The following is a 144,179-nucleotide window of genomic DNA, read 5'->3' as shown; positions in this document are numbered from 1 at the left end:
CAAGACATTTAGCAGTATGTGCAGCTGTAGCACGCCCTGTTGGATAAGCTTCTATCCATCTTGAGAACTTGTCTAATACTACCAAAACATCAGTTTTTCCCTTACAAGGAGGCAATGATATATAATCAACTTGCAGATGACGAAATGGTCCTGGTGGAGCTGGGGTATGTGCTGCTGCTGTAGCTGTTGCTGGCACATCATTATTTTTCTGACATGTAACACATCTTTTGACTGTTTCGGTGGCTACATTTCTGAATTTTGGATTCCACCATTGATTTGAGAACCTGTGATTCATCGTTGCTGGACCACTGTGACCCAAATTGTGTATTTGTTGAGCCAAATATGGCAGTAGTGATTCGGGAACGACATACTTCCCCTCTTTGGTCCAGCAGCCAGATGAATCCACTGTGGCTCCTTTGTCTAACCATATCCATGCTTCATATAGAGGAACGTCTTTGTACAGATCAAATATTGAGTCAGGAGGCAGAATTGTCTTCTGTGCTATACTACCTGAACACACTTGTACAGTTGTATAGGAACAAGCCTGATAACATCAGCAAGAGCATTACCTTTAGCTTCCATAGTATTAGTTGTGAGATGTGCTTTCACTTCGATCACCGCTAATTTTTTTGGAAGTTTCATGGCAAACATTAGATCTTTCACTAATCCAGCATGCTTAATGGGGGATCTAGCAGAAGTTAGGAACTGTCTACTTTGCCAAATGACACTGAAATCATGAGCTATCCCAAAAGAATACCTGGAATCAGTGTAGATATTTGCAACCGATCCTGAAGCTAGCGTGCATGCTCTAGTTAAGGCTACTAGTTCTGCAGCTTGAGCTGAAAAATGATCTGGAAGCCGACCTGAAGCTACCACTTCAGTGATGGAAGTAACTGCATAGCCTGCTCGTCTGTTACCATTAATGACTTGAGCTGAACCATCAACAAACAACTCTGCATTCTCTATAGGAGTTTCTTTTATTTCACTCGTAGCTGCATACGTGAGTGTAACACAATCGTGAGTCATTTCTCCTTCATCCTCTAACACAACTTCAGTCATTGCAGACATCATACATGAGGATGGGTTCGTGACTGGCGCACGCTGTAAAACAATGTTCGGGGCTGTGAGAGTTGTTAACCAGTTTCCCCAACGAGAGGAGGTGACAGAAGTGACTTTTGCTTGATTCATTAGTGCGGACACTGCATGAGGGCATCTTACATTTACCGTCTGTCCTAACACCATTCCTGATGAAGCCTGAAGAGCTAGATGAACTGCCTGCACTGCTCTAAGACATGGGCCCATCCCTTGAGCGACTATGTCAAGTTTACCAGAATAGTAATGAATGGGGCGTAAACTGCCCCCATGATCTTGCATTAGACATGCAGTCATAAAGCCTAAGTGTTCATGGACATAAAGCACAAAGGGCCTATCAGATTGTGCAATTCCTAATGCTGGTGCTTGACATAGTGCTCTCTTCAAATCATTGAAAGCTTTGAGATGAATTTCTTCCATACAAACAGTATCGGAATCTTTAACCTGGCCTTTCAACAAGTCATAGAGAGGCTGAGCAATCGAGGCATAGTCTTCAATCACCTATTACACCAGTTAAACAAAGTTTAGTTTTCTTGTATGGGATGTTTAAACCTTCAGCCAATTTTGTAGGAATTACTGTAATTTCTGCACCTGTATCAAGCAAAAAGTCAATCTCTTTCTCTTGTATGCTACCTTTCACAAAAATTCTTTTGTCATTGTGATGGATAACAGGGGAAAGGTAGCTACTCACAGCCCCAACAATTAGTTTTTTTCCTGTTCTTGTTGTGCTTTTAGAAGAGCCTGAGCAAGCTGTCCTAAAGTTTCAGTGTACCTTGGCGGAACTACTTCAGGGTTGTAGGCGGGCTGAGAAGGAGCAGAGTTATGCCTAGTATTTCTTTTACTATCTTGCAACTTCTTCCTACACTCTTTCTCCCAGTGACCTGATTTTTCACAGTAGTAGCATTTGCCTTCTTTTTTAGGCCATCTATTGTCTTGATTCGTTGTGCTAAACGTAGCTGCTACTACTCTCACTTTTGCCTTAACATCAGCATCTCTTTCCCAAGTAGCTAAGCTGTCTAGGTTACTTCTGATGGTTTTGTTAGACCAAGTTAGATCTAGGAATGGCAAGGCTTTTCTGTACTCGACTAAAAGGCCATCTGACCAGATGCGGACTAAGGGTCCCTTGTCTTCTAGCACACTTTCAGAATCATCAACTATTCCACTATAAGTCACAGCTGACTGACAAAACCTTTCAGTGTATTCACTCACAGTTTCTTCTTTCCTTTGCGTACAGTTAGTGATTCTGGACCAGTCTATTTTGGGTCCCATGATATTCTTTATAATTTTCAAAACACCTTCTCTCAAATCACCTTTACTGACATGTTGTAGTTCAGAAGTAACAGCAGACTCAAAACTGTTGAATTCAGTTTCAGTTAGAATTTGTGACATCAGCTGTGTGACTTCTGTTAACGACATGTCATAGAGGCGCATTTTGCTTATCAATGCACTTCTAAATTCAGAAAAATTTGTGCGTGCTGAGGGTAAGCTCTGGGATAGTCTCTCTATATCTTTAGGTCTTAGCGCCTTGGCAACAATTAGTACTTGGACAACAGAAGAGTTTGGAGGATCACTTTCAATTTCCTCAATTCCCTGAGATCTTCTCCTAGCACCACATACCTTCACTGAATCTATGGGCACATCAGTTACTGATTGGATAGCTATCTCAAACAGTAAACCATGGTTCAGAGAATGTCGCTCATGTGTCTGCTTCAGAACCGGATTCAGATCATGATGCATTACCAAGAGGCCTACAAGAATGAGGTGCAATCCAATGTATGCCAAAGCAATGATGTGATGCTGGAACATCTTCTTCCTTTTAGAGCAGAGAATGAGCTATTACATCAGAAGGCAAAAGCAGAGAATGAAGTATTTCACCAGAAGGCAAGAGCAGAAAATGAGTTATTACGTCAACAAGTGAACACTCTCCAAACAATCATTGAATTGTTGTTAAAAAATCAGAACACTCTCATCAACGAATATCGGAAGGATAGAGCAATCCAATCTGACCAGCAATGCATCTAATGATTGGATAGACACAGATTTTGATCTAGATCAATTTTTTAATTCTCCTCAGATAGGTGAAGGGGGAAGTGTCCCCCAATACCAAGCATTTGATCCGGCAGTACCCAACATGGGCCTTATGCAGGGTGAAATAGATTCTCTTGTGAGAGATGGTGGCGTCGTACATGAGTACACAGTGATCCCCAGAGCCCGACCAGCCTACACAACATTTTTACATGACTTATTGTCTGAAATTGTGTAATTTTCCAGATTATTAGCAGGTGATGGGGGAGTAATTAATATTACTTTGCGTGGGTCCAGCTTGACATCTGATGTTGATGCTCTTTTGTCACCTCAAAATAATTACAATGGATATCTCTTTATTATTCAGCTTGAAAAGATAATGCAAAGTAACTGATGTAACTGTCAATGAGGCTTTGGATTTGAGTGTCGATAGCAATGTGTAAAAATGGTGGTGGTCGTCAAAAGGTATGTGACCTTTTGCATAACCGAGTAATCAGTAGAAACAGGATGAATTTGTTCTTCCCCACAAACATTACAAATAATCTATGCTTTACAATTTGTCTGGCTTTCTAAACCCCCAGAAACCACATACAGAGTTAGAGGCTGTAGCAGCATCTATACTGAAGTCTGGTGGTTTCACAGCTCAGCATAAAATAAGTTTTAATGACATTGCATGTTTTGAGCACATGCTGAATATCAAAATTGTAACTTCCAGGGAAGTTGGAGACGTACCCGGACTGTCACACACACCCCGAAAAGACAAAACACTGTGGTGATAGTTTGCGCTACTGTAAATCTGATTATTGTTTTGAAATGCACAAACAACCAGCCCCTGGTGAGGGATATGCACAGTGCACTGTAACCAAATATTGCCCGAGATGTAATAGACATTTTCACGTCAGTGGGGCCAACCCAAAACCACATTGATCTGCAGCTGAACACTGTGTCTGTCACAAGTGAGGCTCCCGCACTTCCTTCCCCGCACCACCGGAGGGAGCCTTCACCGGAATACTGATACCATCATTCGGACTACATTTCCCATAGACCCTCATTCCTGGGACTGATTGCACACACACCTGCACCACATCACACTCACACTATTTAAGCAGCACGCACACACACACACACTGCGAAGTCTTGATTTGCCCCGGTGATCATTTCTAAGCGTTTTCTGTGGATTGTTATACTGTTGCCGATTGGACTGTTTATCTCTTGTGATTCTCTGCTGCCTGCCTTGATCCTTGCCTGTTTACTGGACTGTGTTTGTTTGCCGCCTGCCCTGATCTCTGCCTGCTTCCTGATACCGTTTGTCTGCCGCCTGCCTCGACCATTGCCTGTCCCCGTTTACGTCTCTGCCTCTGCCCTTACCTGTGTATACACTATTCTTAATAAAAGCTGCAAATGGATCCCCATGCTGTCGACCCATCATTACAGTGTCCAATGTGGTGAGAGTTTGGTTACTGATGGGGAGCATCAGTGTTTTATTCAGCCGATCAAAGCGGAGAAGACAAATGACAATTAAATTTTTTATGACTTTGAGACACGACATGAAAACAATACACACATTGCAAATTTTTGAGGAATTTGTGGCTGAGGCAGATTGTGTAGAGCGTCTCATTAAAAAGTTCAGACAGCTTTTTTATAGTAATTTCACATAAATTGTGCATACTGCATCCAGATTTGATCATTTCATACTTTTGGAATATTTCACTAGAATGGGGATCACTCCTAAAATTATAATGCAAGGCTGTCGGCAAATTTTAATGTTTGACAATGCATTTAAACAGAGGTTTATCGATAGTTATGCATTCATTCCTATGCGTTTGGCCAAAACACCTGCTGCTTTCAATATGACTAACAGCGAGAAGGGATATTTCCCGCATCAGTTTAACCACACAGAAAATGATAACTACATCGGCCCCTGCCCCAAAAAACATTTTTATGGTTATTCGACAATGTCGACAGGAGATGTTGAAGTTTGATGATTGGTACAGTGGCCTCTCTGGCGCAGTTTTTGATTTTAAAAAGCAGCTAGAAATGTACTGTAAGAACGATGTTTATTTGCTACGAGAAGCGTGTATGAAATATCATAACGAATTCATCCTGTGCACAGACCTTGACCCGTTTAATTACACCACGCTCACGGGGTGTGCGATGGCCATATATAAGACGCATTTCATGCCAAAAGATACAATAGGGCTGACGCATGACAATGCATACACCAATCAAAACAAAACATATTCAAATGTTTCAATTGAATGGCTTGAATATTTGCAAAAATCACACTCCATTTACATTCAGCATGCTCTAAACCATGGTGAGGTATCGTTTGGTAAATATTATGTTGATGGATTTTATGATGATGGCACCGTGAAAAAAGCATTTGAATTTCTCGGCTGTTTTTTTCATGGATGTGAACGATGTTATAACCCGAACAATTTAAATCTTTTATCAAAAGTGCCTTATGCTGTCCTCAGAAGACAGGTTGATGACAAGTTTGAAATTTTGGAGCGTGCATATAATCTTCAACTCCAGTACATTTGTAAATGTGATTGGACACTTGCCAAACAGACTGATGCTGATGTGATGGATTTCATGTCCACTTACACACACCCTGAGAGATTGAAACCACGCAATGCACTTTTTGGTGGGCGCACTAATGCTTACAAACTGTACCACAAAGTCACTGAGGGGGAATGGGTAAATTACCTAGACTTCATCAGTCTTTATCCTTTGTCCAGCTCGAAAATGTTACCCCGTAGGTCATCCACAAATAATTTATAAGGATTTTGAAAATCTTGAAAAATATTATGGGTTGGTCAGGGCAAAAGTACAGCCACCACGAAAGCTGCTTTACCCAGTTCTTTCCTTGTAGAATGGGGGGTAAATTGTTATTTCCTCTTTGCAGATCTTGCGCTGAACAACAGAATCAGACCATCCCGTGTAGACACTCGGATAATGAAAGAGCTTTAACAGGCACATGGGTCGGCATAGAGCTTTTAAAAGCTGTTGAAAAAGGCTATGTTGTAGTAAAACTGTATGAGGTTTGGCATTTTCCGCAAAGTTCAGAAACGCTGTTTTGTGATTGTTAAAACATTTTTGCAGCTCAAACAGGAAAGCTCTGGATTCCCAAAAGATGTCGTGACAGAGGCGGACAAAGAATCTCATGTCAGAGAATACTTTGAGAAAGAAGGGATGAGGCTGAATCAGGACAAGATTGAGATTAATCCTGCATGTCAGTCTATCAATAAACTCCTTTTGAATTCGTTCTGGGGCCGCTTCTGTTTACGCCAGAATTTGCCTCATTCGGAATTGATTTCAGAACCTGAACAGTTTGCCCAGCACATTTTTGGTCAGGGATATGATATTAAGTATTTCACATTTTTATCTGACTCCGTTGCTCTAGGTCAGTGGGCTTATGCTGATGGGAAAGCTGGTCAGACCCGTGATGTAAATGTCTTTATCTGTGCTTTTACAACTGCGCATGCCTGGTTAGAATTATATGATGTTATGGATAAACTGGGTGACAGCTTATTGTACAGTGATACAGACAGTCTTGTTTTCACATCAAAAGATGGAGATTGGGAGCCGCCACTAGCAATTCGTCTAAATTTTCATCAATCCTGCTTCCTCTTCTTGTGTGAGCGCGATTTGAACTCGAATAACATGCTGTAGTCCAGAAACTTTCTTTAGATAAAGTTTAATAGCAAAATTAACTGGAAAAAATATGGTTAAAGTGGTTAAATATCAGCATGTGAGGGGGCAGGGCGATGATCGACATATACTGGCATACACTGACAACATGGTTTCCTCCCAATAAAGCAAATTTATTAATATTGGATGATTCTAAGAAAGATGCGTGCAGCATCTAAGCGTTTAAGCATTTATTTACAAACTATGTTCATCACAAAAAGAATTTGTCAAGGAAAATCCAGTAGAACCATCAATTTGAACACAAGTTATTTGTTGTTGTTTAAAAGCCCCAGAGACAATACTCAAATTAATGTGTTAGCACAGAGGATGTATCCCAGAAACAGCAAAATTTTTATGGAATGTTATCAAGATGCTACCGGCATTCCTTTTGGGTACCTTTTGATCGAGTTTAAAGCTGCAACTGTGGTGATTATGAAAGAGAAAAAAATAAAAAGAGTAAAAAAATTATTACATTTAATATATCTCTTGAACATTTTATAGTGAATATTATTTTATATCTTGTCTATGATGATTGATTTTGACTGCCTTATAGATCACTTGGTCGATCGATTATTTGATTGCTTTTCCCTTGGGAAGTGTTCACCTGCGTGGGGAAGGGGCGCGCTGCTCAAACAATACACAGACTCTGATGGTGAAGCAACAGCAGCTCCATGTCCTGTCTTTTATTAATTCTAATATCTCCCCTCATCAGGCGCTGAGGGTACTACATAACCCCAGACCAGTTTCATCTCAGAACAAGTCTACTCTCAAAACATCCTGTTAAGAACAAAACATACACTTAAGATTGCTGATGAATGGAGACCAGACGGGTGGAACGAGTTTCTGGAAGATTTTGTTGGTTTAAATTTACCATACTCGGTGGTACCAAACCACCACATCAGACGTGCAATTAACTCTTTCAAAACCAAAATGACACCATCTGTAACTGTTTCATCTAAGCAGAGTAAAAAACAGAAAGTGCATCCGAGTACATCATCAATGCTTTCAAATTATTCTGAAGACCATGTATTCAAATCACCCAATCTTGAACATGGTCAGTGGTTAAGTTTTTAATATCTGAGTTCTGTACATTTGTATAATTGTTTTATTATTATTAAATTGTATTGTTGAATTAATGTGTATAATAAAAAGAGACAATGCAAGAAATTAAAATTGTTTTTAGTTGTTTTTATTGAAAATTAAGCATGAGACAAATATTTCACCTGTTTGCACACACTGAACACATTTGAAAACATATTCATTACTTCGGAATTGTTTTAATTTTTTCACAAAAGCTGGCATCATTTTGTCATTTTTAATACAATCATAACTATACAATTTCAACACATAATCATAATCAAACCATTTTGCCATGTGGTAGAAGAAGAACACACAATGCCATCCACATGTGTCTGATGAAAAATCTTGGACTTGCACCGTTGAATGTTGTACCTCCTTAGAATTGATGCTTAAAATGTTTTTAATAAACGGCGGAAAACAATGATGATCCGGTTTGTTACCAAAGCTGTCGAAAAAACAACCAACACCATCCTCCTTTATGTAGATGGCTAGCCAGTGTTGACCTGGAAGCCCCGATGTATGCGTGTTTAAAATAACCATTGATGGTAATTTCCTTAGAGGGGCTTTTGGTATATAATCACACGGTAGTACACTGAGAAAATGGACATTGCCAGGAAACCTTATCCATGATAGACGTAAGCTGTACAGTGTTCATTTTTATGTATTAATAGTAATCAACCAGGACCTGTCGACGATTTGAAACTTCAATTAGGCTGTAAAAGACAGAATAAATGAATAACGTAACAGTTCGGTGTAGTGGTTGTCTAAAACGGGCTTCTAGTCTAATATATCCACTCTTGATAAGTGATACATGCTGACTGCACTCCTCGTCTGGTGTGAAGTTGAATGCATAGAGTGTACAGCCATGCAGAAAGTCCTCCCTATCAATAGACAGAGGCTGATTTTTAAGATGCCTTCCAGAAGCCAATGCTAACTGGTAAAACTCCCACACTGCAGAGCCATTTTCATATTCAGATTGCAAAGGTTTTGCGGGGTACTGTTTACCATCCGCATAAATGGCTAGAAATTCAAGGTCGTAGTTTTTAATCGCAAATGTGTTTTTATTATATGAGCCTGTAAATGCATCATTAACAACCATCACTAGAACCACAGATTTTGGCAGTGTCCCTAAGAACAAGTTTTCTTGATTGCAGACGCACAAACCTGCAGGTATTGAGAAGGTCTTCATACACACGTGGTCAACAGGATATTTGGCTGTGGTTGCGAGATATTTGGCTGTGGTTGCAAGCAGGCCTTGTGCACAACCCAGCCTCACAGCTGGCGACACAGACACTTTTTTCACAAATAGTGATGCAGACAGGATGTTTAGTTTATAAGCTGTAGCATTGCTCCTCATTAAACTGAACTCATCTTTACCTCTGGTCATCCGAATTTTAAGGTCCAAACCATTTATTAATAGTTTTGATTGAAAGAAAATATCGCTGTGAACAGGTGCTATCAGTTCAACCACATTATTACACTGCAAAAAATGCTGTTCTTACTTAGAATTTTTGTCGTTTCCAGTCCAAATATCTAAAAATTTTTAGATCAAGAAGCATTTTCTTGACAAGTAAAAATTATTTTCTTGCTTTCAGGAAAAATAGGTCAAAATTAAGTGAGTTTTTCCTTAAAACAAGCAAAATAATCTGCCAATGGGGTAAGCAAAATAATCTTAATCCAAACTGAAAACAAGATTATATAGCTTATTTTTGGTTTGAAATAAGATTATTTTGCTTACCCCATTGGCAGATTATTTTGCTTGTTTTAAGGAAAAACTCACTTAATTTTGACTTATTTTTCCTGAAAACAAGAAAATAGTTTTTACTTGTCAAGAAAATGCTTCTTGATTTAAGAACTTTAAGATATTTTGACTAGAAACAAGACAAAAACTCTAAATAAGAACAGCATTTTTTGCAGTGTAGCATTGGTAAAGGCTGCTCTCTTTGTCAGGCGGCGATTTTCCCCAGCGGGGTCTGCGACATCCATTTGCCCTGCTGTGTCTTTGTAAAAGAGCCCTGCAGAGAAATTCATTTCAAGGGCGTCTTTGCCATAATTTGTAAGACATTCTATTATGCAACGATAAGGATATGTGCAAGAACTCTGTGATATAAGACGATCCCCAAGCGATACATCCACTTGTGAAAATATTGTTGCTCCTGGATAGTTGATAAGACTGACCGGATCCCCATCTGCGATATCAGTGCCATCAGCATTGGTAATCTTGAGCCACAAAAACAGAAGTGTGTTGTTTAGATCAATGTAATCCTCACCAGTCCCCACGATAAAAAACTCCAGAGGTGCTGAGTCCAATATCGCTGATAATGGTGGCACTTCTATATAAGTATTTCTTTCAAGAGCTGTTTGAGTTGGTGGTACTGTAAACAAGTCCAGTTCGGTTTTTAAACATTCTTCTGACATGTTATGTATTAACGTCATGTTCTAAAATATTGTATCAACAGATCTCTTTGTTCTTTTTGATGCAGTACCGTTCGCTGTCTCCTTGCGCTTGCGTTTTACAACTGACGTTTTCTTCTGAGGACGTTTTATTTTCTCTGTACCCCTGGTGGCCTAGAAGCTCTTTTGCAAGCCATCACCATTAGTCCGGATCCGTCTGGAGTACCATTGTTGTTAAAAGATTGTGATAATGTATTGCTAACAACATCACTTAATATATTTTTCCCTGCTGATTTAAGATGCGGTTTGGCTATGCTAAATCCATGCTTTAGCAGTGGTATTGTCATTCTAAATAACCCACGATAAAGTCCACCCCACCCCAATCCATACATAACTCCACCCCCTACATAGCCGGGAAGGCCGCTGCCAGCCTAAATTCTGGTAATACGCAACGTAACGCATGGGGTCTGCATTATGATTGCTGTAATAAACCATTTTTTCTAACAGTTTATTAACATTCTGGAGTCGGCAGTATCGCCGGAGATACCACCTCGGTTTTTTTCTTACCAGTGTGAAAGACACTAAAAATACTCTATCAATTTTGGACATATCAGTTTTATACCATTATAAACTTTTAAACCATTATACCATATAAGAGTTATATACCATTCTAATCTGTGAAATGTCGTCTTTTATTTGTGTACACTCAGAGTAAAAACAAAATTTTGTGCTTTTTGCAAAATAAAGAAAACTAACATGATGCGTGAGCCGCAGTCTCTCTCTGAATGAAGACCAATCTGATAGTTCTCAGAAAATGAACTGTAACGTAGTGAATACTAATGACACAAAAATGAGACATATGTCTAAAGAAACATTGAAATGTCAGGTTTTAAATACAAATATTCTCTGTTTATGTAATCTGTATGAAAAGAGAGACATGTCAGATGTTGGCAGCTCAGCTCATTGTCTGCTAATGTGGCCACTCCCACGGAGCGTGCGCTATTCAGACGCAAATTCTTAGGCGATTCATTCAACAGAGTGAACGCCTGCGTCAGCTCGGAAAAACGCATCAAGTTTAGTCAGTTTTATGTACTTCTCATAGTTTTGAGATGTGGTGAGGAATAATTCTAAAAGGATTTACCTCAGAGGAAGAGCTGGTTTCACTTTAATTTCGAGGATCAGCTATCAAGCTGATGATTGTGAAAGGTAAGTTGTTTTTGATTCTTAAGTTCTTTATTCTAATCGCGATATAGTGTCTATGAATATTAAACAATACAACAAATTTAAAAAAACCTGTTTTAATATGAATCCTGCAAGTTTTGTGTGTCTCAGTGTGAATTAATGGGGCAGATCAACGTGCAGTTTCGTTTACTACACACAACTTACATTAATAAATTGCCATGGCTATTCCCAAACTATATTGCTATAATGAGATGAGTGAAATCAAATGAAATACATAATAAATACTGAAATAAAATGTGTTAGCAATGTATGAAACTGCACATAAACATTTAGGTAATATGAATGTTAAGACGCTTTGCATCACAGAAATACATTTTTTTTTTAAAGCATATTAAAATTGTCATGATCCTTGTCTGTGTTCTCTGTATCTCCTCTGTTGTCTGTGCACCTCATGTTCCCCTGCTGCTCTCCTTGTTTGTTACCATGGACACTCATTGGACCACACCCCCTTGTTAACTCGTTATCTTGTTAAGCTTGTTTGTGCCTGTGTATAAGTAGTCCCTGTGTTTCACCCATTTCCTGCAAAGTACTGTCTACTGCAGCGATTCCCAAACTTTTTTTTCCTGCGCACCCCCTTCTATGTCCCAACCGGGTTGGCACACCCCCAATCCCCACTTCAAAAAAAAAAACACAACAAAGCTTTGTTTTATCGCCATATAAAGACTCATGTTTAATCATGCGCAAATAACCAGAACACGCATGACAATAACAACATCAACAAAGTTTCAATATAATGCAACAAAGCTACGCACAAGCTTCCACTTTTAAGAGGACGAGTGACAGACACAGGCTCAGTAACAGAAAGCACGGTTATTTTCAGCCTCGTAAAAGAAACATTGCAGCAATAGGCTAGGCCTATTAAATGACTGTGGAGCTAGCATCATCATCATCATAACACGACGGTTATGGAAATTAGAACGACAGTACATTGAATTAAATTGCAACGAAGTTACAAACGATCCACAACATTAAAGAGAATAAACTCCGAAATAGATAAAATAAATAAAAACGAGGATCAATCTGAAACTTTTCAAGTGTGACAATAAAATTAGCCTACACACGATCCACAACATAATTAAGTAACAAATAGCATAGGCTCAAACATAAAATAAATTAAAAGAGGATCCATCTGAAACTTTTCAAGTGTAGCGCAAAAGTCGCTCAGCCTGCAGCGAGAGAGAGAGAGAGAGAGAGGGAGGGGGTGGGAGATGGGGAGGAGGATGTGTTAGTATTCCCAGTAGGCCTATATGTGTAGCAATAATATCAAATACTTACCCATATTAATGCGACGGGTGGGCTTGCATCTTGGCACAAAGCTCTCCGAAGTTTGGCGCAATGGTAGACAGTTTAAGCCTCAATTCCTTCTCAACAGCATCCAGTCTTTGCCGATTTATAGTTTTAACTGCTGCCATAGCAGAGAAACCAGCCTTGCAGATATAAGTTGTGGCGAAGGGCATCAAAACTCTCAAGGCTTGCTTTGCCAAGACTGTGTATGATGTCAGTGATTCGGTCCAAAAATCCACAAGTGGCTGTCGTTTGAACTGTAACTGCAGTGCTCCATCAGATGACAGCTCGATCAGCTGCTCCTGCTCATGAAATGACAGCTGTGGGACGGGCAGGGAAACTTCAAATGGATTGCGAATCCAAGCGCGAGATGTGTCCATAGGTGGGAAGTGTTTCCGTAGATGCTCGGCGAGTTGGTTGAGGTGTTCAATTATGAGACTTTTTACATGCTCACCCAGGTCCACGTCATTTTCCCCCAAGAACTCGTGAAGCGTAGGGAAACACAGGTGTGTGTTCCCACTCACACAACTCGCCCAGAACTGTAGCTTCTTTATCATGGCCTCAATCCTGTCTTGTGTATTGAACACAGTTACACTGACTCCCTGCAGACTTAGATTGAGTTCATTCAGAGCTGAGAAGATGTCCGCTAGATAGGCGAGCCTTTTCATAAAATCTTTGTCATGCATACTGGAGGCCAAATAAAACGGATTCTCCTCAAAAAACTGCTGCAATTCGTGCCGGAGTTCAAAGAGCCTTGTCAGCACTTTGCCGCGGGACAGCCAACGCACCTCTGTGTGCAGCAGCAGTGATTTGTGTTCGCTGCCCATCTCATTACATAACAGTGTGAATATTCGTGAATTTAGTGGACGAGCTCTAATGAAGTTCACCAGTTTGACTGCGTCGTTCAGCACTGCAAGTAGATCAGCTGGCATGTTTTTGGCTGCGAGGGCCTCTCTGTGAATAGTGCAGTGTAACCAGCTGATGGATGGGCAGACTCTCCTAATATGAGCTATAAGCCCTGTGTGTTTACCCGTCATTGATTTTGCCCCGTCTGTGCAAATTCCCACACAGCGCTCCCAGTCGATCCCATTGGTCCTCATAAAAACATCAATTAAATTGAAGATTTCCTGTCCTGTTGTTCGGGTAGCAAGGGGCCGACAGAACAAAAAATCTTATTGTACCGTTCCTTCAAAAAGGTAACGGACATACAGAAGAAGATTGGCCAGATTTGCAACATCTGTAGACTCGTCTACTTGCAGACAGTAAAACTCACTTTTCTTCACACGGCTGACTAGTGTAGCCAGGATGTCTTCAGACATGGCATCAATGTGGCGCGACACAGTGTTGTTGGACACAGGAATCATGTCCAACTTTTTTGCCTCTTTCTCTCCAATCATACACTCCACCATCTCTTTGGCCGCTGGAAAACACACGTCTTCCGCAATTGTGTGTGGCAGCCCCTTTCTCCCTACTCTGTAACTGAGCAGATATGAAGCCCGTAATGCGTCTTCTGTAGACCCAACGCATGAATGAAACTGCATTTTTTTTTGGCTTTTCTGCAACTCCTCCAACTTTGCTTTAAAAAATGTAAGGGGCTTTTGACTTAAATTGCCATGTTTCGTGTGCAGGTGACGATGGAGATAAGACGGCTTCAGACAGCTGTTTGCTAGAACTTCACTGCACAACACGCACTGAAGCTTTGGGCAATCTGTATCGCCGATCCAATGAAGCCCAGACCCAGATAATTGTCATCATATTTCCTTCTTTTTTTCCCCATCTGGTGTTCACCCTCATCACCTCTTTTTTGCCATCTCCTTCCCTCCTCTTCGGTTTCTTCCGGCGCATCTTCTGACTCCCGCTCATTTTCTTTCTCTATTCTCTCCGTCTCTGTTGCCTCCAAATCCTCACTCTCTCTTGGTCCCTCTCCTCCTTCGTGACTAACAACTTTATCATAAGACGTCCCACTTGACAGTTGCCCTGATTTCAGCCAGTTAAGCATATTTATAATATATATATGGAATGAATGAAACAAGTTGGCACGCATATAGCCTAGCCTGCAGTGCATAAAAGAAGAGCAGTGCGTAGAAGAAGACAGTAGCTGTCTTCTTCTACGTTTCTATCAAAAACTAATAAATTATAGCAATTTATCAAATAAAAGCGATTACAAAGGAAATGTTTACTGTTCATGTTTTTTTATTGTATGGAAAAATCCCACTTAAAAAAACAGACCGCCATTACATTTTTCCTCTCGCGCACCCCCTGGTGGCAGCTCGCGTACCACACTTTGGGAATCCCTGGTCTACTGTTACAGCTGCAATTCTGAGCAGTTCCTTGTTCCATGGTCCTTGGTTTTTCTGATTCCCTGCCTGTTTCTTGGATTTCCCTGCCTGCCTGTGTGTTTCTGCTTCGTTGTTTGTTTGGACTGCTTTCCAGTGGATTTATGACCCTTTGCCTGTTTTTTGACCTCGAGTGTGGACTACTCTTTCAATAAATCCTGCATTTAGATCCTCAGCCTTTGTGTCCCTGTGCAGTACGTAACAGAATACTTCGCCAACATGTATCTAGCAGGAGACCTGGTGAGCATTCTCTGTCATATTAACCAAAATGGCCGCCCCATAGAGGACTATGTAGAGGACTTTATAGCTTACTGCTACCTTGCTCCCTTGGATGAGGTCATTCTAATAGAATGTTTTTGGAGTTGACTGGATGATGACATTGCCCAACTGATGGAGGTCCCAGCTGGACCCTGGCACAGTATTTGGAGTTTGCCCTGCTGCTGTGTAGTTCTCCCTTCACTGTGGGTGAGGTGGAGGAGGACCCGTTGCCTAAACATTTTTTGGCGAGGGGCAGCAGTCACCAAGCTCCAGTGGCCACGGGGCTTTGCCCATCTGTCACCAGCATGCCCTGTTTGGCTGATTGCTAGCCCTGTGTTTTCTACACCTCAGCCAGTTCACAAGATGGCTGCCACGCCTGAGCCCTCAGCCAAGATGGCTGCCACGCCTGAGCCCTCAGCCAAGAAGCAGAGAGAAGCAGTCAAGCAACAGGAGGATCTACAGACTCTAAGTGTTTTGGTGTTTCTAGTTTGATTTTAGTGCTGTGTCATTGCTAGGAACTTTGTTTACTGTGTTAACGTGGCAAGTTGCGTTTGTTCTTGTTTCGATCCGAGTCAGTAAGACGTGGTCTGCTGAACTAACTAACGTTGTATCAAGTTGGTAAAACTGTGTAGTATACCGTGGCAGCGGACGCGGCAGCCCTCTTGTGAAGCCCTCATCGTGTGAAGCCCGAAGAGTGTAAAGACCAGCGACTCTACCTGTGCGACTCCACCGAGCAAGGACACCGACAAGGCACTTGAGTATTGCTCTTTTCTTTTTCCTTCTTTCCTTCCTCTTTATACAGTGTGTTCTTGTCTGTCTATCTTGTGACTTGTTTTAGATATGTGCTTCCAAATTCCCACTATTACTAACACCTGTAAATCGCGTGCTACATGTTGGAGGCAGTGCAACCATAACAACCTGCATATTTTACCCATGTCATCTAGTACATTACTTTCTATTTCTATTGGGCTCTGGAATTGTTAATCTGCTGTAAACAAAGCAGACTTCATTACATCTATTGCTACTCATTCAGGTCTTCATCTCATGGCTCTGACTGAGACATGGATCAAATCGGAGGACACTGCCACACCAGCAGCCCTCTCCTCTAATTTCACTTTCTCTCACACCCCACGCCAGATTGGGAGGGGTGGTGGTACTGGTCTGCTTATGTCCAATGAATGGAAGTTCAATCCTTTACCATCTCTCTGTGACAATAGCTCATTTGAATCACATGCAATTACCATCACCTACCTTGCAAAAATCCATGTTGTAGTTGTTTATCGTCCCCCAGGTCAGCTAGGTAACTTCTTGGAGGAATTAGATGTGTTACTCTCATCCTTCCCTGAGGATGGTACTCCTCTGCTAGTACTTGGTGATTTCAACATCCATCTAGACAAACCTCAGGCTGCTGACTTCCACACTCTGCTTGCCTCATTTGATCTCAAGCGAGTAGCTACCTCAGCTACCCACAAATCAGGTAACCAATTGGACCTTGTCTACACACGCTGTTGTTCCACTGACCACACACTGGTTACTCCACTACACACCCCAGACCATTTTCTCATCATTTTTAATCTCAACCTTAACCCATAACTTAACACACAATCCAGCACATGTTACTTTTTTTCTACGGAAAACACTAAAAAAACCCTCCTTCTCCATGCTCTCTGAGGCAGATGTTTCCAAACTCATCCTTTCCAATCACCTTACTACCTGTCCGCTAGACCCTATCCCCACTCATCTTCTTCAGGTCATCTCCTCCTCAATTGTACCTGCACTCACTAACATTATCAATTCTTCCCTTCACACTGGAACATTTCCCACAGCTTTTAAGCAGGCTAGGATTACCCCACTGCTTAAAAAACCCACTCTGAATCCAGCACTTTTAGAAAACTACAGACCAGTATCCCTTCTTCCTTTCATTGCAAAGACACTTGAGAGAGTTGTGTTCAACCAACTGTCTACTTATCTGACACAGAACAACCTCCTTGACAACCACCAGTCTGGCTTCAAGAGTGGCCACTCAACTGAGATTGCCCTGCTCTCAGTCACTGAAGACCTGAGACTGGCACGAGCAACTTCAAAATCATCAGTACACATCCTGCTGGATCTGTCTGCTGCTTTTGACACAGTTAACCACTAGATCCTCCTGTCAGGAACCGCACTCCAGCGGTTCAAGTCTTACCTCTCAGGTAGGTTCTTCAGGATATCTTGATCCCAGATAGCAAATGGATGTGGGCCACTTCAGGCAATGATGCGGCACTGCAGGCCTTCTTATGGCCCGGACAGAATGTATGTGAGCCTGAAGTGGCCCATGTGATAAATAATGAATATGGCCCAAATATCACAAACCAAATGTGGGCCATCTTTGGCAAAAATGTGGCACAATCAACAATGGCTAATCTGGGTGTAAACCAAATATGGCCCACATATGCTGCAGCAAATGTGGCCCAGTTATCTTAAAACACAACTGGGCCAGTTTTGGCAAAGATGTGGGAAAGTAATCACTGGCGATTCTGAATGTGAACCTAAAGTGGCCCAGACATGGCATAACAAATATGGCCCAAATACATTAATCCAACTTTGGACCACATTTGGCAAATGTACGGCACAGTCAGCACTGGCTAACCAGGGTGTGAGCCTAAACTGGCCCACATATAATGCAGCAAATGCGGCCCAGTTATCTTAAAACATATCTGGGCCAGTTTTGGCAAAGATGACGGAGTGTAATCACTGGCAATTCTGAATGTGAACCTAAAGTGGCCCAGACATGGCATAACAAATATGGCTTGAATACATTACTCCAACTTTGGACCACATTTGGCATATGTATGGCACAGTCAGCACTGGCCAACCAGAGTGTAAGCTCAAAATGGAACAGTAAGCAAGTTAATAGTTAATAACAATTAGGGCCACTTTTGGTAAATATACGGTACAGTTGACACAGAAAATATGCTCTAAATATCATGAAAAAACAAGGCCACTTCTGGCTTTGGAAGGAGCTCCTTTAAAAACTGGTTAATTTAGATGTATAGTGTTTTATGATGCGTCTCTAAGCACCTTTACCTTATTTTTATTATTCTCAGGTTAGGTAAGCAAGTCAAATCTGATCTCAATTATAAGCATTTTAAAATACGTACAATCAGACAGAAAACATCTCCGTGGTCTGTTCAGGCTCAATGACTTAAATTAATGCCACATGAGGCCGCATTTAGTTATAAAGTTATAAGTTAATTTATTTATTAGATTAGTATTTCTAGCATTACATATATTCTACAAACATTCTATACAAGTAATTAAATAAAGTATAATTATTAAAAAGTTCTTCAGTCAAGGCAATATCAGCGATGTAGGCATCATCAGCGTTGGTTCTAGTGTTGGAGAAGCAGCCTCAGGTGTGACGCAGCCCCTCTTGTTCTCTTCTCGTTCCAGCCTTTTATAGACTATCTGACCTCTTGATGTCATCTTCTTTGGAATTCCCCTCATCTGTCTATATATAGAGGTCTTGTCTCTTTGTTCTCGGACTCTTCTCCTCCGCTGCGTCCTGCGCTTCTGATCAAGACATCCTTCAACGGTAATGATTACCTTTCTTACTAATACATGTTATGTCTGTACTGTTCTACTAACATGCTTTATTAAAATCTTGAAACAACAGTTGTTCTTAATAAAGCTTTACAACAACTGTGTTTTGTCTCTTTTCTTTATAAACTACATTATTATTAAAGTACTTTTACAATAACAGTTGTCTTGTCTTCTTTAATAAGTAATTAATATACAGTGGGTACGGAAAGTATTCAGACCCCCTTAAATTTTTCACTCTTTGTTATATTGCAGCCATTTGCTAAAGTCATTTAAGTTCATTTTTTTACTCAATAATGTACACACAGCACCCCATATTGACAGAAAAACACAGAATTGTTGACATTTTTGCAGATTTATTAAAAAAGAAAAACTGAAATATCACATAGTCCTAAGTATTCAGACCCTTTGCTCAGTATTTAGTAGAAGCACCCTTTTGATCTAATACAGCCATGAGTCTTTTTGGGAAAGATGCAACAAGTTTTTCACACCTGGATTTGGGGATGAGCTGCCATTCCTCCTTGCAGATCCTCTCCAGTTCTGTCAGGTTGGATGGTAAACGTTGGTGGACAGCCATTTTTAGGTCTCTCCAGAGATGCTCAATTGGGTTTAAGTCAGGGCTCTGGCTGGGCCATTCAAGAACAGTCACGGAGTTGTTGTGAAGCCACTCCTTCGTTATTTTAGCTGTGTGCTTAGGGTCATTGTCTTGTTGGAAGGTAAACCTTCGGTCGGCCCAGTCTGAGGTCCTGAGCACTCTGGAGAAGGTTTTCGTCCAGGATATCCCAGTACTTGGCCGCATTCATCTTTCCCTCGATTGCAACCAGTCGTCCTGTCCCTGCAGCGGAAAAACACCCCCACAGCATGATGCTGCCACCACCATGCTTCACTGTTGGGACTGTATTGGACAGGTGATGAGCAGTGCCTGGTTTTCTCCACACATACCGCTTAGAATTAAGGCCAAAAAGTTATATCTTGGTCTCATCAGACCAGAGAATCTTATTTCTCACCATCTTGGAGTCCTTCAGGTGTTTTTTAGCAAACTCCATGCGGGCTTTCATGTGTCTTGCACTGAGGAGAGGCTTCCGTCGGGCCACTCTGCCATAAAGCCCCGACTGGTGGAGGGCTGCAGTGATGGTTGACTTTCTACAACTTTCTCCCATCTCCCGACTGCATCTCTGGAGCTCAGCCACAGTGATCTTTGGGTTCTTCTTTACCTCTCTTACCAAGGCTCTTCTCCCCCGATAGCTCAGTTTGGCCGGACGGCCAGCTCTAGGAAGGGTTCTGGTCGTCCCAAACGTCTTCCATTTAAGGATTATGGAGGCCACTGTGCTCTTAGGAACCTTAAGTGCAGCAGAAATTTTTTTGTAAGCTTGGCCAGATCTGTGCCTTGCCACAACTCTGTCTCTGAGATCTTCAGGCAGTTCCTTTGACCTCATGATTCTCATTTGCTCTGACATGCACTGTGAGCTGTAAGGTCTTATATAGACAGGTGTGTGGCTTTCCTAATCAAGTCCAATCAGTATAATCAAACACAGCTGGACTCAAATGAAGGTGTAGATCCATCTCAAGGATGATCAGAAGAAATGGACAGCACCTGAGTTAAATATATGAGTGTCACAGCAAAGGGTCTGAATACTTAGAACCATGTGATATTTCAGTTTTTCTTTTTTAATAAATCTGCAAAAATGTCAACAATTCTGTGTTTTTCTGTCAATATGGGGTGCTGTGTGTACATTAATGAGGAAAAAAAAAAGAACTTAAATGATTTTAGCAAATGGCTGCAATATAACAAAGAGTGAAAAATTTAAAGGGGGTCTGAATACTTTCCGTACCCACTGTAAATTATCAACATGAACCTGCCATGTGAGCATGTTATCGATGTAGATGCGAGGAACTTACAGGAACACACCTGTTTAATGTGAGTGTCGTGAATAACAACAGGACTGTGAGCATCGACTGCTCTGGGGTCAAACACTGTCTCTTCTGTTTTTCTAATATTTAAAATCAATTTATTGGCATCACACCACTGTTCAAAGTTCTTTATCTCAGAATGTTAGCAAGATGGATCACTGTCTTTATGCAGTAGACTCGGCCCGGATAATGGAAAACTCCTCTATTTCAACCGCCGAGTCGGGAATATCCTTGTGGAGCCAAGTTTCTGTAAACACCTTTAGACTTGATCCCTGATACTCAAAGCAGCCTCTGATGTTAATCTGCAGCTCCTCCATTTTGTTCCGAAGTGACCTGGCGACGCATAGTATCATAGCGGGTAAAGGTGTCCGGTTCTTCCTCCATCATAGTCGCTGTCTTACCCCCCCTCACCTGCCTCTCCTCCACTGCCTTCTGCACCTCTCCGGCTGAAGTTTGATAGCTTCAGGCAGGTCTACGGTAAACGGAAATCCTGCATAGCGGAGTGACAGGATCATATCTCTGGTGTAGGAGATAGATTGGGAATCCGTGGCCTTCATACCAGGTGTTAGCAAGCACATGATGAGAGTTAACCTTAGAAACAAAAAGAGACAGTGTCCCGCACACATGTTGCCATAAATTCCCATGTTGATCTTAATATCAAGAAGATAAGACTAATAAAGCTAATTGTAACCCAGGTTACCAACACTCTATTGAGCTGGGAGTAGTTATTTTCATGAGCTCTGAAGCTGCCAATAAGAGCATTTCGTATATTGAAGAATTGACCAATCACGAGTAAGAATGTAGCATAGCGCATTTTTTTTCTGGAATTCGCACGCGGTAAGTGTGTGCTCTCTCTCTTGCTTCGGCGGAACAGAAGTGAGTGGAGGCGTTTCAGGTCTCTTCTATTAAAATGTAAGAATCTCTTTAATCAAGTAGACATATTTGATCAAAAAGAAAAGAAAACCCCGAGTGATATTCGTCTAGAGACGCTGTAATCGAAAAAGAGTTGAGACTGTTACGTCGTTTGGTATCACACGATTGCCGAGAGGACGCCTCGTTTAACACGTACGGTGTGTTATCCAGTAATTTAAAAGTGTTCGCACAGAAGCAAAAGACATTTTCGATTGGAAATTTATTTCAAGAAGTTTGTGAGTGAAAGAAAGTGGAAATTGAGTTCTTTGGAGCTACAAGGGGTTAAAACGGTCAAATTCATCCGTGGTCTTGGTGAGTCAACAACGTTATTTAATGTGTTACGTGAAATAATATCTGAGAAAGGTTCATATAAGTGAAATGTGAAAAAGGATGCGGTAATTGAGTTAATTTATGAATCGTAAATGTATGTTGCAAGACCACGTGATAAACGTATGCTTATGTGTTCATGTGTAAAATGAGATAGTCATTTTGTTGCTTTGTTAAACGTTGTGATATGTGTATGTTCTGAAAATGATATTAATAATGGTTCCCTTTCGAAAGGGAACTTCAACTCTGCGTTTACTGCTATGGGGAACCGTCACTCGTGACAGGTGTCCGAATGCCAAAGAATCACACCACTCCAATCCTATTGGCCGGTGACAGCTTATGACGTCATCATAGCGTGAACCCGGAGTATAAAGGGAGTGCCTGAGGAAGCAGTCGACATCTTCTCGTCTTTCGGGACTGTTCTGTCTATGCCATTGTTTTCAACACCGGTAAAGAATTACTCTATATATGCCTTGCAAACATTCAGGAGAATGTGTTCATCCGTGTCCCAGGTTTTTGACACTTGATTTACACGTTTCTGGCGTTTTTTCTGTCTGGAGAGGAGCGTGCATAGACGGTACTTGAGGGCGCTGTCGGTGTGTTTGTCTGTTGTTTACTGTGAGCGTCTCCCTATCGGGACGCTCCGTTCTCGTTCGGCACTCTTCTCGAGGGAAGAGGTGTCTGCATCTGTGCCTGGTGATTCTAGCCCTGTGTGCTGAGGCAGTATGGCAGCTACAATCGTAGCAAGCGCTCCTCTGGCTGCTGGGTATGTGGAGCTGCTGTGTTTTTGGGACGCGCTTTTCGGCGTGCTGCAGCCGCCGTGAGAGCGCGTTAAGAAAGGGGCCACGCGCGGATGGCTCAACGAATGGTTCCTTTCTGTCCATGAATGTTGCAGCTGGAAAACCCCCCTAGCCATTCAGATTTGGATCTCAGCCAGACAGACGGGAGGAGGAAGAAGCCAGAGTGAGATGGGTGACCGATTGTAAACACCGTTGCGTTTGTAATCGATCCCCAGCTATTTAAAGGGCGATTTATATCTACCCTCTCTTCTTCTTCTTTCACCTTCTAAATATATTATATTTTATATCACGCTCAGGTGCGTCTTTTACAGTTAGGCTGACGGCTGGGCCTTTGATAATATTTTTTCTAAAGGCCGCCTTCTGGCTTGATAGTGAAAGTGCTTTTAGGCTTAAAAGAACTTTTTGATTTCATCCTTCTTTATGTATAAAAATAAGGAGGGAAAATCTTCATTCTACGAGCTGCAGGAAGGTAAGCTGGGTCTATATTTTTGTATATAAAAAATGTAGACCTTGTTTTTCCTGTATAGCTTTCCTGAGCATGTAGTCAGTAAAGTTAGAAGGGGTTCTTTTGGGCAAAATAACTAGCATTAGGTTGGCTAGTTTTCAAAACATGCAGGCTGCTTTATGGCCGCTTTTTTGTAGCCTCCTATGTTATAGTAGCTTCTCAGCTAATACTAGTTTGGTTTGAGTTAGTACTCGTCACTTCAGTTATTTGTGTGCAGGTCGGCTTTATCGGCCACCTGACACTGTTTGCTTGTAGTGCTTCATTTTCTCCTCATATTTGAAGGATTCAAAATGGAGCCCAAGCTTTGCTTGGCCCAGTAGGCCTTAGCTAGCGGCTAGGCTAGAGCTAGGTTAAGGTGCTTGTATGTTACATCACGCTTATTATTACTATCCCTGTGAGGTTGTATAGTTCCTAGTTCTGGCCTCCTCCTGAGGGAGTTGCTGGCCGTATGCCCATTTCCCCTTTGATATTCTGTAGGTGCTATGGCTGAGGTTAACAGCTAAGGTTACAGGCTGTTATTAGCCTTCTTGGTGCTGTTTTTCCCAGGTGGTAGGCCCTTATCTTTGAGAAGATAAGTTATGCAGTACTGCTAGGCCCCACTTTGTAGAACTTTGTCATGCTTATAATGTCTTCGCATGAGCCCCTTGAATTATATTCAAGTTTGAGTATACAGTGCTAAATGCTTTTAGCTCAAGGATTCAATACAGATCTCAGATCTGTTTTGTGAAAACATTTATCCTGTTTGGATGGCATGTATTACAAAGCATTTACCTTTGCTTTGGGTTCTAAGCTTTAGCCCTACATACTTTCATATATGTGAGCTTACTCTAGTGCTGCCACAGGTTAGCACCTGGTTCCGTGATAGCAGGCTGTGATTAGCCTCTATCTAAGAACGTGGTGTTTTGTTGTACTCCCCGGTTAGGGTTTGTGTTCCACTGAGTGCATCACCTGTTGGATTGCACACTCAGGTTGAGTGTAGAGAGTCTTATTCTGGTTAGAATAGTATGATCTCTGTTAGCTCCCAGTCGATCATGACCACAGCAGCTGTTTTACATATACTGTTAAGTCTTTTGGCTCTTTTTGATAGCCTCTTTCTGAGTACAGCTTGTATCTCGGGCGCTGTTGGTTTACGATCGCGAGTTTGCTCACGTATCTTAGCACTGCCTCAGGCTTATGCTCATGTTTGTTTGAGGTGGTAGGCCTTGTGGGCCTCCCTTAGACCATGATAGCATGTTTATTTGTACCATGTACATTGCCTGTTGGAATGTGTAGGCTTAGCTCAGGTTGTGTAGCTAGTTACCCACAATTGGCTTGTTGGGTCTAGAGCTGGTCCCCTTTGAGCTTGGTCCCTATTTATGACCACTGGCTGGCGCCACATGGTGCTAAAAGTAGTAGGCCCTGCCCAGCTGGTTTGGTTATATTTAGACTCATTTCCATGGTTGAGTCTTGTTTGCTGACTCACACCGCTATCGGCCACTCCCACCTCTGTAGAGTAGGCCCTAGGTCAGGCCTCTCATAGAGCACTGTGGCGCAGTGTGCACTCCTCTTATCCAAGTGTTAAGGTGTCTTATTGAGTACTTGGCCTACTGGCTGGTTTAGTCATGAAGCTACCACTGGCTGATGCCATGTGTTCATGGGGGTTGAAGGCCCCACAAGGGCCTCCTTTCAGTTTGCATGTTGGCACAGTTGTGTGTTGGTTTCTACGTGACTCTTCACCATGGATGGGTCGTGATTGCCACTAGCTGACGCCCCGTGTTTACGAGTCATAGGCCTTTGTAGGCCTCCTATGTATCATGCTGGAGCTTGGCTGTGTACTCCTCTCCTTTAGAGAGTAAAAGGTGCTTTTACTGAGTACATGTTCTGAGTGGCTTGCCTCTCAGGGTGAGTTCTTGTGTTAAAATCAGCTGGTTGTTCGGTTTTATGCATTTACTTCCTTGAGCATGGTCTCCTTTAGCTCTGGTTGAGCTAAGTAGTTACCTTGTTTTTAATTCGGTTCTATTTTGCTCCTAGAACTTTAGTGGCCGCTAGCTGATGCCGCGTGTGACAGGTAGGCCCTCGTGGCCTCCTTTGGGAACATGCTGGCATGTACCTTTTACATTTCTTTTATATTCTTTACTGAACACAGTAAAAGGGACTTTATGTCGCTGGCTGGCCAGGGCTCCAGTTGACTTATTAACCTCCCTTGTAGTCGGTTTGTTCTGCCTGGAGCTTGATAACACCGCCACAAGCTGATGCCACGTGTCTGCTGAGGTTATAGGCCCATGGGGCCTTCTTTAGCACCTGATGGCATACGCTGTACTCCTCTTGCTTAAAGAGTAAAAAGGTTCTTTACCGAGTACACTGCTCGCTGGATTGTGTTGGATGGGCTGTTTTGTGGGCACTCACAGCTACTTAATTACATGGTTGGTCGTGCGCCCAGCATATTATGTTTTCAGGTGAGTGGCCTTATGGGCCACCCTGGAATACCGCCATGCGGTTTGAGTTTCTGCTGTGATATTTAGTTCTTCTTCTAGAACTTTAGTTATGTTGAAGGCCCTTTTTCCGGCCTCCATGACTATGTGCCTACAGTATGGTCTGTCTGTTAGATTGAACTTTGTACTTCCTTTTTGGGTTGACTGTGTAATTGTGCTTAGCTCCCTAAGCTGGTCATTGGTTGTAGACTTCTATGAAGTCTCCCGTTGATACCAGCCCTAGGCTGGTTTGTGCTCCCCTGTACCAGGGTTTTTCTAGCGCACAGCCTCCTCAGTGCTTTAATCAGACACTGAGTAGATCCTAGGATGAGCGGATTATACTCCCCTCAATACGAGGGTTTATAGCGCTCAGCTGAGTTCTGCTCTCCAGGATGCCCATCTCTGCACGTGGGTTTGAGTTGCTCACTGCTCTTTCGCAGTCGCTCTTACCTGCTCTCTTCCCTGAAGAATGCGCTTTGGAGATTCTGTGTATCAGACAGGGCTGGCCCAGACTAAGTTTGGCTTTCGCCAGATTAGTACGACCTCCTTGGTGGCGCTGAGGGTGACTTTGTTCCCCTCTAGTGACTGGCCAGGGTTCCTTTTGGTTTCCTGGCCACATTCCCTTTAAGGGACCACTTTCCACGGAATGCTGGTCCCAGATGCTTTGAGCAGCCTTGGAAGGCTTTCTGCGAAAGGCCTCTTTTAGGCTCAGCTTGGGCTGTTGGCCATAGGGAATGCTGTCAGTGACAGCCTTGCGTGACCCGAGGGGGAGTTGCTCCCGCCATTTTTCTGGAACTGCCGGACGTTTGTCTGGTCATTTGGCATGCACTCTTCTTTAGCATGGCGGCGTGGGTATATCGTTCCCCATAGCGGTAAACGCAGAGTTGAAGTTCCCTTTCGAAAGGTAACGTCTCAGGTTACGTATGTAACCATGGTTCCCTGAGAACAGGGAACTAAACTCTGCGTTGCCCTGCCATGCTTCGGGCTACCTGCTGAACAGTCCCTCAAGACGAGTAGGTGTCGACTGCTTCCTCAGGCGCTCCCTTTATACTCCGTGTTCGCACTATGATGACGTCATAGGCTGTCGCCGGCCAATAGGATTGGAGTGGTGTGATTCTTTGGCATTCGGACACCTGTCACGAGTGACGGTTCCCCATAGTGGTAAACGCAGAGTCTCATTCCCTGTTCTCAGGGAACCATGGTTACATACGTAACCTGAGACGTTTTGTGACCTTGTTATTCAAGGTCAGGTTTTTTTCTTTGTTTGTTTTCTTGTTCCTTCTTTCTATTTCTGATTCGGTTTCATCGTGGCCCTGTTGAATGTGTGCTGCAAACTCTGAGTTGACGCTGTATGGAGATCGATGCTTCACGGAATGGAGTTCCTGGATTCCCGGATTTCATCCAAACTCATATTCGCGGAGGGAGTGAGGACTGGCGAGCCGCATGGAGTTCTCAACAAGTGCTACTGAGTGACATTGATATTGCTGTTGCTGAACTGGACGGTAGGACAGTGAACTAGTAGTACATGCAGCGCATTTCACTGCACTCTTTTGGAAGGATTCTAATAGGAGAGACTGAATGACAAATAATTTCATTGTCATTAACTGAATTCAGCTGCATTCACAAGGTTGTGAATGAACCTCAAGTACTGAACTACAAGACTCTTGAAAATTGAGCTTTGAATTCACATTTGAACTTACTCAGATTATTTGGGTTTTTTTCCTAATTTGATCAAGTGTATTTGTTATTTCCTTTCTTTCTTATTTTTCCTATTTTACAAGTTCGAGACAAGGAAGGAAAACTTATTCCTTAAATTTCAAAAAAGAGTGAACACACTGAGTTATTAATACAGATTTAAGTTGATTTATTTTTGTGTGGAAAAAAAAAAAAAGGATACAATCCCCATTTTATTTGACCTCTTCCAGAGTAAACAAAGGCATAAGTTAGTGAAACCTCAAAAAGGGAGCCAACAAAAAGATTAGCTTCATTAACAGATGTGAAGTTGGTGAATGGTGATTGAAATTGCCATTTGAGTTTTTCTTTAGTTTTCATTTGAAGTCCTTTAAGTCTATAAAGAAGTTACTGTCAAAATAACTTGACAGTAAAAATAACTTTCTATATTTTTTTTCCTTCTTATTCCTTTAAGTTGGTGCATTTCAATTAAGTCAAACATCTGCGTTTGATGAATAACACCTGAATCGAACATCTTACCATGTCTGAGTGATTTGTTGTTGTTGAGCTCCTTATTCTCCGTAGGCGAACCTGATCTTCTGAAAAGCTGGTCCATACTCAGAATCCATCGTGTCTGCAGTACTTTGTGCAGCGGGTTATATAATACATAATACTAATAAACTAATATAGCTAATAAAAGAATAGTAAAAGTAAAAGAGTATCAGCAAACACACCTGGGTCGCTTGCAGAGCAGCGCCAGCATCGATCTGTGATCATTTACAGTAAGTACTAATATTTAACAACCCAAGCTTTATCAGTTGTTCATCTGTATATTGACTGTTTTTATTAGTGTAACATTAATTACACTTTTACCCTTAAATGGGTTTGAGAGTTTTTTGTATTTACTAATTCGGGGTACAGACACAGTTTCTATATGATGATGATAATGATTTAGATTAAATCTAGCGATGTCAGATTAATGTGATATCATATCAGATATATGGTGATGATTAAGTTATATTAGCAATATAAATAACAAGGAAAGATATTAAATAGAGATTAAACACAACGCTATACGGCGGTAGAAACACAAACCACAGCAGAGGCAGACAGGAACTGGAAGCAGACGAAGACCTTCCTTCCACACATTGTTCTCTCTGATAAACACTCATCTCTTAGTGACAGGTTACCATCGTATTCACACCGTACACTGCTTAACTTTTATCATACTTGATAAACAGGCAACTTCCATGTGTTTATTGACACACTTCTGCACACAGTCCCGTTCACACCTTCAGTTCGTCACTCTCTCCGCTGATGATGACTGATGGAAAGTAGCGCAGGAACCCGGCCTTTCTAACAGACACAGTTTTCTTGTTTCTGCTCATTTCATTTCAAATTGAAAGGCAAAATGAAAACGTACACTGACCCACTTGATACACATTTACAGTTTTTTTTGCAGTCACTGGGACACATTTCTCAACACTTAGTTCACTTTTTCAGAACTCTTCACACAGTTCTCCTAACCAACTCTCATCTTAACAGAGAAGTTACAAGTTTACTCTTAACCAACTCTCATCTTAACACTGCGGTTATAGCTTTTTAAATGTTACACACAGTTCTTGAAACTATGGCTCCATTTCTCAAAACTCTACACACAAAACCACAAAACACACACACAACATGCAAAACATCACATATATCTTGCAAAAGCAAACACTTCTAAAAATGGTATTATAAGATAGCAGACATTTTTCACATCTGTGTGTAGTTTTTCTTGTTCAGAGTGCAGTGGAGTGTACAGGAGTTTGTCACTCACAAATACACTGTATATACAGTATGTGTGCACAACTGATGAATTTTACTGTTATTGAACTGAACAGAATCAACACTGAAATGACTTGAGCTGAATAATGACACTATTGGTCTGTTAATAGTGTTACAGTTTTTACACAGTAAAAGTGGTACTTGAGGCCCAATCAGTGAATCATTCACTCATGTACCGAATCTTCAGACCAAGTCTGTAAAACTACAAACACATTATGTGCTTTACACTCAGTTTGATATTGTAAAACACACTTTTTGCAAAACTCCAAACACAGTTCTCTACATCAGACACATCACTGAAAACTAACAGCTCTTGTTTCATTTAAGAAACACTGCCATTTAAATAGCACAATAATTTACTGATCACCTACACCCAATGATCACGTGTGAAAACTCTAATTACTTCACTTAGAAATCCAAACTCAGTGTTTTGAGAAGGAAAGAAATTATTTTGCCCCCTTCCATTTCTGTTTATAGTATATATATTTATTTATATAAAAAAATCTCTTGGTGGGGCGGGGGCTCTCACTGGCGCCCCCCAGCTGTTTGCGCCCTAGGCGACCGCCTAGTTTGCCTATGCCTAGAAACGGCACTGATTATACAAGTAGTAAAATTATACATTATACATTTAGTAAAATTTCTTTGACTCTCTGCTGTTTGTAATTCACTGCAGTTTATTTTACATAATCCATGTTTTCATTACAGTACAAAATTATTCCTAAATTCCTCTTATGAATGGATAGTAATGAAACTGAAAGATTAATACCTGTGTATGTGTTCAGCTTCAACTAATTGTTTTGATAGCATTTTATTTTTTAGATTTCGAATATATTTCAATATGGTATTACTGTAGAAATGTTACTCAGTTTTGTATTATGTTCCAGTGTTTAAAAATAACACACTGAAACCTGACACTCAAGAAGCAAAACCTCACCCATAGGAAAGAAAAATCAAAAGTGAGATCTCTTTAACATCTCAAATGTTTCTCCTAGACATAAATGAGGTTACTTCAACATCAAATAGAGACTTTTGCTTGAGTCTCCTGCTTCTCACACTTGTCTCCTGAGGCAAAAACTCTAACACTCTCACAATGGTCTCCTTTAAAGTTTTAGAAGAGATCTCAACAATATCACACACTGTGCTCATATTTTTCTCTTTGGCTAGAGACTTTGGATCACTCATATTTGTCTCCTCTAAAGATTCAGAAGAGATCTCAACAACATCACACACGGTGCTCATATTTTCTCCTTAGATAGAGACTTTGGTGGTCTCACATTTGGCTCCTCTAAAGATTCAGAAGAGATCTCAACATCACACATTGTGCTCAGACTTTTCTCCTCAGCTAGAGACACTGGATCTCGTACACTTGTCTTTTCTGAAGTTTCAAAAGAGATCTCAACATCACACACTGTGCTCAGACTTTTCTCCTTAACTAAAAACTTTGGTCTTTTCTTACATTTGTCTCCTCTAAATTTTAAAAGTGATCTCAGCAACTTTGCAATGTGTATACCAAGTCAAATGTCTCAATGTGAACTCAAACATTTCTATCATATACTATGTATTAATAATCAGATTAGTCAAGGATTGGGTCATAAGCCATTTAATGTGCCTTACAACAAAGAAAGTGCATGGATACCTTTCCTGTAGCAATTTTCCTGATAATGGCATCTAGTACATTGCTATTTTAAGAAAGTACTACTTTCTTATTGCATCTACAATTAAGAGTAACGTTAACCTCATTTCTGCATAATTTTACTCTTAATATAGGCTTAAACACTGAAATTATGGACTTTTTTTTTTTTTTTTTTACTTTATTGGTGCACAATTTGTAAAGTCGTTGTTCTCATCTAAACTTTAAGAGGAGACAAATGTGAGAGCTCCAGTGTATTTAGCTAAGAAGAAAAGTCTGAGCACAGTGTGTGATGTTACTTGAACTTTAGGAGGCAGGGGCGGATCTACCGGGGTAGCACGGGGTGGCAACTGCCACCCAAAGGAAAAAGCTTTGCCACCCCATCTGCCAGCCCAGAATTATCACAGAATAAAATATAAATGTCAGCAGTGTTTCAAGTACTGCAGCGGCGCTTCAATGTGATGACATAAAAAAAGACATCGTAACGCAAAATAATGGCAAGAAAACACATCTTTCAATAAACTGCATGACGGTTGCACACGCGGTCCATGTAACGCTTTGCAGGTCTTTGTTCAATTCGCACCATCAAAATGAACCAAATGAAAAGTTTCATTTTTTTTAGAATACTTCACAAACAGATAATTGTCACTCAGTGTAATTTTAGTTTCTACAAGTTTGGGTTGTTGCGTCCGAATCTGATTTTTCAACAAACAAAAAATGACTCATTATTCTGATTTTCCATTTATATAATTAACGCTCACGGGTGGATCGTACCACCAGTACCGCCGGGGGTGGAGCGGGTGTTTATATATATTCACCCAGAGCGCTGTAGCGTTATGGATAGATCTATGACACGTCTGGCCAAGCAATAATTTAGCGCCTGCCCTACACTATATGTACAGTACATACAGTACATAGTACATACGGTTCATAGAGTTTTACTGTGGACTTAATAGCATATAAAGAATACGGTCAGTGCTTAACTCAGTAAAGTTGGCAATATATTCTCAGCAAACACAATAACGTTGTAAAAACCGTTTTTTTTCATGTTGTGAAAAGGTTGTGATAACGTTTTAATCAGACGTATTTAATACGACAGAAACGTTGCAGAAAAATTTTTATAACATTTTTATCACGTCTGAATGTCTCCTTGCAACGTTTTAAAAACGTACTTACCACGTCCAAACTGGTACTTCACATGCTGCCATCAAAATGTTTTCTTTACAGTGTTATCTTTCCAAATAAAATTACTAAAACAATATAAAACAAATATATAAAACAACAGAACTGTATAGTAGGATAAATACATTAAGTGGTGTATTTTATATTTCTTTATAATTTGTCATAAGCTATTATGTCAGCTTACAACATTTCTGTAAAACTGAATATTAAGCAGCACTTTTTTACATTTCACCACCTTACCTGTAGCATGGACCTCTGGTTGTTTTTCATTTTATAAGCCTACATTAACATATGTAGACCTAATAATTTATACTACACACAAATTTTGTCACTCATATTTATTCACAAAATATAAAAAAAGTAACATGATATGGGTAGTTCACAAAAAAAAAAATCTAAAAGGTAAATATGTAAATAAATAAAACATGAAAATTATGCAATGACTGGCGAATTTAAATATGGGATCATTAACAAATTCCAAGAAATTTCAGAGCACAGATGTTATAACAGAAGAAAAAAACATTTCATTTGTAAATTGTAAAGTATTTCATTTTAACTAGTTACAAATTATTTTATTGCGATTATTATAATAATTATATCGCAATCTTATTACTTGTTTGCACTAAAACTAATGCTTATATTTTAAGGATTTTTTTCAACACAAATTACAGATATATAGGCATCGGAGCTTAAATAGTATATATTACATAATATATGAGAAGTTTATAATGGCTATTATTGTTCAATAAATACCTGATTTTGAGAAACTGTATGTTAGCGATTTCTCGATTTTTCAGTGCTTTCATTGCAGGTTACACTGTTGTGCCAGTAGGTGGCAGCTAGGAACTGTCTTAATGAGATAGTAAACCCAAAAATGAAAATTATGTCATTTATTACTCACCCTCATGTCGTTCTACAATATTAAGACCCAATTCTAATATTAGTAGACCCGCTGTACTGTTTTAAACATGTTTTAGTACCTTTCCGGGCACTGAAAGTGTAAATTAAAGGATTAGTTCACTTTCTGAATGACAATGTCCTGATAATTTACTCACTCCCATGTCATTAAAGATGTTTATGTCTTTCTTTCTTCAGTCGAAAAGAAATGAAGGTTTTTGATGAAAACATTGCAGGATTAATCTCCTTATAGTGGACTTCAATGGACTCCAGATGGTTGAAGGTCAAAATTACAGTTTCAGTGCAGCTTCAAAGAGCTTTAAACGACACCAGACGAGGAATAAGGGTCTTATCTAGCGAAACGGTCAGTCATTTTTTTAAAAATACAACTGTATATGCTTTATAAACACAAATGATCACCTTGCGAGTGCTTCCGTGTTCCGTATTCTTCAAAAAGCTTACTCTGTATATCCTATGCCTTCCCTATTCTACTTACGTTGAACGCATATACAGTTGTATTTTTTTTTTAAAAAATGACAGATCGTTTCGCTAGATAAGACCCTTATTCCTCGTCTGGTATTGTTTAAAGCCCTTTGAAGCTGCACTGAAACTGTAATTTTGACCTTCAACCGTTTGGAGACCATTGAAGTCCACTATAAGGAGAATAATCCTGGAATGTTTTCATCAAAAACCTTCATTTCTTTTCGACTGAAGAAAGAAAGACATGAACATCTTGGATGACATGGGGGTGAGTAAATTATCAGGACATTGTCATTCAAAAAGTGAACTAATCCTTTAACTTGCTGGCAATGGAGGCCTCACTGAGCCATCGGATTTCATCAAAAATATTTTAATTTGTGTTCCGAAGATCAACGAAGGTCTTATGGGTGTAGACTGACATGAGGGTGAGTAATAATGACAAAAAAAAAAAAACAACACATGGTTTTACTATAATAAAACCATGGTGAATTATCAAAAGGGTAGGATTAGGGTTGGGTTTAGTAAAAGGTCAGATTAGGTCAATGCAATGCCTAATGCTATAGTCATATGATTGGGTGGGTCACAGAATTCGACACAACACCAGAAAGAAATAAGGTTATAAACAATTGTCTGCATGCACCTTCTGAAGCGAACAAATAATATGCTAGTAGACAGCAATCCATATGAGAAGTCTGGTGTTGAAGGTGGATCTGGAATCGATTTCTGTCCAGGTTGTCACAGCATCTCTTGTCTTCACAAACTGCCCTGAAATGCAATTCAAACATCAACAATCATTGTTATTAATATAACGTGAGGCTCTTACATTCACAATGCTCAGTACTTTTTTCATTATCATCTGTGTCTCATTTTGAATTATGTTGGACCTCGCTGTAGGTTGCTGACTGTATACCAAGTGTCCTCAATGCAGAGTTAAACAAGATGGCCATAGAGGACTCAAAAAATATTTGATGAATTTTTTGAATACTTGATAAACTTTTGATCAAACTTTAACATAAAAAAGAATCTAGGAACATAAACAATTTGTCACAGGGCCAACAATATGTAGTATTCAATGTCAGGTTTATTAAAATAAAAAAAATTGAAGAGGTGAAATGCAGAAAAGAGAAAGAATAATATACCGAACACACACATACATACATACATATACATATATATATACACACACATACATACAGGTGCTGGTCATATAATTAGAATATCGTGAAAAAGTTCATTTTTTTATTGTAAATTATTTTAAAAAATGAATCTTTCATATATTCTAGATTCCCTACATGTAAAGTAAAACATTTCAAAAGTTTTTTTATTTTATTTGTTGATTAGAGCGTACAGCTAATGAAAGTCCAAAATCCAGTATCTCAAAATATTAGAATATTTACATTTGAGTTTCATTATATGACCATCCCTACAGTATAAATTCCGGGTATCTTTTGTTCTTTGAAACCACACTAATGGGGAAGACTGCTGACTTGGCAATGGTCCAGGAGACAATCATTGACACCCTCCACAAAGAGAGTAAGTCACAGAAGGTCATTACTGAATGGGGTGGCTGTTTACAGAGTGATGTATCAAAGCATATTAAATGCAAAGTTGACTGGAAGGAAGAAATTGGGTAGGCAAAGGTGCACAAGCAACAGAGATGACCGCAAGCTTGAGAATACTGTCAAGTAAAGCCAATTCAAACACTTGGGAGAGCTTCACAATGAGTAGAATAAAGCCGGAGTCAGCGCATCAAGAGTCACCACACTCAGACATCTTCAGGAAAAGGACTACCAAGCCACTTCTGAACCAGAAACAACGTCAGAAGCATCTTACCTGGGCTAAGGAGAAAAAGAACTGGACAGTGAACAGTGGTCGAAAATCCTCTTTTCAGATAAAAGTAAATTTTGCATTTCATGTTGAAATCATGGTCCCAGAGTCTGAAGAAAGACTGGAGAGGCACAGAATCCAAGCTGCTTGAAGTCTAGTGTGAAGTTTCTGAAGTCAGTAATGATTTGGGGGGCGCCGTGACGTCTGCTGGTGTTGGTCCATTGTGTTTTATCAAGTGCAAAGTCAATGCAGCCATCTTCCAGGAGATTTTGGAGCACTTTATGCTTCCATCTGCTGACAAGCTTTATGGAGATGCTGATTTCCTTTTCCAGCAGGACTTTAGCACCTGCCCACAGTGCAAAAACCACTTCCAAGTGGTTTGCTGACCATGATATTACTGTGCTTTATTGGCCAGCCAACATGCCTGACCTGAATCTATGGGATATTTTCAAGAGAAAGATGAGAAACAGTCGATCCAACAATATACAGATGATCTGAAGGCTCAATAGTGCCTCAGCAGTGCCACGGGCTGATCACTTCCATGCCACACTTCACTGATGCAGTAATTTGTGCTAGGAGCGAGTCATTTGCTGTAATATGTCCTGCCGATCAAGTATTGAGTGCACAAAAGAACATACTTTAAAGAACTTGAACTTTTCTGTTTTGCAAATCCATTTTTTGATTGATCTTAGGAAATATTCTAATATTTTGAAATACTGGATTTTGGACTTTCATGAGCTGTACGCTCTAATCATCAAAATTTAAAAAAAAAAAAACTTTTGAAATGTTTTACTTTATATGTAGGGAATCTAGAATATATGAAAGTTTCATTTTTAAAAATAATTTATAATAAAAAAAATGAACTTTTTGATGATATTCTAATTATATGACCAGCACCTGTATGTATATATATATATATATATATATATATATGTGTGTGTGTGTGTGTGTGTGTAAAAAAAAAAAAAAAAAAAGGCTTAAGATGCCAGAATTTACATTTGTAGCTTTACTTATTTAGTATTCCTCACTTAATTATGTTTGGACGTAATAAATATAAATTATACATACATCTGACACTCCTGAAATCACAGTGCAATTTTAATCAATATTTATTTACCATGAAAGATCAAAACATATTTGAAATGACGTTAGTTTCAGCCCATTTTCACGCTCCATATAAGTGACGTCACCGATTAACAGTACACCGCATACTTTTAAGTTATATTTCTAATCATCCATTGACAAATTGGCAGTAAATCATTTACAAAACTATCAAAACCTCTAATCTACACATAATATGTGATTAAAAGCCCAAACTTTCATAAATAAGAGCTCAAGTCAATTGTTAGCCTCCATCTTATAGTTAGCCTAACGGTTGAGATGCTAACGATCTTTTTCCAAAGACAACAAACCTTTTCTATAAAGAAAATATTCAACAGAAGCTTGTCAATTACATGTATGAAAGTGTCAGGAACAGTTGTATGTATTATTTGTGTAATTTTAAACTTAAACTTACCTGAAAGCAGTGAAAATAACAGTTTGTCAGTTGGTTGAGTTGCCGCCCCGTTTCCATGGTGACTCCAATCCGATCGCTCACGCGACTCGAATGTTAAACGCGCACGCCGATTAAAACATGTCAAAAGTTAAGCAGCTAGTGTTTACATATGCATGTAAAGTTAAAACATTACATACTGATGGAGTCAATTACCAGAAAAAGGTCCTGAAACTTGATAACGTATTGTAGACCTATGTTGGACTACGTCAAACTGTGGAACGAGAATATGAACGCAGTATTGAGATTGTAAAACAGTTTGAAGTCAGTTTATATCAGGCTATAGTAATATAATATAGGCTAATATATAATATAATATAATATAATATAAACATAGCTTTAGAATACTTACGGTTTGTTTGTTTGTTTTTTTGACTAGAAAACACATATTTTATATATACCAGAAATGATAAACGTGGTGTAGAAATAAAAGTAGGCTATTGCAAAACACATTAAAAACAAACAATATACGAATTTTGGCCCTATAGCATTGTTTTGACATGGTTGTATTTTGGTAGGCTACTGTCATGACGTTTTCCAACGTGCAGATTATGTTATTTTAACACCTGAATAAAACGTCTCCCAAAAGTTGCAATTTGGTATAGTTTCGTTTTCATAGTAGACAAACGTGATATTAACGTTTTTTTTTGTTTTGTTTTTTTGACTACTTAAAGAAAACATACCAGCTTGGTATTTTCACAACGTTTTTAAAACGTGTTATTTTGGTTACATTATTTTTTTTTTATTATTTAAAAAAAAAAAAAAAAAAAAAACGTTTTTAAAACGTTGTACTACAACATTACCTAATTGCAACCAAAATACAACGTTGTGAAAAGTTGTAAAAACGTTTTGTGTTTGCTGGGTTTTCACGTAATAATGACTTTGTTTCTCATAATAAGAAACTTTCTCATAATAATGAGAAACTTCTACGCATGCGCAAAGCAGCAGAGCAGAAGGGCGTGGCACGCTAGCGACATCCGCTGGTCAAAATTCAGCATGGCACATTCTGCAAAAGTGTAATCTATAATATCATTAAATAACATTATTGATAAATTATCAGTATATGATATAGTCTTTTATTCATTTGTAACATTCATTTTGTATTTTTGTGTAACAAGCAGCAACACAAAATGGTGATCCATGGATTTCAAACAGATAATAAGACAGCGCACACCTCTGTTAAAGAACGCTTCATTTGGAAAGCTGTCTACAAACATCTGCTAAACATATTTTCAAGCAGTTTTGCATACATTCTAATGATTTTAAAAGGTGTTTTCTGTAGGCTATGTCTAGGCAAACCTGCACATCAAATAGCCTAGACTCATCCGTGAAATACATGTTAACATTACAGTTTTTCTCGATTGCTTAAACACTATAACCAGGCTTTTGAACTAAAATTTCAAAACCATAATGCCATTTATCAAAAAGCACACCCATTTACCTAAATTATAAACAATATTTCCCTGTTTTGACACATGAATCAGATTTGTTGAACTGTCACTGCAAAACTCTACACACAAATCCCTTCATTTCTCATTGCCTACACCATGTTGTCATTCAGAAAGCACTAGCATTCAATATTGTTCACTCAAGTCAGCAAAGCTTGAGCTCAATTAGCACACAGTTACCCACAAAATTTATCACACACCAATCAGAACCTTCAATAGAGAGATAAAAGAGCCCGAGTCAGTTCATTCAGTTTCGGAACAATGGATCCAGAGAGACATGAGTGAAAAGGTTGAGGACACCAGAGAGGAGGAGGATGAGGAGGATGAGCAAGAGCAGTAAGGAGTGGAGGAAGAGGTGAAGGAAGAGGAGGAGGACGAGGATGAGGATGAGGTTGAGGGCCAAGGAGACAAGGAGTCTCAAATGAAATTTGTGCCTCTAGTTGACCATGTCCTTGTCCATGCTATGACTATGAGGGAGGCTGGGCAATGAGTTCAGCCAAACTTAAGTTGCTTCACCATCACCTCAATCATAAGAACCTTCAGGGAGGAAAACAGGCAGGTGTACCTCAGTGTATCTACTGTAACTTCTGAGTGTTACAACACATGCATCAAAGTGCCTTACATACAGATAGTGTTTCTGTCTGCTTCCATTTTGTAAAAAGCATGTGTTACAGTTACAGTACTTCTATTTTTGTAGGACACAGAGACGATGGAATGGAAGAAGCCTGACTAGACATTTCAGTTGATGCGTGTCAGGGGTGGATCAGGCATGCAAGAGGGTTTTACCCCTGCTGCCTGGATAGGGCCAGGCTGTCTGTGATGTTGATGAGATTCTCTGGCCTGTCCCAGACCAAAGATGTGATGCTGGGGCAGAATATTTTTTGTTGTTGTTTGGTGTATTGTACTGTACAGTACATTAAGGAATAAAAAAAAATGTACAAATGTATACATGTGTTCATCATGTGAAAAGTTTCTTGAGGGGGAGAACCACAAGCAACACAACTTATTACTGGTTTTTGTTTTTGGTTTTTGTAATATTGTTTTGAATTTATCTCACCAGTGTGTAAGACTATTTTGTAGTGTGTGTTTTTGAGGGCTTGTGTGTGATGTCTGAGGGCAAAGTTTGTTTTTTCAGCAAGAGTGAATGGTTTTGAGTGTAGAGCTTCATTTTGACCTGAAAATAGGATGTTTGGGGAATTGGGTGAGACGTTATGGATTTGTGTTTACTGTTTTGAGAATATGAGGCATAGTTTCAAGAAATGTGTTTAAGCAATCGAGAAAAACTGTAACACATAAACCCACACATTTTATGAAGATGTTACACTTAAACTTAACGGATAAATGTCATTCCTTAGTTAATCTGATAGTTTTGTAAGCCATTCATGCAACAGTTTCCACCAATGAGCACAAGCAAGCGTCGTTCGTTACCATGGTAACCACCTTCTGCACATGGAAAAGTATTGAGGATATACTGATAATTTATAGTTCGTTATTTAATGATATTATAGCGTTTGCACTTTGTAGATTACACTGACTTTAAGAAAAACAACTGTTTTGCAGAACATGCCATGTTTGCTGTGTTCTCGCATTTACACGGCTTTGACCAGCGGATGTCGCTAGCGTGCCACGCCCTTCTGCTCCGCTGCTTCACGCATGCGTAGACGTTTCTTGTTATCAAGAGAAAGTTTCTCATTATTAGCTACGAGAAACTTTATTGTTATTATGAGATGTTAAGTCATTACGAGAAACTTTCTCGTTATTATTAGATGTTAAGTCATTATTACGAGTTTCTCATTATTATGAGATATAAGTAATAAGAGGAAGTTTCTTGTTATTATGAGATGTTAAGTCATTATTACGAGTTTCTCATTATTATGAGATATAAGTAATAAGAGGAAGTTTCTTGTTATTATGAGATGTTAAGTCATTATTACGAGAAAGTTTCACATTATTATGAGATGTAATAATTATTATAAGGAAGTTTCTCGTTATTATGAGAAGTCATTATTATGAGAAACTAAGCCATTATTACGTGAAAGTATATTGCCAACTTTACTGAGTTAAGCACTGACCGTATCCTTTATATGCTACTTAAGTCCACAGTAAAACTCTATGAACCGCTCAACGTACTGTACATATAGTGTAGGGCAGGCGCTAAATTATTGCTTGGCCAGATGTGCCATAGATCTATCCATAACGCTACAGCGCTCTGGGTGAATATATAAACACCCGCTCCACCCCCGGCGGTACTGGTGGTACGATCCATGGATTGCGGAACCAGGGGGGCTGCCTGGGCCTGGGCCCGGGTAACTTTTGAGGTCTGGTACAAATGATATACAAAAATACATAGGCTACAGGTCCATATGTATGCACGATTAATCATTAAAATATTGCAATCTCGATTCAAACACACTTGCGATCGTATTCCTAAATGACAACAATTCCACAGTCTATTAAACCTTTAAAGTTACGATCATGCCAGAATATAAATTTAAACCTGCTTTAGCGCTGCTGCTGATCCAGAGCGCAGCTCTCATGTAAGCTATGTCTGAAACAGCTTCACATAGCCTACAGTGTTTTCAGCTGACAGTATTGATATTCCTTTGTTGCAAACATACGAAATGTTGGACTAAAAGTTTATAGTCCGGATATAAATTTCCAATATTGTGACATCCGCAATCAAAATGAGTAAATTACCTTTGAAACTATTAAAATATATTAAATATTAATATATTAAAATATTCTTCCAAATATTTTTATTTATATTCTTCGGATTTTCTTGATTATTTTAAGACGTAAAGTGAGCAGGATATTAAAATTTGACTTATGGCTCCGGCTGGCATGTAACGTTATTAAGATAGCTAAGTGGGGCAGCCGGTCTCGAAGCCCTCCCTCTAGTGCCCCACAATTTTCCACTGTTGAAAAATGGAACTGCGGCGCGCTGTATTTGTGACCTAGGCTGTCCCGCTTATTTTCAGTTCTTTGGGCTTTTCGATTTTTTTTAAAAACTACAGATTCTAAATAAACTTTAAAGGCTGTTTGAAAATGAGCAAAATTGTGTTTTGAATTACTCCATTTAGTTATAATATAAAATTTTCCAAATAACAAAAACAAATCGATAATAGGCCTATATATTTTTATTTTGGAAAAGTCTGAATGAAATATGTTTCCCTCATTTGAGTGGGAATTTTTTTGGGGGAGTTCTTGGTATTGTGTAACAAATGTAACACTGACAACTATAATATTTTAAAACAACGTGTGTCGTGTGTGTCAGTCAACAGCACCACCCTCAGGCCGAATAACGCAACGTCTGCCAAAAGTGTTCTGCGTGTCTTCAGCGATTAGAATATAAAGCTAGCAAAAAATGTTTAAACTATCATAAACTAGCGCTAAGACCCAGAATCTGCCCTACCTGAGTTTACGGTCAGGAGCCGCTACTGGAAACAAATATTAGCCTATGCTTGATAAAGATTGTGTATATATATTATATATATACAGGTGCTGGTCATATAATTAGAATATCATCAAAAAGTTCATTTTTTTATTATAAATTATTTTTAAAAATGAAACTTTCATATATTCTAGATTCCCCACATGTAAAGTAAAACATTTCAAAAGTTTTTTTTTTAAATTTTGATGATTAGAGCGTACAGCTCATGAAAGTCCAAAATCCAGTATTTTAAAATATTAGAATATTTCCTAAGATCAATCAAAAAATGGATTTGCAAAATAGAAAAGTTCAAGTTCTTTAAAGTATGTTCTTTTGTGCACTCAATACTTGATCGGCAGGACATATTACAGCAAATGACTTGCTCCTAGCACAAATTACTGCATCAGTGAAGTGTGGCATGGAAGTGATCAGCCTGTGGCACTGCTGAGGCACTATTGAGCCTTCAGATCATCTGTATATTGTTGGATCAACTGTTTCTCATCTTTCTCTTGAAAATATCCCATAGATTCAGGTCAGGCATATTGGCTGGCCAATAAAGCACAGTAATATCATGCTCAGCAAACCACTTGGAAGTGGTTTTTGCACTGTGGGCAGGTGCTAAAGTCCTGCTGGAAAAGGAAATCAGCATCTCCATAAAGCTTGTCAGCAGATGGAAGCATAAAGTGCTCCAAAATCTCCTGGAAGATGGCTGCATTGACTTTGCACTTGATAAAACACAATGGACCAACACCAGCAGACGTCACGGCCCCCCCAAATCATTACTGACTTCAGAAACTTCACACTAGACTTCAAGCAGCTTGGATTCTGTGCCTCTCCAGTCTTCCTTCAGACTCTGGGACCATGATTTCAACATGAAATGCAAAATTTACTTTTATCTGAAAAGAGGATTTTCGACCACTGTTCACTGTCCAGTTCTTTTTCTCCTTAGCCCAGGTAAGATGCTTCTGACGTTGTCTCTGGTTCAGAAGTGGCTTGGTAGTCCTTTTCCTGAAGATGTCTGAGTGTGGTGACTCTTGATGCGCTGACTCCGGCTTCATTCTACTCATTGTGAAGCTCTCCCAAGTGTTTGAATCGGCTTTACTTGACAGTATTCTCAAGCTTGCGGTCATCCCTGTTGCTTGTGCACCTTTGCCTACCCAATTTCTTCCTTCCAGTCAACTTTGCATTTAATATGCTTTGATACATCACTCTGTAAACAGCCACCCCATTCAGTAATGACCTTCTGTGACTTACTCTCTTTGTGGAGGGTGTCAATGATTGTCTCCTGGACCATTGCCAAGTCAGCAGTCTTCCCCATTAGTGTGGTTTCAAAGAACAAGAGATACCCAGAATTTATACTGTAGGGATGGTCATTTAATGAAACTCAAATGTAAATATTCTAATATTTTGAGATACTGGATTTTGGACTTTCATTAGCTGTACGCTCTAATCAACAAATTAAAAAAAAAAAACTTTTGAAATGTTTTACTTTACATGTAGGGAATCTAGAATATATGAAAGTTTCATTTTTTAAAATAATTTACAATAAAAAAATGAACTTTTTCACGATATTCTAATTATATGACCAGCACCTGTATATATATATATATATATATGAAATATATGATGAAATCCGTTCAAAAACAATGAATGAAACAAGTCTTCATTCATTATAATTTCAAACGATTTTTACATAATTCATTTAAATTAATATTTTAATAGACTCATAGACATTTATAAATCGACTAATTTATAACATTTAAAGAACATTTAGTCAGAACCTATTATTTTGTTTAGTTGTCTTTTGTTTTCAGAATCATGGGAGAACTGTGATCTCTATATCTATCTCTAAAATAATGCAGATTATCCAGTCATAAATTATAAGCTTAAAAGAAAATATATCTGGCATTTAACTTATAGGTCACTATTAGCAATAATATTAAAAAGAAGTAGCTACAATCCAAGTAGCTACAGTCTTTATGTAGCCTACATTAACAATGATTTTGGGCAATGAAAATGCATTATAATGGAGAAATATGAAGTTTTTCTTATTTAAAACGTGGCGCTTCTCATCCAGTGTGCTAAGTTCTGCAAACCACGCCCCTCTATGACCCTCCACCTTTTTCATTTGGTTCATTTTGATGGTGCGAATTGAACAAAGAACTGCAAAGTGTAGTCAGCTTCATTAACAAATGACTCTTATGAACCGGTTTTTAGTGAGTCAAAAACACAGCGCAGCCAAGTTCACTTACGAATTGTTTTTCCATTTGTTCATGAAACGGAAAATTACTGCTTCTCGGTTAACTCAGAAGTTCTGTGAGAAATGTAATCCCATCCAACTATGTCCGAGATTCATTTTCGTAATTGTTTGGCGAGCTGATTCACCGACCGCCCGCTCCACTTTCTTCATGGATAAAGGTATTTTTGTCTTGTGACGAAACAATAACATAACATCAATAAGAAGATCCCGATCACAGAAACTAATAGCAGAGTTAGGTAAGAATCTAAATGTATTTTAGTTTTTCTCAATTGCTAACACATTTAGTGATTCAGTTGGCCCAGTTTCCCAAACCATCAGTTCTCAAAACAAAGACACATTTCTCAAAACGTTTAAAATGACAACATGACACACCAGTCAAAGTCTGAGAGAGAGCTGAAAGAATTATTTACGAGTGTTTTAAACTTAGCCTACACATGTTATAATTACAGTACACAGTACCAGTACTTTAGATGAGGGAAATTTCACTATTCTATGTACAGTAAACTGGAGCACATGTTGTAACACCCTCAAACTTGTGATTGTCAGCTTTCTTTGTAGCCATTTTTAATGTGTACTGTATTTTTGCAGAACTGAGAAATGACTGCCTAGGGATAGTCTTGTGTCAGAAGACCAATACACTGCTATAGTACTGTATATACTGTAATGAAATTTGTCCAAATTTGCAGAGGATGCTGAATTTACTTTTTTTTTTTTTACTGTACTGTAATTGACAGTAAAGGCTACTGTATTGTGGTGCATTTGATTTTGTCAGAAAAGAATACACTTTCGACTAGAACATTTTATTTTGACCTGGAAGTTTGAGGTATGTGCAAGTTGATGTATAGTTTTGAGATTGTGTTTATAGTTTTGAGAAAATGTTGAATGGTGTTAGGAATTGTGTATTAGCAATCAAGAAAAACAATAACTAGGTTGAAAATTTGAAAGACAAATGCTGGCTTATGCTGGCTTGTCGTAAAGCCCATTTAAAATCTTGTTTTAAATAGTTTGGTCAGTTAGGCCAGAATAGATAGATGTTGCTAGAGTATGTGGTTGATAGGGTGTGTGTGAGAGTATGTGGTTGATAGGGTGTGTGTGAGAGTATGTGGTTGATAGGGTGTTCTGGGTGAACACACACAGACATTCCCATCACTGTTAAAGGATTAGTTCACTTTCAAATGAAAATTACTCCAAACTTTACTCACCCTCAAGCCATCCTAGGTTTTTCTTCTTTCTGATGAACACAGTCGGAGTTATATTAATAAATATCCTCCTGACGCACCCAAGCTTTATAATGGCAGTGAACAGGGGTCTCGAGTATGAGATGAATAAAGTGCTTCCATCCACATCCATCATAAACATATTCCACACGGCTCTGGGGGGTTAATAAAGGACTTCTGAAGAGAAGCGATGCTTTTGTGTATAAAAAAAAAAAAAAAAAAAAAAAAAAAATCCATATTTTAACAAGTTATGAAGTAAAATATCTAGCTTCCGCCAGACCGCCTTCCGTATTCAAGTTTCCGTAAGTTGATTAGGGAAGGCGTAGCGTAAGCTTTGGAACTGCAAGACACTTTCTTCCTACATTGAATAGAGAAGGCGGTATATTAATATGGAAGCACTTTCTTCAGCTCATACTCGTGACCCCTGTTCACTGCCATTATAAAGCTCAGATGCGTCAGGATATTCAAATATCTCCGATTGTGTTCATCAGAAGGAAGAAAGTCATATACACCTAGGATAGCTTGAGAGTGAGTAAAGATTGGGCTAATTTTCATTTGAAAGTGAACGAATCCTTTAATAACAGAAACTCAAAAATTGTTTGCAAAACTGTGGAAATTCAAGTTATGCTCTTTAACTTGCACTAAAATGTGATTTATACCATCGAAGTAGCCTATGTAATATTAATAAAACAGTCATCTCCTTAAGTGATACAAGCTCAAAATAATAATCTGTTGATGTTTTTCATTTAGTGTCTTAACTTGGTGCCATGAGGAATATTGAAATCTGGTTATTTACTTTTTAATTTTAAACTGTATAGATGATTATTTTGTGGTAATGCAATATTTGTGAACACAATTGTGTATGTCAGGCCATAAATCTTCAAAAACTATGCATGGGCGCTTGCTTTGGTGTTGCCACCCCTCATAGACCTCATGCCACCCTATAAATAATTTTCTAGATCCGCCCGTTAAGAGGAGACACATGTGAGAGCTCCCGAGTCTCTAGCTGAGGAGAAAAGTCTGAGCACAGTGTGTGATGTTACGGAGATCTCTTCTAAGAGAGGGGCTGAGGGGTGGGTGGGCCTCGCAGTGTTGATTCGGAGAGGAGGCGGGCCTTGGTGTAAAAAAGGTTGGGAACCACTGGTGTAGACAGAGTTTTGTTGCACAATTACTTAACAGAGGAAAACATGACCTATATATGCATGCATGCAAAATGGGTTGTACAAGACAAACTTTACAATGTTAAATGAAGAAAAGAAAAAGGAAAAAAAAGGTTATGCAACAACCATGAGGCACTGGTACACTATTAAATTTGTTAAAAAGAAAGTATCTATCATAGGCTAAACATCTCAAACTTGTCTAATCCCTTGTTTGGAATATGCGCTGGCTGCATATACAATGCTGGGCATTGAAGATACATTTAAATGAGTATCCCTTTATATTCATATTCTGAAATGTACAATGCTACTTAAATAATAGTTTCAGTATTTACAATATTAGTAAATTTAAAATTTAACATGTTTCATCTAAAATAAAAGTTGCAAAAACTTCTTAGAATAGTCTTAAAAGTTAGTCATCTAATTTTTTTTTTTTTTTTTTTACTTCAAGCCTGGTAATAACATTTTAAAGTCAGCTGCATAAAAAGGTATATCTGTTTAATTTGAATCAGGAAAGTAAGACTGACTGCCCTTTGGTTAACTGCTACTTAGTCAAACTAGTTCTTAAGTTAATATGCAACTATGCTAAGTTTATGCAGCTGGCACCAAAAGACAAAGCTGATACCTAAATGAGACATGTAAGAGAATAATCAGCTCTTGGTATCCCGAGCTTAGAGAAAGCTCTGTCAGAAGCATAGCCTTGTGGACAGCACATCAACATTAAGACATAGCAGCTCCTCAGACAGCACGAGTTCGAATCCCAGCTAAAGGTACTTTCCTGCTCCTGTTCCCTTCTCTCCTCTCCCATAGTTTCCTGTCTCTCATCCTACTGTCCTGTCCATTAAAGATTAAAAAAAAAAAAAAAAAAAAAAAAAAAAAAACCTTCTGAAAATATTTTTACAATAAAGAGATTTCTTGTTTCTCATTTTGGACTCCTTTCTCTCAGAACTTTCTCATGTCTCAGTTGTGTCTACTTCTATTTCTCTTAAGGCATTTTAGGAGAAACATCTGAGACAGTGTTGATACTACAATGAGAGATATTTGAGAATCACAACTAAGTCTCATGAGCTTATAAAGAGCAAACTCTGAGCAATAAAATATTCCTATAATGGAGTCTTGAAAGAGACTACAGAATGACAATAATGAGATGTTCTATTTTCTTCCACCACATTCTCAGTTTTAACTCCTTTCCTCTCAGATATTTCTCATGTCTCATTTCTGTCTACTCTTATTTCTCCTAAGGAATTTTAGGAGAAACATCTAAAACTCTGTTGATACTACAGTTTTTTTTCCAACTGCTTACACACAAAATCCGTACTTGTCACACAATTTCTGAAACCTGACACACAAACACAACCAATCAAAATGCCACACTAATTCATCAGTGCCTCACACTAACTCCTCACATGTGCAAACACTCACTGCTTTACTTAACACCAACCAATCATGGCTTTAGAATAGGCCTATAAATATAAACTTGTATATAAATAAGTTATAGGTTTTGAACAACTTTTCTGTTGTTTACTTGCTTCCATATTCATCATTTTTAAACCCTATTGAGGATTTTTCCTCCACATGGTGCTGGAAAGTGCATGATCGTGGTCCCTATGTCAACATAACACTTCTCCAGGGAATGGAGGAGGCATGTGGAGACACTGACGCTGCCTCCATCCAAGGTTGGATACGCAAGAGAGAACATAGCATGTGACGTGGATGAAGTATTGTGGCCAGACCAAGCCAGGAGGAGAGATGAAGCCTAGATACCCATCTCGCCCACCAACAAACACACCCACAACAAACACATATTGGGTTTCCATGTTTTATCAGGACATTCCATAGGCGTAATGGTTTTTTACTGTACAAACTGTATATTCTGTCCCCCTACACTAACCTTACCACTAGACCTACCCATGACAGAAAACATTCTGCTATTTTAGATTTTCAGAAAACATCATTCTGTATGATTTACATATTACTTGTTTCCTCATGGGGACTTACTGTAAAAAATGTCCCCGCAGTCAAAATGTACTGGTATATACTTGTGAGGACATTTGGTCCCCTACCAGGACACACATACACACCATTCCTTTGGAATATTCACCTTTTTCAAAATTATGCTAGTTTTTTTTCCTTTTCTTTTCCTGTCCAACTACACATGGTTGATGTATTTATTTTGTTTCGTACTGTGCAATACTGTATTCACAACCACAAATGCTTACAGTAAAAAAAAAAAAAGTTTGGTTTCAATCTTGCTTTCATGTTTACCATGAATTTTTCAACATCTCTCTGTCAATTACTTTCAGTCTTGTACAGAAATGGACATAGCAGCTTATGAAAGAAGAGCTTTAGGTTTTGAATAACTGTGTGTATATGATATATCCAAAAATAGAATATTATGGCAAATGTGTTTGAAAAGTAAGACAAATGTTTGCTTTTGAGAGGTGTTTGTGATATTTTGAATGCAGTGCTTCATTTTGCAAGAGATGTGAAGAATTTTGCATTTTTTGTGTGCAATTCTTGGATTTGTGCGTAAAGTTTTGAAAAAAAGAGAAAGTTTTGAAAATGTGTGTAAGCAGTTGAAAAAAAACTATAAAAGGAGGGATATATGAGAATCACAACCACTGAGCAGTACATTTTTTTTCCTATGGGCAGCCCAGATCTGCACAACTATAAGCACATTCTCAGCCTCACACTTTCTGCAAAACACTAAACACATTTCTCTACATTAGACACAGAAATCTAACATGATGTCACTTCCTTGCCATTTCAAGACACTGCTTTCCAAAATACCACCCCTATAAACCAATTGATCAAACATGGCCGTCAGGTCTGCAGACACTTATGTGCTTCACTGTAAACTCAATCAGGTGTGAGCACTATAAAAAGGCAACAGGTGAGTTTACCTGTCTTCAACAAAAAGGAAGGCAATGAAAGAGGAAGAGGGAGAAACATCACTGTCCACAGAGCTATTTTGAATGTCCTAGGCCAGCGTGGAGGTAACAATCACAATGTGTGCTGCAATCACAGAATGGGGTCCTCCACCGGCATGCCAAGGTCCTTACAACACGACCACATATTCACATTTTAGACAGACTACACAACATCATCACAGCAGAAGACCAGCTGGAGCAAAGCAGATGAGACACATTGTCATCTGGGACAATATATCTTTCCACTGATCTGCTCTGGCCCAAAACTGGTTTCATGAGCATCCACAATTTTCACTCCAATACTCCCACCATACTGTCCCTTCCTTAAACCTATTGAGGAGGGGTTTTTTTTTGGCATGGCGGTGAAAGATTTCTGATCTCCAGCCCTATATCAGGATATGCCTCATTCAAGCCATGGAGAAGGCCTGTGACCCAACTGATGCAGGTGTAGCGTGTCTGGACCGGTCACTCTCTCTCACACACACAAGGACCACACGACCACTTGATGAGATTCAGCACTGTATCTGTAATTAAGGGAAATAATCAGTGGAGCAACGGGGCGACAGCTTCTCCCACTCTGGTACACAGAGTATTTTTCGGGGAGAAGCGAAAATCATATGCGTCATCTGCCTCATACACAAGTAGACTGATGTTATATAATAATGGAAAAGAATTATATAAGTGTAAATCAATTGTACTACTTATAATATATAAATATCTCGTTTTTCTTATACATCAGATCAATATTCTTATTCTATTACAATAAATATATTACAGTAGTGTATAATATAATATAATTAATAGTACATTACAATAGTATATTAAATACAATATCTATATTACATTATTAACATATGCATTAATTCAAATATTTATACGATAATATCCTATATTAAAACAAATAAACAATTATAATACCATTTGTATGTACAAACCCATATTTCACACATTGTATCAAAAATGGAATAAAACATGGGATATATTCAGCACCGTACCATATGTAGGCCGCACAAAGTGCGTCACAGACAGCTTAAACAATTAAATCCGTTTATTTCTCCCATAACACACTCTCTGTACCATATACATTCATTATCAGTCAACTAAATCTCTTTTCTTTTTGAAACAGAACTGATTGAACGACATACCTGTAATTAAGGGAAATAATCAGTGGAGCAACGGGGCGACAGCTTCTCCCTCTCTGGTACACACTAAGAATACAATGCTAATTAGTTAGCGTCATGATATACATAATTTAAATCAAATAACACATTAAACAATACATTTTCATCATAGCTAACATTATCAAATGTTACTATATGTCAATCACATTCTTCCAGCAACAAATATGCGTTTTAAACAAGAAACATCACCATACCAGAATATTTTTCTGGGAGAAGCGAAAAGCATGTCATCGGCCTCATACACAAGTAGACTGAGGCAATCGCATGTCGTGCAAGAGGAAACCCCGCAGGTGTGTTCCACTGATAACGTTCCCTCCCCCAACAAATTCCCAAAGAAAAGTTCCGCTACTTTAGCAGTATACTCACATAACTTAAGAACGATAATATAGGAACAAAATTTCGTGAAGTTCACTAAACCAAAAGTTCACTTTTTCTTTTTTTTTTCTTTTTTTTTACAAATGTAGACAAATATAAAACATTAATAAAACAATTTAAGAGAAGAAGAAAAAGATAAAAAATAATACAAATACAGAAGGAAATATACAAAAGTCAGATTAAATCAATAAATTTTTCACACCAGTTACACAGGGTCTGTGAAAGGAAGAATTCACCAGTCAAGAAGATTCTTCCCTTGCTGTCTTGAGAGAGAGGACATCGCCTGTGATGTGGATGAAGTGCTATGGTCAGATCCAGCTAGGCGAAGAGATGATGCTTAGGTGTTTTTTCTATCGTATTTTTTTTTTTTTTTTCTTTTAAAATCATGCTTTGTTTTGTCTCCACAAATGTTTTTGTTCGTGTAATATATTGTATTTATAATATGTTCTGAATTTCAGTTCAAAATGCAAACTTTGGAAAGGCATGGATGTATTGAATGGTTTTACAATGTGGAGAGAAATAAATCATCAATGTACAGTACTGGTCTTGTGTGTGTGTTGTATGTGTTCTTGTATATATGGTTCATGAGGACACACATACTTGTATATATGGTTTACGGGAACTCTCCATAGACGTAATGGTTTTTATACTGTACAAACTGTATTTTCTATCGTCCTACACTACCCCTACCCCTAAACCTTCCCATCACAGAAAACTGTTTGGATTTTTTAAATTTCAAAAAAACAGTTTAGTACGTTTTTAAAGCTACTTGGTTTACAAGGACACAGGAAGTGTCCTCATAAAATGTCCTTAGGTTTTTTTAAATTAATGTAAAGTTTTGAATGAAGTGTTTCATTTTGCAAGAGAACTGAGGTGTTCTGCTACTTGTGTGTGTGGATCTGTGAATTTGTCACGATCCCGGTCTGTGTTCCCTGTGTCTCCATTGTTTGTACACCTCAATTCCCTGCCACCCTGCTCACTTGTTAGTTACCATGGACACTCATTGGACCACGCCCCCTTGTTAGCTTGTTAGCTCATTAGCCTTGTTAGTGTCTGCCTATATAATATAAACCTGGTTCATTTAGGGTGCCTTCACACCTGCCTCATTTAGTTCGGTTGAATCGCACTAGAGTTCGTTATCCCCTTTTGGTGCAGTTAGTTTGGGCAGGTGTGAAAGCAGCAATCGCACTCGGGTGCGCACCAAAAGCGGACCAAGCGAACTCTGGAGCGATTTGAAAGCAAATCGACCAACGAAGCAAACAATATCATAATTCATAACAGGAAATGTGCTATATAAAAAGCAGTAGTGTCTGATTCTGTGAGTGAGCAAATTATTTACCATAATTGAAAACCAAAGAGCGCCTCTATGTTGTGTAATTGCACTTCTCCGTGTGAGAATGCTGTCCCGACGAAGCCTTGATTCCCGCTCCGCATCATTATAAAATTAATATGGTCTTTCGACACACTGACAACAGTTTGCCTACTAGACAGCGCTGGGAAATCCAGAGACCCAGACAGAGAGAGAGCGCGCGTTTGAATTTGCCGCAGCATTAATATGAATGTAGTATATAATTTAACACCGGGAATGACGGCTACATTCATATAGTGTTTGCGTGTGTCTCGACAGTTACAAATAAAGCTACAATATTTTAAAATATATCACAAATTTAAAAAAACGTCCCAACATTTCTGGAATTCAGGTTATATTAACAAACTTGAAAAAACTACTACTAAAAAATTCAGTGAAAACACACATTTCAGAGAAGAGTTAGTGTTTGCTGACGTCTGACTGTCACTGACACTTGAAAAGCAGTTTCACTTCCTCTATTTCAGAGAAAGTGAACAATTTCAGAGCTGCTGTTCAACACGACAGTTCAGAAGAGAAAAAAGTCTACAAATATTGTTTGAGGTATTTCATCTTTCTTTAGTTGTTTTCATGTATTTTCAAAAACAGATGGAAAAAAAAAAAGAATCCATAAATATATACAATATTTTCACTTTTGAATGCAGTTCTGTGAAATGTGAGCTCCGTAGAAAACCTCTGAAGCTTAGAGACATTTATCTGAAGTAAACTAACCCTGAAACATCTTCTCTGAGATACAAACCTGCTTTCTGGAAAGTGTGTGTGTGAGAGACAGAGAGAGAGAGTATACAGTCAAACCAAAAGTTATTCAGACACAAGATATAACTTTTTTTTTTGTATATTTTTACTAGTGGGTGCAGGACATTTATGTAAGCATTTATGTAAGTGAGCATAACAGAATGGGGGGGGAACGTCCCTTACCATTATATCCTATAATAAAGCCCAGTATCCCTTAAAAAACCTAACAACTCTCTCACCTGTTCTCCAACATTCATACTTAGTATTGTTTTTAAAGTGAGATTCTGCACCCCTAATTCCTTCAATTTATTATCCATTATCTCCCTCTCTCTCTGATATTTCCTACAATGTAGAATTACATGCTCCACCTATTCTTCTTCCTGACACTCCTCACACATACCCATCTGATGTTTCCCTACCATTTTTAATGTTTTATTTAGAGCACGATGTCCCAGCCTTAGTCTTGTTAGTACAGTTTCCTCTTTCCTGTCTCCACTTCCTACCTTATTTACTTTAATATTCTTTTGAATATGGTACAGATGTCTCCCTTTCCCCTCACTATCCCACATCTCTTGCCACTTTTGCTTATTTTTTTCCCAGATTATGCGTTTCACTTCCACCTTACTGACTCTTATTTTGCCTACTTCTTCAGGTATAGTACCTGGCTAAATACTCATCTAAGAAGATGGTTAGCGCCACCTAATGGCGCAGGAAAACACAATCTAGGTAACACTGTTAGAGGTGTTAAAGTATGTGTTTTAAAAACAGTGACAGAAAGAGCAGCACATTGACTCTCTCTGGTTTGAGGCTGTGTAACACCCTTCCATCTGATAACAGATCTGTTTCCTCCATTGAGATGTGGAAATCTCACTTAAAAACATCTTTATTTTCTATGGCTTTTAATTGTTGGTGTTTTTGGGGCTGTATTTTGTTTTATGTTTATGTTTGTGATGTATATATTTGATGTTTTATGGTGTTTTTACTAGGGCTGTCAAAATAACGCATTAATTTCAATTAATTAATCTGAGAAAAAATATCTGCGTTATTTTTTTTAACGCGTTTAATCCATTCCGTATTGACCTTTGAACCTGGAGCCGTTCTAGCCACCATTTGACTGTAAAATGAAGGAGGGAGACGAGAACGCGCTGGCGCTGCCTGGATTATTGATTGGAACATTTACTTATAAAAAACGGCCTGATGGAAGTGTTGATAAAAATAAAGTCGTCTTTATTTGCTGTAGACCACAGATAAAGTTAATACACTTAAAAGTCCAGTTATGGACAACAAAAACAAAGAAATTTCAAGTTTTTCAATTTCGAATCTCTTGTTCTCAGTTTCTGGCCTCCTAGTGATGTGAAATATGAGTGGGAGTTTACACAGGGTGATTATTTTGACTTTATTTTGTATTTGAGCTGGCATCTTGGACGCGGTGTCCATCAAAAATAGGCAAGGCGCCTATCTTTAGCGCAAATAGCGCTCTCTTTAGCAGCGAGCCGCTTCTGGGACGTTTCTAAAACGCACCGCGGCGGGGCTGGTGTAAACACGAGCACTGACTAGAGTGGCCGCTGATCAGCTCCGGTAGCCGCGTCGCAGCGGTAACGCGCCGCACACGCGTGCAGTGTAAACGAGGATTTCACAGTGGACTCCAATTGGAGTCCATTGTGTAAGTTGCTCGTGTGGACGCTGCATTGTACTGATGCTTTTAGAAGCTGAACGTTAAAGGGCATATTGCAGGTTAGAGCTTCAGTGATTCAATGTATAGAAAAATAATGTATGAAATAGATTTTCTTGAAAAAACACGTATAAATATGCTACATAGGCTTCTGGAGTCGTTTTTGTGAGAAAATTTTACTTCCGCATCTGAAAAATGCCAAATCGGAAGTGACGTAACTGGAGGGAGTGCGATCAATATAAACAATAGGAAAACAATGGATAGCAATGACAGTTTGGACGCTGAGGAAACTGTAAATGTTTATTTATACTCGTATAACAGACCACAGCCATACAATTAGCCTGCTATGACAGAATAACGGTCAAAAGAGAGACAAATTGAGCTCTCTTCACCTGCTCAAAACACACCCCGGCACGGAAGATGGCACCGTCCTTCTTCTTGTTAGTAAACCTGTGGACTCGATGTCCTGACAGATTGGAGTTTGTGCAACCTCCACAAACACAATAATTTACCATGACGATGATAAATAGAATACAAAAACTACCCAAAACACGTTGATTCACGACCGCTGTCACTGAATACCAACCTACTCTGCACTGAGTCAACACACAGAGCTCGGCGAACGACTCCCTCTCGTGACGTAAAATGACTCGACGCTGAAAAAAAGCGTTTTTTACAGAGACCGTCACTTTATCTACTAAATTCATGCCCTTATGTCCTGCAAAACATTTTTAAACCCTGCAGTACCTTTTTATATGGTATTTTTGTACAAGGTTATATATTCATCTCGAAAAAAATTTTTAACCTGCAATATGCACTTTAACTACACCACTGTGACCGCACTGAGCAGTCATATCCTGTCTGCTTATATAAAACATGTTTTGGTGAAGGATACAGATCAAAGTTGTTGTTTTTTTTCTTTATTTATTTCTTTCTTTCCCGCTTCATCTTGTAAGTTAACCCTTTGATATTAATATAATTTAAACTTTTTACCACTTTCTCTACAATGTGAATTGTAGAACAATATCTTTATTAAACATAAAAATAAAATTACACTTAATGTAGATAGATAGATAGCATGTAATGGATTTAAGGTTACTCACTGTTTTCTTCTGTCAATAGTCAGTTAAGCAATGATCAAATGCTGGAGCTAAAGTCAATCAAAATATCATGTACTGGCTTAATTATCTCCTCTCCACCTCCTCTGTTCCTCTCCTGTATCTTAGTAATAGTTCTACTGTTGTAAGTACTGTCAGACATTATCAGTCTCTTGAAATCATTCAGATGGTGAATGTTGTTCTGAGTCTGTTCTGGGACTGTACTGCTCTGAGCTTCTGCTTCTACTCTTATGCTGTCGAGACTCGAAACCACTATGGTCAAAATATCTTTCAGCGTTTCAGAGTAACTTTGTGGCCATATTTTATTTGTAGGAAACTAGAACTGATCAAGTCTTGTAACGAATCCATTAAATAGCAATGATTTAAATATTCTCCATTTGAATGCTCTCTTTTTTAATAACCAATTGCAGATCAACAGTTGTACGAAAGTACAAACAAACAACACATTTAATTTCTAATCTTTTAATTAGTGTGTGTGTATATATATATATATATATATATATATATATATATATATATATATATATAACAAATTATTTTAACAACTTAGCAAAGACTGTGAAGTTGAACTGAAAAAATTAACATGAATTTCACAATGTCATCATCTTGTGAGCTTTAGCGGTGTCAACAAATTTGTCTTTATACGTTAGCCAGACATTTTGTGCTACTTGATTGAGAAACTTATATGACTGCAGTCTTGCATGAATGTACATTATTTGAAACATATCTCAAAAGCACTATTAATATTTTTAGTGGTAAAACATTTGAATTCAAAAGAAAAAAAGTACATCTTAAAGTGAAACCTTTAACCTGCTGTGCTAAAAATACTTTAGAGGAAGTGAAACTAATAACTGGTTTCTGTCGCTAAGAGATATTTTCTCACATAAGATGTCTTTACTATGTCACAGCATATTTACATGCTCATGTCAGGTGGGCATCAGTTAGCCTAAAAGCAGAGTGATGCTGTTGTAAAGCGCACTAAGTGCAATATTAGCATTACCAAGAGATATAAACTGGTTTCAGGTCATGCCTCTGTGGAAATAAAGACTGAACATTCCCTAAATTTCCACTTTGTCCTCAAACAACGTCACAGGAAATGCTTTTTGTCTAGGAAGTGAATATTAGCCATTAGCCAGTCTGTTGTTCCTAGTGTGAGGCTGCAGACTCTTGATCTCATTATTAGGTTTATTATGAAAGTTGAGTAAGGCTTCTAGCCTATACATATTAAAACAACAGAAAACCACAGAGAAGCTGCACACATGAAACAATAAAATATAACAGAAAAAAAAAAAATTGCTAAATTTAATAATGAAGATAATTTATTACAGGACTTGTAGCTTACAAAAAAACTATATTTTTTTGCAAATACAAGTACAGCTATTTTGCTTCCTATTAGTGATGACATTACAGATTTTATTTTAAGATGCTTTCCTCTCACATATCCGTTTAAAAACATTATTACATGGATGATCATACCACCTTTGTGAATACAGCACAGCACAGTTTTCCTCTTTGCCCATGTTGGGCTCTCCAGATGCCCAGAACCTACATATACAGATCAGCATTAGATGTTCAGTGCTGCTTTCTGTGTGATATGATACTGACTGTGAGAATCATTTATATCATATTAATCAGTTCAGTTCAGTGATTTCTCACCCAGAGGTCAGTGTGCTGCCATCAACCCATTTCCATGCGCCCTCCACATCACTGTCCTTTAGACCAATCCAGAATTCAGCATCAGTTTTAAAAGACTCCTAATAATAGAAGTGAAATCATTTTTGTAGTATGTCAGCTAACACACGTCTAATGTGAGTAAATGAATCTGAATTAGTCAATCAACGTTTCACTCACTTGTTCCTCTCTGTTGTTTATGATGATCAGATCTGCTCCTCTTTTCGAACAGTCTTCTCTACTATCAGCCCAGTTCTTCGTGTCAGAGGAAATGTAGTATAAATTGGATTGATAGCACTTCCATCCATCTAGTAACACAAACAGTTTAGTTATGAGTTGTTTGTTCTCGTCCACACTGAACTGAAACTAATATCTGCGTGTACACACAACATAAACACTGCATCTTTTTAATACTAAACATTTGTGTACTTTAAGTGAAGTTCAAGATTACCCAAAAATTGTATTAACAGTTGTTTTTTCTCCTCATTTAACTGGTTATTTTGATTAGTCATGTTGCTAATGTCATTCTCCAATTTATCTTTCTTTTTTAACAAGCCTTGGATCTCATCAAGTAGCTTGTTCCTTTGTTGGTTGTATTTGTCCTCACTGTTTTCATACTCATCAGTCTTTGTTCTGAGTTCGAGACCCAGCAATATGATCGCCTCAACCAGAAGAACACACTGCAGCACCAAACACACTGTAGCTCTTTTGTATCTTCTGTTCCTCACAGAATCAATTCCTGAACACCACAGACATGAAGATAAATGTTTCTTAATTACTCACATGACTAAAATGTGTTGGTTGTTATAATGAAATAAATCTCAATACCTGTGCTGATCCTCTTGCACATTTTCAGTCGTTTAGAGTCAGATTTTGTAAGTTGCTTGTGTGTGGAAAACACAGCTGTGTACTGATGCTTTTAGAGTTCAACTTTAACTACACCACTGTGACCGCACTGAGCAGTCATATCCTGCTTATATAAAAAAGGTTTTGCAGATAAACAGCGACGATTTATGTTGAAATATTTTTGTACACTACTAGTAAAAGTAGTCATGTTGTTAAGCCTTTGATATCAATGTAATAACATTTCTTACTTCTTGTAAGTGATTGAAGTTGATTATTTTCCTCTTGAAGTGTGAAGTTTCTGCATTACTAGCCTCACTATATAGAATTTAAGTAAAGAAGAAGAAAAAAAATAGCCACACCCCAATCTCACTTCATTTGTTGAGTTAATCTATTGAAACACATTCAATAATGTTAGTATTTTTGACACTTCAGCTTTCACTGTGAATATGGTGGATGAGGAGCTGCACACATGTATCACTAACAAAATATAATAGAATCATAAATAAATTTACTCAGTGTTTTAATGATGATTTATTACATGGAAACTTGCAGAACTATGTTTCAGAGCAAAAAGCGAAATGAGACAAATGTTGTTACAACCCTTTATAGCAATGTAAATTGAAATGTGTTCTTCTCACAGATCCATTTAAACGTTTTATTACATGAATAATCAGCAAACCCTGATGGCAGATTTATGGCACAATCCTTATCACCAGCGCTACCACTTGGTTCTCCATCCCTCCAGAACCTGCGACAGATCAGATGTTCAGTGCTGCTTTCTGTGTGATATGATACTGACTGTGAGATAAAGTTTGTCAAGACTAACTTTAATTTTGTCTTAAAGTTTAAAAGCATTTTAAAAGTTTGTTTTAATGGCTGTACAGTCACACAAATGTACAGAATGACTGTGGGCAGTTGATCAAGTGGTTGTTGGTTGCTACAGTGTACTTTATGATTGCAACGGTGTATCTAAAGTGTTCTGATCAGTTACCAAGGCATGCTATGTGGTTGCTTAGGCATTTCCAGGATGTTTGTACTTGGTTGCTATGGTGGTTTTGTATTGATAGATTATAAAAGGGCTGAAATATAGATAGATTGACAGACTGAGTCAAAACAGACTGTAGGTCTGTGCCGAGTTTGGTGGATGTAGTTTCACAGGAGTGATTTCTCACCCAGAGGTCATGTTGGTGCCATCAACCCATTTCCATGTGTTCTCCACATCACTGTCAGTCAGACCAATCCAGACATCAGTGCCACCTGGAACTCTTTTTAAATACTCCTAATGAATGAAGAAACATACTTAAAGCAACAAATAGCATAACTGTTATCTACGTAGGCTGAATAATTAATACATTCATTCAAGAAATTTATTGCAAACAAAGACGTACAGTTCAGACAAATTTCACGTCGCTCACATACTCTGCTCAGAATGTCCACAAAGGAAGGTGTTGTCAGACTTTGGTTATGTTCAGACTGCAGGCAAATGTAATGTATTCATGCGACTTTTACATCACTCTAGAGCAACATTCGTCACAATTCAGCACTCATGGGAGTCCCTTTCAAAGGGTTTTACATACATGACGTGGAAGGACAATGATGTGTCAGAACTCGCAAAACACGACGGCTCCTACCATAAATTTCCCTTTTATCTCTTTTATTGCATCCTTTTTTTTTTTTTTTATTGATTGTGCATAAATTTACTGGCTTCGGCAGCAGATAAATAAATCACACTATAGCACACTATAATCACACTATTTATAAATAAATGTGTAATCACTTACTTTAATGTTCTCCATGTTTACTTCCGTATGACAGCGTGCTGCGTGATCTTTTTTTATCATTCTTTTGCGCATGCGGGTCAGTCCAGGACCATTATCTGTTCACACTGGAATCTGATATTGGCCACATTTAAAACAACAATGTGAACAGCTCTACAAAAACATTGGATCTGAGCCATAAATCGGAATTGAGCATCCTCAGTGTGAATGTCGCTCCAAACTTAGGTATGGTCACAAACAAACATTCTCTCTCACTTACTTGTTCCTCTTTGTTGTTTATGATGATCAGATCTGCTCCTCTCTCTGTACAGTATCGCCTACTCTCAATCCAGCTCTTCTTTTCAGAGGAGATGAAGTAAAGACTAGATTGATAGCAACTCCATCCATCTGTAAGAACAACCAGTACAACAATTAGCTCTTTATTTCCTTCCACACTGACTGACACAACTTATTTATAACAGGTAACCCAAAACATACATACTATATTCTTTAAATATTGAATAGTTGTGTAGTTTTAGTGTAATGTTGTTGTTTTTTTGTTTGTTTTTTTTACCCATTTTATGTATCTGTTGCCTCAGTTCTTCCATCTCCTTCTGTAATGTCAATTTTTCTGTATTCAGGGTTTTATTATAATTTGATAAATTTGTAATATTCTGTTTCAAGATTGATTTTCTGTTTTCTAACTCCTTTATCTCTTCTGTGATGTTTTTGTACTTGATGTAAAACTCATCAACTGTTTTAGTGAGTTTGATGGCCAGCACTATGACTGCAGTCAGCAGAAGAACACACAGCAGCACCAAACACACTTGAGCTGCTCTGGAGCTTCTGATCCTCACACAAACACTTCCTGAAAATTACAGATGTGAAGATAAATATTTCCTAAACACTCATTTGAATTGAATGTTATGTTGCTGTAATGAAATGAGTCTTAGTACCCGAGTGTTGAAGTGTTTGATATATGGCGGTGTCTGAGTTCTCCGTTTCTGTCCTGACGTCATGACGATTCTTTGTGTCTCTGTTGGCATCAGTGATCATCTCCTCACCATCTTCTCTGTCCACTTCTTGTATCTCAGTGCTACTATTGCCGTGAGTCCTCTTGTAGATTTTCGGTCTTTTGGAGTCCATTGTGTAAGTTGCTCGTGTGGACGCTGCTGTGTACTGATGCTTTTAGAAGCTGAACGTTAACTACACCACTGTGACCGCACTGAGCAGTCATATCCTGTCTGCTTATATAAAACATGTTTTGGTGAAGGATACAGATCAAAGTTGTTTTTTTCTTCTTTCTTTCCCCCTTCATCTTGTAAGTTAACCCTTTGATATTAATATAATTTAAACTTTTTACCACTTTCTCTACAATGTGAATTGTAGAACAATGTATCTTTATTAAACATAAAAATTACTGTCACAGACACGCCAGGCTCCAGCACCCACCAATCACAACGCACACCTTCCCCTGAGTACTAATCACCGCCACCTGCATCTCATCAGCACACTCATTACGAGCACCATTTAAGACACTCACACACTCAGTCACATTGTCCGGTCTCGTTCGCATCAAGGAACTTACCTCTATGCTTACCTCAAGGACTCCCATTGCTACTTACCTGTCTCCTGTGTCTCCGTGCTTTCCCGTGTGCTCCAAGTCTGTGTGTGAGTGTCATCCACCAGCATTGTCTCCAGTCTGCCACCGCTGCCAACCACAAAGGACAGTATTATCACCGATTCATTCATCATTCACCTCTACAACCACTATCTACTCACCTGTTGTCACAATAACCTCTGCTTGTGTCCAATAAACTACCTTTACTGTTATCTTCTGTCTCTGCCTGGTACATATTGTAACACATATCTAGCATTCAGGCATCTCACTGTGTGAGTGTGTGTGTGTGCGAGTTTTTATGAAAACTTTCATACAGATCATTCCTACTTAAAGTGTTGTTGAGAGTTACGGTACCATGATTGTGGTGTATGCTGATGAGTTCAGCTTCATTTGGGCACTTGATGGTCTAAGGTAGGTGAAGACAACTTCGTCCTCAATGCCTAATGGCACCAGGGCCTCGTCACGCCAAAGGGTGAGGCTTAATGTTTTGGACCCACAGCAAAGGTCCAGGTCCAGCACGGGAACTGCACATGACTCTGATGTGGTCATTCTTATTACTTTCAACTGTAAATAAGAAGTAAAATGCTAATTATGTAGAATATATGTAAGGGATAGTCTACGGCTAGCTGTGCATTAAAGGTGCAGTGTTATTTCTCAAAGTCTTTCTTGGAACAGTGGCTGATCAGGATTAAAGCGGGTGGTGTAAGTCTTCTTCCCTTCTGTTAATGCAGCAAGACTTGTGGTCCGTTTTTGGTCAGGTTGAATGATGCCCTCAACCCTTTTGAATGTGAGGCTACGGACAGTGGTCTGCAGCCCCACACAAAGGACTCGAATAGGGTTCCTCTTGATGCCATTCTGTAATGGAAAAAAAGGTGGTCATCTATCTATCTATCTATCTCGTTATACAATATAGGCTATATAACATGAACTCATTAATCATACAACTCATTTGATTGTATTCACTGATTTTGATCATTTCTGAGCGCTCAAAACTCTTCAGCTCGCATAATTTAGTGGAAAAATAACAGAACTAATTTTATGTAAAGAAATGACGCGTGAAAGTAGACGCAAAAGAGAACCGTCTATGCAGCTCTCTGTGCGCGCTTTGGGTGTACGCGCAGAGTAACAGCGTACAGTAAATGTACAATGGACACACACACACACATATATATATATATATATATATATATATATATATATATATAGCCTATATAAAACGGAATTAACTGACATTAATGGCATCATTTATACAGTGAATGTAAGTTTGAGGTATGTTTGCTGGAAAACACAGTCGGTCAATTTTTTGACCAATTGGCTATAGAAAAATATGGGAAAGCGGATGTTATTTATTTTTTATGCTAACATAACAGCCGCTTTCCCACATTGCCCTTTGAAGAAAAAAAAGGTCCCTCAGTCTGTTTGGGTTAGGGTTAGGTATAGCCTCTGTATTGTATTACTTATTTTATTTATGTTGTTAAATTGCTATTTGTAGTGAAATTATACGTTTTAAATTCATTGAAATAAATTGTTTAGGTAAAAGTACTTACATCAGGAAAGGTTTGTAACTCAGGCTCCTCTTCCACTTGTTAGTGCTGCAATGCACGCCCAGGTCACGCACACCGCCTTATATACCCTCTGGTTCTTTCGTGAGCTTTGCATGTGAGTAATAACTTAAGTCTTAACAATTTAAAAATACATTTAAATATTTATTTAAAATAGTATATTTAAATTTAGCTTTATATCACCAAGCCATGTTATTTTTCCCCAGGCAAAAATAAATAAATAAAATGATGTGATGGTGATGACTCCGCCGAGGGAGAATCTGTAAAGTTGGCATCTCTCTCTTCATCTTTCTCTAATTTGTTTTATATTGAAAAATCATGGGGATATTTTATATTGATATTTTTTTTTACTTGAAAATAATACTAATACTACTACTAAAAGTTGCTCTTGTCTCACATGGCTTGGCCCAGATGGCGATTGTTCATAATTAGTTATTAGTTTTAGCAGGTGATAAACTCATAATAAAATAAACTAAAGATGTATGTAATTCCAATTTTAATATATAAATTATTATTTATTATGAGTTATTTAAGGTAGGAGAGACTGCAGGGATGGTTGTAACAGGGGTTGGTAGTAACACTTCCAATTTCACCAATCAGGAACAAGTTACAAATCACCTGATTCACTTCACACATGCTTGACTGGTAACACTTTAGAATACTGATCCTTCATTAATGAATAACTACACAGGAACAAATGAATAATGCATTATTAACACTCTAGTAACTATTATTAACTAACAAGTAACTCTGATTAGTGAATTAGTAAGTAATAGTGCTCAGTTGAAGGTGGTAGTTCACTATTAGTTAATCAGTAACTACTGTTTTTTTCATTCCTCCCAGAGAACTACTAAGAACTACTATATACAGGTTCATAATTAACATGAATGATGCATAATGTATAATTAATTCTAAAGTAAAGGCCTTGGTAACCCACTAGTAATGACTGAAGTATTACTAAATACTTAAGAAGGAATTACTAATTATTTGGATCAGTATTCTAAAGTGAAAAACATGATAACTCTCTAGTAACTACTGGAGTCATTGTAAACTTTTGATGTTTTTGTATGTTTTTGTACAGTAATTCCTTATGATATATTTGGTCACACTTAAGTAATTACTAGTGGATTACCATGATCTTCACTTTAGAATACTGATCCAAATAAGTAGTAGTTCCTTTAGAATTATGTAGTAACTCTTGAGTTATTACTATCCAATACTTTACAAAAACCTCTAAAGTTTATAATGACTTCAGTAGTTACTAGAGAGTTATTTTGTTTCTCACTTTATAATACTGATCCAAATAATTAGTAATTCCTTCTTAAGTATTTGGTAATACTTCAGTCATTATTAGTGGGTTACCATGACCTTTACTTTAGAATTAATTATACATTATGCATCATTCATGTTAATTATGAGCCTGTATATAGTAGTTCTTAGTAGTTCTCTGGGAGGAATAAAAAAAAAAACAGTAGTTACTGATTAGCTAATAGTGAACTACCACCTACAACTGAGCACTGTTACTTACTAATTCATTCATCAGAGTTACTTGTTAGTTAATAGTAGTTAGTAGAGTGTTAATAATGCGTTACTCATTTGTTTCTGTGTAGTTATTCATTAATGAAGGATCAGTATTCTAAAGTGTTACCGCTTGATTTAGTCCTTATTCCACATGTGGGAAAGCAGAGCCCTGTGTCAGACACAGCAGATTTCAGAGGAGAAAAAATAATTTTGATAAGAGAGTAACTTTTATTTACTTCATTTATTTTTGTTATGGTAATTCTTGCTTTATAATCTAACTCACCAAAGTTAAATTATGTTTGTTGTGCACTGAAAAAAATAGATTTACTTATATATATATATATATATAGTGAATCATTTTTACAAGCCTCTTTTTGAACAATTTTCACATTGAATTATAAACAATATTACCTAAAAATCTTTAGTTGGTGATGTTTAATGTTTGAGTATCCCAGCAAATAGTTTACCTCAAATTTAATGGTTGGTGTAACAATACTTTAAGTAGTTTTTAATGACAAATTAAAATTATTTCTACCTTAAAGTTATTATTTATCCAATTATAAAATTTCAGATAATTTAGATTTGATAATTTTTAGTTCTTGAACTTTAAAATACCAAGGCACTAATCAGTTATTTTACAAATAGAAATACATTACAATGAGTGGAAGAAACAACAGACAACTGGTGAGAATTAAAGTACTTCTTTATTAGACAAATACAACTTAAAACATTTTCAGCTCTTCAACAATTTACAGCTTTAATAGTAACGTCTGTGTGATTTGATCTAAAATCCTGCTAGTATGTTTACTGTGCAATGGTGTGTTTGTCAACCATTAAATGGGCATTTGACAAAAAATGATAATATACATTTCAGAAATATTTAATGAATACTAACAATAATAATTAATTTATCACTGAATCAGTCAACGTTCTGTTCATTTGCTTAGTTTTGTTGGGAAAAATAAGGGAAAACAATAATTTATTTAATTACATCACATCTTTGCATTAAACGAGTTTTAATTAATCTTAAGATAATGTTGTTGCTTTTTAAATGTAAATTAAATAAATGTGTGTGTGTATATATATATATATATATATATTAAATACATAATTTATTATATTATAGATATTATGCATATGTATGTCTGTGTATGTTCATATATATGTAACAAATGCTTTGAGTCAATCTGTATTGTATAACAGCAACACCCTAGCAACCACCCAGAATACTATAGTAACACCGTAGCAACCATCCTGGGTCCCTTAGCTGTTGCATAGCAACACCTTAGCAACCACCCTGAGTACCCTAGCAACCACATAGCAATCACTCCCACACACACTAACTAACATACTCACACACTCACTCACACACTCACTTACTCACTCACTCACTCACTCACACACTCACTTACTCACTCACACACACACTCACTCACACACTCACTCACTCACACACTCACTTACTCACACACTCACTCACACTCACTTACTCACACTCACTCACACACTCACTCACTCACACACTCACACACACACTCACTCACACACTAGCTAGCTTTTAAACTACTAAACTAAAAAAACTATTTCAAACTTCAAGCTTTTAAAACGACTCCAAACTTTCTGGCTAGGCTTTTTCAAGCCAACTTAAAGTTTGTCTATGACAAGCCATGTGCTCACACCAAACATAAAAACACAAGCACATGGCCAATGAAAACAAAATCACAAGCCATGTGCTTACACAAAACGAGACATGAACACGCAACTATGAGAACTCACAGACTGCATGTTCACACAAAACATGACAACACAAGAGTGCCTGGCCAATAAGAACCAAAACAAAACACAAGACATTATGGACAAGCGCCAGTGGGACCTGAAACATGTGCGCTTTCAAAGACACCGCCTCACACGGCTGGATGATTTTGTCCATATTTATCAAATATCCCATAATGCCCTGCTGAAGCAGTTTTCAGACTCTACCTGCAAGAGAAAAGTTAGAGTTATAATTTGTCTCCCAAATATTTAATTTACGAATAACTTTAACTATTAAGTAATCCTGTTTTCAACAATGTTTCCAAACATATTTGTAAATGTAGACACACAGGGTAGAGGTTGAGCGCTGGAAACAAAGAAGGCGTTCCAAGAAAAGCATTTATGTATCGCCACTACTAAAGGCCTTCCCCTTCAAGAAAGACAAAAGGGTAGGATGGTGTTAATATATTATATAACTTAGTAATATACAGTCAAAACCACACACCAAAAATTATTATGAAATACACAAAATACTGTTTTTATTTTTAATATAGCTCAAGGTGCTGACCAAGAAACTGGACCACAGGCAGCAAACCAAGAAGAAAATGTTTGCAGGCAAAACTTGGTAAGTACAGTAGACTATCCAAGCCTTTTTAGTTGTAGAACTTTGATTCGTCCCAGTAACTTGTGTAAGTAAAAGCTGTTGTCAGTAAAAGTGCTTTGAATCTATTCATCCAAATGATTAGTTCCAATACTAGCAGTTACCATTTGTCCGTTGTACAAATTTACTACAGCAGGTGGCAACAAATGAGCACCTTTTATGTGTTTTGAGTGAGTAGTTGCATTAATTTTTACTGAAATACAAAAGTTCTTAATCAATATACACTGTACTGAAATGTGTACAACTACACTTTCTATATTGACTACAGGGAGAGAGAGAGAGAGACATTATTAAACAATGTGTGTTGTCTGACTTGTTTAGACTGCAGTGGAAGGAAGTGACACATCCTTGATGGAAGAAAATCTACATACAGACACCCAGTCTATTGAAAATTAAAAAAGTGAAAAGGTATTAATGCAGTCATGACATTATTTCACATGACATAAAATTATTGGACTGTACATGCATATACAGTGGTATGCGAAAGTTTGTGAACCCCTTGCAGAATCTGTGAAAATGTGAATAATTTTAACAAAATAAGAAAGATCATACAAAATGCATGTTATTTTTTATTTAGTACTGTCCTGAGTAAGATATTTTACAAAAATATGTTTTGCATATTTGAACCCTTTCCAGCAGTGACTGTATGATTTTGAGATCCATTTTTTCACACTGCGGACAATTGAGGGACTCAAACTCAACTATTAAAAAAGGTTCAAACATTCACTGATGCTCCAGAAGGAAGCATGATGAATTAAGAGTCGGGGGTGAAAACTTTTAGAATTTGAAGATCAAGATAAATTGTACTTAATTTGTCTTCAGAGAAACATGCAAGTATCTTCTGTTGCTTCCAAATGGCAGTACTAAATGAAAAAAAAAAAAATTTTTTTTAACAAAATAAGAAAAATTTGGACTTCTTCATCCTGTTCAAAAGTTTTCACCATATGTCTGTGTTTGTGTGTATCGTATGCCTTGTTTAGACTGCAGTGGAAGCATGTGCTACATCACTGACAGAAACAACAGTAGATGTACTGATCCAAAGTACTGACACTAAAGCCAAAAATGTGTTCATTTATTATTATTTCTGAAATTTAACAATTTTCAAATTCAGTAATATAAATCTGTTAATTCATGTGTTTTATGTCATTATGTTTTTAATTATTGTAAATTCTGTCACAATGTTAAGACTGTACGTATATCAAATAACATACCCAATGTTTTCTTTATTGGTGTTATAAGTACATCATAGTTCATTATATAATTTAAACATTATAAAATGTGTTAATATGATGTAATTCCGAATAATTAATAGTAAGTCAAAGTCCTTTGATTTAAAATAAATAATTATATATATTACTTTCTAGTGACCAAACCCAAGATATTGTTATTATTAATTTCAAAATACAATGCTCTGAACATAATGGGTACTATGGTGTATCTTTAGGCTGTGACAGCAAGTATGATGCAGTGTTACGCCTTCTTGTGTAATTCTAATAGCAAAATGTTATTGTTTGATTACTATTTGACTTGTGAACTTATGACAATGTGTCTTACATCTGTTTATTCCTTCTAAATTGATATTAACAAAAACTAATACTCTGCCTCAGGATGTTGGGCCTCAACATCACCTGCAAATGCTAAGAGACAGGAACCTTGGTCCATGCTGGCATGGGAAGAAACTGCCTCCATGTAGACTATAGAGCACAGCAAGCCTCCAAAGGCAGTGCCATTACTTCGATTCTGCACCCCAACACTGGCTCAGCAGTGATGAGATCGATTTAGCATTTCACCTTCTTGCAAGGGAGTACAATGACATTAATGGGTTTCAGTCATCTCTTTTATTTAGTGTTTTAGAAAGAGGAGGGATTGTGGGTACTCCAACCAGGCAATTTGTACAAATTTTACACATGGGGAAATCACTGAGTGACAGCGAGAAACCTCTTTGCTGGAAATAATGAGGTTAGCATTTATGACAGCCTCTCAATGTTGGATAACAAAACTGAACAGGCATTATCGTGGATGTTGAGGCCAAAGGAAGACCAATTTTTGGTCATGTTTCCTTCTGTTCAGCAGCAATCCAACACCAGCAACTGTGGCTTGCTTGTAATTGGATTTGCATATGCTGCAACATTAGACCTGAGAACCGTCAGAGGGTCGAGTGAGGGCAGAACTCATCAAGAGTTTCAGAAGAGGGGAGATAGAATTCAACATAGAGGCAAAACTGTGTAAACCACAGTTTAGACAAACCACTGACTTCTGCATAGGCTACAATAACTTTGTACACTACATTGGACATTCAGTGGACGTTCGCAAGTAAGTATGCCATTAAAATAATACTTGCCCATTTTGATCGATTGTGAAAAATGTTGTAGGGTTACAATCGTTGGTTGTAAATATCATGTCGCTGTTCAGAATTTGCAAACATTAATTTTATTGCACATTATTAGAACGTTCTGTGAGCACGGGTGAACCGAGGACTTGAATGAGGGGGTGAATTTGAGGAAATGTACGTTTATTTACTAACACATAAAATATACTGGAATATGCATAGTAACTGGTTACTATGTAATGAAATAAAAAATAAAGAAGACAATCAAACACTGACTAGTCCAACTATGGCCACAAGGGACCAGAAAGAGAATAACATGGTAAGACCTTGACTCTATTAGGATGTGCTCCATTTATTTATGTATTCCTTCCTTATTTTTCCATGGAATCGATGAAAGTGACGTGGACTCTGATATGGTCAGTTCATGTACTTTTGCGTGCGTTCATTTTTCCTTTTTTAACCAAGACTAGATAGCAAAAAAAAAAAAAAACAAGAAAAAAACATTTTGAACAAAAAGCTGAGAAAACAGTGTTTTTGTCAAAGTCTTTGTCTGGATGGGATTCAGAATGATGATCAAACACAGATGTAGTAGATCGAGTCCATCAACACCTCAAAGCTTCACAGTCATTTCCTCTTCACGAGGAATCAATCAACATTTGATTCTGTATCATTAGGCAGTTTGATTTATTAACTGCTGAATGTCTGATGATCCTGTTATTTTACCTGTGTGTAAAGAACTTCTATCCGCTTCTTCTGGTTTATGCAGATCTTCTTCTTTGCTTGTTTTTGGATCTGGAGATTCTCTACTCTTTCTTATTCATTCGATCACTCTCTCGTCATTATTTGTCTCACTGCCGCTGACACAAGCAACTGACTGAACCTCTTACTTCTGGTTGCAAACTTCCGGCTTTAGTAGCAGAAACTTCCTGCTGTGCAAGTATTGAGTAATAGACACAAGACATGGGCATGAATAAAGAGTGATATTCTTGCTCACTGTATGCGTCACTTGCTCTTCCAGTGATCTGATAATGCTGTGGGAACTAACCGTTCCAGCCCTAAAGCTTCAGTGGATTACAGCAGTAAATCGAGTGAATCCAGCGGGAGGAAAATGCTGTCGTGTTTTGAAAATGTGTCGCTGATTGGGAGCATCAAATAGCAAATGTATGTAGTATTTATAAATATTCAAGCAAATACATGCAGTGACAGGAAACTGAATGTGTGTGCTGACGTCTGACTCATTCTTCTGATTCTTATGTCTCTTCCTGAAAAACAGTTTCACTTCATTTAAGGAAGTCAAAGAAATTTCAGTTCAACATGACAGTTTCTTTAGTCATGTGTGTGTGTGTGTGTGTTATGATGTGTCATTGGTAACTTTGTGCTTCTGAGACTTTAATGCTGTGCTGAAGTCATACTGATGATTTTATTTGAGTTCCTCATGTCATGATCGAACAGATGATCAAGTGTGTCTTGGTAAGTGAATCACAGAAGGCAGATACTGTTGTCACATGCTGTGAAATCACTGTTTTCTCTGTTGTATTGTGTTTATTAGTGAACCCATGATTCCTCAAACAGTATTTCTTATCATGCGCTCTAATCTCTTTGAGAGAGAAACTATCGCTCATTATCTTCCTGTCATTTGCAGACAGTTTTGATATAATACTGCCTCCTTCTGTCTATATGATGAACTCATAACAGAGTCATTCATTGAAACCAGCAGCACTTAAATTAACTGTAAGTTGAACACAACAGTGTTGTAGAAATATAGAAATATCTCTCAAATATCCCACTGCAAAAAAATAAAGCAAACATAAATACATACAATTTGATTGCTTTTGAATGCAGATCTGTGAAATGTGTGATTGGAAAAATATGCATGAAAAGCACATGATCTGTGCTTTTACATGTGCTGAAAACCTATGAAGATTAGAGGAGTTCATCTGAAGTAAACTAAAACTGACAATTGTGAGATAAATCCACTACTTAAAAGAAAAAACAGCAAACATTTCGGTCATGTGACCTTTCTCAATGCCTAATAAACAATAGCCATCTTAAAGGGACAGTTCACACAAAAATGAAAATTTGCTATTAAGATGCTATCCAAGATGTAGGTAATGTTTCCAACTTCAGAACAGGAAAATAAGGGACAATCGTCGTTCTTTATAGGAAAATAAGGGACACTTGAAATATTTGTACTGCACCACACAATGGCCCTCATTTATCAAACAATCGTACACCAGAAACTGTTTGTACACTCGTTTACATGCAAAATTTGGCATTTATCAGTATGAGCGTGAGCGGTGGCTACGATCAAATCTCACGTCAGGTCTCAGCTCGTATACGCACGTTTTTGAGTCAGCGGGAACTTGTGTGCTGCAGTGGTGTAGCCACGGGGGGGCCTGAGGGGGCCCAGATTTCTGATCGATTTGTTATTCTCACGTTGATTTGTCAGATACTCTCCATTCATTTTAACCAATAAAAAGTTGTTAGAGAATCAAAAACCTCTGACTGCAGCGCACACAGTTTTCTTCTCGTCGTTATAGTTAATTTGAGGCAGTTTCGTGGCGTTATTTGCTCTCGCAAAGATAATGTGTGTGCGGCTCAAACTTTGTTCCATGTAAATCAAACATGCTTTTTCTCTAGAACTGTCTTCTCTCCTGGACTTGCATAACTGACTGTTAAAATAACACCTATAAATTGTAAAGAAATTAAGTATCTTTTTATTTAATAACTCCATGTACAAATGATATCATTTTCAAACTTAGCCTACTTTAGTCAGCCAGCTCTCTAGATAGGTAATAAAAATATTTAATATTTTTTAAAGTTAAGTGCTTATTGAATTATTATATTTAGTGAAGTACTGATTATCAAACAGGACTATATCAAAGATTAATCAAAATGGCTCTGGGAATTTTTGACTCTGGATAATCTGTATTTTTTAGAATAGAGAACACGGTTTTTCCACGATTCAAAAAGTAAATTACACAATCAAACAAAATAATATGTAGGGCTAATTTACTTGAGGTTCTGACAAAATATTTTATTTAATGTTCAAAATTAATTTATAAATGTCTAAACTGTTATAGATTAGTCTTAGAATTTGCTTGAGCGTTGTCGTAAGCTGATTTTTTCATTCGATGTATGCTGGTTCCTATGTCCATTTGATAAATGAGGGACAGTTTGTGTCATTTCAGTGTCTGCAGTTAAGGATGTGTATAAAAGGTGTTAGGGGGGATTAAAGAAAGTAATACTTTTATTCAGCAAGGATACATTAAATTGATCAAAAGTGAAAGTAAAGACATTTATAATGTAACACAATCTTTCTTTTTCAGATACATCTGTTTTTTCCAACTTTCTATTCAAAGAATCCTGAAAAAAAAAAAAAAAAAAAAAAAACTGTTTTCAACATTGATAATAATCAGAAATGTTTGAGCAGTAAATCAAATCAGCATATCATTCTCTCAGGTAGATTGCATGTGTTCTTGCATGGCCAAAACTGATTTGTTGAAATCAAAATGCTGACAGTGACGTTGGATGCCATGTTGGGCCACCAGAAGCGCTGTTTAAGCAGCGAGAGGGTTTCATTGACCCCTGGGTGGCCAGTGCCCAGTGAAGTATGCGTGGAGTGGATGAGGGGAGTGCGCCGTGTCCGTGGGATATACTGCAATCCTTGGGGACAACCCGGCGGGGTGTTGGTGGAGGCACTTGGCTCAGGGAGCATTTCCGCAGACCAGGTGATGGGACTAACAAAGAGTTTCTCGGGGATGATGGGCTCTGGATCATCGGTGTTTTCTTCAGGACTGAATACGGGACAGAGCATCAGCTTTTACATTCTTTGATCCAGGGAGGTATGAGATGGTAAAATTGAACCTTGTGAAGAACAGAGCCCATCTTGCTTGGCAAGGATTCAGTCTTTTAGGGTCCCGTAAGTACTCCAGGTTTTTATGGTCTGTCAGAACCTTGAACGGATGTTTGGCTCCCTCGAGCCAATCCCTCCACTCTTCCAGGGCGAGCTTGATGGCTAGAAGCTCCCGGTTCCCGATGTCATAGTTTACCTCCGCCGGGTTGAGCTTGTGGAAGAAGGCACATGGACGGAGCTTATGGGGATTCCCCTGCTGCTGAGATAATACCGCTCCCACTCCTGTGGTTGAGGCATCCACCTCGACGACAAAGAGGAGATCTGGGTCTGGGTGAACCAGGAGGGGAGCGGTCGTAAAGGCTGTCTTGAGTGTGTCGAAGGCTTGTGTGGTGGCTGGAGTCCAGGACAGAGACTTATTCCTGAGGAGACTTGTAAGCGGACTTGTGATAGAACTGTAACCTTGGATGAATCTGCGGTAGAAGTTTGCAAAACACAGGAACCTTTGTAATTCTTTCACGGATGTGGGAATGGGCCAGTCTTTGACAGCAGTTACCTTCCTCTCGTCCATGCGGACGCAAATGCGATCAATGATGTATCCCAGGATCTGCACTGAGGGCTGGTGAAAGGTACACTTCTCGGCTTTGAGAAACAGATGGTAGTCCCTCAGGCATTGGAGGACCTCCGCAACGTGGTGGCGATGGTCGGCCATGCTCCGGGAGTAGATCAAGAAGTCGTCGATGTAGACCAGAACTGACTTGTGCAGGAACTCCCGGAGCACCTCATGCATGAAGTCTTGGAATATGGAGGGGGCATTGACAAGTCCATACGGCATAACAAGATATTCGTAATGGCTAGTTGGGGTCACGAAAGCTGTCTTCCACTCGTCCCCCTCACGTATTCTGATGAGGTTATAGGCGCTGCGGAGGTCCAACTTGGTGAACACAGTGGTGCCGCGTAGTTGTTCCAACGCTGATGGGACGAGAGGAAGTGGGTACTTGAATTTTATGGTGATTTTGTTCAAAGCTCTGTAATCGATGCAGGGCCACGAGTCTCCGTCCTTCTTTGCCACGAAGAAAAAGCTTGAAGCAGCAGGGGAAGTAGACGGGCGTATGTAGCCTTGTGACAGAGCTTCGTTTATGTACTCCTCCATGGCCTTCTCCTCCGGGATTGACAAGGAGTATATCTTTCCTCTGGGCACTGGCTCACCGTGGATGAGGTCAATTGCGCAGTCCCATGGCCGATGAGGAGGCAGCTTGGAGGCTTCTTTAGCTTCTTTATGGATTTCCTCCGTATGGAGAACACTGACTTGGAGGTGAAGAGGTCCCACACTGAAGCATAATTGACGAAGAGGTTTTCCAGTTACCAAGTGGATTTGGTATATCTTTGGCATGGCGGTGGTTTTGAGCTGGAGCTGACGACAGAGGGCTCCGGAGATGAAGTTTCCGGCTGACCCAGAATCGAGGAGCGCATTGACTGGAAGACAGAAATCAGCAGCAGTAACGTTTACAACAATAGTGAGTGGTTTCATCTTATTCAACGTAGGCATGATAACACTCACCATAGGTCGCACTGGACGAGTGGGGCATTCAGAGATGAAATGCCCAGCACGGCCACAATATATACAGAGATTCTGGGTCAGCCTCCTCTATTGCTCAGCAGACGAAAGTCGTGAGTATTCAACTTGCATGGGTTTGCTGGCTGGTTCTGGATGGCTGACGGATTCTGGCTGGCGGAGGATAGATTGGAACAACGCCTGGCCCTGATGCTCTTCGAGGCACAGCTGCATACGAGTGGCGAATTTGATGGATAACTGGATGAATTTCTCGAGCCCGATGAAATCCTCATATGCAGCGAGATGCAACCGCACATGGGGATCGAGACCTTGACGATAGGTGGTAATAAGGGCTTGTTCATTCCTAACACTTGCTGCAGCTAAGGTTCGAAACTGGAAGGCATAATCAGACACAGACATTAAACCTTGTTTCAATTTGCATAATCTCTCACCGATAGATGAATCCCAAGCTGGTTTCCCGAAAACTTCCTTGAAATGGTTTATGAAGCTTGACAACAACTTTATAACAGGATTTTTCTGTGTCCAGAGTGGTTCAGCCAAGCGGAGAGCTTTCCCTTCGAGTTGAGAGATTATGAAAGCCACCTTAGTACTGTCATCTGGATACAAGTGCGGTTGCATCTCCAGGACCAGCGAACACTGCAGAGAGAATCCGTTGCAGTCCTCCACCGAGCCAGTGAAGGGCGCCGGTTTGGCCATGGGACTGCCGACCACAACGGGTGAAGGAGATGCAGCGGTGAATGCGGTGAATGAAGTGCTGGTGAGCGTGCGATGAAGTGCATCAACCAGGTCTTGAAATGGATCCGGATTGCTCATCTTGGTTGTTGACAGTGTAGGTCCGGTCTTCTGTTACGTACAGAAGGGGACGGAGACACAGGTATAGTTAAGATATGTTTATTTAACAACCAGAGGATGGTAGGCAGAGTGCAGGTGAGTAAAAGCAGGTTAAGTTCGTGACTGTAGTTGATACTGGATCTGATACTGGTTCTTATCTTTCCCAGGGAACGTGGATGCAGGCAGACGTGGAGCAGACGAGACACGATGACACTCACTGGAGACGAGGAGACACTAGGAATCACAGAGAACGCTGGAGACAGGTAAGTAGACATTAGCAGAGTCCTTGAGGTAAGCATAACAGGCAGGTATGCCTTAACGAGACCGGACAGTGACTGAGTGCTCTGGAGTGTCTTTTATGGTGCAGTGATGATGAGTGCTGATGAGTGTCAGGTGTGGCTGGTTAATACTCAGGAGAGGGAGTGCATTGTGATTGGGTGAGTGAAGAGCCTAGCGTGTCTGTGACAGGGATTTGCCTTGAAATTTGCCTTGGGATTTGCCACTCGAAGTGGGAGCGATCTGATGGCAGAGGATTCTGCAGTTCGCAAATCAAACAATGATTTGTCCCAAAATAATGATACATTTTTAATTTAGAGTTTGTTATTCGTGTTGCCTAGACTCTAGTGTATACCTGTGACAATCTATTCTTTTTTGCAGGTTTATCCATATTTGATGTTTAATCCATATTTCCACATGCCAAATCGACTGAACAGCACCACACATTGCCCTAATTTATTTTCTTTTCCGTTTTTTTTTTTTTTTTTTTTTTGTGTGTGGAGGAATTGGTGCAGTTGCATAACATATACTGATGCGCATGAGGGGGGCTGTCATTGGATGATGACAGGTGTTGGTGATCATTCTCAAGTGTCGTGATCAGCACTGCTGCTGTTGTGTCACCAGTGGTTAGATCAGCATAAGGGAGGACATGTACGGGACAAATCAATTAGGCCCAATATAAGGGATGTCCCATCTAATATATTCTCAACAGTCTGCAGTGTGAGCTTCCTGTCACATGATGACGTATGCGCAGGAGCAACCTCACACGTCAGCTGATGCAGTGCGTGTGTTCACCAGCAGTACCAACGTCTAAAAGTACCGGTCATCTAACACTAGACAACGAGGAAATTTTTTTGTCAGTCTTTATTGTTTAATCAGGAAATTTGGCTTGAAATGCTTTTGTTTGGTACAAAATGTCACAAAGTTACACTTCTGGTGTTCTTGGTCAAAAGTGACTGAAAATGAATGGGACTGAAAATAAGAGAAAATGTTCATCATGTTCATGTCCACATATGTACGTGTGCTTACAAACATAGCTCCTTTTGACCTGTGCATGTGTGGATACATGCATATGTAACTCCTCCTGTTCAAACTGTCCGCTCTAAGCGGGACTCAAACCTGGGTCTACAGCATGGGAGGCGGGCGCTCTAACAAGAAGTCAAGTCAAGTCAAGTCACCTTTATTTATATAGCGCTTTTTACAATGTAGATTGTGTCAAAGCAGCTTTACATTGATAACTGGTACATTATTTGGCTGCATAGCAGCTCTTAAAGAATAGTTTCAATGCAGGCAGATCAAAGCACTGTTGAATATCAAATGTCAAGTCAAATGTCAAGTGTCCCCAACTAAGCAAGCCAGAGGCGACAGCGGCAAGGAACCCAAACTCCATCAGGTGACATCAGGTGGCAGACAAGTGGCAAATTGGTGTTAAAATGGAGAAAAAAACCTTGGGAGAAACCAGGCTTAGTCAGGAGGCCAGTTCTCCTCTGGCCAACAGTGCTTTGTTACGATTTAGGTTGCTATCGTAAGTCCAATAGGATCGCAACATTCAAAGTATTTATTCCAGTTCCATCCAATTGAGGATCGTATTCATCACGCCGGTATGGACGGTTGTTGAGGAACTGTGTCGTGGCTGTCATGTCGATGAGGCCCTCACAGTGGATGATCTAGTTGACTCAATCTCTGCTGATACTTCAGGGCTGCGTTGTGGTCGTGTCAAGGCACAGGTCCTTGGTCTCACCTGGATACGGCCCGGATCCGGTTGACTACGGTGAACCTCGGAATAAACAGAAAGACTAATATTAGTGTAGATGTCATTCTTCTTCTGATGTAACGAGTACATATATAAATATGTATAAATATAAATTGGTAATGTGTTATGTGTATGCCAGGTTGAAGAAATGCGTTTTTAGTCTAGATTTAAACTGACAGAGTGTGTCTGCTTCCCGAACAATGCTAGGAAGATTGTTCCAGAGTTTAGGTGCCAAATAGGAGAAGGATCTACCACCATCAGCTGGCCTGAATTCCGAGATCGCAATAGACGTGAAGGACTATAATGAATTAAGAGCTCGCTCAGGTACTGGGGAGCTAAACCTTTTAGTGCTTTGTAAGTAATTAGCAACATTTTAAAATCTATACGATGTTTAACAGGAAGCCAATGCAGTGTTGACAGAACTGGGCTAATATGGTCAATATTCCTAGTTCTAGTAAGAACTAGACTAGCTGCTGCATTTTGTACAAGCTGTAGTTTATTTATCAGGCGAGCAGAACAACCACCCAGTGAAGCGTTACAGTAATCTAGCCTTGAGGTCATGAACGCATGAACTAACTGTTCTGCATTTTTCATTGAGAGCATATGTCGTAGTTTAGATATATTTTTAAGATGGAAGAATGCGGTTTTACAGATGCTAGTAACATGGCCTTCAAATGAAAGATTGGTATCAAAGAGTACACCCAGGTTCCTAACTGACGACGAAGACTTAACAGAGCAGCCATCAAGTGTTAGACAGTATTCTAGGTTATTACGTGAAGAAGTTTTTGGTCCAAAAATTAGAATCTCTGTTTTTTCTGAATTTAGTAGTAGGAAATTACTGGTCATCCAATTTTTTATATCAGCTATGCATTCCGTTAATTTGGTGAATTGGTAAGTTTCGTAAGGGCGCTAAGAAATATACAGCTGAGTATCATCAGCGTAACAGTGAAAACTAACGCCATGCTTCCTAATGATATCTCCCAAGGGTAGCATGTACAGAGTGAACAGCAACGGTCCTAGTACTGAGCCTTGCGGTACTCCATATTGAACTTGTGATCGATATGACATCTCTTCGTTTACTACTACAAACTGACAACGGTCAGATAAGTATGATTTGAACCATGACAATGCAATTCCACTAATGCCAACATAATTTTCGAGTCTATTTAAAAGAATATTGTGATCAATAGTGTCAAATGCAGCACTAAGATCCAGTAACACTAATAGAGAGATACAACCATGCCACGATCTGATGATAAGAGCAAATCATTAGTAACTCTAATGAGAGCAGTCTCACTACTATGGTACGGTCTAAATCCTGACTGGAAATCCTCACAGATACTATTTCTTTCTAAAAAGGAACATAGTTGTGATAAAACTGCATTTTCTAGTATTTTTGACAGAAAAGTGAGATTTGAGATTGGCCTGTAATTGACTAATTCTCTAGGATCAAGTTGTGGTTTTTTAATAAGAGGTTTAATAATAGCCAGCTTAAAAGTTTTTGGTACGTGTCCTAGTGATAAAGATGAATTGACGATATTAAGAAGAGGATCTATAACCTCTGGAAGCATTTCTTTCCAGACAGCTTAGTCGGTATAGGGTCTAACACACATGTTGTTGATTTTGATGATTTAACAAGTTTACAGGTGCTGGTCATATAATTAGAATATCATCAAAAAGTTCATTTTTTTATTATACATTATTTTTAAAAATGAAACTTTCATATATTCTAGATTCCCTACATGTAAAGTAAAACATTTCAAAAGTTTTTTTTTTAAATTTTGATGATTAGAGCGTACAGCTCATGAAAGTCCAAAATCCAGTATTTCAAAATATTAGAATATTTCCTAAAATCAATCAAAAAATGGATTTGCAAAACAGAAAAGTTAAAGTTCTTTAAAGTATGTTCTTTTGTGCACTCAATACTTAATCGGCAGGACATATTACAGCAAATGACTTGCTCCTAACACAAATTACTGCATCAGTGAAGTGTGGCATGGAAGTGATCAGCCTGTGGCACTGCTGAGGCACTATTGAGCCTTCAGATCATCTGTATATTGTTGGATCGACTGTTTCTCATCTTTCTCTTGAAAATATCCCATAGATTCAGGTCAGGCATATTGGCTGGCCAATAAAGCACAGTAATATCATGGTCAGCAAACCACTTGGAAGTGGTTTTTGCACTGTGGGCAGGTGCTAAAGTCCTGCTGGAAAAGGAAATCAGCATCTCCATAAAGCTTGTCAGCAGATGGAAGCATAAAGTGCTTCAAAATCTCCTGGAAGATGGCTGCATTGACTTTGCACTTGATAAAACACAATGGACCAACACCAGCAGACGTCACGCCCCCCCCCCAAATCATTATTGACTTCAGAAACTTCACACTAGACTTCAAGCAGCTTGGATTCTGTGCCTCTCCAGTCTTCCTTCAGACTCTGGGACCATGATTTCAACATGAAATGCAAAATTTACTTTTATCTGAAAAGAGGACTTTCGACCACTGTTCACTGTCCAGTTCTTTTTCTCCTTAGCCCAGGTAAGATGCTTCTGACATTGTCTCTGGTTCAGAAGTGGCTTGGTAGTCCTTTTCCTGAAGATGTCTGAGTGTGGTGATTCTTGATGTGCTGACTCCGGCTTCATTCTACTCATTGTGAAGCTCTCCCAAGTGTTTGAATCGGCTTTACTTGACAGTATTGTCAAGCTTGCGGTCATCCCTGTTGCTTGTGCACCTTTGCCTACCCAATTTCTTCCTTCCAGTCAACTTCGCATTTAATATGCTTTGATATTTCACTCTGTAAACAGCCACCCCATTCAGTAATGACCTTCTGTGACTTACTCTCTTTGTGGAGGGTGTCAATGATTGTCTCCTGGACCATTGCCAAGTCAGCAGTCTTCCCCATTAGTGTGGTTTCAAAAAACAAAAGATACCCGGATTTTATACTGTAGGGATGGTCATTTAATGAAACTCAAATGTAAATATTCTAATATTTTGAGATACTGGATTTTGGACTTTCATTAGCTGTACGCTCTAATCAACAAATTTACAAAAAAAAACTTTTGAAATGTTTTACTTTACATGTAGGGAATCTAGAATATATGAAAGTTTCATTTTTTAAAATAATTTACAATAAAAAAATGAACTTTTTCACAATATTCTAATTATATGACCAGCACCTGTAGACAATTCTTCCTCTCCTAAAGCAGTAAATGAATTGAATTTTTCCTCAGGGACACTACAATACACTACAATCTCACTATCTGGTTATAATTTTTTCTCTAATATTATCAATCTTGCAAGTAAAGAAGTTCATAAAGTCATTACTGCTGTGCTCTTTGGAAACATCAGAAGTTGAAGCTTTATTTCTTGTTAATTTAGCCACTGTATCAAATAAATACCTAGGGTTGTGTTTATTTTCTTCTAAAAGTTTTGAAAAATAGGCAGATCTAGCAGATTTTAAGGCCTTTCTGTACTCAATCATTCTCTCTCTCCACGAAATGCGAAATACTTCTAGTTTTGTTTTCTTCCAGCTGTGCTCCATTTGTCTGGCTGCTAACTTTAGGGCCCGAGTGTGGTCATTGTACCATGGCATTGGATTAATTTCCTTAATCTTTTTTAAACGCAAAGGAGCAACTGAGTCTAATGTGCTGGAAAAGACAGAGGCAATAGTTTCTGTTGCAACATCGAGGTCTTCTAAGCTGTCTGGTATGCTAAGGCGATGAAACTGATCAGGAAGATTATTTATAAAGCGATCTTTAGTGGTAGAAGTGATGGTTCTACCATATTTATGGCATGGAGGCAGTTTAGCCGCCTTGACTAAATGTAGTATACACGGGACTAAATAATGATCTGAGATGTCGTCACTCTGCTGCAGCTAAGTTTCAACAGCATCAATATCGATTCCATGTGACAATATTAGATCTAAAGTATGATTACGACAATGAGTGGGTCCTGACATGTGTTGTCTAACACCAATAGAGTTTAGAATATCTGCAAATGCCAATCCTAATGCGTCTTTTTTATTATCTACATGGATATTAAAATCACCAACAACAAGGACTTTATCTGCAGCTAGTATTAACTCCGATAAAAATTCTGCAAATTCTTTGATAAAGTCTGTATAGTGTCCTGGTGGCCTGTATACAGTAGCCAGCACAAATGTCAACTTACATAATGTTACGTAAAGTACCATAATTTCGAAGGAATTATATTTGAAAGACTTTTGACTAATACTGTAAATATTACTATAGATTACAGCAACACCTCCCCCTTTGCCTTTCTGACGGGCATTGTGTCGATAATCATAACCTTGAGGACTAGACTCATTTAAAGTAAAGTAGCCAAGTTTCTGTCAAACACAACACATCTAGATTATTATCTTTGATAATATCATTAACAATAAGTGATTTTGAAGAAAGGGATCTAATATTTAACAGCCCGAGTTTTATCATTTGTTTAGCATTATTATCTCTATTTTTTATTTGTTGAACATCAATTAAATTTTTACCATTAAATGGGTTTGGAAGTTTTTTGTTTTTAGTAATTCGGGGTACAGACATAGTCTCTATTTGAAAATATCTAGGTGTAAGAGTTTCTATGTGTTGGGAGTTATCTGAATTATCTGACTTCTGTAACGTGAGGCAGCTAGCAGACGGTTGGTTTAGCCAGTCTGTCTGCTTCCTGACTTGGGCCCCAGTTTGTCATGTTTCAGTTCTATGTGCCATATCACTAGAGAGAAGAGCAGCACCATCCCGGGAGGGATGAATACCATCTCTTTTCAACAGGTCAGGTCTGCCCCAAAAACTTTTCCAGTTGTCTATGAAACCTATATTATTTTGCGGACACCACTTAGACAGCCAGCCATTGAGTGATGATAATCTGCTAACTATCTCATCACTCCGACGAACAGGAAGGGGGCCAGAGCAAATTACTTCTCCTGACATTGTACTTGCGAGTTCACACACCTCTTTAATGTTAATTTTAGTGATCTCCGACTGGCGAAGTCGAACATCATTAGTGCCGACGTGAATAATAATCTTAGAGTATTTACGATTAGCATTAGCCAGCACTTTTAAATTTGCTTTGATGTCAGGTGCTCTGGCTCTCGGCAAACATGTGACTATGGTGGCTGGTGTCTCTATTTTCACATTCCGTGTAATAGAATCGCCAATAACTAGGGCACTTTCAACAGGATTCTCAGTGGGTGCGTCACTGAGTGGGGAGAACCTGTTTGATGTTCTTATTGGAATGGAAGAGTGGTGTTTTCCGCGGCTAGGCCGCCTCACCGTTACCCAAGTGCCCTGCTACGTGGGCTCTACAGCCGGAACCGAACAATGTACAGAGTTCACTAAGCTAGTCGCATCCAAAACAGTATCTGAAGCCCTTGCTTTCTTACTATCCTCGATTAAAGTTTGGATGCGTGTCTGTAATTCTGAGATTCTCTCTGTCAGCCTGAGTATTTCCCTACATTTATGACATGTAAATCCCTCGTCGCTGACAGAGAGAGCTATGGTAAACGTGTGGCAAATGGAAAAGGTAGCAATGCTGGGAAAGGATGACATGACTCACCGTGTTTGTAAACTGATCCGACTTACCACAGCTGTTTGAAAAACGTGTTGAAAAAGGAGCGTGCGAGAGACTGTTAACAAGTTAACAAGCTAGCGCTGCAAATGCAAACGCGTTGTAACAGTGATTTAGATTCAAAGATTACAAGCTAGCGACGTCAGATTAGTGTGGTAGGCAATATTACATATAAGGTAATAAAAAAAATAAGCAACAATGAATAAAAGTAAGAGATTCAAAACAAGCTATACGGAGTTACAGACGCAAACCAATCTGAGCAGCGATGCAGCAGCGAGGCTGCACTAAAGAATATACACTAAAGGCCCCGGTATACTTCAAACGAAATCGAAGAACGAACTGATGTGAAGTCATTTAGAACAAAATCAGGCCAAAACGAAGTTCGTTTTGTGTTCTTTTTGGAAGTTCGAAATGGCTTGCCAAAGCGAACTTTCAGGAAAAGTTCGCTCCAGCTGCAAAACACCTTCGTACTACCATTGGTCAGTGACAATAACGTAATAGGAGGTGTGCACCGAGGCTCCGCCTTCACTCGCGTGGAACGCGTCTCTGACTCATTTCGTGTGTTTGAGTTTGTCGAGGTAAGATCTCCACGGGTGAAAACATGAACACACTGGATAGCCACTTAAGTACAAAACTATAGCCACTATAGTACAAAATGAAGTTGTGTTTGTAAAAAATGAGGCTTGAAAAAAAATGCTTGCTGTTTCCTCATTTTTGTTGTGTTTATTTTGTTACTGAGAAGAAAGTGCACGGCACATATTTACATATTCATCTAAACATGGATCTCAGCAGTGTGGGTGGCGTCAGATGTTCGTTTACAGCATATCACTGGTCACGCATTTTGAACTTTGTTTTACCCCTAAACGAAGAACGAAAAAGAACTTAATTTGAAGTATACCGGGGCCTTAACAAGAAGCGACAGTCAATAGAACGTTCCATTGAAACACCGGCGTCCAGCAGCAGCCCTGCGTTTCCGCCATTTTGGGGTGAAAGCGAGTCGGCAGTCCACTAGTTTCTATGGCAATATCAGCTGCTTTGTTAAAACAAAACGTACATTAAAGCTGAAATCAAACCTGAATGATGACAACACAGAATAAAATACTATCACTAGTGATCATAAAATCCTTTTAACAGTTTATTTTACACACTTTGTGTTTAAGTCTTCCACTTTTTTCACAAAACCTTTGCTCTCTAGAAACCCAGTCAGTTTGGGTTAAACATTTTTATAAGGCTTATAAACACTGAATTATTACCAACATATGAAATTAAATTAAGGACATGCATCAGAAAAATTGGGAATGTTGGACAATAAATATATGAATATAACAGCTTGATTTTGCAGTGTTGTCTAATGTCCGTTAAAGCAAAAGTGTCCAAAAGTATGAATTATGTGATAACGGACACAGCAATGCATCATGTATTATAAGATCATTATGTTTGTAGCGTGATCCATTAAAACGTACAATATATATATTTCAATTCAGACATAGATACTATTATACTATTACTCCACTAGGTCTGAAATATATTTGTAATGATGGGTCGGCAGAGCGGGGATCCATTTGCAAGCTTTATTAAGAACAGTATTTACACAGGTAGACAGGGGCAAAGGCAGAAACATAAACAAGGACAGGCAATGGTCGAGGCAGGCGGCAGACAAACAGAATCAGGGTACAGGCAAGGATCAGGGCAGGCAGCAAACAAACACAGTCCAGTACACAGGCAAGGTTCAGGGCAGGCAGCAGAGAATCACAAAGAATAAACAATCCAACCGGAAACCAGGAGACAGTCCACAAGAAAACGCTCAGTAATGATCACCACAGCAAATCAAGACTTCGCCCTGAGGTGGTGTGTGTGTAAGTCCTTTATAGTCCAGGTAGTGTGCTAAGCTGTATGTGGCAACTGGTGATTGGTGTGGAGTGTGCATGTGATTGGCAAGGAGGATTATGGGAGTCCAGGAACTGACAGGAACAGACAGTGATCGTGACATAACGCCCCCCTTCCGGAAGGCGCGTCCTCGCAGCGTAAATGGCACAGATAGGGAGGGGGGTGGGTACATTGGAGACCTGTTGGCAGACGGGAACGGGGTATCCAATGCAGGTCCAGGAACTCGGGCAGCCATGGCGGGTCAGGTGCCACGGGCAGCCACGGCGGGTCAGGTGCCACGGGCAGCCACGGCGGGTCAGGTGCCACGGGCAGCCACGGCGGGTCAGGTGCCACGGGCAGCCACGGCGGGTCAGGTGCCACGGGCAGCCATGGTGGGTTAGGTTCCAGGGGTAGCCACGGCGGGTCAGGAGTGTCGGGAGACCACGGCAGGTCAGGTAGCTTGGGCGCCCACGGCAGGTCAGGTGGCTTGGGCAACCACGGCAGGTCAGGTGGCTTGGGCGACCACGGCAGGTCAGGTGGCTGAGGCGGCCACGGTAGGTCAGGTGGCTCGGGCAGCCACGGCAGGTCAGGTGGCTCGGGCAGCCACGGCAGGTCAGGTGGCTCGGGCAGTCAGGTGGCTCGGGCAGCCACGGCAGGTCAGGTGGCTCGGGCAGCCACGGCAGGTCAGGTGCCGTGGGCGGCCACGGCGGGACAGAGTCCAAAGATGACCACGGCAGGTCAGAGTCCATTAATGGCCATAGCAGGTCAAAGGCGGTTGAAGGCCGTGGTCGTGTAAGGTCCTCACCCACAAGCTCAAGCAGTTCGGAGGCCGCTGATGATCGCGGCCGTGCAGGGTCCCCACCCACAAGCTCCCCACCCTCAAGTATATGGCCCCCCCCCAAAAAGTTCTTGGGGATTTCAACGGTGGCCATGGCGGGTTCGTGGGCAAGGAGCTCAAGCGACGCCGGTAGGGCAGAAAGCTTGGGTGGCGCCAGCAGGGCAGACCAAGGGGGCTCCGTGACCATATCAGGGAGAGCGGGCTGCTCGATGACGGCCTTCGCGGGTGAATCAGGGAGAGCAGGCTGCTCTGGGACGGCAGCGGGCTGCTCTGGGACGGCAGCGGGGCTGCTCTGGGACGGCAGCGGGCTGACAGACTGGTCCAGGGTCGAAAGAGCTTGAGTGCGACCTCCAGGCACGCAGGACCGCCAAAACGTGGAAGGTGAAGACAGCCCTCTTGGCCATGACAGGACTGACAGGAAGAGCATGCAGGGTTGGAGCGGACTCCCGGGCTGGAGCGGGCTCACTGGCTGGGACGACCCCTATGTTCACAGACACTGGAGGGGCGGCCATCTTGCCCATAGCATCCAGAGAGTTTGAGTGCGTAGCAACCGGCGATCTTGAGTGCGTAGCAACCGGCGAGCTTGAGTGCGTCGCAACCGGCGAGCTTGAGTACGTCGCAACCGGCGAGCTTGAGGGCGTCGCAACCGGCGAGCTTGAGGGCGTCGCAACAGACGAGCTTGAGGGCGTTGCAACCGACGAGCTTGAGGGCGTAGCGGCCAGCGGGCTTGAGTGCAAAGCGGCCGGCGAAGGCTTAGGAATGCCAGCCGCTCGTGCTGAAGTCAGCGGTGGATCAGCCACACTGGAATGCAACCCACACCGCTCCCAAACAGATCCAGAGACGTGATGTAGATCTAGGAGATCAGTGGAGATGGGACGTGACTCGGGAAGTTTAACTTGGACTTGACTTGGCATTGTAGTAGTGGTGGCCGCCATTTTGTGAGTGTCATCTGGCGCGGCAGCCATTACACGACCAGACGAGGTGTCGCATTCCTCCGCGACACCCACAGTAAAGGGAGAGCCAACATTCAATAAAGCATAATCCAGAAACTGACTTAGAGATGAACGGGGTCCCTCACGAATGAGTTGTGATTTGAGTGGCTGATTAATGCCCTCACAGAAAAAGTCTATCAGCGCACAGTCCGGCAAGTCTGAATGATAAGCAATGTCCAAATATTCCACAACATATTCCTCCAGCGATCGCGAGCCCTGCTTGAGCCCTAATAACAACAATGCAAAGTTCCTACCGGGCCAGTGTTCTCCAGGAAAGCCGCTGGATCCATGTGTTGGCGAAGTCTTCTGTAATGATGGGTCGGCAGAGCGGGGATCCATTTGCAAGCTTTATTAAGAACAGTATTTACACAGGTAGACAGGGGCAAAGGCAGGAACATAAACAAGGACAGGCAATGGTCGAGGCAGGCGGCAGACAAACAGAATCAGGGTACAGGCAAGGATCAGGGCAGGCGGCAAACAAACACAGTCCAGTACACAGGCAAGGTTCAGGGCAGGCAGCAGAGAATCACAAAGAATAAACAATCCAACCGGAAACCAGGAGACAGTCCACAAGAAAACGCTCAGTAATGATCACCACAGCAAATCAAGACTTCGCCCTGAGGTGGTGTGTGTGTAAGTCCTTTATAGTCCAGGTAGTGTGCTAAGCTGTATGTGGCAACTGGTGATTGGTGTGGAGTGTGCATGTGATTGGCAAGGAGGATTATGGGAAATGAAGTCCAGGAACTGACAGGAACAGACAGTGATCGTGACAATATTGTTCGCTGCAAACATGATTATCTTAAATGTATTAATTATTAATTTACTATTAATAAATGTGTAAAGTTGCATAAAATGGAAATACTCAATAAAGTAGGCTAACTACGTTACCTCAGATGAATGGTTGGGTTCCTGGAAACTGGTTAAATAAAACATATATAAGACAATACAACATTTACTGTAGGAGCCATACAATTTACTGGTGACTTAATTTAAAAAAAACTGTTCTATTGCGCTTCTGATTTGGCAGTGAAATTCGCCGATTTTGGGTGCGTAAGATGTGAAGGATTCTATGGTCCAGTAAGTGTTTTCAACCCATAATGGCGGCCATGCTACCGGAGCGACATCTAGTGGCTGTTACCCAAAAAGTATCAAAGTGTCGCCTCTTGGGTTCTAAGCTCTTTGTCAATGAGGCTAAAGACCGCAGTCTATAGCGTCAGTCGCTAGAGCACCTCTTGAGTTCAGGGGAATGAGGTTTACACACAGCTCTTACTGGCCTATGTCTGTTAAAAATAGATAGAACTAGAAGTGAGGAGATGGGGTGAGTTTTCTCAAACATGTCACAATATTTCTCAGTGTTAAAAGGTTAGTATTGATTCGGAACTGGGACATAAACATGGAAGCTCTGCAATGCATTCACTGCACCAACTGTACAACAGACTGACAGGGAAGAGGAAAAATTGTTAAATAAATATGTTTGGTTTTTTTTTGTTTGTTTTTGCGCAAAAAAAGTATTCTTGTCACTTCATAAAATTAAGGTTAAACCACTGCAGCCACTTTTTTAGTACCTTTCTGGACCTTAAAAGTGATTATATTGCTGTCTATGGACGAGTCATATTCCTCTCAGATTTCATCAAAAATATCTTAATTTGTGTTCTGAAGATGAACAAAGATCTTACGGGTGTGGAACGACATGAGGGTGAGTAATTACTGACAGAAATTTCAATTTAGGGTGAACTAACCCTTTATTGCAGGGCGGGCCGAGACCTTGCTCTGTTAAACAGTAGCACAAGTTAATGAGCACTAGCATGTGTGTGTTAATAATCATCACCTGTATGTCACACAGGTCTCCACGCAGGAGTTCTAGAAGGATAAATGTAGGAGTGAAAAGAGAGACTAGGCCAGGGACATTACGTCGTGTTTTGTGTATGATTATATGCAGCAGTCATCCGTGAGGGGGCAGCTGATTTTGTTTTTATGTTTATTTTGTTATTAAAATTATGCCTTAAACCTCATTACATCCTCATTTAAATAAGTCCTGCCCAAGGTATACAGGGCCTGGTTGAGTTGCATTACTAGTGTGTTGTTGTATGTTCAGAGACATAACCAGTTGTGTTTTTGTGAACTTTCTATTTTTGCTCTTGCTCAGAAAACCATATATCAGAAGCTTCAATTGACAAGGCTTTTTAAATTAATGCAAAAAATAAACTATTTATTATGACCATGACAGAAATGATAAACAAATCCAAACAGATGTTTTATTTATTGCTGGCAGAGTATCTGAGGCACAAGCTTTAAAGGCTCTGCCCACTTCTGTGAACTAATCATTAAAAGATTAGTTCACTTTCAAATGAAAATTATCCCAAGCTTTACTCACCCTCAAGCCATTCTAGGTGTATATGACTTTCTTCTTTCTGATGAACACAGAGAAATATTTTTTAATATAATGTAATGTAGCAAAATTGTACAGGTATTTAATTCATTTATGGGTGAAATATATGAATATAATAAATCATAAAGCTTTATGATTAATTATAATACATATACCAACCCAAGAGGGAATTATACATATATTGTGAATTAATTACAACAAATTATAACCAATTACATATATGATTAGTTCTGGTTTGATAATAATTTAGAGAAACTATTAGTTTGTCCAGCAAACCGTTAGCTCCTCATAGCCGATTATAAAAAGGAAGGTTTTTCTCTGGCCACGAGAAAGACTTCCTATTCTAGCATCAATGCGTAAAGCAAGGATACTGGGTTTGTTGAATGAGCAAAAAAAACAATCGAGCATGAATATAATGTATTTAATATATGACACTACGGATACAGAGACTATACTTGTCACAGACATGCCAGGCTCCACCATTCACCAATCACAGCGCACCACTTCCCCTGAGTACTGATCACCGGCACCTGCACCTCATCACAGCCTCATTATCACCACTATATAGAGCACTCACACACACAGCCACATTGTCTGGTCTCGTTTGCATCTAAACTTACCTGTATGCTTACCTCAAGGACTCCTACCAAACTACTTACCTGTCTCCAGCGTCTCCAGATCTCCTCGTATGATTCCCAGTCTGTGTGTGAGTGTTCTCCTCGTTCTCCGTTCATCATCACCAACGCCATTCAAGATCACCTCGTCTGCAACCATAAAGGACAGTATAACTCATCTGCACTTCAGTATCTCATCCTCACGTTGTCATATCATCACCTGCACTGCCGTTTGTTCTCTGCTGGTATCAATAAACATCCTTGTCTGTGATATCCTGCCTTCGTCCCTTCTGTACTGTAACAATACTACTAAACATACACAAATAATACACATATATAGAAAGCGAAAGTAAAGTCAAGAAAACAGAGGTGATCAAAGGAATGGCAACTTACGAACAGTTAAAACCTTTGAGAGCCAGCAAGGAAACTCAGCTTACACAGAAAAGAATGGTTCTATACTTGCATAGGTTCAGGTGCTGTGGTCGTTTCGTGTTTCTGCAGGAGTTTCGGTGCGTGCAGCTGAAGCGATTGGTCCTTTTCCAAGAAGGTGTTCTTCGGCTGGGTTTTCAAACAAGGGTTTAACTTAAGAGTAAGATAACCGGAAAATAAAGAAAAAGAGTCCGTCTCCTAGGCGATGAAGAGTGAAGACTTTGGGCGACGGATGAAGAGGGTTTGACAAAGAAACTTGTTGCCAAAAAGATGGTCGTCCCGAAGAGCGCGTGATGGAAGCGCGGTCACCGAGACGTGCGTGAAATGGCAAGAGACAATCGAGAGACGCGTGTCATTGTGTTTTAAGAACAACAGACCAGAACGTCTCCTTGGGTACATCAGCCAATGATTGGCGGGCGATTTGGTGGGCAAACTTTTTCTTTGTCTCCATTTATGACCTAATTTGCATGGTTTATGAAGTGTCAGATCTGAGTACATTTTCTTCAAAGTACCATTAAAAATAGAAGAATGCATTTTACAGTCATGTGACATACATTTTCAATTAGAGCATAACGAAAGCTTTACAATGAGACCAAACTTGTCAGATGGCAAAGGGGAGATTTTATACTTGAGTTTATACTTGAGTTTTATCGTTCAGAATAAAACTAATACAACTACAGTCATAGCTAAGCTTATATACTAGGGATAATACATGTACCTTGAACTCAACGACGGGTACACTTTGGCACAGTCATATTTGGAGGATAAATGTATATTCACAATCTCCATGCGTGTTTGTGAGTGTCTGTATGTGTGTGTGTATTGGGGATGTGGCCAGTGTCTGTGACCGCATGACCCTTAGCCCCACCAGGGTGACTCTTTGAAGTCCCTGGAGCTGGTGAGAATATGTTCTGTTTTTCTTTACTGGGGTAACAAAGGTGCCAATGGGGCAATTGGTCCCGGACTTGCCGGAGCCGTTTCGTGATTTACACGCACAGTTCAGGAGGCTAAAAGCATTCTGAAGATTCTAAAGTTGACGGGCAGATCCGATTTTGAACAGACGCTACAGTAATATAATATTTTTCCAATTGTGTTAATCAGAAAGAAAAAAATCATATACACATAGGATGGCTTGAGGGTGAGTAAAGCTTGGGATAATTTTCATTTGAAAGTGAACTAATCCTTTAAGGAGTCACAGAAAAACATCATGTTTTTGCTTCCACTCAAAAAAAGCAGCATTTACAGAATAGCATAATAATTGATTTGTGGGGTGTTTTGAGCTAAAACTTTACAGACACATTCTATGGGAGGACTGAGATTCATATAATCTTGAATTATATTATATTATCTTGTACAAAGGATAATTTTAGGACTTAAACCAATGTGTTTGAATGAGTTGACTGAGTCCTGATCCCATCACAGCTTCATTTCATAATCCAAATTAAATTTAAGTGCTTAGGTCCACATATTACATGTTAAACTACTTCAGATCTTCTCTTTTTGTCCTGCAGCTATTAATCAGTGAAGGACGATGGCATCAGTTAAAGAGCTGCTTGAGAAATCACTGAATGAAGTGGAAGAAGCTGAACTGAAGAAGTTTCAGTGGCATTTAAGGAATGATCATGAGAGAATATCAAAGTCTGACATGGAGAATGCAGATAGGTTAAAAACTGTTGATAAGATGGTGGAGTGTTTTGGACCAGAAGAAGCTGTGAAAATCACTGTGGAGATCCTGAGAAAGATGAACCAAAACGATCTGGCTAAGCAGCTGGAGAACAAACACAAGCAAGGTAATGTTTAATTTGTTGTGACTATAATGTAATTGACAGGCAATATAAAGACATGCTGCTGTTGGAGCTCATTCAGAAGAGATGGGGTAAATAACAATCACTGCCTGTACATGGAAACAAGAAAATATAACAGCAAGCAACAATTACAGGGCCAAGAAGATCAGCAGCAGATCTTACACAAGTACATTTAATAGAACAGTGTCTGATTTTACTAATGGTTTCATGGTTTACAGTGACATTACTGCACTATCAGCATTAATCAAGGTGTTTCCATCACCATATATGTTCCCAGCTTAAGCATAAACAGTGTAAGATGTGCATGTAAACACAATTGCGGTGCAAGAGTATACTGAATATAGCAGATGTGCAGTTTTTATCACATCTGCTGTAGTTATGTTTGTAATTGGAACTGCAGACCAGGTTACAAATTACATACATGTTTCATTAAGAATTTATGAAAATCATGATCACTTGTTTCAATCTTTTTTAAAGGCTCATCGGCAGATGACAGACAAGCTACTCTTCATGATTACACAGAGACCAGCCTCAAGCTGAAGAACAAATTAAAACAGGACTACAAGCGGATATTGGTTGGTAATTCACAGACGGGTCATCAGAAAAACCTGAAAGATATTTACACTGATTTATATGTGGTGGAGAATGAGACTGGAGGAAGAATAAATGACCATGAGGTGAGACAGATCGAATTGAATCAGAAACAATATGATGCCAAGGACACACCAATCAAATGCAATAACATTTTTAAAGTCAATGAAAACAAAAAGGTACTGACGATGGGGATCGCAGGGGTAGGAAAAACAGTCTCTGTCAATAAATTCATCCTTGATTGGGCTGAAGGAACAGAAAATCAGGATATAGCCTTCATTTTCCCTCTGCCGTTCCGTCAGCTAAACCTGATTACAGAGAACTGCAGTCTTATGGGACTGATTCACAAACGCTTCTTTAGTGATCCTAAAGAACTGCATTCTCTTCCTGAAGATGATGGTAAAGTCTTGTTCATTTTTGATGGGCTGGATGAATGTCGATTCACTTTGAACTTTAAAGAGGGTGACAGAATTACAGATGTTCACAAAATAACAACAGTGAGTAAGATAATAACAAACCTTATCAAGACAGACCTGCTTCCCTCTGCTCTCATTTGGATCACATCCAGACCAGCAGCAGCCATTCTGATCCCCCGAAACTACATTAATCAGGTGACTGAAGTTCGAGGATTTAACGATGAGCAGAAAGAGCAATACTTCATCAAAAACAGTCCTGAGGTTTCTGAAAACATCATCAGTCACATCAAGAAATCCAGGAGTCTATACATCATGTGCCACATCCCTGTCTTCTGCTGGATCTCTCTCACTGTTCTTCAGCCTTTACTGGCTCAAGAGAGCAATGACAAAACACCTACAACCCTCACAGAGATGTACACAAACTTCTTAATTTCTCAGCAGCAACAAATGAAAGAAAAATACTGTGATGACCTTGACCCCAATGTCAATGCAATGTCTTTTGATGAGATTATTCTAAAGCTTGGGAAATTAGCCTTTCAACAGCTGGAGACAGGTAATCTGATTTTCTACAAAGAAGATCTTGAGAAATGTGGACTAGATGTCAGTGAAGGGTCTGTCTACTCAGGGTTATGCACTCAGATCTTTCAGGAGGAAAAAGCTGTTTCAGCAAGAAGCATTTACAGCTTCATACATCTCAGCATCCAGGAGTTCCTTGCTGCTCTCTATGTGTTTTTGATTAGCAAGGACAAGAAAGAAAACCCATTTATTCAATCATGGACAGAAAAACTAGAATGGATTCTGTCCCAAAAGCCACTTTTTCAGCTTCACAAGGCTGCAGTCAACAAGGCTTTGCAAAGTGAGAATGGACACCTGGATCTTTTCCTCCGGTTCCTTCTGGGTCTCTCACTGGAGTCCAATCAGAATGACCTAAAAGAACTACTGCCAGAACTGGAACTAGATACAGAGAATGTTAAAGACACTGTTGACTATATCAAAAAGAAGATACAGGAGGAGAAATCAGTAGAGAGGACCATCAATCTCTTCTACTGTCTGAGTGAACTGAAAGATGACATTATGGAGGAAGTCCAAAAGAATCTGCAAACAGGAAATCTTTCAGCACAGAATCTCTCCTCTGCTCAGTGGTCTGGTCTGGTGTTTGTGCTCCTCATGTCAGAAGAAACTCAAGAGATGTTTGAACTGCAGAAATACAGAAAATCTGATGAAGCAGTGAGAAGACTGTTGCCAGTGATCAAAAACACCAGAAGAGCACTGTAAGAGTCTCCGTTACAATCATTTATGTACAGTTAGTCATTTTAATTGGGCCTTAATCTTACACAGGTGATTTGATGGACAAGACTGTTCATAAAAAAAAATAATAATAAATGTAAATGTATCGATGTGTGTGATGAGATTAAATGCCAAGGTATCAGGCAAGCTGTGTCAGGCATCAGGCAAATCTCAGGAACCTGATCTTTACCCATTTTATTATTTTACTATAATTTTGCAATAAATTAAAGAAACTGAAAATAATGTTTATTTTATAAAGAGATTTTTTTTAGCTTTGCTTACATCAGTTCAGTCAAAAGTTTTTCCAAATTAAACCCAACCTAATAAACATTACTAATGCATTATTGTTGTTTTGCTCTCTACACAGGCTATATAGTTGTAATCTCACTGCTCTGTCTTGTGAGAGTTTGTGTTCAGCTCTACAATCCTCAAACTCTGTCCTGAGAGAGCTGGACCTGAGTAACAATGACCTGAAAGATTCTGGAGTGAAGCTTCTTTCTGATGGACTGAAGAGCCCAAACTGCCATCTGGAGATATTGAGGTAAACTGTTTTAAAAAATTAACAAAATACTATCAGAATAAATGATTTTCAAAATGTGGCATCTGCTCTCAGTGGAATACCAGAACAAGAGTCAAAACAACATTTGAAGGAGTGTGATATTTTTTAATATTTATACAGATGTCCTTCTTTTCAGAGTTGAGAGGTATGGCCCTTATGGATTGCACAAGTCTGAGAAAAATATTATTAGGGCTGGAGGGATGGTAGTGGACTGTGTAAAGATTTAAATTGCAAAATGGCCTTAAACAAGTACTAAATCTGTAAATTTTGCTAAATTTGAAATATATTGCTTTTCGAAACATCTATTTCATGCATGCTTTCCTTCCGATAGCACTGGACAAGCTAGTAGTGCCATCTAGTGACTGTGTAGGGGACACCATTAACATCTCAGCCAAAATTCACAATTAACACAAGTTGGCTGGCAATTTTTTTTTTTTTTTTTTATGAATTCATGCAATACATATTTGAGGCAATGGGATATGGCTTAGTATGAATTTTGGATGTTGAGGTGTAATTATATAAATATATATTCTTACATTCTCCATGTTTCAGAGTGAAACAATGCAGTACTGATTTACACATGAGCAGCTCATGGTCCTGTTTTCAGTGTTTCAGAGCGGCAAATTAGTTTCACAGTAAATCAGTGGTCTCAAACTCAGCTCCTGGAGGGCCACTGTCCTGCAGAGTTTAACTCCAGCCAGCTCCAAATCACCTGCCTAAGTCTCCTAATCCTGAAGACTTTGATTAGCAGGATCAGATGTGTTTAATTAGGGTGGAGACACACTCTGCAAGACAGTGGCCTTCCAGGAGTTGAGTTTGAGTCCACTGCAGTAAATACTAGAGATGCACGAATACCATTTAATGGCTGAGTACGAGTACCTATACTTTTTGTCTGGTACTCGCCGATATGGGAGGGGGGCAGTTTTCCAAGTACAACACAGTGAGACTAATGAATGTTGTCTAAGAGAAAATGCAGCATGTACCAAATATTTTTTTTTTTGTTATGAGAAGTATTTATAAATCTTACCAACAATTTAAAAGCATTAAGGTATGTCACTAGTGTTCCCATTCAGTCAGTCACGTTCGACGTTACGTCGATACTGACGTAATGGGGGTCTCGCTTGGGAGCCCAATCACCTCCAAGGGATACAAAACAAGCCAATGGGAATTGGCCAGTGAGATTTACATGCCGGACCACACCCCCGGCATCTGGGTATAAACAGACCCGGCATACTCACCTGCATTCATACTTTTGCTTCGGAGCCGATCGGTTCGGATCTTCCTTTTTCCTCTGAGAGTGAATTTCTTGAAGAGAGCAAAAAACAGCAATTTTAATTGCTCAGGACTAGTTCCTTCAACAGCAATTTTAATTGCTTTTGTTGTTTTTGTTCCGGTGGCTGCTCGAGTCTCTCCAGCTGGTGGGAAGGCACGCTCAGCGGTGGGTGTGGCGGCGCGCTGCCCACAGGACGGTGCTGCACTCATCCCTGTGTGCTTTGGCTGGTGGGTATACTAAAAGAGCAAGCATGGGCGATCAATGTCTTTTTCAAGATGTCTTTTCGTACATGTGTTTCTGGATGCGGTCGTTTCATGACCTCCTCTGACGGCCATGATCACTGTCTCATGTGTCTGGGTAAACAGCACGCTGAGTCAGCGCTAGTGGATAGCACATGCCCTCATTGCGAGGGCACTTTCGGTGCTCCGGAGGAGGACCAGATGTCGATTGCTGCATCGGGGAGTGGGCTGGATGATTCAGAGGACGACGACGACTCCGAGCTTCCGCCCTCAGGGACGGTTGCTCAGTTGGAGGCGGACTCTGAGTTGACTGCCATGCTTGCCCGGGCCGCCGCGGGCATCGGTCTCGTGTGGAACCCTCCACTGTGTCCTGAGCGCTCGCGGTTGGATGATTGGTTTCTGGGTTCTTCCCGGAGGTGCATGAGGAGCTCTAGAAGATGTGGATGGCACCTCACACTGCCAGAAACCGTACTTCTGCCTCCTCCACTCTCATTACCCTCGACGGTGGGGCTGCCAAGGGGTACGTGGATATTCCGCAGGTGGAACGTGCGATTGCGGTGCACTTGTGCCCGCAGTCTGCAGCCACCTGGCAGAACCGTCCGCGTCTCCCGTCCAAGGCGGGTAAGACCACGGCCGCTCTCACTGCCAAGGCTTACTCTGCCGCTGGACAGGCGGCCTCTGCCCTGCACGCCATGGCCATCTTGCAGGTCCATCACGCCACCCGCCCAGGCTGTCAAGTCTTCTAAAAAGAAGAAGGCTAAGAAGCAGCTCTGAGACAGGAGACCCAGAAGTGATGGAGACTGCTCTGCAGGAGACGGTGACCGCGCCACTCCTTCCCCCGGGACAGGGCCAGAGGGAGAATCCTATGTTTTGTTTTCTTTCTGTTCCACCGCTGGCCCCAGGGTCAGCGGTACCCACAGTTTCAATAAAAGAGCGATTTCCAACACCTCTGGGTCATATAAGAAGGTCTGTGCTGAGGGTGAGCGAAGCTCCGCTTCCTCAGTCTCAGCCACTCCTTCCTTCGCCATGGGCAGGTTCTTGACACCCTGGGGACGCACAGCCTCCCCACGCCACCCTGCCCACTCGGAGCCACATGAGTGGACCCTACTCACGGCCTCGACTTCGGGACGCACTGCCTCCCAAGTTGGGCCACAGTGCTCCATGAAACGCATCCTCACGTGTGTTCGTGCCCAGGATTGGTTTGCAGCGATCGACCTGAAGGACGCGTACTTTCATGTCTCGATCCTTCCTTGACACAGACCGTTCCTGTGGTTTGCGTTCGAGGGGCTGGCATATCAGTACAAGGTCCTACCCTTTGGGCTGTCCCTGTCTCCTCGCGTCTTTACCAAAGTCGCAGAGGGGGCCCTTGCCCCGCTCAGGGAAGTGGGCATTCGCATTCTCAACTAACTCGACGACTGGCTCATTCTGGCCCAGTCGCGAGAGCAGTTGTGGGAACACAGGGACCTGGTGCTCAGTCACCTCAGCCAGTTGGGGCTTCGGGTCAACTGGGAAAAGAGCAAGCTTTGCCCCGTGCAGAGCATCTCTTTTCTCGGTGTGGAGCTGGACTCGGTCAACATGACAGCACGTCTCACCAACGAGCGTGCACAGTCGGTGCTGAACTGCCTGAATTCATTCTCGCGGAAAACAGCGGTCCCACTGAAACAATTTCAGAGGCTCCTGGCTTCACGACCGAGTGCCGAGGTGGGCATGGCACCATGGCCCACTCTCTGTGGTCATCACACCGAGTTGTTGCCGCACATTCAGCCCGTGGACGGACCTTGCTTTTGTGCCGGGGTGCCCCTAGTACAAGTGTCCAGGCATCTTGTTGTTACAACAGATGCCTCCACCACCGGCTGGGGTGCCATATGCAGTGGTCAGTCGGCGTCGGGCTCCTGGACAGGACCCCAATGCCACTGGCACATCAACTGCCTCGAGTTGCTAGCAGTTCTCCTTGCTCTGCGTCGGTTTCGACCGCTGCTGCAGGGCAAGCATGTGCTGGTCCGGACGGACAATACATCGACGGTAGCGTACATCAACCACCAGGGTGGTCAACGCTCCCGTTGCATGTCGCAACTCGCCCGCCATCTCCTCCTGTGGAGTCAGCGCCGTCTCAGGTCGCTGCGCGCCTCCTACATCCCGGGCGAGCTCAATCGTGCGGCCGACGCGCTCTCACGACAGCTCACGCTCCCAGGGGAATGGAGACTCCACCCCCAGGCAGTCCAGCTGATCTGGAGCCGATTCGGGGAGGCACAGGTGGACCTGTTTGCCTCTCAGGAATCCGCCCACTGCCAGTTGTTTTATTCCCTGACCGAGGGGACCCTCGGCACGGATGCACTGGCACACAGCTGGCCCCGGGGCCTATGCAAGTATGCGTTTCCCCCAGTGAGCCTTCTCGCACAGACACTGTGCAAGATCAGGGAGGACAAGGAACAGGTCTTGCTAGTTGCGCCGTACTGGCCCAACCGGACCTGGTACTCATGCTTCTCGCGACAGCCCATCCCTGGAGCATCCCCTTGAGGAAGGACCTCTTTTCTCAGGGGCAGGGCACCATATGGCACCCACATCCCGACCTGTGGAACCTCCACGTGTGGTTCCTGGACGGGATGCGGCAGACTTAAGTGGCCTACCGTCTGCGGTAGTTGACACCATCACTTCGGCTAGAGCCCCCTCTACGAGGCGCACTTACGCCATGAAGTGGAGTCTGTTCGTTGAGTGGTGTTCTTCCCACCGGGAAGACCCCCAGAAATGCCCGATCAGTGCCGTGCTTTTCTTCCTTCAAGAGGGTTTGGAGCGGAGGCTGTCTGAAGGTCTATGTGGCCGCGAGGTGCTCGATGGCAAGTCACTAGGAAAGCATGACCTGGTCATCAGGTTCCTCAGAGGCGCCAGGAGGTTAAATCCCCCTAGGCCTTACCTCATTCCCTCTTGGGATCTCTCTGTCGCCCTCACGGGCCTGCGGAGAGCTTCCTTCGAGCCCCCAGAAGGGAAAGGCTGTCTCCAAACAGAGGTTGGCCCACTGGATAGTGGATGTCATCGCCTTGGCGTACCAGTCCCAAGGCGAGCTGTGCCCCCTCGGGTTGTGAGCTCACTCCACTCAGGGTGTTGCTTCTTCCTGGGCGTTGTCCACCCGTGTGCTGTCTACTCGTAGGTAGCCACGGGTGTTCGCTTGCTGTGCCATTTTCCTTGGATAAGGGAATCCGAGCACTTTTCCCGCTCCTCAGTTCAGTTCCCCGCAACGGTGAACCCTGTGGAGTTCCTCCTGCATCCTGCGGCAGCCAGACGCGGCGGAGGCGTCCGGCGCTAGGTCCAGTACTCGTGTGTATGCCCGATTGGTCTGCCCTTGTATTGGGCTACATGCCCATATGCTGTGATTCCCTGCAGGTAATCCCATATGTGTTTGTCCACGGTACGGTTTCCCTGACGGTAAACCCGTGTCTTTCCCTGGGCGGCTTTGCTCTGCCCTGTCTCTGACTGCTAGTGTGTTCCTCCCGGAAGGTAGGACCTACATCAGAGATCTTCCATATGCGTTACTGTTCTCAGGCCAGTCCATATGTGTTTTCCACACATTACCTCCCTTCGGGCAGGGTGTGGTCTCCGTAGCTTTCCCCTCCTCGGGGAACACTTTCCTGGCGTTCCCTGAAGGAGGGAACGGAGACGTTACGTCTCCCTGCCATAGCTCTGAGTCACCGCTGAGCGGCCAGATGTCTATCTCGGCTCCTCAGCAAAAATATGAATGCAGGTGAGTATGCCGGGTCTATTTATACCCGGATGCCGGGACGTGGTCCGGCATGTAAATCTCACTGGCCAATTCCCATTGGCTTGTTTTGTATCCCGTGGAGGTGATTGGGCTCCCAAGTGAGACCCCCCATTACGTCAGTATCGACGTAATGTCTCCATTCCCTCCTTCAGGGAACAGGGGTTACAATAGTAACCTAGACGTTTTATTGTCATTTACTCCCTGCAAGTTTTCTGCTAAAAACAATTTTGTTATTTTAAATTTAAAATAATTTAATAAAGTATATAAAGTTATTTGAGGCAAATGAACATTTATTATCAAAAAGAATACATTGAAAAGTAATGCATTTCAACTCTTTGCAGATAATATTTTATTTAAAAATATGCACGTTCACTCTTATTTGTATGCCTAGTATCTTTAAAATGACTGTTAATGTTTCTTGTCTAATTACAAATTACACAAATTACATAAATTATATCTTAAATTCAAAACAACTACATTTTTAATTAGTCACTGAAATTACTATTTAAGTTTTTACAGTTACAAAGTAGTGACTACAAATAAATAATACCTAATGAATGGCTGAAATATATATAAATTCAAGTCATGTGGACTGTTTGGTGTGTGTCTGTAGATTGTCTGGCTGTATGGTGACAGAGGAAGGCTGTCATTATGTGTCTTCAGCTCTGAGTTTGAACCCTACACACCTGAGAGAGCTGGATCTAAGCTACAATCACCCAGGAGATTCAGGAGTCAAGCTGCTTTCTGAAAAACTGGATGATCCAAACTGCACACTGGACAAACTCAAGTATGTAAAGCTGGAAGAGGTTTGATTTAGACTAGGAACTACAAAAACAACATTACCATCTTTACTTATTACAAACCAGTTAAACTTTATTGCTTTCATACATTTACAAAAGTTAAATTGATCATTTACAGAGGTTTGGCTCTAGTTATGCTATTGAACGCTTCATTCTGATTGGATGATGAGCTTTCTAAGGTTAATAAACCCACAGCTAAAGTAGTTCTAGTCATGTCTTGACACACATTACACATTACAGTTTCATATCACTTTCGTCAAATGATTTCAGTTATTTCAGCCTTCACCTTACAGCATACAGCAACAAAAAACAAAGCACACACACACAAAGACATTGACCAAACAAATAAATATAACAAACAATAAGATAAAAATGGCAAGCTATTTACATGATTTTCCCACAAAATTACATTTTGTTACCTATGGAAAGTATGCTTTTTTCACACAGGATCTGATCAGCGTCACACCATGGAGGCTTATTTGTTCTTAACACAACTTTCATCTTGGTTGTACACAGTATCAACTCACATGTATCAAGTAGTATCCAAAGACTAGGGTGACCAGACATCCCGTTTTTCCCAGGACAGTCCCGTATTTCAGCTCTATTTTTAGTGTCCCGACTTATTAGGGGAAAATCATATTTTGTCCCGTATTTCATCTTTCCTAAAATTTCATTAAGACTAGCTGATCATAGAACAAGTAGTAGTAGTGTAGTGTTTTGTCATGCGAGAACAGTCCAATCAATTCGTCAAACAATAAAATAACATCTAATCACAATTCGTTATTGATTAACTTGCCATTAGTGAATGAATTAGTGAATCTCTCTCTCTTTTCTTGCACACGATCCCAGTTCAGCGCGCGATCAGTTCTGTATCCACCTTAATGGTCAAATAGTTGTCAAAATGTCCATCTTTTGGAGTATCTCATGTAAATACAGTTGGTTATGGCTTAAGTGGACGTAAACAGGTAAGTGAAACCCGAATATGTGTCAGTATTACATCCATGAATTCGGTCTTAAAGGGACATTAGCCTAATTAAATATTTGTCTGTAGTTAATGTTAATCAAACAACAAATGATGTTAAATAGATGTATACATGTTAAATAAACATACTGTATTTGAAAAACAAGTTTATTTAATTTGAATCTCTACTGTATTTGTCGTATTGTTTGTAAATTTCTTACATATACACTACCAGTCAAAAGTTTGGAATCGGTAAGATTTTTATTGTTTTTAAAAGAAGTTTTGTCTGCTCACCAAGGCTGCATTTATTTAATTAAAAATAAAGTTAAAAAAAAAGTAATATTGTGAAATATTATTACAATTTAAAATAACAGTTTTCTGTTTGAATATATTTTAAAAAATAATTTATTCCTGTGATGGCAAAGCTGAAATTTCAGCATCATTACTCCAGTCTTCAATGTCACATGATCCTTCAGAAATCATTCTAATATTCTGGTTTGCTGCTGAAGAAACATTGCAAATTATGATTATTATCAATGTTGATAATTTTTCAGGATTCCTTGATGAGTAGAAAGTTCAAAAGAACACCATTTATCTGAAAAACAAAGTTTTTGTTACATTAGTCAAGTCAAGTCACCTTTATTTATATAGCGCTTTTTACAATGCAGATTGTGTCAAAGCAGCTTTACAGTGATAACTGGTATATAATTTTGGCTGCACAGCAGCTCTTAAAGAATAGTGTCAATGCAGGCAGATCAAAGCACTGTTGAATATCAAATGTCAAGTCAAATGTCAAGTGTCCCCACCTAAGCAAGCTAAAGGTGACAGCAGCAAGGAACTGTAGCGAATTAACTCAAAGGGGAAATATTAATAATTATTCATAACTCATTATGATTATTAATTATGATTAATTATGAATATGTAAATAAGTTAATCAGATTAACTGGCTGTAGCTACATTAATATTAAAATCAATTAACCTGTTCGTCCAGTGAACACTCAGTGTTGATTGTTTATTAATTCTAAGAAATGTTCATTTCCAGGTTATGGAAAAACAACATTCGTATTGTACAGTACTACTCAGAGCATGTAGTCAGGATCTAAATCACTTAAGAGGCAATTTATTAGCAGACGGAGTCAGAACCAAACATGTATTGTGCACAATCTTTATTAACTAACTCACAAACACATAACTAAACTAACAGACACATAACATACACGCAGGTCACACACATACGTTGGTAAGAATGAGCAATGATAGAGTTGAACCGGAAGTGGAACTGTTGATAGAGCTATAGGAAAAAGTCATAGACAATCTGGAAAAGAATCATCAGTTTCCTCAGCAATAAAACACCTTTGCTGACAAAGGTTTAGTGTTCAAATGTACGATACTTGCAAGATGCCTTTAGGCTGAGGAACATCAGATCTGCAGGCTGGGTTGTAATCTTGATGGTTCAGTCCGAAGTTGTTGCCAGTATCTTCTGCGTTAGATGAAGTACTATGAAACAACTTATAGATGAGCACATGGCTGGGTTGTAGGCCGAGGCCTACAGGCCTGCAGCAAGAAAGGGGTCTCTTCAGTCGTCCAAGAAGCAAGAAAAAAAGAGGGAGTGGCATTGTTCACTGGCTTTTAACCTCTGGTCAAAGTCACACCTCTTAGTTGTTGACCGGACCAATGAAGATGTTGTATTTCCGGGCGATAACACGCCTCCTGTCAGGGCTTTTACGATCGAGCAAGATTTACTGGATGAGTTTCTGAAGAAGAACTATTAAAGATTCTTGTAATACTGATGTGTTGCACAGGTATGGACATACCGCATACACAAGCATTTAAATCTTCTCGATACGAACCCATAGACACTAAACATGGCATAACTGAAGTTACCTTAAATGTATCATAAAACATGCGAATACAATGAGTGCAATATAACAACAGCAATAATGGATACCATTTCCTAGGGATGTGCATGTTCATTTATAGAATGGTCTGTCTATAAATTAATGCAGGAAAGTCTGTGTTCTGTGGGGAAAATGCAGGAAAGATGCACGTTTCTGTGTCTCTTCTCTGCTCTTCCATGTGGCAACCACATTCTTTAGCGCAATAAAACTTGTAACAGCGAACTTCTCAGGGGATGGGGGACAGGCCCCAGAGTGCTTTAAACAATTATTGGTTACCTATAACAAATAACTGTGTCTGATTTGTCTCAGTCATTACAGAACCCAAACTCCAACAGGTGACATCAGGTGGCAAATAGGTGTTAAAATGGTGAAAAAAACCTTGGGAGAAACCAGGCTTAGTCGGGGGGCCAGTTCTCCTCTGGCGAACAGTGCTTTGTTATGATTCAGGTTGCTATCATAAGTCCAATAGGATCGCAACATTCAAAGTATTTATTTCAGTTCCATCCAGTTGAGGATCGTATTCATCATGCCGGTATGGACGGTTTGTTGAGGAACTGTGTCGTGGCTGTCGTGTCGATGAGGCCTTCACAATGGATGATCTAGTTGACTCAATCTCTTTTGATACTTCAGGGCTGCGTTGTGGTCGTGTCAAGGTGCCGGTCCTCGGTCTCACCTGGATACGGCCTGGATCCGGTTGACTACGGTGAACCTCGGGATAAACAGAAAGACTAATATTAGCGTAGATGCCATTCTTGTTCTGATGTAACGAGTACATCTGGTGTTATAGGAAGTGTTCCCGGTTCCGGCTGACCTAATTTGTGCAGCCTAATAATCCTTTAATGGATTTGAAAATATAAATTGATAATGTGTTATGTGTATGCCAGGTTAAAGAGATGCGTTTTTAGTCTAGATTTAAACTGACAGAGTGTGTCTGCTTCCCGAACAATGCTAGGAAGATTGTTCCAGAATTTAGGTGCCAAATAGGAGAAGGATCAACCGCCTGCAGTGACAGCAAAGACAAAAGTGACAGCAAAGACATTTATAATGTTACAAAAGATTATATTTCAAGTAAATGCTGTTCTTTTGAACTTTCTAATATTGTACACAAACATTTTTTACAATTGTACACAATAAATGTTTCTCAATTAATAATATTTTGTGTGTGTGTGTGTTTCAAAGGGAAACCACCCTGCAAACCTGATCGTTTTCAGGAAATAAAAAGATTACGAATAATTAAATTAATATAAAGATATAAATCTTTTTTCCATTTTGCTGATGAATGTACTATTTCTACCACAGAAAGATAAAAATAACAAAAGTAATAGTACACAGTCCTAAATTCAGTAATAACTCTTCTGGTACCCAGCATCGTGGCATGAAGCTTTTTGTTGATTGTTGAGTTTTATATGCTGATTCTTGATGTCTGTGTGTCTAAACGATACAATATCTCAAAACTCTTCATACATAACATTTTAAAAATCATAAGTGATCAGTGCAACACTTCTGGATCTCATGCTGTAGTGTCACAGAGTTAGTGCAAAATCTGAATGTATTAATGACGGAACACATGAATGATCAGTGATTAAACTTTAAATGACCACTGAATCAGGCCACTTTATGATGGTGATTGTTAGCATTAATCATAATCAGTTTATTTGATGATCATATTTTAATTTTCCTTTCTTTGCTACAAAAAAGTTAAACAAGCACACTGTTATTATAGCAAAAGGAAAACAGACATTGGATCACCCCAAATACCCTAGCAACCACCCAACTACCCTAGCAACCACACAAAAACATCCTAGCAATGACCCAGAATACCTCAGCAACACCATAGCAACCATCCAGACTACCTTAGCAACTAAACCTAGCAACCACTCTGAGTGCCCTAGCAACCAGCCTGAGTACCCTAGCAACACCTTAGCAACCACCCACCCAGATTACTCTAGCAACACCCTAGAAACTCCATAGCAACACCCTAGAAACCACCCCGAGTACCCTAGCAACCGCATAGCAGGATCTTAGCAACCACACAGGGCACCCTAGCAATCATCCCAAGTACCCTAGCAGCAGCACAGCAACATTCAAACAACCACCCCGAGTACCCTAGCAACCGTATAACAACACCCTAGCAACCATCCCAAGTACCCTAGCATCAACATGGCAACATTCTAGCAACCACCCCGAGTACCCTAGCAGCCGTACAGCAACACCTTGGCAACCAGCCCAAGTACCCTAACAGCCATATAGCAACACCTTAGCAACCACCCCGAGTACCCTAGCAACACTTAGCAACCACTCTGGGTACCCTAGCAACTGCATAGCAACACCCTAGCAACCACCACAGATACCCTAGCAACAGCATAGCAACAACACCCTGATTACCCTAGAAACTGCATTTATCTAGAGTGTTTAAACATGAATATGTATATGGAAAATTGTATAACTATACTGTGTACAAAGACAATCACAATGCTGACAAAAAATAAAATTTTTAGTAACAACTTTTGGATTTCAGTAACAACTTTTGTCCCTGACTGATGTGACCCACCAAGACAGGCTCTCTGTTCTGGATCATATCCAACCAGAAACACAACGATTTCTGACTTAACAGCCAGAAAACTTCCAATCAGACTATTAGCAGCTGAAACCAGTCATAAAGGATTTCTCAGACCCAGAAGTCTGAATGCAGATTAAGTGCTGCCCTCGACACCAAGCAGGGCAGATTTGAAAGTCCCAAGGTTACTGCGACAGAATCAGACAAACCTGGAATGAATGGAGGACACCAACAGGACCTTTGCCTCCTACACCAGTTAGTCACCTTTTTGGGCAGCACAACCTGCCCTCACACAATGCCATTCATGTGACCTGACACAGAAGGCCTGTAACACACAACGCCCCTCAGAAGGGGTTCTTAAGACCCCAGTGACTTTGAACTGCAAACACAGTCCCAATGTCCATACTATCCATCCTAAATAGTATGTGAGATTAAAATAAGTGTGTCCCAAAGCATAGTATGTTGAAAAGAGTATGCCAAAAGTCCCCGGATGGTCTACTATTTCCGGTAGATTTTCGAAGTGTGGATCCGTGCACACTATAAAGGCTAATATTGCCCACAACCCATTGCGCGTTGGACGAGGATTCAGTTCAGAACTACAAACACGAGTAAAAAGTGTTAAAAAACTACAAAACATGGCGGATATGCGCGATCGACGCTGAGAGGTTTGAGTGACTAATAATCAGTTCAACCTGATAGAAAATATCTATTTAATGTTATTTTTCATCTGCAAATACCAATGTGGACTTTTATAAAGATCCGATTGGCCATTAACTTTTAAATACATGATTATGCATTAATATGAGGAGAGTTCTCCACATGAAAGACCCGCGACTGCATATCAACGTGCTGCATTTTTTTTATTACCTTATATGTAATATTGCCTACCACACTAATCTGACGTCGCTAGCTTGTAATCTTTGAATCTAAATCGCTGTTACAACGCATTTGCATTTGCAGCGCTAGCTTGTTAACTTGTTAACTTGTCTCTCGTGCGCTCCTTTTTCAACGCGTTCTTCAAACAGCTGTGGTAAGTCGGATCAGTCTACAAACACGGTGAGTCATGTCATCCTCTCCCAGCATTGCTACCTGTTCTATTTGCCACATGTTTACCATAGCTCTCTCTGTCAGCGACGAGGGATTTACATGTCATAAATGTAGGGAAATAGTCAGGCTGACAGAGAGATTCTCAGAATTAGAGACACGCATCCAAACTTTAATCGAGGATAGTAAGAATGCAAGGGCTTCAGATACTGTTTTGGATGCGACTAGCTTAGTGAACTCTGTACATTGTTCGGTTCCGGCTGTAGAGCCCGCGCAGCAGGGCACTTGGGTAACGGTGAGGCGGCCTAGCCGTGGAAAACACCACTCTTCCGTTCCAATAAGAACATCAAACAGGTTCTCCCCACTCAGTGATACACCCACTGAGAATCCTGTTGAAAGTGCCCTAGTATTGGCGATTCTATTACACGGAACGTGAAAATAGAGACACCAGCCACCATAGTCACATGTTTGCCGGGAGCCAGAGCACCTGACATCAAAGCAAATTTAAAAGTGCTGGCTAATGCTAATCGTAAATACTCTAAGATTATTATTCGCGTCGGCACTAATGATGTTCGACTTTGCCAGTCGGAGATCACTAAAATTAACATTAAAGAGGTGTGTGAACTCGCAAGTACAATGTTGTCAGGAGAAGTAATTTGCTCTGGCCCCCTTCCTGTTCGTCGGAGTGATGAGATAGTTAGCAGATTATCATCACTCAATGGCTGGCTGTCTAAGTGGTGTCCGCAAAATAATATAGGTTTCATAGACAATTGGAAAAGTTTTTGGGGCAGACCTGACCTGTTAAAAAGAGATGGTATTCATCCCTCCCGGGATGGTGCTGCTCTTCTCTCTAGTAATATGGCACATAGTCTTAGAACTGAAACATGACAAACTGGGGCCCAGGTCAGAAAGCAGACAGACTGGCTAAACCGACCGTCTGCTAGCTGCCTCACGTTACAGAAGTCAGAAAATTCAGATAACTCCCAACACATAGAAACTCTTACACCTAGATATTTTCAAATAGAGACTGTGTCTGTACCCCGAATTAGTAAAAACAAAAAACTTCCAAACCCATTTAATGGTAAAAATGTAACTGATGTTCAACAAATAAAAAATAGAGATAATAATGCTAAACAAATGATAAAACTCGGGTTGTTAAATATTAGATCCCTTTCTTCAAAATCACTTATTGTTAATGATATTATCAAAGATAATAATCTAGATGTGCTGTGTTTGACAGAAACTTGGCTAAAACCGGATGATTACATTACTTTAAATGAGTCTAGTCCTCAAGGTTATGATTATCGACACAATGCCCGTCAGAAAGGCAAAGGGGGAGGTGTTGCTGTAATCTATAGTAATATTTACAGTATTAGTCAGAAGTCTTTCAAATATAATTCCTTCGAAACTATGGTACTTTACGTAACATTATGTAAGTTGACATTTGTGCTGGCTACTGTACACAGGCCACCAGGACACAATACAGACTTTATCAAAGAATTTGCTGACTTTCTATCAGAGTTAGTACTAGCTGCAGATAAAGTCCTTATTGTTGGTGATTTTAATATCCATGTAGATAATAAAAAAGACGCATTAGGATTGGCATTTGCAGATATTCTAAACTCTATTGGTGTTAGACAACATGTGTCAGGACCCACTCATTGTCGTAATCATACTTTAGATCTAATATTGTCACATGGAATCGATATCGATGCTGTTGAAATTCTGCAGCAGAGTGACGACATCTCAGATCATTATCTAGTCTCGTGTATACTACATTTAGTCAAGGCGGCTAAACTGCCTCCATGCCATAAATATGGTAGAACCATCACTTCTACCACTAAAGATTGCTTTATAAATAATCTTCCTGATCATTTTCATCGCCTTAGCATACCAGACAGCTTAGAAGACCTCGATGTTGCAACAGAAACTATTGCCTCTGTCTTTTCCAGCACATTAGACTCAGTTGCTCCTTTGCGTTTAAAAAAGATTAAGGAAATTAATCCAATGCCATGGTACAATGAGCACACTCAGGCCCTAAAGTTAGCAGCCAGAAAAATGACCAGGTAAATTAACAAGAAATAAAGCTTCAACTTCTGATGTTTCCAAAGAGCACAGCAGTAATGACTTTATGAACTTCTTTACTTGCAAGATTGATAATATTAGAGAAAAAATAATAACCATGCAACCGTCTACTACAGTATCGTGTCAGATAGTGCATTGTAGTGTCCCTGAGGAAAAATTCAATTCATTTACTGCTTTAGGAGAGGAAGAATTGTCTAAACTTGTTAAATCATCAAAATCAACAACATGTATGTTAGACCCTATACCAACTAAACTATTGAAAGAAATGCTTCCAGAGGTCATAGATCCTCTTCTCAATATCGTCAATTCATCTTTATCATTAGGATACGTACCAAAAACTTTTAAGCTGGCTATTATTAAACCTCTTATTAAAAAACCACAACTTGATCCTAGAGAATTAGTCAATTACAGGCCAATCTCAAATCTCACTTTTCTGTCAAAAATACTAGAAAAGGCAGTATCATCACAACTATGTTCCTTTTTAGAAAGAAATGGTATCTGTGAGGATTTCCAGTCAGGATTTAGACCGTACCATAGTACTGAGACTGCTCTCATTAGAGTTACTAATGATTTGCTCTTATCATCAGATCGTGGTTGTATCTCTCTATTAGTGTTACTGGATCTTAGTGCAGCATTTGACACTATTGATCACAATATTCTTTTAAATAGACTCGAAAATTATGTTGGCATTAGTGGAATTGCATTGTCATGGTTCAAATCATACTTATCTGACCGTTATCAGTTTGTAGTAGTAAACGAAGACATGTCATATCGATCACAAGTTCAATATGGAGTACCATAAGGCTCAGTACTAGGACCATTGCTGTTCACTCTGTACATGCTACCCTTGGGAGATATCATTAGGAAGCATGGCGTTAGTTTTCACTGTTACGCTGATGATACTCAGCTCTATATTTCTTCGCGCCCTGACGAAACTTACCAATTCACAAAATTAACGGAATGCATAGCTGATATAAAAAATTGGATGACCAGTAATTTCCTACTACTAAATTCAGAAAAAACAGAGATTCTAATTTTTGGACCAAAAACTTCTTCACGTAATAACCTAGAATATTGTCTAACACTTGATGGCTGCTCTGTTAAGTCTTCGTCGTCAGTTAGGAACCTGGGTGTGCTCTTTGATACCAATCTTTCCTTTGAAGGCCATGTTACTAGCATCTGTAAAACCGCATTCTTCCATCTTAAAAATATATCTAAACTACGACATATGCTCTCAATGAAAAATGCAGAACAGTTAGTTCATGCGTTCATGACCTCAAGGCTAGATTACTGTAATGCTCTACTGGGTGGTTGTTCTGCTCGCCTGATAAATAAACTACAGCTCGTACAAAATGCAGCAGCTAGAGTTCTTACTAGAACCAGGACGTTTGACCAAATAAGCCCGGTTCTGTCAACACTGCATTGGCTTCCTGTTAAACATCGTATAGATTTTAAAATCTTAATCTAATTACTTACAAAGCACTAAATGGTTTAGCTCCCCAGTACCTGAGCGAGCTCCTAATTCATTATAGTCCTTCACGTCTATTGCGATCTCAGAATTCAGGCCAGCTGATAATACCTAGAATATCAAAATCAACTGCAGGTGGTAGATCCTTCTCCTATTTGGCACCTAAACTCTGGAACAATCTTCCTAGCATTGTTCGGGAAGCGGACACACTCTGTCAGTTTAAATCTAGACTAAAAACGCATCTCTTTAACCTGGCATACACATAACACATTACCAATTTAAATTTTCCAATCCGTTAAAGGATTATCAGGCTGCATAAATTAGGTCAGCCGGAACCGGGAACACTTCCTATAACACCTGATGTACTCGTTACATCAGAAGAAGAATGGCATCTACGCTAATATTAGTCTTTCTGTTTATCCCGAGGTTCACCGTAGTCAACCGGATCCGGGCCGTATCCAGGTGAGACCAAGGACCTGCACCTTGACACGACCACAACGCAGCCCTGACGTATCAGCCGAGATTGAGTCAACTAGATCATCCACTGTGAGGGCCTCATCGACACGACAGCCACGACACAGTTCGTCAACAACCGTCCATACCGGCGTGATCCTCAATACGATCCTCAATTGGATGGAACTGAAATAAATACTTTTAATGTTGCGATCCTATTGGACTTATGATAGAAACCTGAATTGTAACAAAGCACTGTTGGCCAGAGGAGAACTGGCACCCCGACTAAGCCTGGTTTCTCCCAAGGTTTTTTTCTCCATTTTAACACCAATTTGCCACTTGTCTGCCACCTGATGTCACCTGATGGAGTTTGGGTTCCTTGCTGCTGTCGCCTCTGGCTTGCTTAGTTGGGGACACTTGACATTTGACTTGACATTTGATATTCAACAGTGCTTTGATCTGCCTGCATTGACACTATTCTTTAAGAGCTGCTGTGCAGCCAAACAATGTACCAGTTATCAATGTAAAGCTGCTTTGACACAATCTACATTGTAAAAAGCGCTATATAAATAAAGGTGACTTGACTTGACTTGACTTTTAGGGCGTAGTATAAGTAGGCGAATTGGGACGCAGCAAGTGCCTTCCACATAGCTTCTAACACGGTTCCTAGTCAGCATAGGGCATAAAACTTTTAAAGTAGGTGAAAATGTGTGTTCGCAGAAAAGCAGGATTCTGCATTAGTAAAATATGAATTTCACTGAGTGAAAGGGAACCTTGAATGAATGTGTAAGTCTCAAATGCTCATGACTATCCATGACAAGCTATTCTGAAACCTGCAGACATTTGATATACACTGTTTGATTGGGCACTGCTGCACATTGATTTCCATGACAACGACTTGTCAAAGGAGATGCTAACTCCAGATACATCACTATGACACTAGATTGAGCTGGTTAAGCTAGCACGGCCTAACGCCACTCGCTTAAACCACCGTCCAACTAAAAGTGTGTTTAATAATTGATAATTTCAGTATTAGAGCGTACGTCTGTTTTGACGAAGGAATCTCAGCTCAGCAGCATGTAAACAGTACCAGAAGTGATTATAGGCAAAGGCATTAAACTTTAGCTGCATCTACAAGCATAGCTACCTGGTGATCAATACTATGTTTCATTGGCCGATAGAGACATCAGTATTTATTCACAAGACAAGACTTCTGCGCGCTTAGACCAGTTTTAACTCGCGGCAAATCTGTGTAACTACTCTTTAAATTAGTCAAGAAGATCTTTCAAGTAGAGAGAAGAATTTTACATGAGAAACAATTGCAAATGTCAAACGATACTTGCATCTTACTGAATTTAAGTTTGAATTTAACTCGATGTGTAACTCGTTTCAAATTGATATATTATCCATTGTTTGCATCACATTTCTTCTGAATGATCTGCTCTCCATCATCATTTGTCAAGAAATAATGTTATCTGAGCAGCATTTATGTTGTAAAACTGTGATCATATAAATCTCACAAACAAATTATTTTTCAAAATGCAGCAGTTTTAGTTATAATATCCAAGCAGTGCTGTCAGAGTTTTATATCGTCCTGCTATTGTAAAATAGTTTATTATCCTCACAGCACGTATAATATTAATTTAATAATAAAAGAAGCCGAACCTAATAGTTATAATAATAGAATGTAACAGGCCTACATTAATTGGAAATGCCAACTCCTCTTAATATTGCCAATATTTGATGCTTTTGACAACCTGAGTTACTGCAAGTTTGATTGATATGACGTCACACACACAGAGTGTGCGCAAAAGTTTTAATCGGAATGTATATAAAACACATATAAACGGATATTTGAATCAGATTACAATGTTTAGAGCACAAACAATCGGATTCAATTCATTCGGATTGACGAAAATTGGTGCATGTAAACGTAGCCAATGAGATTCTACTCTCTTTTGCAGCCTGTCTCTAGTGGCCAGTCGATGAATCGCAGTTTAAGTCTCTTCCATATTGGCTTTTCGAGAAACTGGGGGAGGTTGCCGCTTGGGTAGAACTTTATTTCAGCTAACATGGACACAGTTGCAGGAAGGCTCCGATGTATCGGAGATCGATAAAAGTGTAAAAATAAATGGAGATGGGCTTGGCTTAGCGAAATGGGTGAGAATGGAAAGGCTTTTAGTCCATGGGCTAAAAAATCAAACAGCCAGGTACATGTCTGAAGCCCGTTTCTGCCACAGTTGAGTAAAAAATATAATTCTGAGAAACTTTCTCGTAATAATGAGAAACTTCTACGTATGCGCAAACCAGCAGAGCAGAAGGGTGTGGCACGCTAGTGACATCCGCTGGTCAAAGCCCTGTAAATGCGAGAACACAGCAAACATGTCTTTCATGCGTTCTTTAACAGAGTTGGATATGTAGGTGTGTGCTGTCTTATCCTCTATCTGTTTGAAATCCATGATCACCATCCTGTGTTGCTGCTTGTTCATACACAAAAATACAAATGGATGTTACAAATGAATAAAAGCCCGTCTCATACACTAATAATTTATTATCAATAATATTTTTAGCTATACAGGTGCTGGTCATATAATTAGAATATCATCAAAAAGTTGATTTATTTCACTAATTCCATTCAAAAAGTGAAACTTGTATATTATATTCATTCATTACACACAGACTGATATATTTCAAATGTTTATTTCTTTTAATTTTGATGATTATAACTGACAACTAAGGAAAGTCCCAAATTCAGTATCTCAGAAAATTAGAATATTACTTAAGACCAATACAAAGAAAGGATTTTTAGAAATCTTGGCCAACTGAAAAGTATGAACATGAAAAGTATGAGCATGTACAGCACTCAATACTTAGTTGGGGCTCCTTTTGCCTGAATTACTGCAGCAATGCGGCGTGGCATGGAGTCGATCAGTCTATGGCACTGCTCAGGTGTTATAAGAGCCCAGGTTGCTCTGATAGTGGCCTTCAGCTCTTCTGCATTGTTGGGTCTGGCATATCGCATCTTCCTCTTCACAATACCCCATAGATTTTCTATGGGGTTAAGGTCAGGCGAGTTTGCTGGCCAATTAAGAACAGGGATACCATGGTCCTTAAACCAGGTACTGGTAGCTTTGGCACTGTGTGCAGGTGCCAAGTCCTGTTGGAAAATGAAATCTGCATCTCCGTAAAGTTGGTCAGCAGCAGGAAGCATGAAGTGCTCTAAAACTTCCTGGTATATGGCTGCGTTGACCTTGGACCTCAGAAAACACAGTGGACCAACACCAGCAGATGACATGGCACCCCAAACCATCACTGACTGTGGAAACTTTACACTGGACCTCAAGCAACGTGGATTGCATGCCTCTCCTCTCTTCCTCCAGACTCTGGGACCCTGATTTCCAAAGGAAATGCAAAATTTACTTTCATCAGAGAACATAACTTTGGACCACTCAGCAGCAGTCCAGTCCTTTTTTTCTTTAGCCCAGGCGAGACGCTTCTGACGCTGTCTGTTGTTCAAGAGTGGCTTGACACAAGGAATGCGACAGCTGAAACCCATGTCTTGCATACGTCTGTGCGTAGTGGTTCTTGAAGCACTGACTCCAGCTGCAGTCCACTCTTTGTGAATCTCCCCCACATTTTTGAATGGGTTTTGTTTCACAGTCCTCTCCAGGGTGCGGTTATCCCTATTGCTTGTACATTTTTTTCTACCACATCTTTTCCTTCCCTTCGCCTCTCTATTAATGTGCTTGGACACAGAGCTCTGTGAACAGCCAGCCTCTTTTGCAATGACCTTTTGTGTCTTGCCCTCCTTGTGCAAGGTATCAATGGTCGTCTTTTGGACAACTGTCAAGTCAGCAGTCTTCCCCATGATTGTGTAGCCTACAGAACTAGACTGAGAGAACATTTAAAGGCCTTTGTAGGTGTTTTAAGTTAATTAGCTGATTAGAGTGTGGCACCAGGTGTCTTCAATATTGAACCTTTTCACAATATTCTAATTTTCTGAGATACTGAATTTGGGATTTTCCTTAGTTGTCAGTTACAATCATCAAAATTAAAAGAAATAAACATTTGAAATATATCAGTCTGTGTGTAATGAATGAATATAATATACAAGTTTCACTTTTTGAATGGAATTAGTGAAATAAATCAACTTTTTGATGATATCCTGATTATATGACCAGCACCTGTATATATAGATTACACTTTTGCAGAACGTGCCATGTTTGTGTTCTCGCATTACACAGCTTTGACCAGCAGATGTCGCTAGCGTGCCACACCCTTCTGCTCCGCTGCTCTGCGCACGTGTAGAAGTTTCTCATTATTACGAGAAACTATGTCATTATTACAAGATTTTTTTCCCCCTGAACATGATAAATATTAACATATTATAGTTTCTTATTATTATGAGATACTAAGGCTTTCTAATTATGATGAACTTTCTCGTTATTATGACTTACAGAATTATATGTTTTCTCAACTGTGGCAGAAATGGGCTTTTTTCCCCATATGTCTTTGCACAGTGAGTCATAGGAGACTTCAATATGATGGCAAAAAAAACAAAGTTTCATACTTCTCCCCTTTCAACGCTAAAGTCTATTAAAAAAAGAGTGTCGGTTAAAAGGAATATGACTTGACATGAAAAAACATTCAGTCAGAACAATTGAGTATGAGATGGGCTGTTGATTGAATGACATGTTTGTTATGGACACATTATTGTTTACATTTTACTGTCATTGTCACAGAAATCTGACTTTATACATGTGAAAGATTGATTAACCCTGGACCTCGAGCATCTGATCTTAAATCAGTGTTTTAACTGTGCTGTGCTGTTAACAGACATGTGCTGTTAAGTGGAAAAAGCTGGTAAAAACTCACATGTACACACAAACTGACAACCAATCACTCCTTTCAGATGTCATTAGAAACTGTAATCAATAATTAGATTAATCGCCTACAGTCACTGCACTGCTGTGTATCTGTGGATCAACATGTGCCCAAAAAGATGGAAATATCTGAAATCATTGTGGGACATTTTATGGTCTCCATGAGGAAACCAGCTTATAAATCATACAGAATCATGTTTATTGAAAATGTAAAACAGCAGAAAGTTTTCTGTGATGGTAGATTTATGGTAGAGTTAGTGTAAGAGGAGAGAATATACAGTTTGTACAGTATAAAAACCATTACGTCTATGATTGATTGTGTGTGTGTTTTCCAGTGTGGATCATGGAGGAGAGAACAGGATTACACCAATGCCACAAAAATGTATGTCTACACAGACACACACACACACACACACACTCACACTCACTCTCTCTCACACACACACACACACACACACACACACACACACACACACACACACACTCAGACACACTCATATTTCAGAAAGATTATAATCCTATTTTATCTGTTTGGTAACTATGACCATAACCAGCCAGAACCTCATTTAGCACAAACTCTAGCTGTGTCTGAAACCGCTCACTCTTTCACTATTCCCTATATAGTGTATGGCATTTGAGTGCACTATATATCTGCATTGAGTGAATGAATGAAATGAAGTGAGTGAATGAAATGAAGTGAGTGAATTCAGACGCTGATGTATAACTGTGTGTTGGAGAGCTGGAGCAGAAACGACTCGACATGATAAAACTATTTTATCCTACATGTTACTTACATTATGAAATAATGTTACAGTTTTTTTCAGTTGCTAACAAGCATTGTTCAATACCGAAACCACATTTTCAAAACTCTTCACACAGTCTGCATTACCAGGATGAATGTTGGCCAAACAGTTAATCTCACCTACAAAACTCACTCAGACCAACATAACACTGGCAACAATTCTCATTCAGAAAACACACATTTCATTCACAACACACTGACCTAAAAGACACTAACAGGAAGCATTACATAATTGATGAACTTTTCTTTTTTAAAGTTTCAATGATTTTCCACATAAATCAGTTCTTCATATAGAATACTGTAACACAATTTCACTTTATTGAAAGCATTTGTGTATTGAAGACTGTGTTATGCACTAGTTACTATTACGGTTTTAAATCACCTTAGAGAATTATTTACCCAATTAATGTCCAGGGACTAGGAGAGGAGTAAAGACACCAGTCATGGATCTGACTGTATTGATTGATTAAATGAAAGAATGAATTATTCAAAATGTTAACAAACATAAATCTGTCTCAATCAAACAGCGCAGGCCTACGCAAATTAACCATACAATATAACAATGTGCTTTGACTCAAAAGATACAATTATGATGGTGAGATCAGGCAATGAAGTAGTGAAAATACTCAGTCTCTGCAAGTCCCAAGTGTTCCAGAAAAGTCCACTTAATGAAAGGAGGGTGCAGATCTCCTCAATCGTCGATCCTCACACGCGAGGCCATCACATTGGAACCCAAACAGGTGGTTACATTTCAGTATGTATCCTCATCTGGTCCTGAGAGGCTTAATGAGATGCAATATTAACAGAGGCTTCGTGTGCTGCGGTGTTCTGTGTGCGTGATGGGTGTGTGTGATATTTTCGCAAAGCGCCGTCAGCTAGACAAACGTGGATAAACGTGGTTCTACGAATAAACAATAAAAACTCAATTAGTTTTCCGATATGATATGTACAACAAAAAACTGCGTCATTATCGTTTCACACGAGTTAACATACAAAACATCACAAACGTGTGATAAATGTACAATATAGCAGCTGATCCTTTACAACAAAATAAATATCTTGTTGATGCAACTAATATCACGTCAAGACAATTATTAAACTGAATAATGAAACAAACACTTAGTCTGCAATGACGCACGCGATAGTATTCGCTACACAATTCCACATATCTCTGGAGCGATCACACAACATCGGCCGCCCATCACATCTGAGAATACTAAACTGCTCACAATATGAGTGACTATAGATGATTTATAACTGAATGTCTATAATCCGCACTAAATCATTTATTTACAGTATTAAGACGCACCGCATTTCTTCCTTCTCTTTCTCCACTGCCGTGTATCTGATCTCGTGCTATTATTCGCCGAACTCGCGAGACTTTCGATTAAACTCCGCCTACTCAGCGGATGCAATACTAAAACAGAGCACTGTGCAACTATTATAATAACATAAATTTAACTTGAACATGGCCTTTTGCACAATTTGTAACACGAATGAATCAGAAATTAATCAAAATTTCATTTTTTTTATATGAATATAGTACTTGAAAATTATAACTAAAAGGTGAAAAAAGAGGGATAAAAACTCCAGGGCTGCAATGATAATAAAAAAAGAATAAATAAAATACATTCTACACATTACTGTAACAACATGTGTAGTTGTTCATTATAGTAAATTACAGTGATAGTTCTAGTCTGCTCTCTCTCTTGCATTTGGCCACAAGTTCTCATTAACATCACATCTGATGTTGTCTCTGGCAATGCATCTTGGAAAGTACCTCCTGGAATGTCTAATCCATCCCTGGCAGTCTTCAGGAGAAATGTCTCCACATCCCGCATTCATTGCCTCCAGTAAAGTCATCTGGTCATGTGGATGGTGGTCATAAACCTTCCACCTCCACGCAGAAAATAACTCCTCTATGGGGTTTAAGAAAAGGGAGTATGGAGGCAGGTATAATACTGACATCCTGGGATGTGCCGCAAACCACTCTGTGACTGCAGCAGAGTGGTGGAATGCCACATTATCCCACACAACAATGAAGGAAGGGGAGTTTGATGCCCTTTGGCTTCTCTCCTCTGCTGGCACAAGTCGAATATGTAGGTCATTTAGAAACGAAATGAGCCTCTCTGTATTGTAGGGGCCAATGAGTGGTTTGTGTAACAGCAAACCTTCATTGGACATTGCTGCACACATCGTGATGTTAGCTCCCCTTTGGCCTGGGACCTCCACAGTCGCTCTCTGTCCAATTATATTTCTTCCCCTGCGTCATGTTTTTGCCAGGTTGAATCCAGCTTCATCCACAAAGATAAAAGTATGTGGAGTTCGTCTGGCTTCCATCTCCATTACCCTCTAAATTGCAAACAGTTTCACAGTAATTGATATTATGCATCAATGTGTTGTATGTACCCTGTTTGGTTACTGAACAGACATCTTACCTGGACATATTGATACCGGAGTTCTTTCACATGTTCACTGTTTCTCTCAAAGGTTACAGTGTACAGTTGCTTCATCCTTGTTTTATGTTTCTCTAGGACTCTGGCAATTGTTGTTGTGCTAACCATATTCACATTTTCAAAAGTGCCATTGTCTGCCAGCACTCTCTCCCGAATTTCCCGCAGTTTTATTGCATTGTTGGCAATTACCATATCCACAATGGCAATTTCTTGCACATCAGAAAAGATTCTGCCTCTCCCTCCTCTCATGGGCAACCTTTGGATCCTACAGTAAATCACAACTATTAGTGTATTGTAATAGGCTTCAAAATGTCAATATGTGTAAAAATGTACACATTATATTGTATTTTACTGTAATGTGTAATTCAGTTATCATTAAGGGATGCTCATCTCACCTGTTGTGTTGTTGGAAAATGCGTACTATTGATGCAACTGTTGAACGTGGCAGATTTGGTTGCACCCTTAGACCAGCTTCTCTCAAAGAGAGACCATGATTTACTACATGGTCAATAATTGTCTCATCGGAGATCACCACTCTTGGCCTTCCTCTCCTTTGTCCTCCATGCACTCTCCCTCTCTGAACCGCTCTTCTTTGATCCATATTGGCCAACAAATTCTGTTCCAAACTATCCCCTTTTATACTACAGTTTTTTTTACAGATGCTAGGACACATTTCTCAATACTTAGGTCACTTTTGCAAAACTCTTCACACAGTGAGCACAACAGAAGTCTATGTGGGCTAAACTGAGGATCAATTATCATTGCTTTGGCACAAAATGCATTCAATGACTACATCTCTCAAATTTCATGAATTCTTTTCTCACTCAGACACAACAACTGCCAAAACTCTTTGTACGTACAGGCCAATTTGCACATGCTTACATACTGTTTTCAAAACTGTTAAACTTAAGTTCAAAACAATAACATAATACAAAACTGAATAAGACAGAAATTTGCTACATTCCTACAGTAATATAGTTATGAAATATATTCTGAATCTAAAAAATCAAATACTATCAAAACAATTAGATGAAACTGAACACCTACACAAGCATTAGTCTTTCAATTTCATTACCATCAATTCAAAAGGGGAAACTTAGGAATAATTTTGTTCTGTAATGCAAACATGGACCATGTAACATAAACTGCAGTGAATTATAAGCAGTAGAGAGTGTCATTCTTGTTTTGTAAAGAAATTTAAAAAAAGAAAACATTGTATAATGCTAACTGATGTTAGTGTTTTTAGGTTGATGTTTTATGAGTGACAAAGTGTGTTTGCTCAATGAAAACCTTTGCTAGTATTCTGGAAGAATGAGTTGATTTGAGACATGTATGAAGTGTTTTGGTAGATTTGGTGCATTTTGAATGTGAAGTTAACCTCTGTGCCAAGATGAAAGTTGGTTAGGAGAACTGTGTGAAGAGTTTTGAAAAAGTGACCTAAGTATTGAGAAATGTGTCCTAGCGATTGTAAAAAACTGCAAATCATGGTAATGAGACTAAGGCAGAACACTTAGGTGGAATTTCAGCTAAAATTGCACTTAAATTTTAAATTTTTGGCTATAAAATTGAGAATATTTTAAAATAATTACTACATAAATGCTTGGAATTTGCCATCATTCTGTTTTGAATGTGTTTTTAATCATTTTGAATGCAGTGTGTTAGCATTAGAAAATGTGCTGAAAATACATAGTATTTTGCATGTTGTGGAGTACGAATGGGAAACGAGTTCCTGAATTTTGAAAAGTGTGGTCACTGAATGCATTTTGTCTGAAAGCAATGAAAAATGGTTCACAGTTTGGTCTGCATTGACTTCTGTTTCGCTGACTATGTGAAGAGTTTTGAAAATGTGGTTTCAGTATTGAACAATGCTTGTTAGCAACTGGAAAAAACTGTAATAACAATAACAACCATAATGACTTTATTTTGTAATCATACATGCCTCTGTGCCAGTTTTGTAGTTTAATCGATTGTATAATTGGTTTGTCATGCTTAATATGTGTTCATAATCATTAAATACTATAAATAAACACAAATTTGTGAAAAATCCTAAATCAACTTGTCAGATCTGAACTGAAGATAGAAAGTTTCTGTAATAAATGATACACTGATGTGTTTTATCTCCATCAGATTCCCGACAGCTCACTCTGGATCTGAACACAGTGAATGAACACCTCCGTCTGTCTGGGGGGAACAGAGTGATTACATTCACTGACACAGAGCAGTCGTATCCTGATCATCCGGACAGATTTGATCATTACACTCAGGTGTTGTATAGAGAGAGTGTGTGTGATCAACGCTGTTACTGGGAGATTGAGTGGAGTGGATATGATGTGTTTATATCAGTGTCATATAAGAGCATCAGGAGGAAGGGACGGGGTCGTGAGTGTTTGTTTGGATTTAATGATCAGTCCTGGAGTTTGATCTGCTCTTCCTCCAGTTACTCATTCAGACACAATAAGATAGAGACTAAAATCCCTGTAGAGTCCACCATCAGTAGAACAGGAGTGTATGTGAATCGCTATAGAATAGGAGTGTATGTGGATCACAGTGCAGGAACTCTGTCCTTCTACAGAGTCTCTGGAGACACAATGACCCTCTTCCACACAGTCCAGACCACATTCACTCAACCGCTCTATCCTGGGTTTAGGGTTGGTTATGAGTCATCAGTGAAACTGTGTTGATGAATCAGATTGTAGAGATTCTACCCATAATGCTTTGAGCTCATGATGAATCAGACTGTAGAGAGATTCTACCCATAATGCTTTGAGCTCATGAAGAATCAGTGACTGTCACACTTGACTAGATGATCCAAGATAAGAGTCTCGACACATAAAGACGATGAACACTTTTAATTACAGTATTTTTCAACACGTCTCAAAAGCAACATTTGTCTCGCATCACAAACACCTTAGCCATAATATTGTGTTTTTGGATTTATCATAAACACAGTTATTCAAAACCTAAAGCTCTTCCTTCATGAGCTCCTGTAATCATTTGGGGTGTCACACATACGGCCTGCGGGATGATTTGAACTATTTGATGAGATGCACTAGTCCACTGTTCATAATTCCAAATGTTTTTAGTGTTATTTTTGCTCAATCTTTATTCTGGGCTGGCAAACAAGGTGCTGTAATAACTTCCTAAAATGTAATTTGTGTGGAAATATTTACGATGTCTGTAAACAGGAAGTTAACACAGGCGAACGGACACAAAGAGGAGAACAGACACGCAACAGAGAAAATACTGTACATACACAAGCTCACTGTTCGCCAAATATAGGAAGAATAATATAAATATTGAATTACAGTTTTTTACAGATGCTAGGACACATTTCTCAATACTTAGGTCACTTTTGCAAAACTCTTCACACAGTGAGCACAACAGAAGTCTATGTGGGCTAAACTGAGGATCAATTATCATTGCTTTGGCACAAAATGCATTCAATGACTACATCTCTCAAATTTCATGAATTCTTTTCTCACTCAGACACAACAACTGCCAAAACTCTTTGTACGTACAGGCCAATTTGCACATGCTTACATACTGTTTTCAAAACTGTTAAACTTAAGTTCAAAACAGTAACATAATACAAAACTGAATAAGACAGAAATTTGCTACATTTCTACAGTAATATAGTTATGAAATATATTCTGAATCTAAAAAATCAAATACTATCAAAACAATTACATGAAACTGAACACCTACACAAGCACTGTACACACACAAACATTGTATAATGCTACCTGATGTTAGTGTTTTTAGGTCGATGTTTTATGAGTGACAAAGTGTGTTTGCTCAGTGAAAACCTTTGCTAGTATTCTGGAAGAATGAGTTGATTTGAGACATGTATGAAGTGTTTTGGTAGATTTGGTGCATTTTGAATGTGAAGTTAACCTCTGTGCCAAGATGAAAGTTGGTTAGGAGAACTGTGTGAAGAGTTTTGAAAAAGTGACCTAAGTATTGAGAAATGTGTCCTAGCGATTGTAAAAAACTGTAAAATTTCTTTACAAAACAAGAATGACACTCTCTACTGCTTATAATTCACTGCAGTTTATGTTACATGGTCCATGTTTACATTACAGAACAAAATTATTCCTAAGTTTCCCCTTTTGAATTGATGGTAATGAAATTGAAGACTAATGCTTGTGTAGGTGTTCAGTTTCATCTAATTGATTTTTTAGATTAAGAATATATTTCATAACTATATTACTGTAGAAATGTAGCAAATTGCTGTCTTATTCAGTTTTGTATTATGTTATTGTTTTGAACTTAAGTTTAACAGTTTTGAAAACAGTATGTAAGCATGTGCAAATTGGCCTGTACGTACAAAGAGTTTTGGCAGTTGTGTCTGAGTGAGAAAAGAATTCATGAAATTTGAGAGATACAGTCATTGAGAGTCATCAGTCTCTCGCACGCTCCTTTTTCAACGCGTTCATCAAACAGCTGTGGTAACTCGGATCAATCTACAAACACGGTATGTTATGTCATCCTTTCCCAGCATTGTTTCCTGTTCCATTTGTCACATGTTCAGCATAGCTCTCTCTGTCATCGACGAGGGATTTACATGTCATAAATGTAGGGAAATAGGCTGACAGAGAGAATCTCAGAATTAGAGACACGCATCCAAACTTTAATCAAGGATAGTAAGAATGCAAGGGCTTCAGATACTGTTGTGGATGCGACTAGCTTAGTGAACTCTGTACTTTGTTCGGTTCCGGCTGTAGAGCCTGCGCAGCAGGGCACTTGGGTAACGGTGAGGCGGCCTAGCCGTGGAAAACACCACTCTTCCTTTCCAGTAAGAACATCAAACAGGTTCTCCCCACTCAGTGAAACACCGACTGAGAATCCTGTTGAAAGTGCCCTAGTTATTGGCGATTCTATTACACGGAACGTGAAAATAGAGACACCAGCCACCATAGTCACATGTTTGCCGGGAGCCAGAGCACCTGACATCAAAGCAAATTTAAAAGTGCTGGCTAATGCTAATCATAAATACTCTAAAATTATTATTCACGTCGGCACTAATAATGTTCGACTTTGCCAGTCGGAGATCACTAAAATTAACATTAAAGAGGTGTGTGAACTCGCAAGTACAATGTTGTCAGGAGAAGTAATTTGCTCTGGCCCTCTTCCTGTTCGTCGGAGTGATGAGATAGTTAGCAGATTATCATCACTCAATGGCTGGCTGTCTAAGTGGTGTCCGCAGAATAATATAGGTTTCATAGACAACTGGAAAAGTTTTTGGGGCAGGCCTGACCTGTTGAAAAGAGATGGTATTCATCCCTCCTGGGATGGTGCTGCTCTTCTCTCTAGTAATATGGCATATAGTCTTAGAACTGTAACATGACAAACTGGGGCCCAGAACAGGAAGCAGACATACCGGCTAAACCGACCATCTGTTATCTGCCTCACGTTACAGAAGTCAGATAATTCCCAACACATAGAAACTCTTACACCTAGATATTATCACATAGAGACTGTGTCTGTACCCCGAATTAGTAAAAACAAAAAACTTCTAAACCCATTTAATGGTAAAAATTGAATTGATGTTCAACAAATAAAAAATAGAGATAATAATGATAAACAAATGATAAAGCTTGGGTTGTTAAATATTAGATCCCTTTCTTACATCTGAATTTATAGAAGGAAAAACAGCTTATAAAAGATGTTAGATAAGTTAATCATTTGTCATTGTGTGAGTGAAATGTGTTATTTGGCTTCATTAATGTGAGTAAAAATACTGTAAAGAGTTTTATCTTATAAATCTGTTTCTTCTTCCATAAATAGTTTCACATTTCTTCACATTTTTAAGGTGTAATTTCAACAACATTGTGTTATGATCTCTGTATCTGAAAATATAAAAGTGAGGAAAACATTATTGTAAATAAAAGTCTTACTGTGTTTAAGTTCTAGATTCACCATGAGCTTTTTTAACATTGTTTACTTTTGATATTATCATTTATTACTACTATTATTAATAATATTTTATGTATTATTATTAGTAGTATTTTTAATTATTATTGTTTATTTGATTAGATCATATTTTCCCTTTATTGATTAATAATGACTCCGTTATGTTGTAATGTATTTGTTCTTTCATTTCATGTGAATGTATTTTCAGAAACAGCCTTATTTCAAACACTGTATTTCCTTTCAGCGATGAGTAAACGCATAAATATTGTTGAATACGTTTATAACGAGTGATGTTCATGTTTTCTTTACCTGTGCAAATGTTAGAGTTAGTAATCTGTAACATGAGCTGATGTGCGTGTCAGAAGCGTCGTTGCGGAAATGATGTTGTGCAGGCGGAAGTGAAGATCCGCCATGATCAAGTATAAATGTGCCCAGGCGTTAGTAAGGAAAACAATAAAAACACAAAAGCGTACTTTCTGGAGGCAGTACTGTGATAGTATTGGAAGAGAAGTGCAACTGTCAGATGTATGGAATATGATCAGGAAAATTGTGTGTGTGTTGGGGGGGGGGGGGTTAGAAGGAATTATGATTTGCCAGTGATGATCGGTGCAGATAGAATGGCTGTCAGTAATCTAGATAAAGCTGAACTTCTAGTACAAACATTTAAGAAAGTTCATAGTTCAGATAAACTTTCAGAAGAAGCCAGGCAGTGTCGGAGTAGCACATTAATGGATTACCCTAATTAATGGAGTTACTGCTCGATTGCTCCTGTCTGCCTCACTGCTCAGAGTGGTTTGCATCTGCAACTCCGTAAAGCTTTGTTTTGAATCTCTTTTATTCATTGTTGCTTATATTATTATTACTGTATATATAATATTGCCTACCACATTAATCTGACGTCGCTAGCTTGTAATCTTTGAATCTAAATTTGCGTTTGCATCTCGCTTGCTTGTTAACTTGTCATCAGTCTCTCGCGCGCTCCTTTTTCAATGCGTTCATCAAACAGCTGTGGTAACTCGGATCAGTCTACAAACACGGTATGTTATGTCATCCTTTCCCAGCATTGTTTCCTGTTCCATTTGTCACATGTTCAGCATAGCTCTCTCTGTCATCGACGAGGGATTTACATGTCATAAATGTAGGGAAATAGTCAGGCTGACAGAGAGAATCTCAGAATTACAGACACGCATCCAAACTTTAATCAAGGATAGTAAGAATGCAAGGGCTTCAGATACTGTTGTGGATGCGACTAGCTTAGTGAACTCTGTACTTTGTTCGGTTCCGGCTGTAGAGCCCACGCAGCAGGGCACTTGGGTAACGGTGAGGCGACCTAGCCGCGGAAAACACCACTCTTCCTTTCCAGTAAGAACATCAAACAGGTTCTCCCCACTCAGTGAAACACCCACTGAGAATCCTGTTGAAAGTGCCCTAGTTATTGGCGATTCTATTACATGGAACGTGAAAATAGAGACACCAGCCACCATAGTCACATGTTTGCCGGGAGCCAGAGCACCTGACATCAAAGCAAATTTAAAAGTGCTGGCTAATGCTAATCGTAAATACTCTAAAATTATTATTCATGTCGGCACTAATAATGTTTGACTTTGCCAGTCGGAGATCACTAAAATTAACATTAAAGAGGTGTGTGAACTCGCAAGTACAATGTTGTCAGGAGAAGTAATTTGCTCTGGCCCTCTTCCTGTTCGTCGGAGTGATGAGATAGTTAGCAGATTATCATCACTCAATGACTGGCTGTCTAAGTGGTGTCCGCAGAATAATATAGGTTTCATAGACAACTGGAAAAGTTTTTGGGGCAGACCTGACCTGTTGAAAAGAGATGGTATTCATCCCTCCCGGGATGGTGCTGCTCTTCTCTCTAGTAATATGGCACATAGTCTTAGAACTGAAACATGACAAACTACGGCCCAGAACAGGAAGCAGACATACCAGCTAAACCGACCATCTGTTAGCTGCCTCACGTTACAGAAGTCAGATAATTCCCAACACATAGAAACTCTTACACCTAGATATTATCACATAGAGACTGTGTCTGTACCCCGAATTAGTAAAAACAAAAAACTTCTAAACCCATTTAATGGTAAAAATTGAATTGATGTTCAACAAATAAAAAATAGAGATAATAATGATAAACAAATGATAAAGCTTGGGTTGTTAAATATTAGATACTTTCTTCAAAAGCACTTACTGTAAATTATATTATCACAGACAATAATCTAGATTTGTTGTGTTTGACAGAAACTTGGCTAAAATCAGACGATTACATTACTTTAAATGAGTCTAGCCCTCAAGGTTATGATTATCGACACAATCCTTGTCAGAAAGGCAAAGGGGGAGGTGTTGCTGTAATTTTTAGTAATATTTACAGTATTAATTAAAAGTCTTTCAAATATAATTCCTTCGAAGTGATGGTGTTTTACGTAACATTATGTAAGTTGACATTTGTGCTGGCTACTGTATACAGGCCACCAGGACACCATACAGACTTTATCAAAGAATTCGCTGATCAGTTTCATCGCCTTAGCATACCAGACAGCTTAGAAGACCTTGATGTTGCAACAGAAACTATTGCCTCTGTCTTTTCCAGCACATTAGACTCAGTTGCTCCTTTGCGTTTAAAAAAGTTTAAGGAAATTAATCCAATGCCATGGTACAATGAGCACACTCAGGCCCTAAAAGTAGCAGCCAGAAAAATGGAGCGCAGCTGGAAGAAAACAAAACTAGAAGTATTTCGCATTTCGTAGAGAGAGAGAATGGTTGAGTACAGAAAGGCCTTAAAAACTGCTAGATCTGCCTATTTTTCAAAACTTTTAGAAGAAAATAAACATAACCCTAGGTATTTATTTGATACAGTGGTTAAATTAACAAGAAATAAAGCTTCAACTTCTGATGTTTCCAAAGAGCACAGCAGTAATGACTTTATGAACTTCTTTACTTGCTTTACTTTTACTTAAGATTGATAATATTAGAGAAAAAATTATAACCATGCAAATGTCTACTACAGTATCGCGTCAGACAGTGCATTGTAGTGTCCCTGAGGAAAAATTCAATTCATTTACTGCTTTAGGAGAGGAAGAATTGTCTAAACTTGTTAAATCATCAAAATCAACAACATGTATGTTAGACCCTATACCGACTAAACTATTGAAAGAGATGCTTCCAGAGGTTATAGATCGTCTTCTTAATATCGTTAATTTATCTTTATCACTAGGATACGTACCAAAAACTTTTAAGCTGGCTATTATTAAACCTCTTATTAAAAAAACCACAACTTGATCCTAGAGAATTAGTCAATTATAGGCCGATCTCAAATCTCACTTTTCTGTCAAAAATACTAGAGAATGCAGTTTCATCACAACTATGTTCCTTTTTAGAAAGAAATAGTATCTGTGAGGATTTCCAGTCAGGATTTAGACCATACCATAGTACTGAGACTGCTCTCAATAGAGTTACTAATGATTTGCTCATATCATCAAATCGTGGTTGTATCTCTCTATTAGTGTTACTAGATCTTAGTGCTACATTTGACACTATTGATCACAATATTCTTTTAAATAGACTCGAAAACTATGTTGGCATTAGTGGAATTGCATTGTCATTGTTCAAATCATACTTATCTGACCGTTATCATTTTGTAGTAGTAAACGAAGAGATGTCATATCAATCACAAGTTCAATACGGAGTACCGCAAGGCTCAGTACTAGGACCGTTGCTTTTCACTCTGTACATGATACCCTTGGGAAATATCATTAGGAAGCATGGCCTTAGTTTTCATTGTTACGCTGATGATACTCAGCTCCATATTTCTTCACGCCCTGACGAAACTTACCAATTCACAAAATTAACAGAATGTATAGCTGATATAAAAATTTGGATGACCAGTAATTTCCTACTACTAAATTCAGAAAAAACAGAGATTCTAATTTTTGGACCAAAAACTTCTTCATGTAATAACCTAGAATACTGTCTAACACTTGATGGCTGCTCTGTTAAGTCTTCGTCATCAGTTAGGAACCTGGGTGTGCTCTTTGATACCAATCTTTCATTTGAAGGCCATGTTACTAGCATCTGTAAAACTGCATTCTTCCATCTTAAAAATATATCTAAACTATCATATATGCTCTCAATGAAGAATGCAGAACAGTTAGTTCATGCGTTCATGACCTCAAGGCAGGGCTTTGAACCGGTTCAAGGAACGAAAACGAAAACCGGAAAAAGAAAGAAATTTTGACCGAAACGTAACCAGAAACGGAAACAAAATCAAATTGAATCGTTCTGAACAGAAACGCTAATTTGAAATGGCCATTAACCGGTTAATAATGTTATTTTATCGTTCCGTTTAATATTTTGATTTGGCAGTCAACCAATCACAAATTCAAATAGTACAGCCTATGCAAATGTGACACTGAGTGAAATGCCCGCGCTCAAGCTCTAAAGTGAGATGCCCGCGCTGATGCGCTCAGTCTCAGCTGTCAAGTCATCATAGGTAAGTCACAATGACAATGCCCTGGCATTAGTTTTTCCAATGATATATGTCACCAACCGTCAAGTATTAGGCCTTCATTTAAGTGAAAATGAATGTCAAGTAATATGCAGCTGTGTGCATTTTGAAACCAACGAAAATTGCAGGATAGTACAATTTTCAATGTCACATCACGCATCTGCAGTGCTTCTGTGAATGGAGAAAACTAGTCCTACCTACATAACACATAAAATAAAAGGGAATATTTAGGCCTATAGACTACACGAAATAAAGAAAAGGAAACAGACATATTGCTTGTTTTCATTATTTGAGTGTCTTTTGTAAATGTATGAATTATGTCTTGCTTTTATCTGTATGACCATAAATTACGGAGTAGCCTACAGTTTACTGTCTTATAGAAGGAAAACAAATCCAGAGGTCGCACCAGCGCCTCATGCGCGTGCACACAAATTCTTGCATTGCTTACTTGATATCGCAACCTGTTAAATATTAAAATAAAATACGTTTACCACCGCCTCACTGTGCTGTTATGTGAAGTAAGCTCATAATAAATAATAGTTTAGCATTCGTCTCGAAAATGAAAACAGTTGGATGCGTGCCGAATGAGAAAGGTAGGCTACAGATTCACTTTAAATTAATTTGTTTTGCATCTTATTTAGTTTTATTTCCAATAAATAAACCTGTTTCTCACCTTGAATATAGCAATAGAAGCTGGAATGGCGTTAAAAAAGAAAATATAATTTTGGCTTGATGTTTATAAAGCCTGAATAGTCCAACTGTTAATTTTAGAGGTTTTGTTGTGGAGTAGGCCTACATAAATAATATAGGGCAGTTTTGTTCATAATTTATGTTTACAAACATTATAAAAAAAGATGTAATAATGTAGCCTAATATAACAAAATGCGACATATAAGCCTATGCGACTTTTTTCCTCTCAGGAATAGCGTCTGTATTTTTAACCATGCAGTAAACATTAAAATATCTTGAAAAAATATTTTAATTTATAAACCATTGTTTTTCCTTTTGTCTAATATGTTTACATTTGGACAGAATCTAAAAGATAATTGTAGGCCTGTTAATTGGCTAAGACGGCAAATACACTCTCTTTGTTTTTTAATAAATAAAATGCTGTACGTATATTATTATTATTAAGTAGGCTACACACAAAAAATAAATAAAATAAAAATGACGTTATTAACCGTTATTTTTTCTAATCAAACCGGTTTCGGAACGTTTATAATACAGAAGGAACGCTGGAACAGAAATGTTAAAATACCGATTCTGCTCGGAGTGGAACGATTGAATTTTTTTTCCCGTTTTTAAGCCCTGCCTCAAGGCTAGATTACTGTAACGCTCTACTGGGTGGTTGTTCCGCTCGCATGATAAATAAACTACAGCTCGTACAAAATGCAGCAGCTAGAGTTCTTACTAGAACCAGGAAGTATGACCATATTAGCCCAGTTCTGTCAACACTGCATTAGCTTCCTGTTAAACATCGTATAAATTTTAAAATCTTGCTAATTACTTACAAAGCACTAAATGGTTTAGCTCCCCAGTACCTGAACGAGCTCTTAAAGCATTATAGTCCTTCACGTCTATTGCGATCTCAGAATTCAGGCCAGTTGATAATACCTAGAATATCAAAATCAACCGCAGGTGGTAGATCCTTCTCCTATTTGGCACCTAAACTCTGGAACAATCTTCCTAGCATTGTTCGGGAAGCAGACACACTCTGTCAGTTTAAATTTAGACTAAAAACGCATCTCTTTAACCTGGCATACACATAACACATTATAAATTTATATTTTCAAATCCATTAAAGGATTATTAGGCTGCATAAATTAGGTCAGCCGGAACCGGGAACATTTCCTATAGCGCCAGATGTACTCGTTAAATCAGAAGAAGAATGGCATCTACTCTAATATTAGTCTTTCTGTTTATCCTAAGGTTTACCGTAGTAAACCGGATCCGGGCCGTATCCAGGTGAGACCAAGGACCGGCGCCCTGACACGACCACAACGCAGCCCTGAAGTATCGGCAGAGATCAAGTCAACTAGATCATCCATTGTGAAGGCCTCATCGACACGACAGCCATGACACAGTTCTTCAACAATCCGTCCATACCGGTGTGATGAATACGATCCTCAAATGGATGGAACTGAAATAAATACTTTGAATGTTGCGATACTATCGGACTTATGATAGCAACCTGAATCGTAACAAAGCACTGTTCGCCAGAGGAGAACTGGCCCCCCGACTAAGCCTGGTTTCTCCCAAGGTTTTTTTTTTCTCTCCATTTTAACACCTATTTACCACCTTTTTGCCACCTCATGGAGTTTGGGTTCCTTCCCGCTGTCGCCTTTGGCTTGCTTAGTTGGGGACACTTGACATTTGACTTGACATTTGATATTCAACAGTGCTTTGATCTGCCTGCATTGACACTATTCTTTAAGAGCTGCTGTGCAGCCAAAATTATATACCAGTTATCAATGTAAAGCTGCTTTGACACAATCTGCATTGTAAAAAGCGCTATATAAATAAAGGTGACTTGACTTGACTAATTTATTAAAGAAAGATGAGATGTCAGATAGTTTACTTAACCTGCCTCTAAACATGTTTGAGTTAAGAAGAGCAATCATAAGTGCTACTCCTGGAAGAGATGGAGTATGCTATAAAATGTTGCCATACATGACAGATAACAAACTGGAAATAGTTCTAAAATTATTTAATCTAATTTGGGATACTGGTCGACTCCCCACAGTTTGGAAACAAGCAACAATAGTACCTATTCTTAAACCTGGGAAAAACCCATTGGATCCTTCTAGTTACAGACCTATTGCCTTAACATCCCATCTATGTAAAGTAATGGAAAGAATAATCACAGAAAGAATAACATACTTCCTAGAGAGTAAAGATCTCGTCTCCTTATGAAAGTGGATTCCGTAGGGGTCGGAATACAGTGGACTATATCATGTCTAGAATCAGACATCAGAAAAGCACATACCAACAAAGAATTAGTAGTAGTTGTCTTTTTTGATGTGGAAAAGGCATATGATATGCTCTGGAAAGAAGGATTATTAATAAAGTTAAAGTCTTTGGGAAATGGTGGTAGAATACATAACTGGGTTCAAGACTTTTTATTAGACAGAAAAATACAAGTGAAAGTAGGTGAAGAATACTCCAGGGTGTATACAGTGGAGAATGGAACACCACAAGGTAGTGTATGTTGTCCATTATTTTTTTTTTTTTTTTTTATTTTTTTTTTTATAATTATATTCATTGATTTTCATTATAATAAGACATCACCAAAAGAAAAACATCCCCAAAAAAAAAAAAAGAAGCTCAGATTCATATAAAACAGGACTACACCATAATATAACAGGTTATATATATAAAAAAAATAATAATAACAAAAACATATTTCAAAAAGATAAAGAAAAGGACAAAGAAAGTCCAATGTCCAGTGAGTTACACAATTACAATTACCTTGTAATACAATAGGGCGAAGACGAAGATCCAAATAGTCCAGATATGGGGTCCAAACTTTATAAAACTGGCCTGTCTTTTGATATAGTACATAGGTAAGACGCTCCAGGGGAATCAACTCAAAAATAATCTTATGCCAACCTTTAAGTGATGGAGGTTTATCATTGATCCAATTAAGTAAAATAATTTTTCTGGCAGCAAAGGATAAAATATGATACAATTTCAACAGATAAAACAATGCATCCATTAGGTAACCCCAACAACAGTAAAACTGGGTCAAAATCCAACTGAGTATTAAAGATCTTTTCCATTTCCCCTAGCACCAAAATCCAATACCTTTGCAGTCTGTTACATGACCACAGACAATGTGTTAACGTACCTATTTCAGTTTTACACTTTAAACACATAGGTAATAGAGAGGGGTTTAAAGAAATGCCTGCGGTTAGGGGAAATATGGAGTCTATGCATGATTTTAAATTTTATTTCTCTTGTAAATGTACAAACAGATATTTTCTTAGCATAAGACCAAATGTCATCCCATGTTTTATCATCAATATCAGTATCTAATTCTTCTTCCCATTTACATTTGATTCTATGTGTATCAACAGCAGAAATTGAACACATGGAACCATAAAACCTACCCAGAGACCTTTTTTCCAGATGATACAAATAATAGTCTCTCAATAGAAGACATTTCACAATTCTTAACAAGTGTTGTGCTATTAGTAATATAATGTCTCAATTGGAGGAAACAAAAAAAAAAAATTGTGTTTGAACAACTGATACTTCTGAGTTAACTCCTCAAATGACATTAACTTATTGTCTGAAAACATATCCCCAAGACTAATAAGTCCTAAACTATACCAGTGTTTAAAATCATCATCCAAAGTTCCTGGAGTGAAATCAGGATTGTTTAATAGGAGCCGTGGACGGCCATGGCGGGTCAGAGGCCGTGGGCGACCATGGCCATGGCGGGTCTGGAGCCTTAGCAGGCCATGGCGGGTCAGGGGCCGTGGGTGACCATGGCGTGGACGACCGTGGCGGGTCAGGAGCCGTGGACGGCCGTGACGGGTCAGGAGCCGTGGTCGGCCATGGTGGGTCAGGAGCCTTGGCAGGCCATGGCGGGTCAGGAGCCATCGACGGCCATGGCGGGACTGGAGCCTCGGCTGGCCATGGCGGGTCTGGAGCCTCGGCTGGCCATGGCGGGTGTGGAGCCTCAGCAGGCCATGGCGGGACTGGAGCCTCGGCTGGCCATGGCGGGTCTGGAGCCTCGGCAGGACTGGAGCCTCGGCTGGCCATGGCGGGTCTGGAGCCTCAGCAGGCCATGGCGGGACTGGAGCCTCGGCTGGCCATGGCAGGTCTGGAGCCTTAGCAGGCCATGGCGACACCGAAATCCCGCCCATGAGTTCCCCACCCACAGGTACATGCCCCCCCCCCCCAAAAAAAATTTTCTTGGGGGATTCCTTGGTGGTAGGTAGGTATTCGTGGGCTGGCTCGTGTTGGAGGGTTGGAGCAGGCTTGAAGGCCAGAGAGGGCTCGTCAAGGGCCGGAGTGGCGAACTCATCGGCTGCTGGAGCGGGCTCGTCGGCAGTTGGAGCGGGCTCGTGGGAAGCTGGAGCGGGCTCGTGGAAGACTGGAGAGGGATCTGAAGACAGAATCCATGATATCCCCTCGTATTCGATCAACAGCCCCACTGGTACCAGGGGCTTCGGTGAGGCAGCGGCCACCCTAGTAGGTCGTCTGGACCTCACGGTGGCGCTCTTCTTGGATGGCTTGGGTCTGGGGTCAGACAGGACCACCGGGGAATGCCCACTGGAGCGGTAGGTGGAGGAAATCGGCGGCTGGTGAACTGGCCAGGCCGCCTGTGTTTCTGAGAGGGCTGGACGAGATACGACTGGAATACGACTCTTTTTGAACCTCCTGAATTTCAAATTTGGAACCATTAAAAAAGAGAATCAGATTAATAGACTTGACTAGGGAAAAGAGGCATTCAGGTTCAATATATCGAATCGTCTCCTCGTCCAGACCCCTCAAAAAACAGGTATTAAGGATCGCATCTGGCCAGCTCACCTTACAAGAAAGCTCGGAGAATTCCTCCACATACTTCTCCAGCGGGCGGCCGTCCTGTCTGGAAGTCCAGAGGCGGTCCTCCGCCGAGAGCTTGCGTCCACGATTCTTTGGGGCCACAGGAACAAGGAAAATACCCATATTATTTCTTGTGGATGTCCAGTCGGTTTTGGTCTGTTCTTCTGTTACGTATCGGTGTAGTAGAGACGAGGCACACACGGAAATCCACAATTAAGGGTATTTTACTATACGAAGGAGCAAAGATACAACACAAACACATTTAACTAACAATAAGAACAGACAAGGAGTGCAGGGAGTGAGTCCATTATAAAGGGTGTGCAGATGATGAAGTCCAGGTGCAGGTGATGTGTGATGATGGGGAGATGACGAGGAAGTGAGTGCAGGTGTGGAAACAGGAGGATCATGGGAAATGGAGTCCGGGAACAGAGGGAACTGTGACACTATAACTGGATTGTCATATATTTCTTTTATTTTTTGAAAGCTCATAACAAAAAGAAGAGCTCTTCAAGGAAATTGTGAAAATGAGGATTCAATATCTAACCAAGTTGAGGAAGAATCATTATTAATGTATTATTAATAATAATCATTATTAATCATTATCAATGTATTTCAGGTGAGAACTTAACTGATAAATCTTAATATTCGGAAAATCCACTTAAAAGGAAAACAGGGTGCAATATTAGGCTTGGAAATAAGAGTACCTAACGGCATAGCTTCAGATTTAGCTAAATTAATTTTATAACCAGAAAAGGTACTGAACCAGTTAATCAACTCAATCAAAGTTGGAACTGACCTCTCAGGCTCAGATAAAAAAAGCAATACATCATCAGCATAAAGTGCAATCTTATGATGTATATGTCCTATCTGTAAACCTGGAATAGATGTTGCCGATCTGATTGCTTCAGCTAGAGGCTCCATAGCTATCGCAAATAAAAGAGGTGACAAGGGGCAACCCTGCCTGGTGCCTCTATACATAGGAAAAAAATCTGACCTAAAGCCAGTCGTCAATACAGTAAAGCATGGGTCTGTATACAGCACTCTGATCCATTGTACAAAATTTTTTCCTAGGCCAAATTTTTCCAAAACAAAGAAAAGATAGGACCACTCAATACGGTCAAACGCCTTCTCCTCATCCAAAGACAGAACTAGCCGATCTATGGATTTCCCTTTAAAGGCTTAAATAACATTTATAAGGTGTCTAATATTATCAGATGAATTCCTACCCTGTGTAAATCCTGTTTGATCAATCCCAATTATTGTAGGCAAAATTTTTTCAAGACGCATGGCTACAATTGTAGAAAGCAATTTCTGGTCCACATTCAGTAATGCAATTGGCCTGTAAGAAGAACATAAATCAGGGCTTTTACCTTTCTTTAATATAAGCGAGATATTAGCTTCTCTAAGGGTCTTTGGTAATTCTTTAACAACAAATGAATAATTAAACATATTAACCCTTTAAGACCGTATGGAGCGTCGGCGCTCCCATTCGCGTGTCTCTCTTTAAGATCCAATAAAAATTGAATCTATATAGGTAGCACAAACATTCTTTTTGCATACAAATCCAGAGACTTTAAACTTTCATATCAAGCCTCCAACATGCTTCTGTTGCGTTGTTTTCACCCTCTAATGAGTCTGAGTAATATGCGTTTAAAACAAAAACAGCCCAGCCGCTAACTGAATACAAATATGTATATTTCACGTGCTCATAACTTCATGAAAAATGCACAGATCATAGACAATGGCACATCAATATTTAAAGCAGATTCTCACGATGTCACAGATATGCCAGGCTCTACGCTCACCCAATCACAATGCACTCCCTCTCCTGAGTATTAACTAGCCACACCTGACACATCAACACTCATCACCACAGTAGCATATAAAACACTTCAGAACATTCAGTCACTGTCCGGTCTCGTTAATGCATACCTACCTGTTATGTTTACCTCAAGGATTCTGCTAACTTCTACTTACCTGTATCCAGTGTTCCATGTGATTCCTAGTGTCTCCTCGTCTTCTGTGAGTGTCATCGTGTCACGTCTGCTCCACGCCTGCCTGCTTCCACGATCCCTGGGAAAGATAAAGACAAGTATCAGATCCAGTATCATCTTCAGTCACGAACTTAACCTGCTTCCACTCACCTGCACTCTGCCAACGTTCTCTGGTTGTTCAATAAACTGTATATTAACTATACCTGTGTCTCCGTCCCCTTCTGTACATAACAGAAGACCGGACCAAAACCGTCAGAACAACCATGAGTCATCCGGATCCATTTCAAGACCTCATTGATGCGCTTCGCCGCACTCTCACCAGCACTTTCATGCCAGCACCTCCAGCGACCACTTCTACATTCACCGCTGCATCTCCTTCGCCATCGGCGATCGCCAGTCCCATGGCCAAACCAGCGCCCTTCACTGGCCTGGCGGAGGATTGCAATGGATTCATCCTGCAGTAATCGCTGGTCCTGGAGATGCAACCGCACTTGTATCCTGACGACAGCGCTAAGGTGGCTTTTATAATCTCTCAACTGGAAGGAAGAGCTCTCCGCTGGGCTGAACTACTGTGGACACAGAAAAATCCAGTCGTTAAGTCAATATCAAGTTTCATTTCCCACTTCAAGGAAGTCTTTGGGAAACCAGCCTGTGATTCATCTATCGGTGAGAGATTATGTAAACTGAAACAAGGTTTCATGTCTGTGTCTAATTATGCCATTCAGTTCCGTACCCTGGCTGCAGCAAGTGGTTGGAATGAAGAAGCCCTTATCATTACCTGTCGTCAAGGCCTCGATCCACGTGTGCGGTTGCATCTCGCTGCATACGAGGACTCCATCGGGCTCGAGAAATTCATCCAGCTATCCATCAGATTCGCCACTCGTATGCAGCTGTGTCTCGAAGAGCACCAGGGCCAGCCATTATTTCCACCCATCCTCCGCCAGCCATCAAACCCATGCAAATAGAACATTCACGTCTTTCATCTGCTGAGCGACAGAGGAGGCTGACCCAGAATCTCTGTCTTTACATTTACATTTACATTTACTCATTTGGCAGACGCTTTTATCCAAAGCGACTTACAAGTGAGGAATACAACAAGCGAGTCGTCATGACCAGGCAAATAGACACAAAAATTGCTCACAATACAAGTCTTAGGCAATGCTCAGAGTATCATAAGCTACAATAGAGAGGGATTAGAGGAAGTGAAAGGATAGGTATAAGAATTTTTTTTTTTTTTTTTTTTTTTAAGATGAGGTTGAGTGCTCACAAAAGAGATGAGTTTTCAGCTGTCTTTTGAATATTGCCAGGGATTCTGCATTCCGGATAAAGGCAGGAAGATCGTTCCACCAGCAAGGAACAGTGAACAAGAATGTCCTGGAGAGTGATTTTGTGCCTCTCTGTGATGGTACCACAAGCCTTCGCTCCTTTAATGAGCGTAGGCTTCTGGTAGGAGTGTAGACTCATAAGAGTGAGTGGAAGTAGGAGGGTGCTGAGCCTGTGGTAGATCTGTAAGCAAGCGTCAACGCCTTGAATTTGATGCGTGCAGCAATTGGTAGCCAGTGAAGAGAGATGAAGAGAGGCGTGACGTGGGCTCTTTTGGGCTCGTTGAAGACGAGACGTGCTGCAGCGTTCTGAATCATTTGTAGAGGCTTGATTGTGCATGATGGCAGTCCAGCCAGAAGAGCATTGCAGTAATCAAGCCTAGAAATGACCTGGACCAGAAGTTGTGTTGCATGTTCTGTTAGAAAGGGCCTGATTTTCCTGATGTTGTATAGTGCAAATCTGCATGACCAAGCGGTCTTTGCAATGTGGTCTCTGAAGGTCAGTTGGTCATCAAGGACTACTCCAAGATTTCTGGTCGAATTTGATGGGGTAATAAAAGATGTGCCTAGCTGGATGCTGAAATCATGATTTAGAGTCGGATTGGCAGGGAAGACGAGAAGCTCAGTCTTTGCCAGGTTGAGCTGTAGATGATGTTCTTTCATCCATGCCGAGATGCCCGCCAGACAGCTTGAGATTCGTGCAGCTACTGTGGGATCATCTGGTTGGAATGAAAGGAAGAGTTGTGTGTCATCAGCATAGCAATGGTAGGAGAAACCATGTGCCTGAATGATGGGACCACGTGATGTAGTGTAAATGGAGAAGAGGAGGGGTCCAAGCACTGAACCCTGAGGAACCCCTGTGGTCAGTTGATGAGCTTTGGATACCTCCCCTCTCCAGGTAACCCTGAAAGACCTTCCTGTGAGATAGGATTCAAACCAGAGAAGTGGAGTACCTGTGATGCCCAGTGATGAGAGGGTGGACAGAAGGATCTGATGATTCACCGTGTCAAAGGCAGCAGATAGATCGAGCAGAATGAGAACTAATTTGGAATTAGCCTTTACAATCCGCAAGGTTTCAGTGACTGACAGTAGTGCAGTCTCAGTCGAGTGGAGACTCTTGAAACCAGACTGATTGACGTCCAATTGGTTGCTCTGTGAGAGGAAAGATGACACCTTGTTGAAAACAACTCAACAATTGTTGAGTTGTTTTCAACAATTGTTTTTGCTATGAATGGTAGGAGAGAAACAGGTCTGTAGCTGTCTACAAGAGACGTGTTTAATGTGGGTTTTTTAAGCAGTGGGGTTACCCGAGCCTGCTTGAATGTGTTAGGGAATGTGCCAGTGTGGAGAGATGTGTTGATAATGTGTGTAAGTGCTGGTAAAAGTGTAGGAGCGATGGCTTGTAGAAGGTGTGAGGGGATGGGATCTAGAGGGCAGGTGGTTGGATGGCTGGAGAGGAGAAGTTTGGATACTTCTGTCTCAGTGAGGAGGGAGAATGAAGAGAGGAGGTGTGCAGCTGTGTGTGTGATTGGTCTGAGTTCCTGTGTGTGTGGAGCGGAGAGCTGACTGCTGATGGTAGATGTTTTGTCAGTGAAAAAATTAGCAAAATTACTTCTACAGGGATTAGAGGGAGTAGCACATCCAGAGATGAGAACTGTGTGGGTGAGGGAAGGGAGGATGACACGACAGAGGAAAGATGAGAAGAAGAAAGAGAGCGCAGGTTTCGTCTGAAGGTAACTGGTAGAGGGGTTGGTGGTGAACAAATAGGGAGTTGTAGATTAAAAGTAATGAAAAAATGATCGGAAATGTGCAGAGGTTTTACCAAGATGTTGTCAGTGACGCAGTTGCGTGTGTAAATGAGATCAAGTTGGTTGCCAGATTTGTGAGTACTTGTGGTGATGAGCCGATTAAGATCGAATGAGGCTACAAGAGAGAGGAAGTCTGAAGCATAAGGCTTCTCTAGATGAATGTTGAAATCACCAAAAACTACAAGTGGGCTACCATTTTTTGGGAACGAGGACAGCAGCATGTCCAGTTCCTCTACAAAGGTACCCAGTTGGCCTGGGGGGCGATAAATTAGTACGATATGAATTTTGGCAGGATTTGAGATTGTAATAGCATGAAACTCAAATGAATTGTTGTTGCAAAGAGAGGAATGAGTCGAGTATTTCCAATTGTCAGAAATGAGAAGACCTGTGCCCCCACCCCTCCCAGACTGGCGAGGGGTATGAGAGAAAGTGAAGTTGTTAGAGAGAGCAGCAGGGGTTGCTGAGTCCTCTGGACGAATCCAGGTCTCAGTCAATCCCAAGATATTAAGAGAAGAATTAGTAGCAAAGGCTGGAATGAAGTCAGCTTTGTTAACTGCTGACTGACAATTCCATAGACCCACAGAGACACAGAGAGGAGTATTAGTGTTAGAAGAGGAGTAAATAGGGCGCAGGTTAGAAGCATTGCACTGCCTTTTACGTGGGTTAGTGGAGTGTTGCCGAGAGACAACAGGAATGTATTGAAAGCACATGCTGAGGATGAAGGAAAAATATGAAAGGAGGAAGAAAGTTAAGTGCCTACCGGTGTCGTTGCTCGGTGGAGTTGCGCAGGTAGAGTCGCAGGTCTTTACCCGAGTCGGTCTTCACACGAGGAGGCTGAACGCTCCCGCTGACGCTTCCGCGACAGCGCGCACACACACAATAAATATACTGCTTATTAACACGTGATTGAAAACAGCTACGTCCGCCTTGCAAATTAGCACTGCAAAAGCCTAAAGCCCGTGAATGGCTGCGAATCGAAACGAAACTCTGCTCAATTACGAGCAATAACACCAATAAAGTCTGCAAACATGCCTGTTATTCTAAACAAGTGCAATTAAAATACAATTATATTCAAGGTAGAAAATAGGACAAACACAGATATGAATTTAAATCCTTCCTAGTAGCAAATAATAAACGAAGCAAATGACCCAGAACAGATATTAAGCAAAACACTTACGCGCTCCTGCCGTCACCACTGCCAACTCGCTACTCCTGTCTTTACTGTGGCCGTGCTGGGCATTACATCTCTGAATGCCCCATTTGTCCAGTACGACCCATGGTAAGTGTTATCATGCCTACATTGAATAAGATGAAACCACTCACTATTGTTGTAACCCTTACTGCTGCTGATTTCTGTCTTCCAGTCAATGCCCTCCTCGATTCTGGGTCAGCTGGAAACTTCATCTCCGGTGCCCTCTGTCGCCAGCTCCAGCTCAAAACTACAGTTACGCCGAAAGTTTACCAGATCCATTCGGTAACAGGAAAACCTCTCCGCCAAGTTCGTCACCTTGTAGGACCTCTTCACCTCCAAATCGGTATCCTCCACATGGAAGAGATCCATCTGCTGGTTCTGGAGGAATCAACGGCTGACGTGATCCTAGGGCGCCCCTGGCTTGAGCAGCATGATCCCATCATCTCCTGGAGGACAGGAGAGATCCTGAAGTGGGGTAACCAATGCTTTCCTGACTGTTTCCCTGAATTACCGATTCCAAGTCCCAAAGAAGTCCAAGTCTCTGCTCCTGAGTTTCCTGCTCCAAGTCGTCCAAGTTCCAGGAAGCCTCAAGTTTCTGTTCCTGAGTTTCCTGTTCCAAGTTGTCCAAGTTCCAAGAAAACTCAAGTCTCCGCTTCCGAGTTTCCTGTGTCAAGTCTTCTGAGCTCTGAGAGAATCCAAGTCAACGCTACTTCAGTGGAAAGTCCACTCGAGAAACGTTCTACGGACATCCCTGCATGTTACTCCCACTTCAGTGATGTCTTCTGTCCTAAAGAAGCCTCCAAGCTGCCTCCCCATCGGCCATGGGACTGCGCAATCGACCTCATCCCCGGTGAGCCAGTGCCCAGCGTTCCCCTGCTGCTTCAAGCTTTTTCTTCGTGGCAAAGAAGGACGGAGGCTTGTGGCCCTGCATCGACTACAGAGCTTTGAACAAGATCACCATTAAATTCCGCTATCCACTTCCTCTCGTCCCATCAGCACATCTGCGCAGCGCCACTGTGTTCACCAAGTTGGACCTCTGCAGCACGTATAACCTCATCCGGATACGTGAGGGGGACGAGTGGAAGACCGGCCACTACGAGTACCTGGTAATGCCGTATGGACTTGTCAACGCCCCCTTCGTATTCCAGGACTTCATGCATGAGGTGCTCTGGGAATTCCTGCACAAATCAGTCCTGGTCTACATAGACGATATTTTGATTTACTTGCATCCAACGCCTGAGGGACTTTCAGCTCTACCTCAAAGCCGAGAAATGCAGTTTCTATCAGCCCTCAGTGCAATTCCTAGGATACAACATCGATCACAGTGGCGTCCGCATGGACGAGAGGAAGGTAACTGCTGTCCAAGACTGGCCCATTCCCACATCCGTGAAAGAATTACAAAGGTTCCTAGGTTTTGCAAATTTCTATCGCAGATTCATCCAAGGTTACAGCTCCGACATCGGGAACCGGGAGTTGTTGGCCATCAAGCTCGCCCTGGAAGAGTGGAGGCATTGGCTCGAGGGAGCTAAACATCCATTTGCGGTGCTGACAGACCATAAAAATCTGGAGTATTTACGGGACGCTAAATGACTAAACCCACGTCAAGCCAGATGGGCTCTGTTCTTCACCAGATTCCACTTTACCATCTCCTATCGTCCTGGGTCAAAGAATGTAAAGGCTGATGCTCTATCCCGCATTCATAGTCCTGAAGAAAGCACGATGATCCAGAGCCCATCATCCCTGAGAAACTATTTGTCAGTCCCATCACCTGGTCTGTAGTGGATCATTTAAATCATCTCCAGTATCATCAGTGAGGGTGGAAATGGGAGAAATGCCTTTAGGCATCAGACGAATGAAGTTAATGTTGGCAATATTGGGTTAACATCCAGGGACACAATGTTTTGCATCCTGTCAAAGGTGTATTGAAAGAGTGCTGGGAACATAATAAGACAAACTTTATAAGTTCTGAGTGGATAGGTGATGCAAAGGCT

The 144,179-nt window shown here is 39.9% G+C and overlaps 1 protein-coding gene and 2 long non-coding RNA genes across 7 annotated transcripts; 1 reads left to right on the top strand and 2 right to left on the bottom strand.

Moving 5' to 3' along the window:
* Positions 1–44,373: 44,373 nt before the first annotated feature.
* Positions 44,374–62,425, bottom strand: LOC127508931 (uncharacterized). 2 transcript variants are annotated; one of them, XR_007928987.1, is made up of 11 exons: positions 61,074–62,425; positions 60,692–60,985; positions 59,533–60,525; positions 58,609–59,108; positions 58,343–58,484; positions 57,966–58,253; positions 57,695–57,822; positions 57,500–57,597; positions 55,829–57,388; positions 50,542–50,604; positions 44,374–49,920 (listed from the first exon to the last, which is right to left on the bottom strand). It is a non-coding gene; the product is annotated as an uncharacterized LOC127508931 (long non-coding RNA). The 2 variants fall into 2 exon arrangements; XR_007928988.1 differs by having other exon boundaries at positions 57,323–57,388; positions 58,343–59,108; positions 61,074–62,424.
* A 3,081-nt stretch (positions 62,426–65,506) lies between these two features.
* Positions 65,507–70,420, bottom strand: LOC127509003 (uncharacterized). Its single transcript, XR_007929087.1, has 2 exons — positions 70,287–70,420; positions 65,507–66,801 (listed from the first exon to the last, which is right to left on the bottom strand). It is a non-coding gene; the product is annotated as an uncharacterized LOC127509003 (long non-coding RNA).
* LOC127508749 (NACHT, LRR and PYD domains-containing protein 12-like) lies at positions 66,795–132,875 on the top strand. Of its 4 annotated transcripts, XM_051887091.1 has the most exons (8): positions 70,496–70,724; positions 92,068–92,346; positions 92,839–94,639; positions 95,023–95,196; positions 101,094–101,267; positions 116,965–117,011; positions 122,015–122,151; positions 132,249–132,875. In XM_051887091.1, exons 2-8 carry the CDS (start codon positions 92,088–92,090, stop codon positions 132,396–132,398), a joined length of 2,742 nt encoding a protein of 913 aa, XP_051743051.1. In that variant the 5' UTR covers positions 70,496–70,724; positions 92,068–92,087; the 3' UTR covers positions 132,399–132,875. The 4 variants fall into 4 exon arrangements, 3 of the variants coding, with proteins under 3 accessions (XP_051743050.1, XP_051743052.1, XP_051743051.1); XR_007928909.1 differs by lacking the exon at positions 132,249–132,875 and having other exon boundaries at positions 66,795–70,724; positions 101,144–101,267; XM_051887090.1 differs by lacking the exon at positions 132,249–132,875 and having other exon boundaries at positions 66,795–70,724; positions 122,015–125,793.
* Positions 132,876–144,179: the final 11,304 nt, after the last annotated feature.

Source organism: Ctenopharyngodon idella, chromosome 3, assembly GCF_019924925.1.
Source record: "Ctenopharyngodon idella isolate HZGC_01 chromosome 3, HZGC01, whole genome shotgun sequence".
In the NCBI taxonomy this organism is placed as follows: Eukaryota; Metazoa; Chordata; class Actinopteri; order Cypriniformes; family Xenocyprididae; genus Ctenopharyngodon; species Ctenopharyngodon idella.
Note: the sequence above shows the minus strand (reverse complement) of the source record. Positions and strands in the feature narration are given on the sequence as shown.

Bases quoted from the DNA above. Each gene is read 5' to 3' on its own strand.
- LOC127508749 (XM_051887090.1), top strand. From the start codon at position 92,088: ATGGCATCAGTTAAAGAGCTGCTTGAGAAATCACTGAATGAAGTGGAA. The intron at 92,347-92,838 runs GTAATGTTTAAT...TCTTTTTTAAAG, and splicing joins GGAGAACAAACACAAGCAAG to GCTCATCGGCAGATGACAGA. The intron at 94,640-95,022 runs GTAAGAGTCTCC...CTCTCTACACAG, and splicing joins AAAAACACCAGAAGAGCACT to GCTATATAGTTGTAATCTCA.